This window comes from Callorhinchus milii, unplaced genomic scaffold (assembly GCF_018977255.1).
Source record: "Callorhinchus milii isolate IMCB2004 unplaced genomic scaffold, IMCB_Cmil_1.0 Scaffold1, whole genome shotgun sequence".
Taxonomy (NCBI): Eukaryota; Metazoa; Chordata; class Chondrichthyes; order Chimaeriformes; family Callorhinchidae; genus Callorhinchus; species Callorhinchus milii.
The window spans coordinates 130,576,338-130,698,233 of NW_024704742.1; the positions used below are offsets into that span (position 1 = coordinate 130,576,338).

A 121,896-nucleotide genomic window follows, 5' to 3' on the forward strand; every position below is an offset into this window, starting at 1 on the left:
ATTATTTTTGAATTACCACAAAGCTCAATACTGAACTTTGAAAGTCTCATGGATTTCTTTAAATAGAATTCATTAAATTCATCAAATATTTGTCCATTTCCCTTTCAAATGCTATTTATGTACTCACTTCCAACAGAAATTTGCGGCAAAGCAGTTCACATTGTAATATTCTTCAGTGTAACCTGAATTCAGTTAAACCAACAGTCAATTGTGAATAATAACGACAACAGCAAAACAAAATTACATTTGTACAGCGCCTTTCGGGTCGGGAGGACGTCCCACGGCGCTGGACAAAACAAACAGCATTCTAGTCGACAGCTTTTCTTTTAAAAGAATTTCAATCTACTAATGCAATAACGTAATAAATCATCAACACGCTTAAAAACATACAGATGAGTCGTCGGGAAAGGTAATTTACTCTGGAATGGGAAAAGGTCATCCTAAAATATGAACCACTGGGGCTGTAACCTGCGCCGGTGCCCCCCAATGGCAATCGTCCAATCTTTGGTACGGGGCAGCGAGCAGATGAAATCAGACCGGAACAGCGACGGCACACGTCAAAACGACCCCAAACGCTTCATAAATGAACACAAGTGAATCGATAACACAGTGGGGGGGGAGCGGCGGATTTCGACGGCGCAAACAACACCCTTCCAAGTTTCCATGTGCCCGGAGGCAGACGGTGCTGGAAGCGTCAAACCGGGGACGGGCCTCACGTTACTTTTTTTACACACACACACACACACACACACACGACGATGGCGTTGAAAAAATGAGGAAGAAAAAGCAGGAGGTCGAGGGGGGGGAGGGGGGGGGGGGGTAGGTGATGGCAATAGTACTGCACGGACGGGTTTGAATGCTCAACTGCTCCACTTTACCGCTGACCTATCTCTCGTCTCGGTCTCTCCCTCCTCAGTAAACTGTGTCCCTTCAACCGACGAGGTTTCCCCTCACCCCGCACAGGGCCTGCCCGCGCCCACCGCTCTCGCTTACCTCTAGTCTCTTTTTTTTTTAAAACTTTAAGCTCCTCGCAAATCGCTCGCGGCAGCGTCCGCGACAAGGTCTCAGCCCCGAACCCAAACTTTTCCTTCACCGGATAAATTTGACAGCATTTCCTGCTTCATTGCGGGACGCCATTTTAGTCACCGTCCGCCTCGACGTCATCGCGCGCATCACGTGCGCAGGCCTGGCCCAATGGCCGGCCGCGCTGGCTGACGTAACGCTCGGCCCCCGCGCGCCGGCGCCGGTTGCTGGAAGCTTCCACCTCCCGGACCGCGGGGGGTGGGCGGAAGCCACGTGACTGCGGCGCACGCGTACACGCACGTTGTGCCGACTGGGGAGCGGCGCCGCCATCTTTGTTGCGGGTGTCAGGGCTGGAACCGAACCCGACCGGTGTCGTCGCTTCACAGAGCACAACAACAACAACAGCAGCAGCAACAGCAACATTACGTGTGTAACAGCGCCTCTCACGTCGGGAGGACGTCCCAAGGCGATGGGCAGTCAGGGATTTGGAGCCCGAGCTGAGGATCAGGGAGGGCGGAGGGCAGGGAGGGCGGCCGAAGGCAGAGCGGGTCACGGCGCGGGTGTGGGGTAGGAAGGACGGTTGAGGGTCAAACCCATGTCAAGGTGCTGGGCTGCCTCGGTGAGGCGGAGCGCGCGTCCCTGAATGTGGATACCCTCAGTGCTTGAGGGGTGAGGGCGCCAACTGGAGCCATTTTGATATCTCTCGTCAAGTCAAGTCAGTCAGAGGCCGTGAGAGGACTGCACCGTTGTTCCAGACGCGGTAGTGTAGTCGTGTAGTAGTTGTAGCACTCACAAGCGAGAGGGCCTGAGTTCGATTCCCAGGCAGGGCAAAATGTCGGGCAAGTTTCCTTACTCCACACTCCCTGCTTACCAAGCAGTAAGTAGGTATCTGGGTTGTTAGTCGATTGGTGGATCGCTTTTCCGGGGATAATAATCCCTTCCAAAATTTAAAATTTCCATGACTCTTTGTGGGACACTGCTGCGTGCAATTGGCTGTCACGTTTCACCCACAAGATATACAGTCGATTCACTTCACAGTATATTCTGCAAAGCGCTTTGAGGCGTATGGAAGGCGTAAGGCCCTGTATCAAATGCAACAATAGTATTATTATAATGACAGTATATATGAACAGATATTATTACGGCAGCAATTGAGGAATGACGTGTGCTTAGTGCAGTTAAGCGGTCACATCAGTGAAGTTATCCAACTCTGTATTTATGTACAGTGATATTATCTGGCAATAATAATTGTAGAGAATCCTATCATTTCCTACTTTATATTTCTTTACATTGCTTTATATTTCTTGTAGCTCATAAAGCAATAAATCAAGTGTATCAGACTGGCTCAATGCCTCATATTCGCCTCTGAGTCAGAAGGTTGTGGATTCAAGCCCCACATCAGGATTCAAACTCGCATTGTCTTAGCTGACACTCCAGTGCACTGCGAGGGGTGTGTTGCATTGTCGGAGGTGCCGTCCTTCAGATGAGATGATAAACCAAGGTTCCGTCTGCCTATTCCGGTGTACATTAAAGATCCCATGGAACTATTTGAAAAGAGAATGGAGTTTCTCCCAGTGTCATGGCCAACAATTCCTCAAATAAAATTGGTCATTCAATTCATGTCTGTTTGTGGGGCATTGCTGTGCGTAATTGGGCTGCCGCATTTGCCAACAAATACACAGTCGCTCCATTTCACAGTAAATCCTGTAAAGCAGTTTGGGACATCCTGCTGCCATCAAAGGTGCTATCAACAAGAACAACAACAACAAACAAAAAACAAATTGCATTTATATAGAGCCTGTCACATCAGGAGGATTTTCCAAGGCGCTGGGCAGTCAAGGGTTTCCATCCGAGCTGGGGGTTGGAATCAAGACTAGTAGAGGGCAAGGGGTGGGGGTGGGAGGATAACCGAAGGCACAGTCAAAGAGGAAGGTTTTGAGATGGAAGGGATAAATCGAAGGAACTCACTATGTGAGTCACCCATCCTGCCGAGCAGGATGGGTGACATGGAGCAGGCCAGTGCCTGCCAAGTGGAGGGAGGAGGCAGGTTGGTGAGATTTTAGCAGGTCGCAGAGTTAGGGAGGGGAAAGACCATGGAAGGCTTTCAAAGTGAGGACGAGAATGTTGAACCCAGTTCTCTGGGGGATGGGGAGCCAGGGGAGGCAGGCAAGAACAGGGCTGATAGGCTCACAGAGTTTGGGGTTGAAGAGGGCATGAGATACAGAGTTCTGAATAATCTGCAGCTCATGGAGGGAAGAGTTGGAAAATTCAGCGAGCAGGAAGATAGCATAATCAAGCCTGGATGTCGTGAATGTATGGATGAGGGTCTCAGTGGCTTGAGTGGATTGGCAGAGGCGAACAGAGTGGTGCAGGTGAAGAGAGGACTACAACAAATGCAAGGATTCTTATTATTAAGACTGAACCTGACACAGTAATTTGTTTAATATTAAGTGATAATCTCCACCCTCTTTAATTTTCTTTTTGCTGAATGTTGGATTTCTCATTTCAATTTACCTTTTTGTCAAATTTAAATTTTTTTGCCTTTGCAAAATACAGTCCAAAGGAAAAATTAAGGTAAGAAATTGTTTCCTGTGTAAATATCAGCATCAATTTTAAAAGATTTTCACCAAAACCTTCTGCCCAGTTATTCAGCTTCTATAATATATTTTGCATCCAATTTTGTTTTTATTTCAATATCATCAAGGACTGGACCGTGCCTTCAGCTCCCCTCTCGACTCTCTACCCCCTCCTCGCTCCCTTCCTTCCCTCCCCTCCCCTCCCCTGACCATTTCCCCCCTGCTCAGGTCCCGACCCAACTGTCCAGCGCCTTGGGACATCCTCCCGACGTGAAAGACGCTCTATAAATGCAATCTTGTTGTTGTAGAGCTTTTCTCTCTGGAGATTAGACAATTGAAAAGGGACCTGTTATATTATAAAAGGATTTGTTAGGGTGGCTATGAACGATGCGAATTGTTCATGAATGTGTTCATGAGTCCAAAACAATATAAAACAGCTGGTAGCAGATCTGAAAAGGAGTTTAGAAGGAACTTCGTTATACAGAAGATGGTAAGAACTTGGAACTCACTGTCAGAAACTAATTGAAGCAAAAAATATCAATGTATTTAAGAGAAAACATGATGCATGTATGGGAGAAGGGAAGAGAGGTTTTTTTTTGGTGGGCTGTTTCCTGTTTTTGATTCTATATACAGGGTGACCAAAAGATTGTGATAACTATCCAAATCATAATTTATTTAAGACTTGTTAGACATTGTAATGGTATCACAACTTTTTGGTTACCCTGTAATTCTCTGTAATCATAATTGTAATTTTTTGGACTTTTGGTGATATGCTAGAGAGAACATGAATGAAAACACTGCAGAGGACCAGGTGCAATCCTTGTATGCACCTGAAAGAGATGCATAGATCAAAACTATAGGAGATTGATAATAACAACGACAACAAGATTACATTGTATAGCGCCTTTCACATCGGGAGGATGTCACAAGGCGCTGGATAGTGTACTGGATTTCAGACCTGAGCTGGGGTCAAGGAGGGAGGAGGGAGGGGAGGGAAAAGGGGGTAACCAATGGTATGGTCAAAGAGAGGGTTTTGAGGTGGGACTTGAAGGAGGCTAAGAAGGGGGCGAGGCAGAGTGACTGAGGATGGAATTCCAGAGGTTGGGAGCAGAGTGGCTGAAGGCTCTCCTGCCAATGGATAAGACTTAAACCCAAAGGTGCTGTCATCATCATTACCGGGTTGCTTGTTTTAGTAGTAAAAGATGGCTGATACAGATTGCATAGCTCTGTTTGAAGGAGCATGGAGTTCACCCATTGTCTGAGCCAATATTCCTGCCCCATCCAAGTTCATTAGAAACACATTCAATTGCCATTGATCTCATTACTCTTTGTGACATTCTTCTGAAGGCAGATTAGCTGCCATATTTGCCTTCCCAGCAGGTTACTGAAGTTCACAAAATAACTCATAGGATGAAGCACTTTGAAATAGACTGCTATGTCAAATGAAAATATATATATTTGTATTTGTCTTGTAGCTATGACATGCAATTTCCATGTAGTACCACTTTGTTTTTAAATAAACAACCTATAAGACGTGAAATGATGTGATCTTCAGTACAGTATTTGCAAATTCTGTGTAATAAGCTTAATCTACTTTTTGGCACGTCCCAGCCACTCACACAGAATTGGGTCAAAAGCAAAAGGGCGAAAACTGTTGTATAAGACCTAATCAGAGAGACTATGTAATTGTTCTTCCCTCCACATGACCAGAACTGGAACATATGTGCTGCAGAGGAATCTTGCGTTAAAAACAAACATCACATAAACACATGATGTAACCATCAAACAGCTGAAAAACTATTAAAACAGAATATCTAATTTGATCCGTTACAAAGTCACAGAATTAAATGTACCATCACATCTCCCAATGTTTTTATTGCATAAACATTATGGATCCAAGATCCTTCAATCCAAATTCCCAAACCAAGTAAAAATGTTCCCCAATTATTTAATCCTGAATTCTAATTTAATCAATCATCTATTAAACTTAAAATAAGTATTTCACTCACAAAATACAGTCAATCCACTTTACAGTATATTGTGAAGTGCTTTGAGGTGTCTCAAGGTGATAAGGTGCTATATGAAATGCAAGGGTGTGGAAACCCATCACCATGATTAAGGGTATCCAAAACAAACTGAGAATTCCATGTATCCTACCTCTCTCTGGAGGATGCCTTGCCCACTCTCTCCCTTTTCAAGTCCCGCCTGAAATCTTTCCTTTTCAACAGTGCCTATAGCCACCTCCACCCAGAGGGCTGAGATGTCATTTGAATTTAAAGTGAATAAATTTGCAGGTTGGATTAAACATGTATAAGTGGATAATAAGACTTCATCTAGTATGGACTGAATTCTAAACAATACTTTCAGATACTCCAGAAGGACAAAAGCTGCAGAGTTTAACATCAAGAGTTCAGGGTTCCAACAGGTGATATTTCAGCAGACAACAGGAAATATTTCTTTACACAAAGGTGTTAGCTTGGCTGAGTTGGCAGCACTCTCATCTCTTGGTTAAGATATTGTTTCAAGCCCCATACGGAATCTGAGCTCACAGTCCAGCCAGGCAGAAGGTATCGTTGAAGGTGCTGTCCTTTAGGTGAGATGTTAAACCAAGGTCCTGTGTGTCTGTTCTTCCAGTGGATGTTAAGATCCCAAGACATCATTCAAAACAAAATCTTTTCTCAGTGTCTTTACCAACAATCCTCCAGATAATCATTTTATAATTACTTTATTTTCAGAGGTCTTTCCAATGTCCTGGCACACAATGCTCCAAATAAAATTGGTTATTTACTTTATGACAGTTTGTGGGACATTGCTTTGTGGAAATTGTTTCCTGCGTTTGCCTACAAAATAGGCGCTACACTTTATAGATTATCCTTTATAAATTTTTCCAACGCCCTGCTTGTTGGCCTTCACAACTCTTCACTCCACAAGCTGAGATCATCCAGAACTCTGCAGCTTGTGTCCTCTCCCAGGCTCTGTGACCCCATCACACCCACTCTCACCCGGCTCCACTGGCTCCCCATCCCTCAGAAGTTCAAGTTCAAAATTCTCGTCCACACTTTCAAGGCCCTCCATGGCCTTGTCCCCTCCTATCTCTCCGACTTGTCCCCTCCTGTCTCTCTGACTCCCCTTATCAATCTGTCCACTCAAACAGGCACCAGCCTGCTCCCTGACCCTGCCTGACGTAACCCACCATTGGTGGTCAGGCCTTCAGCCTCTCTGCCCCCAACCTCTGGAACTCTATCCCACATTCCCTTACCCTCGCTCCCTTCCTTGTCTCCTTCCAGGTCTACTTCAAGACCCTCCTCTTTGACCATGCCTTCAGCCACCCTCTCTACCCTTCACCCTCCCTGATCCCAACCCCCTTCCCCGCTCGGGTCCTAATTGCTGACTGTTCAGCACTTTGGGACGTCCTCCTGACTTGAAAGGTGCTTTACAAATGTAATTTTGTATTGTATTGTATCCTGTGAAGCGCTTTGAGACATCCTCCTAATGCGAAAGGCACTAAAACAACAACAACAACTTTTATTTATGTAGTGCTGTTCATTTAGGATAGCATCTTGGAACACTGAACAATGGTGGCGTTTGATATCAAGCTGGAGAGAAAGGTTAGATGATTGCAGGCAGAGTCAAAGAGGAAATTCTTCAGGTGCGATTTGCAGATGGGTAAAGAGGGGACAGGGTGGAGGGATGAGGCAGGGAGTTCTGAAGGAGCATTGTGGCTGAAGGCAAGGCTGTCAATGTTGGAGCGGAAGGGTCAAGCATCGCGCAGAAGGCGCGAGCCTGCCGAGTGAAGGGGGAAGATAAAAGAGTGGTCATTAAATGTAAGGATTATTATTATTGTTATGGTTGTTTGTGAGTAAAATGTTTGCCTACAAATACGCAGTTAATACATTTGCTAGCAATTACCTGTAAAGTGAATTAACACTTAAAGTTACGGGCATTTCATTTGTATCTCTCTTATGATGTAAGAAGGCAGGATTTTTGTGAAGTTTGGGGGATCAGTGAGTATTAATGCAGCATATTCTCTCAGGAGCTGAAATGGTTTGGTTGGGTAAATTCTACAATGTAGTGGATTGTATACCAATCCAAAGGCAGAGCACATAAAGGCTAATATTGATTTGTTTGCTCTTTTCATTGTTTAATTTCCACAGCTTCTCATTGTGCATTTCCAAATTTCTTGCTGACATTACCGGTCTCACCAGTGATTAAGCAATTCTGTGCTATTGTAACAAATTCACCAAAGTATCTTATGATTTGAGAAGTAAAATCTCTAAACCGGTTTTCTGTTGCCAGGATGGACTGAATTAAATCAATTCAGTTCTTAATACCATTTAAATTACCGTATCACTTGGCCATTTGTCAATTAACCTGGTCAGGCCAATGAAATGTCCCTTTAATTCTCCATGAATTTAGCAATGCTGTTTAATCTGACTCTACATTTAGATTTTATAGCCAGGAAAGTGCAACTAATTTGGGGAGATGCTGATTTGGGTCACTGGTGTCCACATTGCAGACATCTCTCCTTTTTTCTCTGGTTTTATTGGCAATCTTCTGTGCTCCCGAACTTCTAGCTAATAATATTTACGTGTACCCTATGTTGTACCTTCTATTACAAATCATCATACTCTTTCATATTGTTGAAAGAACTATTCTATTACTACATATTGCAAACTAAACATCACAGAATGATGGCAATATCTGTTGACAGCTTTTAAACTCCAAAACTTTGCCTTGCGTACATGAATAAAACTGAACTACAAACTCCAACCTTAAAACAATAAAACAAGAACCCGTATTAGTTTACAAGTAACTGCAATTTAAGTAGTGCCTCAAGCTACCCAAACCAATCATTAAAAACGGTTAATTTACATATATCCCTTTTTCAAGAAATAGGTTTTAGAAATTATAACCATCTGACCTATTTTCTGTGGGAAGTGCATAGTTGCTTAATTTTTGTGTCAAAGGAAGTTACATATAGCAGACTCACTGCAAGGTAATTAAACATGCAGTGAAGGCAAAGAGATTGTGGAATCAGAGAAGAAGGCCAAGATCTTATAACTAGCAATAAGTATATAAACAGTAATAAATTGGTCATTTTCAATCTACGACTGTTTGTGGGACATTGCTGTGCGCAATTGGCTGCCGCGTTCGCCCACAAATATACAGTCGATTCACTTTACAGTGTGTTCTGTGAAGCGCTTTGGGACGTCCTCCCGACGTGAAAAGCGCTATATCAAATGCAAGGATTATTATTATTATTATTATAATAATAATTATTATTATAGCAATAAGATGTATATGCACTCCATAGAGGGCATAGCGCTTGTCAGAGAAGCTGAAAGAAATCTTTGTAATTTGCTATTTAAAGAGTGTGGTGTTGCAATAAACAAAAAGAATAAGCCGCGGCCTTATAACCAGCAATAATGGTCAAGTATTCTGGTTGGGCTGCACCTTGAGAACTGTAGGTAATCATAATCACTGTGACGTACAGAGCCCCAGAGGCAATAGAGGAGTGCAATCAAACTGATGATTATAACAATATTTCTTGCTTTCGATACCAGGAGACGCTCTCTTTTTAAACTGACGGCTACTTGAACAGACAGACCCTCTGATCTGACATCTCATCTGATGAACGGCACTTCCAACCACGTAGTGCCGTACAGAGAGAGAGAGGGGGGGGTCTGGGGGGAGAGAGGAGGAGGCGGCACTACGCTTGCGCGGCCCTAACAGTACGTCATTCGGGTGCGGAGCTCTCGCGCTGGAGAGAATGCGCATGACGTCCCCTCTCCCTCCCTCCCTCCCTCAACGTGCTCGCTCGCGCGCGCGCGCGTGCGTGCGTGTGCGTGCGAGCGAGCGTCGCGCGCTGGGGAACGGGAGAGGAGCGACGCGCGTTTGTGCGTACGTGCGAAGGAGAGTGTGTGTGTGTGTGTGTGTACGTACGTACGTACGTGAGGAACAATAAAGGGTCACGTACGTCCGTACGTTCATTCGCGGGCCGGAGGCGGCGGCGGGTGGGAGTGACTGTTTGACACTCGACGGCCTGAGTGAGAGGAGGAGGAGGCCCTGAGGTTCTTATATATGAATAAATATATATATATATATATATAAAACAACGCCACAGCTCCTCACGGCCGTCATAGTATTTGCTTTTGTACAAATATCCCTTTTATGTTTTGGATTTTTTTTTAAAAAAAAGGAAATTAATCTCAGGTGTTCTTGAGGGAAAGCGAGAGAGAGAGAGAGAGAGAGGGATAGGAGTTGAGTGATCTGCCGACCTCTCCTCTCCTCTCTCCTCCACCCCGCGGCCTCGCAACGACACCCCGTCTATGAACTCTACCTCCATGTGGATTCCAAGCCTTTCCCTTCCCCACCATGGCGAGAAAAATAGTTAGCAGAAAGAGAAAGGCTGCGGAACTAGAGCCGGAGCAGGTAAGCGAAGGGCAGGGCCCAGGCGGACCCGCCGCCGCGCCCGTTTCTTTTGGAGCCGCGTTGCGTAACTGAAGGGGTCGCGGGGTCTGGGGCTAAGGCCGGGGCCGGGGCCACCGTGTGGGGAACCGCTTGTGCCAATTCCGGCATCGTCACCCATCGGCCCCAACTCCTCACCCCCTGTTGTTTGTACCCCCATAGACGGTTATTTGTTAATTTATTATCATCTCTGGCCTTCAAGGCACATCTCAAGACTCTGCTCTTCGACCGTGGCTTCGGCCACCCTCCTGCCCCTACCCTCCCTACCCTCCTGCCCTCCTACCCCTACCCTCCCTGCCCTCCTACCTCCTGCCCCTACCCTCCCTGCCCTCCTACCCCTACCCTCCCTGCCCTCCTACCCCTACCCTCCCTGCCCTCCCGCCCCTACCCTCCCTGCCCTCCCGCCCCTACCCTCCCTGCCCTCCTACCTCCTGCCCCTACCCTCCCTGCCCTCCTACCCCTACCCTCCCTGCCCTCCTACCCCTACCCTCCCTGCCCTCCTGCCCCTACCCTCCCTGCCCTCCCGCCCCTACCCTCCCTGCCCTCCTACCCCTACCCTCCCTGCCCTCCTACCCTCCCTACCCTCCCTGCCCTCCTGCCCCTACCCTCCCTGCCCTCCTACCCTCCCTACCCTCCCTGCCCTCCTACCCTCCCTACCCTCCCTGCCCTCCTGCCCGTACCCTCCCGCCCCTGCCCTCCTGCCCCTCCCGCCCCTGCCCTCCTGCCCCTACCCTCCCTGCCCTCCTGCCCCTACCCTCCCTGCCCTCCTGCCCCTACCCTCCCTGCCCTCCCGCCCCTACCCTCCCTGCCCTCCCGCCCCTACCCTCCCTGCCCTCCCGCCCCTACCCTCCCGCCCCTACCCTCCCTGCCCTCCCGCCCCTACCCTCCCTGCCCTCCCGCCCCTACCCTCCCTGCCCTCCCGCCCCTACCCTCCCTGCCCTCCCTACCCTCCCTGCCCTCCCACCCCCTGCCCTCCCACCCCCTGCCCTCCCACCCCCTGCCCTCCTTGTCCTCCCTGCCCTCCACCCTTCCTGATCCCAACAACAAGTTGCATTTATAGAGCGCCCTTCACGCGGGGTAACGTCCTGGAGCGCTTGACAGTGGCCGTGTCGAGAGAGGGAGGTGACCGTAAGCGCAATCAGCTCCTAAGCCCCCAGCGCGTGTCCAAATCCCTGACTGTCCAGCGCCTTGGGACATCCTCCCGGTGTGAAAGGTACCATATAAATGTAATTTGTTGTTAACAAAAACTCAAGCTGTACTGTATTGAGGTCAAGTAATTTTATTTATTAAATGCTCTCGTTTTCAAGTTTCTCTCTAAATCAACAGAACTGGGTCGTTTTTTAGAATAAATAAGGCACGAACAGTATGGCCCCAGACCCGAGGTGGTGTGTGTGTATGAGAGGGGGTGGGGTGGGAGACTGGTCTGCATATTTTATTTGCTTCCTAATCTTTCCCTCATAAACAACATTGTATGTAAAATATTTTAAGGGTGTACAAGTTAAGAATGGTAAGCTCTTGCAAAGGACAAGACGTTTTGAGATTTACTTGTGTTTAGTTATTCTAATTCAGAAATAGTTATGTGACATTTACCAGTTTTTTTTATATAAGCACCGATCTATAGTCTTCCCCTTATAAGAATACTGTTGGTACATTTCAGTTGGACTTGTAAAAGGCATAGTAAATAGGGGATTAGTTTAGTCTTTTGTTCCATGTTAAAAATGTATAAACTGTCAAAAAAAAATTAAAACAATGTTGAACTTGTTTTTCAGTTCATATTATTCTCCCATGTTTGGGAACCATAGTAAAAAAAACAAGTCTAAAAGCAGAACATTTAATTTTGTTTTTAAATTGTTAAGAGTTTGAAAGATTGTCAAACTGACATGCATATGCTTATGCCTTATTTACCATAAAGTTGGTAAAGGTCTTGTTATTGCTAGATATTGGCACAAGTGCTCTTGTCTAAGTAATAGTGCTCTGGATTAGGCAAACCTTAGCATTAGTAATCTAGTTATCTGGTTGTGGAACTGTTTGGTGTCAATACGTTACAGTATTATAAACATTGGATTGTTATTGGTCATAACTTTTTCTGTTCAAAACGTCGTACGTTTTAAACTGAAATTGTTGTTTTTAAATTTGTAGCCGAAAGGAAAATCAGTTGAAATTACTTTGTGACGTCAGTCTTGGATTGTGATGTCGAGCTCTAGTGACAATATGATGTTTCTTTCCATTAGTACCTTCCCTGGACTACAAAGAATATGACCTTTGATAAATATTTGGGCAACTGAGGGTGACTCTTAACTCGCAAGAGAAAAGTCCATAAATAAAATGTAACAACATTACATTAACTTCATGTGGCTTCAGTCAAATTTTAATTAGTTCCTTGACCTGCTTTTTAGGGATGATATAATAATAATAATCCTTGCATTTGATATAGCGCTTTTCACATCTTCTAGACGTCTCAAAGTGCTTCACAGAATAGACTGTAAAGTGAATTGACTGTATATTTGTGGGCAAATTGCAGCAGCCAATTGCGCACAGCAGTGTCCAACAAACAGTCGTGGATTTAAATTACCCATTTATTATTTGTTTGAGGGATTATTATCATTATATGATTATGAATAGAGCTTTGAATCTAACAGTGCTAAGCAAGTAATGATTTGTGATAAAAGAGTTGTGTATTAACAGCTTTAAAATTTTCCTGTAAAGCTGCACAAGGGTGAGGAATTTGACCCATTTGATCTTAACTTTCTAAAATAACAACTCTTTCCATTACAACCCCGAGTTCTCTAAATGAGGCCAATGTCTCACCTTACTTGATAACCTGTTTCAGTTGCTAATTACGCTTGATGGAAATATTTCCTTATATCTGCCGTGAAATTGACAATCCGGATATATCCATACAGGACAAATAAAGACCCATTAGCCTCGCCTTAATGGAATCAGTCATTAGAAGCATGAAAAGAACCTAGGAATTAACCGCCAACATGGTTTCAGTGGGGGTAGCTGTAGAGAGCTCCAGTCGGGCCTCGCCTGCTGATCTGGTCGCTTCTCCCTTTTTCCTACAATTTTTATAATTCTTTCTTATTTTCTTAATCTGTGAAGACCTATAGCATAGTAGTTGATGCTGTCGCCTTGCAAGCGAGAGGACTTGGGTTTGATTCCCAAGTGGGACGACAACAACAAGATTACATTTGTATAGCGCCTTTCACGTCGGGAGGATGTCCCAAGGCGCTGGACGGTGCACAGCATTTCAGACCCGAGCTGGGGTCAGGGGAGAGAAGGGAGGGAAAGTGGGATGGCCGATGGTTGAAGAGGAGGGTCTTGAGGCGGGACTTGAAGGAGGTTAAGGAAGGGGCGAGGCGGAGTGACTGGGGGCTGGAATTCCAGAGGTTGTGGCAGAGTGGCTGAAGCCTCTCCCACCAATGGTGGGGCGGGTGGGTCGGGGGACGTGGAGCAGGCCAGAGCCGGCTGAGCGGAGGGAACGGGCGGGTTGATAGGGGGTTAGGAGGTCGCAGACGTAGGGTGCAACGAGGCCATGGAGGGCTTTGTATGTGAGCACCAGGATCTTGAACTGGATCCCCTGAAGGATAGGGAGCCAATGGAGTCGGGCGACAATGGAGGAGATGGGGTCACGGAGTTTGTGAGGGAGAGGAGAGGGGCTGCAGAGTTCTGGATTATCTGCAGCCTGTGGAGGGAGGAGTTGGGAAGGCCGACAAGCAGGGCGTTTGCATAGTGGAGCCTGGAGGTGATGAAGGTATGAACAAGAGTTTCAGCGGCCTGAGGGGTGAGGTAGTGGCGGAGTCGAGCGACTTTAAGGAGGTGAGGGAAGGCAGAGCGGGTCATGGCTTGGATGTGGGGAAGAAAAGACAGTTGAACAAGACACCGAGGTTCCTGACTGGCTTGGTGAGTTGATGTGTGCAACCATGGAGGTTGATGCTGCCAGACCCTGAGGTGCTGAGGCGCTGGCGCGAGCCAATCAGGAGGGCCTCAGTCTTGTTCACATTCGACTGTAGAAAATTCCCCCCCAAAGGTGGTCACTCAATCAACGACTGTTTGTGGGACCCGCTGTGTACAATAGGCTCCCTTGTTTCGCTCATAAAATGCACAGCCAACCATTTTACAATATATTCTGTGAAGCGTTTTGAGAGGTTTCAGTGACATGATAAGGCGCTGTACCAAATGCAAGGATTATTTATTATGATAATCTCGTTTATTTTTTCTGTTGAACTGTTTTGGAGCTTTTTTCAAATTTTTAAATTTGCACCTGCAACACCTGTCTTGTTTGCTCCACATAATGTTTTTGAAAGATGTCTTTATCCTCAACTGATTCAACCTTAAGTAGTACCTCCAGATCTGTCACAAGAAGCTCAGCCCTCTTAATCCCTGATCTTTGCCCTTCTAAAATTGTGTATTGCTCTCTGCTGGCAGTCTCCCTCCTCATCCCACTCCCCTTCAAAACCACTGTCATCACTCAACTCTTCAAAAAACCCACCCTTGATCCCTCTAACTTGCAAATTAACGACCCATTTCTAACTTGCCTTTCCTTGCTATATTTCTGGAACGCATTGTTGCAAATCAACTTTGCTCACACCTCCATTCCCTACTCCAGATCCTCCAGTCCGGTTTCCTCCCTGCCCACAGCACAGAGCCTGCGCTCATCAAAGTCACAAATAGTGTCCTCTCTCCCTCTGCTTCCTTGTCCTCCTGGACCTCTGTGTTAGACACAGTCGATCATGTCATCCTCCTCCACCATGTGGAGTCCTGTAGCTCAGTGGTTAGAGCACTCGCTTTGCAAGTGAGAGACCTGAGTTCAATTCCAGGCAGAGGGCGAAACCTTGGGCAAGTTTCCTTCTCCACACAGAGCCTAATAATAATCCCTCCAAAACCAAAAACAATAATAAATTGGTTATTTTCAATCTACGACTGTTTGTGGGACATTGCTGTGCGCAATTGGCTGCCGCGTTCGTCCACAAATATACAGTCAATTCACTTTACAGTGTGTTCTGTGAAGCGCTTTGGGACGTCCTCCCGACGTGAAAAGCGCTATATCAAATGCAAGGATTATTATTATTATTATCTTTCCTCTCTTACCCACCTCAGCGGGACCACACTTTCCTCGTTTGAGTCCTATTTAACCAATAGCCATCACTATATTCAGAAATGTTTTTTCCTCTCCACCCTCGGTCACTTGTGGCATACCCCAAGGTTCCTTCCTTGGCCCAGTTTTCTTTATTTACATGCTCCCTCTTGCCGATGTCATCCCAGACAGCAGGTCAACTTCAACATGTATGTGGATGACACCCAAATCTACTTCTCCTCCTATAGCTGCAACTTCAGATCCACTGATGTTCTGTCAACTTGTTTGTCAGACATCAAGGCTTGGGTGAGCACAAACTTTCTGCAGCTGAATGTCAACAAGGCAGAAGTATTTGGCTCCCATCAACATCTTCTCTCCTGCTGCTCTGACCTCCTCAATTTCCCCGATCTATCCTTAAGGCTTACTGAACCTGATCAGGTTTGATCCCCAGCTGGCTCTATCTCTCTGCCTCCACCCTTGACTCAAGGACCACTGCTGTCCTGATAGAATGTCTCTCAGACATCAAGTCCTGGATGAGAACTAACTTTCTACAGTTGAATGTCAACAAGACCGAGGCTCTCCTGATTGGCTCCCATCAGTGCCTCCACACCTCAGTCACGGGCAGCATCAGGATGCACGCTGTATCTCACTAAGTCAGTCCAGAACCTTGGTGTCTTGTTTGACCCTCAACTATCCTTTCTACCCCCCACATCCGTGCCATGACCCGCTCTGCCTTCCCCACCTCCACAACATTGCTCGGCTCCGCCACTGCCTCACACCTCAGGCCACTGAAACCCGCGTTTAACACATCTAGGCTCGACTACTTCAATTCCTTGCTTTGTCGGTCATCCCAACCCTTCCCTCCATTAGCTGCAAATCATCCAGAACTCTGTAGCTCGTGTCCTCTCCCACATCAGGCTCCATGACCCCATCACCCTCGCCCGGCTCCACTGGCTTCCCGATAGAATTCAAAATTCTCACCCTAGTCTTCAAAGCCCCCATCGGTGGTCGGGCCTTTAGCCTTTCTGCCCCCACCCTATGGAAGTCCATCCCACCTTCCCTTCGCCTTGCTCCCTCCCTTGCCTCCTTCAAGGCGAGTCTCAAAACCCTCCTCTTTGACCGAGCCTTCGGCCACCCTCCCCAATCCTGGCCCCCTGCTCAGGGTCCAAATCCCTGACTGTCCAACGCCTTGGGACGTCCTCCTGATGTGAAAGGCGCTATACAAATGTAATTTTGTATTGTAATAACATTAATAATAATCCTTGCATTTCATATGGCATTTTATCACGTCAAGATACGTCAAATACTGTCAAGTGAATTGACTGTATGTTGTGGGCAAAATGTGGGCTAATTGTGCACAGCAGTGTTCCATAAACACTTGTGGATTGAGTGACCAAACGCACAACCTTGAGAAGATCGGGGTCCTCACCTCGGCATTCCCAATTTCTGCTGTCTCCCACCGTGCCTTCAACTCCCCTCTCGACTCTCTACCCCCTCCTCGCTCTTTCCCTTCCCTCACCCTGACTATTTCCTCCCTGCTCGGGTCCCGACCCAACTGTCCAGCGCCTTGGGACGTCCTCCCGATGTGAAAGGCGCTCTATAAATGCAATCATGTTGTTGTTGTGTTGATTTAAGTTCCCAGTGACACTTACCTTTTTCTCACAAATCCTTCTAATATTTTCAAAGTACAAGTGACTGTATTTTTCTAGACAAATGCAGCAGTCATGAATTGAATGACTTTGGCCTAGTGGTCTGTAGCAAACCCCAAAAGTTGTTCTGCTCCTTTTCTCGTTGAGCACATCTAACCCGAGAATTTAATGCTATGGCTGATACTGCAAAACTAGCTCAATGCTGAGCCAGGAGTCCTTTACACATAAGGAAATCCCTCCCTTCCTATATTTACTTTGATTATCCTGCTTTAGTCATGTCTTTGGATGAAGTCCTTTGGGTGGAGCCCTGTAGCTCAGTGGTTAGAGCACTCACTTTGAAAGTGAGAGACCTGGGTTTGATTCCTGGCAGGGCAAAATGTTGTGCAAGTTTCCTTACTCAGCTCGTCTTTGTTTATCTAGCAGTAAGTAGGAACCCGGTTGTTAGTTGATTGGCAGATCGCTTTTCCGGGGGTAATATTTCCTTAAAAAAAACAATAAATTGGTCACTCAATCTGCGACTGTTTGTGGGACACTGCTGCGCGCAATTGGCTACCCTGTTTCGACCACAAAATATAGTCAATTCACTTTACAGTATATTCTGTGAAACAGTTTGAGATGTCTCAAAGACATGATAAAGTGCTATATCAAATACAAGGATGATTATTTATTTATGAACAAATATATTGTGAAACTGTATGATATTTTTATCAGTGAAGATTAATTACAGGTATATTCATGATGTCTCCAAAGTAGAAGCACATAAAGGCAGATTCACTCCCATTTAAAAGTATCAATGAGAAATATTTGTGAGCTTCAATGACCAAGTTTCTTAACTGAAAGGATGCATTTTTTAAAAAAGTATTCAATTAAATTTGGAAAATGTAATTGCTTGATATGTTTTCAGGACTTAACTTTGACAGTCATCTTTCTGTGACTATCATCCAATCTCCTGTCATTGAACTGAAATCTGTCAATTTTCAGTTTAAATGTTTATACTTTTGTTGATTTTTGGATCCTTTCATATTTGTGTGAAAAAGAGAACAAAATGTTCTGTGACTTGGAATTTGAAATTGCTGGTCCTAGTGAGAACTGTAACATTTTGGGCAACAATTTTATAGTCGGATACAAAGCACATTTACAGTATTGTGCATATTAAAATTATAGATTTTCTCTTCAAACTCTATATTGATTCATTTATCATCTTTCCCTTCTTTTCTGCACGTGTTTCTTCACATCCCTGTCCTACCTGCCCCAATTTTGGCGGTTGGGCTTTCAACCTATGTGCCAGCACTCTCTAGAAATCAACCCTGGGTTCCCTAAGAACTTGTCCCATCAAAGACCGCCTCAGGACCTTATTCTTTGACTGCCCCTTCGGTCATCTTTGGGGTGAGATGACTGAGGGTTCATTCAGTGGGAGATTTTTGGAAGCAGATAGGAAGGTTGCTGCAAAATAAAAGATTTAGGGAGGGAATTCTAGCGAGTGGGGGCAAGATGACTAAAGGCTTACTTGCTGATGATGGGGAACTCCTAGCCTGGTGTTTATGCTGTTTGTTCTTATAATAATAATCATCATTTGATATGGTGCTTTATCAAGTCTTCGCAACGTCTCAAAATGCTTCGCAGAATATACTGTCAAATGAAATGCGAAGCCATCCACCTAGATAGCAAAAGCAGTAGAGCGGGTTATTTTTTTTAGAAGGGGAGAGATTAGAATGTGTGAGCGTCCAGAGGGACTTGGGTGTCCATGTACACCAATCACAGAAAGTTAGTCTAAGGTGCAGCAGCAATTAGGAAGGCAAACAGTATGTTAGCATTCATTATAAAAGGATTAGAGTATAAGAGTAGGGAAGTCTTGCTGCAACTGTATAGGGCTCTGGTGAGACCACACCTGGAATACTGTGTGCAGTTTTGGTCTCCTTATTTAAGGAAGGATGTACTTGCCTTGGAGGGGGTGCAGCATAGATTTACTAGGTTAGTACCAGGGATGAAGGGGATGAGTTACGAGGATAGGCTGACCAATTTGGACCTATATTCTCTAGAGTATAGAAGAATTAGAGGGGATCTTACAGAAACCTATAAGATCATCAAAGGGCATGATAGAGTAGATAGTGGGAGATTGTTTCCCCTGGTTGGAGAAACTAAAACCAGGGGTCACAACCTTAAAATCAGAGGTCAGCCCTTTTGCCCTGAGTTGAGGAAGAACTTCTTCACTCAAAGGGCGGTGAATGTATGGAACTCGCTACCCCAAAGTGTTGAACATATTCAAGACTGAGATAGATATGTTTCTTATTGCAAAAGGGATTAAGGGATATGGGGATAAGGCAGGGTTATGGTATTAGCTGGAGTTAGATTAGATTAGCCATGATTGAATGGCGGGGCAGGCTCGAAGGGACGAATGGCCTACTCCTGCTCCTATATGTTATGTTAACTGAATTGACTGTAGTTTGTGGGCAAAACTACTTGTTCTTGATGTTTCTGTTCTCACAGTTTTGAGTTTTTAAAATATTTTTAAGGTAAGTATTCTACTCATTCTTTATATTGCATTGTAACTTGCAAAACATGAATAAAAGTATATGCGAATGCGAATCAGCACTTTCAGGGAGATTTTGGGGGCTGGGGATGTATGTAAAAATATGCTATTCAAATGTGTTGAAGTTTTTGAAATATACAGGTGGTAGGAATTGATACAAGGTTGGAAAGTGGCTCACCTTGAGTGAGTAAACAAAGCTGCTCCCTCCTGTAGAAGTGGATGCTTAGCTATGTTGTCTCAGTCCAGTTTAAAACTCATGCTGTATTTTCATGGCTCATTATTTCCACCAAAATACTCAATGTTGTGGCTTTTGGTTTCTCTTCTCTCTAATTCTGGTATTAATGGTGCACATAGGTAGTTGCAACCACCAGGAAGGTGGAAGGTGAACTAGATGGACTTTGGTCTTTTTTTCGTCAAGCTGATCTTATGTTCATTGTATACATTGCTGTCACTGAGCTGTTGACATATGGACTGAACACTGAGCTGTAATCACAATCTGGTCACTTTATGTTCCAAAAAACTTATGAGCAGAGTTGCAAGATGAGGAGCTAAATATATTACTTGGTATTTGATTAAATAATTTGAGTATCTCAAAAAGGAAAGTGTTTTTTATTAAATATGAATAGCACAATACTAAATACACCTTTCTACATTTATATTACAAATCACCTTAACACTTCAGTGCCTTGGGATGTCCTCCTGACGTGAAAAGTGCTATAAAACATAATTTCTTGTTCTCACAAGTACTAACCGCTTTTCACCTTTTAGAGCATAACCCCTAAATATGCATGCACACACAATGAGGCACAAATTGTAAAATTCTAATTCAGTTGCAAAATGAATTGTTTATTGTCTTGATTTGTTTAATGTATAATACTTGAGAGCTACTTAAAATAAATACCTCGGTGGTAATCTGAGATTGCTAGTGCTGTGAATTTATTTCATTTACACTGCAAGGTGGCATATATAGGTGGCAGCAATACAGGAAAAAAAATACAAATGAGCGAACTATGCACAATTTCCAATGCCATGGTGGCTCAGTGTTCTGGCTGTGGATTTTTCCTACTGCGTGGGGAAGTTGTATACGGTTCATCAAAGCAAAATTCTTGAGTCGTAGAGAGGCTGACTGCCAGAGGCAACAAGTCATTTTTTTTTTAGCAACGGTGCACGAAACTGCAAAATAAGATTTTAGGTATTTGTAACCAAATGCATTCATTATGTGGCGGAAAAGAATTGTACTAACATGCTGGCAGTACATGGTGGAAGCAGTAAAGAAGGTTTGACCTAAGGAAATGAACAGTACAGGAGTAAAATGCACGGGGGAAGAATGGAAAAAAAATTACAACAACAAATTACACTTGTGTAGCACCCCTCACATCGGAAACATGTCCCAGGCAATGCATCAAATTCAAACAATAATGTATTCATAGAACTTTATATTTGTACAGTTACTATTGAAAATTCTGAAAGGCATCTGGGTTATATGAAACTAATAATAGGTGGGGATTATATGAAAATCAATAAAATACAATACAAAATTACATATGTATTGTGCCTTTCACATCGGGAGGACATGCTAAGGCCCTTCATTAATGCACAAAGTGAATTCAATAATATACAATTCATAAGCAGCACCTGCAAAGGTAAATACGATTTAGTTATATTGAAGTATCGATGTTATTACTTTATGGCTCTTGCAAAATCATTGATATCTACAGCATTGAGAGGATTTGTTTGTAACAGAGGGGAAATTACTTTCACTTTGTTCTGGTAGCATAGCATTGTCCATATTTCATGGTGCTATCAGGAGGCAACATCATTTGCTCTGTTCTACAATATCCAGCCCTTACTAAAGTCCATGTTAGACAACCGTACTCAACAAGGCACTACAAAGGTACTTGTCAACAACAACAACAAGATTCCATTTATAAAGCGCCTTTCACGTCAGGAGGACGTCCCAAGGCGCTGCACAGTTGGATCATGACCCGAGCAGGGGGGAAATGGTCAGGGGGAGGGAAGGGAGGGAGCGAGGAGGGGGAAATGGTCAGGGTGAGGGAAGGGAGGGAGCAAGGAGGGGGAAATGGTCAGGGTGAGGGAGGGAAGGGAGGGAGCGAGGAGGGGGAAGAGAGTCGAGAGGGGAGCTGAAGGCACGGTCAAAGAGAAAGGTTTTGAGACCGGCCTTGAAGGAGGAAAGGGAGGAAGCAAGGCGAAGGCACTGGGGGATGGAGTTCCAGAGCCTGGGGGCTGAGAGGCTGAAGGCCCGACCACCGATGGTAGGGCGGTTGGGGCGGGGGACGTGGAGCAGACCAGAGCCAGAGGAACGGAGGGTACGGGCAGGTAGGTAGGGGGATAGTAGGTTGGAGAGGTAGGAGGGAGCAAGGCCGTGAATGGCCTTGTAGGTGAGGATGAGGATCTTGAAATCAATCCTCTGGGGGATGGGGAGCCAGTGGAGGCGAGCGAGGTGGGAGTGATGTGGTCCCGAAGCCTGGTGCGGGACAGTACACGAGCTGCAGAGTTCTGAATGACCTGCAGCTTGTGGAGGGAGGTGGCGGGAAGGCCGGCGAGGAGAGAGTTCCCATAGTCCAGCCTTGAGGTGACAAAGGCGTGGACCAGGGTTTCAGCAGCGTGAGGGGTGAGGTAGTCCTGAGGGAGAGGGGTGAGGTATCTCCTGCTGGAGATGCAGCTATCTAATGAAATGTTGCGTAAATCTTTTTGGGACTCTTAGTTCAGACAAATAAAGTCTGTGTGGAGTTAGCACAGCCATTCATTAACACCATTCATTGTAAACATGATCATTGACCAGGACCTGCTGGCAGTGGTGGCAGAATGTGGTCAACTAACCTTGTCTGGACAAAGATACTCTTTAGAGGATCTGTGCACTCGCTGTGAGATCAGTCTACATTCCTCAGAAGCTGCATGGTGCTGAGCTCCGGGGGACCCTAAAGGAAATCTATACCTCACCAGGTGGCCTTGCCCAACTGTTTTCTGACCGTCCGTTGCTCCTTATGGGAGATTGATGCATGTCAAAATCACAACTTCAAAGGTAGAGCAAAATCTTTCGACAGTGGTGCTGTCTACTATCCTGAGGTTTGCCAATTGCATGGCATTGAAGTGGAATGCAGAATGGAACAGAAATCAATCACACCCTTGGCAAGTCCTAAGCTCTCCATTTGGTTGTTCAGCATTGCTGGGAAACCTCTGACCACTGTTCAGTCACTTTCTGTGTCAAGAGAGCAAGATGAAGCTACAGCCTGCAAGGCACACCTACCTCCCTGAAGTGGAACTCTGTCAAGGTAACCACAAAGGGAAGGAGTCATGGCCAGAGGGGTCCTTTGAGGCTCATGCCAGTGTTGGATGTACATCTAGTTTTTAGCACTGCCATGGAGTGTGTGGACTCGCCTGGTTCAGGACCTGGACGGCTGAGACCGTCACTGAGGGCGAGTCCAATTCTAACGTTCCGTGCCAAACATTTCACCTTGGAGCCAGTTCAGCTTCAAGGAGATCCCATTTACTTCCTCCCAAGGAGAATAGTTACCAGTCACTGGCTGTTTTGGACACTGCTGTATGCAAATTTGCTTTTGCTCATAAAATAGTCGCTGCACTTTACAGTAAATCTTGCAAAGTGCTTTGAGGAGTCCTCATGACATGAAAGGTGCTACATCAAATGCATTATTCTACAGTGTTTGACTTCACAGTAGCTTTCTAAGTTTGCATATCAGTTGTCTACCTCTGATTATTCCATTCCATCTTTAATGCTGGTGGTGTGTGAATGACGTTTTTTTTAGCCTTAAAAGTCAGTTGAAACAACTGTGATGTAATTTCATCATTGTGATGTTACACCTATTCCACTTTTTTCTTAACACAGTGATGTAAATGTACAGTATTTTCAACATTGTTTTAAATTGTAGTTGGTACAGTACAGTTTTCATTTTATTTAGATCACCGTTCATTCTAAAGCGGATGGCCAGGTTGTAAGTCTTTGCTGCAGTCCCTTTAAACAAACTTTCAAGATCTCAATTGTTTTTAACTGAAGTCATGATTTGTATTCGTTCACACAGTTCACACAAGGACGCAATAATTATAAACCAGTGATATCCATGGGCACGGTACAATTCACAATGTACCTGCATATAGCAACTAGAAATGGACTTGTATATAGCAACTAGAAATAGTAATGGTACGGGATTTTTCGTGAGGTTATTTGAAATAACACTTAATGACTTGGGGGATATGGGGCCATGTTTCTCTACACTGCGTGCAAAATTGAGCTGCTTTTTACAGTGTCTCAGCGATGGACAGAATACCAGGCTGGGACCTAGGACGATCACAGATGTCCCAGAACAGACAGAAGAGTGTATTGAGGAAGGATTGCTGAGACGAGTAAGCGATGGTCAACAGGCTCTCAATTGCCCAGTATTTGTCTAGCTCCAGTAATGTTTGTAAATGCTCTATACAAAGGATTATTTACCATTTAATTTTCCACTGAGTTCATTCCTTTGGAATTATTGTTGCAGGATGTATGGAAAGGATTTATGTTTGTCGCATGACTGGCCATTTCTTGTATGTTCGAGATATTCTGATTCGGGTCCTGCCTGTTAGATACATAGATTTCTGGATGCCATGATGTAAGTGGGATTCCCACACCCTGATAGGAGGTGATAGAAAAGAAAGCTGATCCATATTGTTGCAGGAATGAGCTATGAGAAAAGACTAAATTTGTGTGTCGTTTCAGCCTCAAAAATAATTTTGGAGGGGATGATATAGTGGCATATATGATGGTTAATGAGATAGGAAAATGATGCTTTCAGATCTGTTAAAGCAGAAGATCAAGAGGGTAGAGGTTTAGAATTGTGACTGGTAAATTTAGGACTGACTACACGGGTGATTCACAGAAAGGGTGGTATACTTTAGACTCATTCAAGAAACCAATTGATGTTGTAAGTGTTGGTGGGAGGGGAGATACAGTGTGTTCTGTGAAGCGCTTTGGGACGTCCTCCCGACGTGAAAAGCGCTATATCAAATGCAAGGATTATTATTATAATAGACTGGATACACAGGAATGATGAGATCAAATTGGTTGGTTGAAGGGCTTTCATCTTGAAGGGTTGTTTGTCCAATAATATTTGTCCCCTGAAAATTTGCAACGTGTTCTTTCTTGAACCAGCACTCTTTCGTGCATCAATGCTTCCCGATCCACTACAGACCAAGCAAGGTCAAAGTGAATAACATTTAAAAATATTGTGAGCTGCCAATGATGAAGAGGTTGAAGTGCAGGCAATCCTGATGAAAGGTGAATGGCGATTGGAGATTGTAGCATTTTATGACTCTCAACAGATGCTGTTTCTTCACAAATCTATCTTGGAAAATGAGGTGGCAATGGTTTGCATAAATCCTCCTGTGAGGTCAGAACAGAATGGTGATCTTGCCCCACCCTACCTCTATGAGCCCCCTCCCCCCCAACCCTGCTGCTGCTGCTGCTGCTCGATCAGCTCAGCAAATACTGGGCTGCTTCGTGTCCCACGCCTGACCTGCACCATCAGCGGAGGTTGAACTTTCACCTATTCTGCTCTCTGGAATTTCCTGAGTCTCTCCACTTTGTTCCTTTCCCACCTATAAAAGGCTATCTTTCAACTGCACTTTTAGTCACCTCTTGTTCCCCTCCCCTGTCCTCCCTCCCCCTCCCAGCACTCCCTGCCCCCAGCTCAGACTCCCAGTTGCTTTTGTGAAGGCACTAAACAAGTGTCATTTGTTGTTGTCGAAGCTCTTTGAAACATCCCTCTAACATGAAAGATACTACATAAATGTAAAGGTTTTTGTATGATTCAAAGTCCTTATTTTGGTCCATTGCCCTGTTAGAATCTGGACTTGCATTGCGGAAATGACCAGTGTGGACGAAGGCATGGTTAAATATTCCCTTCATTGTCATTTTCTTCCAATTTAGAGGCACAAGCCAGAAATAGGTTGTGGGAGAAATTGACATTTAGCAAATTTCTGCCTGTTGTATGGCTATTTACTAGTGTGGACTATTTGTTAATCAAAATTACTGTGCATTAGCCTTTTACTAAGAATTGATCAATTTTCACTCTTTATAATAGTAAAAATATGTATGCAAATTGTCCTTTGACACCAATTTCACAAACACAACATTGGACACCTTGAGTCCACATTTGTTGGAGAGCATTTCAAGATTTATGGTACTGATGAAATTTAAACTAAGTTATCAGGTTAGTCTGGCAGTATTACATTGGTTGTAGGAAAGGTTTAAAGGGTGTTATTTTGATCTAGATTTTGGAGATAAAACAATTTCAAGTTTGCACTTCCACCCATTTTCAAATTATTAATCTAGCTAGAAAATAAGAGGTCCAGGTACACATCCCTGAGGCATGCCATTAACTACATCCAGCCAATCATACAAACATTAATTTACTCCTACTCACTCATTGCTTTCTATTGATGCCACTAATTTACCTTTAATGTTGTGCCTTAATTTTCTCAAATTCAAGTTTCCTTATGAAGAACCATATCAAACACTATCTGAAAATCCGTATACACCTGCATTCTCCCTCTACACATTCAGATTTGCCTAGAAGGCATTTTAGGAAGAACTTATTTACACAGAATTCACGACCAGAAGCTGTGGTTGAAGCAGAAGGCATCAGCATCTGGAGGAAACTGGATGCATACATTAGGGAGAAGGGATTAGAAGGATATGGGAGAGGAGCTTACGTGGAGTATAAACACTGTGCAGAGGAATTGGACTGAATGGCCAAATTGCATGCTTTAACGTTCTATGCAATTTATTTCTATGCATGATATTTACTTCACAAATGTACACTGGTGCTCCTATTCAGTTATTTCTCCAAATTCTATCCAATATTGTGGTCTTCAGACATTTATCCGCAACACTGGAGCTGGGGCTAATAATTCTCTCTGCTTTGTCTCCACAAATGGCTTCACCTCCAGTACCCACACGGTCTCATGAGGTGTTCCTCAGGGCTCTGTCCTCAGTCCTCTCCTCTTCAACCTGTACATGCTCTCTCTTGGTGACATCATCCACAGACATGGGGTCATCTTCCACATGTATGCAGATGACACCCAACTCTATCTCTGTGCCCCCACCTTCGACCTCAGCACCACTGATGTCATGACAGACTGCCTGTCAAACATCCAAGTCCTGGATGAAAGCCAATTTTCTGCAGTTGAACGTCAGCCAGACCGAGGTCCTCTTGATTGGGAGAGCCTCAGGGACTGCTGATGCTGCCAGTGTCTCCACATCTCAGGCATTGGCAACACCAGCATTTCAGGATGCACACTCCACCTCACCAAGCCAGTCAGGAACCTAGGTGTCTTGTTGACTCTCAACTGTCCTTTCTCCCACACATTTGTGCCATGACCTGCTCTGCCTTCCCCCACTGCCGCAACGTTACCCGACTCCGCCACTGCCTCACTCCTTAGACCCAGAAACCCTCATGCGCATCTTCACTACAAGGTTTGACCATGCCAATGCCCCGCTCGAGTCCTAATCCCTGACTGTTTAACGCCTTGGGATGTCCTCCTGACGTGAAAAGCACTTCTCAAAAGTAATTTTGTATTGTAATTCTGTGACTTTTTTAATATTTTTAAAAAAAACAACATTGACTACGCTGTCCAATCCTTTCACACAACTTCTGTTTCTGAAGATTATGGCTAGTGCTTTGCTAACTTCTTCCTGACCATCAATATTCTGAAATAGTGAGCCTGGTGACCTTCCTAGTTTTAGTCCCATTTACTTTTTGATATGGCTCTTAAGCCTTAAAAGAAATGTTTCAGAGGGCACCTTACATGGAGTCCTGTAGCTCAGTGGTTCGAGCACACATCTTGCAAGTGAGAGGACTTGGGTTCGATTCCCGGGCAGCGCGAAAACATTGGGCAAGTTTCCTTACTCCACATATCTCTGTTTAGCAGTAAACAGCTAAATAAATAAGCCCTCCTACCTCTCTGCCTTCCCTCACCCCTACATCAATATGTAAGTTGCCCTCTGAAACATTTCTTTTCCTTCTATTCTGTGAAGCGCTTTAGGACGTCTAGAAGACATGAAAAGCGATATATCAAATGCAAGGATTATTTATTTTACACCACCCCTCCCCCATGCTCGGGCCCTGACACCCGCTGGGTGTTCAGCGCTTTGGGACGTCCTCCCGACGTAAAAGACGCTCTATAAATGTAATTTTGTTGTTGTTGTAAGTAGGAAACTGTTGATTTTTAGTCGATTAGCGGATCGCTTTTCTGGGGGTAATAATCCCTTAAAAAAAAATAATTTGGTCATTCAGTCCACGACTGTTTATGGACACTGCTGTGTGCAATTGCTGCTGTGTTTTGCCAACAAAATATATAGTCAATTCACTTTACAGTATATTCTGTGAAGCACTTTGAGACATCTCGAAAACATCATATCAAATGCAAGGATTATTATTATTTGAGTGCATGTGAGAGAGAGTGTATATGCAAGATCCAAAAATGGATGAATACTTTCAGATTTATCCAAAGTCAACAAGAGGGTTTAGGTTCACAGTTGCAGAGGGTAATTTCAGGACAAGTGCCAGGAACTTTTTTTAAAATTCAGTTAGTAATTAAAGACCGAAATGAGTTACAAGGAAGGTTATTTGAGACCACGATATTGGGTTCATTTAACAATAAAGTCACAGGAGTGGTAGACTTGTCATGTTGACATGAAAGGAAATCCTGCCTATTTTTAGAATTTTAAATCTGTGCAATGGTATTGATGATCATTTTTAGTATTTGTGAAAGATGCAGAACAAATTATTTGTTTTCTTAGCTTTCTGAGCAAAGGATGCCGACGAGTATTTGGAAATGACTAATTTGTTCATTTTCCTTCCTTTTAACAGTGCAGCCAGGATCACACAGTACGCAAAAAGAAGAAGCTTCCACCTGTGAAGAAGTCCTTTGTCTGTTACCTTGCAGGCCAACAGATTAAGCTTCAGAATGAGCAGAGCTACCAGCAGGCACTGCGTGCCTACGCAGCTCAGAGACTACCTGCCCTTTTAAAGGAGGAAGAGTTCCAATTGGGGACTCTGAACAAAGTATTTGCATCCCAGTGGCTGAACCATCGGCAAGTTGTGTGTGGGACAAAATGCAACACGGTGAGTAGAAGAGTTTCCCCTTTGCTTTACCTCCAGGATTGATAATAATCTGTAGAAATTATAGGAATTTCTCTTGTAGGAAATAATATTATGGGATATAGTTAGTTCGGGAATATGTGCATGCGGCCGTCAGGAAGGTGGAAGGCAAACTAGATGCACCTTGGTCTTCTTTTCGTCTAGCATTTCTTATGTTCTTATAAGTTAGTTTACATGTTGGCAGATTGACATTATAGAATCATTGACTCTTACAGCACAGAAGGAGGGCATTCGGCTCCTCGTTCCTGTGCCGGCTGGATGTTTGAAAGAGCTATCCAATTAGTCCTACTCCCCAGTTCCTTTCCCATAGTCTTGCAAATGTTTCCTTTTTAAGTAAATATCCAATTCCCTTTTGAAAGTTATTATTGAATCTGCTTCCACCACCCTTTCAGGCAATGCATTCCAGATTGCAACAACTCGCTGCTTTTATATAAAAAAACCTCATCTCCCCTTTGGTTCTATTGCCATGTAGATAGCAATTTGCAAGTCCTAGTTTGTCGTGTCTCTGATGATCCTTGCTCCTCAGGTTTCACTGAGGGAAACTATGCAATTTTGCAAATTTCAATATGCACAGATTGGCTTTCACTTTTTTCTAGATTCATACCGGAAGTAGCAAAAGCTAATAGTAAAATTGCCGATCCATTTGGCTATACTCTTGTGCGGTTAAAATCAACCACCAACGAGTCACTGAATGGAAAATGTTCATCCCTTTGGCTACTCCTGGGCTCCACATTATTCCTTGACCTGTTCAGTGATTTCATCTGCACTCTGTAAGACCTATAATTATTTGCTCCAAAGTATACACTGGATCGTCTATGCACTGGTTGTGGAAAGAACAGAGATTCTGTTCTGCGTGATCATTCAAGCTTGAGATCAGATCTTTTGTCTAGTTCGACTGCAATTTTCCTTCAAGCCCCACATCTAGCTGTCACTTGCCATTCTCTTAGCTGTACAACATTGCCTGCCTCTGCCACAACCTCTTTCTCTTCTCCTCCACCGAGATGTTCATCCACACCAACACTTGCCCGGAGTCCTGTAGCTCAGTGGTATAGCACCTACCTGGCAAGCGAAAGAACCTGGGTCGATTCCCAGGCAGGGCAAAATGATTGATTAATTGTACTGTTCTGTATGTGGCAGAGTATGGTCATCCTGGTCCAAAATCTCAGCCACCATATAGTAACAAAAACGCTTAAAAATGGCTACCTTGTGGATTGTCAGGTTGTGCACAGGAGATGCTGATAAGATCCTTTCCTGCACATGCACCTCGGGTGTATGAAGCCCAAATTGATGTCATTTCCTTCGCAAAGTACTGTTTGCTGTACTTCCTGCGCACGGGCACACAACACGCAGGAAGCGACATCGGCGGCAACATGATGAAATCAGCCTTTCGTTTAGCATTGGACGCTGGGTGCTCGGTGGCACCGGGTGGGTTCACAGGATACCAGCGCTTTAAAAGAAGCCATTCTATGGCAGGCAGGTTTATAATGGGTTACTCTGTAGTTAGATTTATAATAATAATAATCCTTGCATTTGATATAGCGCTTTTCACGTCGGAAGGACGTCCCAAAGCGCTTCACAGAACACACTGTAAAGTGAATTGACTGTAGATTGAAAATGACCAATTTATTATTGTTTTCGGTTTTGGAGGGATTATTATATTTAGATTTGATACTGATAAGGCTAACAATAATTATATGGAGATGCAGGGTGTTCTGGTGTTGAGAGGAGAGCATAATGGGAATGCAAACTGGGAAGCTATTTTGAATAGAAAAGAGAAGCATGTTAAGAGATGAGTGAAGAAAACATTCTGTTTAGAAAAGGTTAATTAAGGAACATACAGTAAGCAGAAGTGTAAAGTTATAATAATTATTGGATTTATTATAGTGCCTATAATGTCATTGTCTCAAAGCACTTCACAGTAATTACAGTAATTATTTGTAAGCTGAACTGACAGCCAATTTGTGCATAGCACTGCCTAACCAACGCTAATTTATTTGGAGTATTGCTGGCCAGCACACTGGGAACTTTCTTCCCTTTTCGAGTCGTGTCATGAGTTCCTTAACATCCAGATGAATTAGAGATGGTATTGCAATTTAAGGTTGAAGTATCTTATTCTAAACCGTTGCACAAAAGACAATGCAAAACTCTCACTGCACTGAAATATCAGCGTAAACTGAGTTTGAGCCCTGAAGTGGGTTTTCATCCCACAAATGGCTGACTTTTGAGGTGAGCCAAGCTGAGACCTGGTATTATCGTGAGGGGTAAAATAGGAGTGTAGAAAATGTGTAAGGCAGAAAACAATAGTGATCATGTGTAAAGATTCCCCCTGCTGCCCTTCCCATTGCTAACTCCCAATCAGCTGTGTGAAGCCCTTTGAGATGTCTTCTCAACATGAAAGGTGCTATATAAATGTTAACTGTAATTCCCCACAAAAGGTGGAAGTGCTCAGACTGCTGAGATTATCAAGTTATGATAAGATTAAATGCTGTGACCTGGGCCCTGCATTCAAATCTGAGGGTTGAGAATATTGTTTTTTATTTTTTTAAACTTTTTTTACATTACCTTGTTCTTTACCTGGTAGGTGCACATGTGGTGACTAGTCAAGACACATTGAAGGTAAAATAGAAGTGTTGAGTAGCAATCCTATTTTACCTTCAGTGTGTCTTGACGCATCACCACATGCGCACTTACCACCAAGCGTTGGAACTGTATTGAATCGCAGGAAATTAAGTTCTTCTGCGCATGCGTCGACGGATAAAGACTACATTTTCCACAATCCAATATAGCTGGCAGGTAAGTGCACATGCGTCGTCATATCCAGTGGTTCAATGCCGCTGGTAAACGCAGGAGTAGGGGGGAAAGGGGAGCAGCATTACGAGCTAGCAAGTAATTTAATATGAGTGGTGCAAAGAAATTTAAGTGGTTTTGTTAGGAAATTGAATGGGACTCGGATGAATGTACAACTTGGACGATTATACGATTTATAAAGGTAAGATGTGTACGAGTTTTACTGTATTTTTACACAACCAATGGTTCAAATGCTGTAGTTTTTTTTAAAGTATGCCTTTTAGTATGCCAGGTTACTTTTCAATTCATACTTTTATTGTTTCAGCTGTTGGTGGTAGATGTTATGACTGGCAAAATAACGAAAATTCCTATGCTGAAGGATCGAGAACAATCCAGTATTGACATCGACCGACACGGGTGTGGAATCCATGCCATTGAACTGAACCCTTCTCGTACCTTGTTGGCTACTGGTGGAGACAACCCAAACAGCATTGCAGTATATCGATTGCCCACTCTCGATCCCATTTGTGTGGGAGATGTAAGTTCTTGGGCTAAATATAATTCTACAAAGTAGGGGCTCATCCAGTTAAAATTGAAAAGTGGTGGGTGGTTAAAGACTCAATTGAGAGAATTAAATTAATAGTTTTAGAGATTAAGTCTAGAACAGCAAGCTGCATTTACATAGCACCCTTCATGCGGGACAGCGTATCAAAGAGCTTAAAGTCTAGTGGAATAACTTAATTGAATGTCTTAATAATATTTTGTTCAATTTTGATCAATTAGATTAGGATGTTTCCTTAACTGCTGCTAAACATTTTTAATGTTTTTCCAGGATGGACATGAAGACTGGATATTTTCTATTGCATGGGTCAGTGATACAATGGCTGTTTCTGGTGAGTTTTGAAGACTTTCTCGACACTGGTAAAAATGTATTTCCAAGTCATTTGCATGAACATGTTAAGCTTTTAAAATATATATATATTAAATATATATATTTGAGGTGTGAATGGACATGTTCTGCAGTCCAATGTAGAAAATGGACATGACAGTAGAAGATGAGATCAAAAATGATATAAATGCATTTAAGATAAAAAGGCAGAGATAATTGATAAACTAACTAAACTCAGAGAGGATAAAATCCCTGGTCCAGATGGATTGCATCTGCGTATATTAGAATCTAGGGAAGAAATGGCAGAGGCGCTATTACACATATATAATAATTCATTAGAGAACGGGAGGATAGCTAATGTTATACCTATATTTAAAAAGGGAGATAGAACAAGCTCAGGGAACTATAGATCTGTCAGCTTAATATCAGTGGTAGGAAAGATAATGAAATCCTTACTGAAAGAATTAATAAAAAAAAATCTAGAAACTGAAAATGTAATAAAACAATAGTCAGCACGGATATCAAAAAGGAAGGTCATGCCTGACCAATCTCATTGAATTCTTTGAAAAGGTAACAGAAAGAGTAGACAAGGGTAATGCAGTAGATGTAATATTTGGATCTCCAAAAGGTGTTTGATAATGTACCGAATAAGGTCACAATATGTGGAGTCCAAGGAAAAGTAGCAGAATGGATAGCAAGTTGGCTACAAGACAGAAAACAGTAGGGGTAAAGGATAGCTACTCAGAATGGCAGAGGGTGTGAAGTGGTGTTCCACAGGAATTGGTATTGGGACCATTGTTTTCACAGTTTACATTAATGATTTCAACTTGGGGATTGAAAGTACAGTTTCAAAATCTGCGGCTTGCTGAATGAGCATTTAATTGGTAAGTGTATTTCAGTATAGAAAAGTGTGAGGTGGTACATTTTGGTAGGACGAATAAGGAGCTGGAAAATGAAAACCTAAATGGGGTAGAGAAGCAAATACATAAATCACTAAAAGTAACAACTATAAGCAGTTATATTTTAAAAAAAAAAGCAAACCAGGTGTTGGGGTTCATTTCTAGGGGGATAGAAATGAAAAGCAGGGAAGTTATGGTAAACTTATATCGAACCTTGGTTAGACCACACTTGGAATACTGTGTGTAATTCTGGTCCCCATATTACAGAAAGGATGTAGAGGCACTGGAGAAGGTGCAAAGGAGATTTATAAGGATGATCCCAGAACTGAGAGGTTATACCTATCAGGAAAGGCTGAACATGCTTGGAATGTTTTCTCTTGAAAAGAGAAGAGTGAGGGATGATCTGAGAGAGGTCTTTAAAATTATGAAAAGTTTTGATAGGGTAGACATAGAGAAGATGTTTCCACTTGTGGGGGAGACCAAAATCAGGGCTATAAATATAAAATAGTTATCAATAGATCAAATAAGGAAGTCAGAGGAAACTTCTTTACACAGAGTGGTGTGAATGTGGAACTTGCTACCACAAGGAGTAGTTGAGGCGAATAGCATAGGTCTATTTAAGGGGAAGCTAGATAAGTACATGAGGGAGAAAGGAATAGAAGGTTATGCTTGAAGGATTAGTTGAGGAAGAGCAGGAGACGACTCATGTGGAGCATAAACACCAGCATAGACCAGTTGGGCCGAATGGTCTGATTCTGTGCGGTATATTCTAATTATAAAAGAAAACCCAACAAGAGGGCACAGGTGCAGCGTTGTAAAGGTCAATGCCAGGACACGCCCAAGAAAGTATTTCATAGAGGATAATTCGACTGGAATAGGTTCATTATCTTGGCATTCAGTTTAACCCTCAGCTCTTTCCTCCCTCACATTATGCCCCTTAACTGGAATTTTTTTTGTTTTGTTTTGTTTTTTTGCAGCTTCGCCACATTACCCACCCTCCTCTGTCTTATCTGATGCACAATGCAGCCAAAACACTCATCCACACCTTTATCATCCACACGCTCGACTTTTGAAATATCCTCCTCGTCAGATTCCCCAGCTCTACAACTTCAGCCACCTAAATTCATATCCACACAAAGCTTTTCATTTCCATTCCCCATCCTTGCTCTGCTGGCTTCCTGTTTCCCAGCAATTGGTCTTCAAGATTATCTTTATCTCTCCTGCAAATCCTTTCAAGCTCTTCTACCATTGTACTTCTCCAGACTCACTTTCGTACTTACCCCTTACGCTGGCCTGCTTCGGATTCTTTGCTCCCTCTGTCTCACAATCATCAATGAGTCCTCAGCCACTTTGCTTGTAACCTCTCTAAACCTCTTCAGCTCATCCCTTACTATCACTCGAAAGCCATCCTTAGAAAAAAAATGCTTCTTTGACTGTGCCTATGATCGCTTCTCTCCACACATCTGCTTCCCATCATTCCTACTCAGTGTCTGATTCTATTTCTATAAAATGCTCTAACATTACTCTATGTGAAGGGCACAAAATAAATCCCAAGTTGTTGAGTAGATACCATTATATTTATTTAAAAAAAACACTCAGCAACGTGTATGAAAAGAGAGGAATAGATGAGTGACAACAGGCTGATGGGGAGGAGAGTGTGAGATGTCTTGATATAATGCTATAATGTTTTGATCAAAAGAGAGATGAGGATAAATAGGAACCTTCAGCCTATTTGATTTCTTCTAGAATATTTGCCCTACCTCTTTCCCATTACAACAGCAAGCTGTTTCTCAAATGAGTTGACTGCCATTATCCTCATAGCCCAGTCTGGCAGTTGATTACCTACCCTCTATGCAAAGAAATACTTTCTGGGCGTGCAAAGAAATAGCGTGCAAAAATGAATTGGTGGTAAATAAGTGATGAGCTTAGTTCCATTCGGCATCTGTCTTCGTATACCGTGGAGTCCTGTAGCTCAGTGGTTAGAGCACTCGCTTTGCAAGTGAGAGACCTGAGTTCAATTCCAGGCAGGGTGAAACCTTGGGCAAGTTTCCTTACTCCACACGCCTAATAATAATCCCTCCAAAAAACCAAAAACAATAATTAAATTGGTCATTTTCAATCTACGACTGTTTGTGGGACATTGCTGTGCGCAATTGGCTGCCGCGTTCGCCCACAAATATACAGTCAATTCACTTTACAGTGTGTTCTGTGAAGCGCTTTGGGACGTCCTCCTGACGTGAAAAGCGCTATATCAAATGCAAGGATTATTATTATTATTGTTGTTCTTCAGGTTCCAGGGATGGTTCCATGGGGTTGTGGGAAGTGACAGAAAACATACTAAACCAGACAGATACAAGCATGGATCCTACAAGAGTCCCCAGTTATGCACACATAACGCACAAGGCTCTGAGAGATATTCCCAAGGAACACACCAACCCCTACAACTGCAAAGTGAGAGCTTTGGCTTTTAACAACAACAGCAAGGTTGGTGCTCATAATCTGCTTTTTAATTCTTTTGAAGAAGAAATAATTGCATTTTCTAGTAATCTATCCAGAGTTAGTCCTTTTTGTGTTTTATATCATTTCCATTGTTCATCCCCCAGGCCTCCAACACTGCTATAAAGAAAGTGAACTTGTATTTTTTTCGTACTTTCTCTTATCAGGCGATCCCCAGGTTTCCTTTCTACCCTACATCTGTTCCCTGACCAGGACAGTTTGTTTTCACCTCCATCACATTGCCTGCCTCTGTCCATACCATACACCCACAGCAGTCAAAGCTTCCATACCTTCGTCACTTCCTCGCTGGTTTCCCCAGTTCCACCACACATGAAATACAATTAATTCAAAACTTCGACGCCTGGATACTAACCCTCACCAAACTCCAGCCCTCAATCCCAATTACCAAACGGATTGATTTCAAGATCCTCTCACTCGTTTTCAAATTCCTTCATGCCCTCACACCTCCCTACCTATCCGATTTGCTTACCCTCCACTCCACCACCCGCTGCCTCTGCTCGGCTGACTCCGGCCTCCTGTTTGTCCCTTGTCCCCTCCGCTCCACCATCGGGGGCCATGCTTGCAGCCACTATGCCCCGAACCTCCGGAACTCTCTCCCTCAATCCCTCTGCCTAGCCCCCTCCCTTCGCACTTTCAGATCCCGCCTAAAGACCATTCTTTTTGATCGTGCTTATGATCACCTCCCCACTCCCTCTCCCCTGGCTCGAGGTCATACTCCACCATTGTCAAGCTCTCCGGGACGCTACCCCATGTGAAGAGTGCTACATAAATGCAAGTTGTTGAAATATCTCAAATTACTTTACAAGTAATTACAGTCAAGTGGAATGTCCTCCTGAAAGGCGCTTCACAAATGTAATTTGTTGTTTTTGTTCTGATTTAATATAATTTAAAAAAACGTGATCTTGCTCATTGCGAAGTATCAGCCTGGCTCATTTTTTAGCACTCTTGCCTCTGAGTTATTATGGGCTCAAGTCCCATGTTGGGACTTTGCTGACACCCCAATACAGGGCAAGCAGGTACATTAAACTGGCATCCCGTTTGCATATTCAGGTGCACTTAAAGATCCCCTGAGACTGTTTGAAAAGAGAAGGGAGTTTCTCTCAATGTCCTGGCCAACAATCCCCAACTAAAATGTCATTATCAAATGCAAGGATTATTATTATTATTCACTTTATGGCTATTTGTAGAACATTACTGTGTGCATATTGGCTTCCATGTTCACCTACAAAAATACCATCACAACACTTTATAGTGAATCTTGTGAAAAGCATTGATAAGTCCTGACGAGAAAGCCACTGTATCAAATGCATTTATTCATGTTGCATGATTTGCATTAATTGAGGTGGGAAAATATTTGGTCTAGTGTGATGCATAAAAAAAATTCACTAAGTTTAAAAATTGTCCAACTGAATCCAAGACTTATGTTGAATATCAACTATATTTTGTATAAACTATTGTGCTTCAGTTTGCCCTCAAATGTTTTTCTATTTACTGTTTGTAGGAACTTGGAGCAGTGTCTCTTGATGGTTACTTTCATTTATGGAAAGCTGAGGACAATTTGACAAAGGTGAAAAAGCTGTACAAGTAATTCAAATGTTACATTTTTAAAACATTGACATAATCTTTTGTATTGACTGCATTTTGCATAAGAGCATAATCCCATTTGTTACTTGTTGTGCGTATTGAAGGGTGAACCCTAAATAAAATGAGTGTTAAATTATTTTTCAAGTGACGCTCGATTTAGAGGGATAAACTTCACACACATTCAAATTGGGTTGGAAGGTTTTTGAATTTCTGGTTGGGTGTCAGTTAGTCATAGTTCAAAGGCATCACAGCGCAAGTCACATAATCAGATTTATCTGTCTACTTTTAACAACCTGTAAATGTACATTTTTCATCTTAGTAGAAATTAGTATGTAGAAGGCAAAAGATTAAAATAACTTTGTTTCCTCTCTCCAAAAATCAAGCAGTCAATCAAATACAATATTTTTTTTTCCCCCCCTCAAGTTACTCTCTACAAAATTGCCACATTGTCGAGAAAATGTCTGTCTGGCCTATGGGCAGGAATGGTCTGTATATGCTGTGGGTTCCCAAGCACACGTTTCCTTCCTTGATCCGCGGCAGCCTCAAAGTTACGTCAAGTCTGTCAGTTCCAGGGAACGAGGCAGTGGTAAGTTGGGTATCGATATAACAAGAAGTTTGATCAGTGGGTAAATGCACTGTGCGGTTTGGTACTAAACATATACAGCAGGAAGGACTGGTTTGGACAATAGTCTGTACTGAGGTATCTGATCTTGGGGGCGGAGGAGGGACAATAACAGTTGTCTTCATTATCACTTAGCTTGGAAAGGAGATGAAGGGAAACATCAGGTAGAATTCCCATGTCTGATCCACTGCAGACAGGATTGTAATTGGCTGTGATTATTCTGCAGATCATGGACTTGAAATTTAGAGGGATGTGATTTGGTCTTCACAAACCCAGGGTTCAGATAGATAGCTTGCTGTCATTCAGAGCCTGTGGCCACAAATGAATAATGGCTATTTGAATGAGAGGTTAAAGTATTGTTGGAACACATGGAAATTACCCCTGATATGATTCACCACCTTCAGGAGTGGGGAAACTGAAAATATACTACCAAGTACCTTGCGCAGAGTGTAACATTATGATAAAATCCCCACGTGTGAATGAGTAATAATGCATGGGAAAGAACTTGCAACTAAGTCTATGGGAGTTGATTGATCTTTGTCCCATCGTTGTTCGTCCGTTGATCTTTCTGACGACCAAGGAGTCATTAGATTGATAATGAGAAATCTCTTTGGGGTTGGTGCTTAATAAAAGCAATTACAGTTGCCACCTTCTCATTTCCATATACAATCTGTTTTTCTCAGTTTCCGTGTTATACTGTGAGTCACAGTATTTTGTTCTATTTCCAATTTTAAACCAAACCAATGCTCAAGTTGGGACTAATTCAAGATGGTCCATCTGGATCTAGTGACAAAGGAAACAAACACTCAACATGAAATTGCCGGGTGTGTGTGGAATATTGCCATCCAGCTGTCCAGCTAATCAGTAACAAGTGCTCCACTTTGGTTTGTAAATACTCCTTTTTAAAAAAAATTCATAGATGTTGCCTCATGCTTCTTAGGCACAGAACAAGAGTATGGACTATTAAGTAGCTTGGGTACGTCTCTCCATTCTATTCATACCTCTCAACTATATCAGCCCACTTTTTTTTCTTTCTCCAGAACTCCCTACAGGATTTGGAGATCTGCCTTTTTGAGGAAAACCATGTTCCTTATATACCACATTTTCCATTTAGTACATAAACCAACAAAGGAGCAGAAAATAATTTGCCAAAGCACATGTATCCTTAGCTTCTCTTGGATGTCTTTCTAAAAAAAAACTTAAATTATCAATGGAATATTTTTAAATTATTATTTGCCATCAATGTATAAATGTAGAAGTAATGCATAATCTACCATACATTTTGGAACCCTTTAGAATAAACTTGTTAAGAAATGGAAAACCCTTAAGAGTAAGAAATCCAGCTGCCTTTATTCAACTTATTGTACATTTTGTACATCGTAAGAATATGAGAATTACTAGACGAAAGAAGACCAAAGTCCATCCAGTTCGCCTTCCTCCATCCTGGCATTCACACATCATGTCTCATCAACGAGTTTATTTTCATGTTTTTTTTAAAAAAATGTTCCTTATATAGGCAGCAAAGCTTTGCAAGAAGAATCTTTTATATGGTTCCCTGAAAATAATTACTGTTTGCTGGTACCCTGCATGACAATCCTTATTTATCTTGATTGATTTGAACGATCAATTGACTGAACTGTGTGAAGGATGTCATAATTTGTGATTTGCTTTCTGGAGGAAAGTTTCTTTGAGCTGACTGTGTTCCATTTAGTTTACCCGGCTGGAAAGTGCTTTCCATATATGTGGCTTGAGCATGTTTTGTGCAGAGTTTAATTCTGTTATTTGTTTACAACTCACAACAAATCCACAAAGTATCTGAATTTCTTTGGCAGTATTTTTAGAATGGATCTGTTTGGTTATCTTATACCAACTGTTGTATTTTCTGACTTTCTGGGACTTCTGTTTCTCCTCTACAGTTTCCCAGCAGATCTCCAAAGCAGATCCACTTACCCCCTAAGCACTGAAATGCTGTTTTGAATCTGTGCTCTGACTTCACAGATGGGTTGTGACCCAGCTTTGCAATAACTATATTTCAAGAATATATGAAGAGGAGTAGCCCATTCATTCAGTCAAGGGCATTCTGATCCCTTCACAATCCACCCCTCTTGATTCCAAGCCCCAGCACAAGTGCAAACCCTTTACTTTTCAGCGCCATGGGACATCCTTCTGACGTGAAAGGCGCTATATAAATGAAATTTTGTTGTTGAGTTGTGTACACTCCACACAACTCCCATAAAAAGGGAGCAGAGTGTGTTTTGTCACTGAAATGTTATTGTACAATGATACGTGCCATAACAACTCAGTCATTGAGATGGTGGATGTTATGGCATGTACAATTACATTGTAAAATAAATGTGTTGTTTTACTGACTGCCGGTTCTACCACAAGATAAAATTTTAAATGGTTAAAAATTCCAGAACACAAATGTGCATCCTAGTTAGGTTTCAGAGCAGAATGTTCCAAGAACTCAATGTCCCTATAACAAGAGTATCTCATTTCTTTCTTGTGAACTGTTTCTTATATTTCCAAAGACTGGATGATTTGAATTATTATTGCAGCCAAGTGCATCGTGTATGATGGAAAATCTGGTAATATGCTTGGTTTGGAGTAGAACTTGGAATTGTTCTTCAGAACTATCCTGGATGACCAAAACAATTTTGGTTTAAACTTTGAAGATGACTTATGAAGTAATTATTACAATGCATTGGTGTCCTGACCTTATCTAGATATTTAATGTCTTCTAGCTGGAACATATAGTGATGAGGAGTGATATTGATAATTCTTGCTGAACTCCAGAACCTTTTAACTAGTTAACAGATCCTGTAAGAGTTCTCTCGTCCTTGTGACCTGGACCTTACTGGTGTTTGCACTATTGTGATTTCATAAAGCAATTGGAAAAAATGTCTTTTACACATGTTTTTAAGAAATTGGTGTTCAGATAAGCAAGGTCTCCTTAGGGCTGATGTGGCTCCAAGGTGGAAATGGAATATCAGAATCAAGCAGTGGCATTCTTGGTCAAGTCACTTCAAGATGCCATCTTGCGTGAAGGGTGCTATTTAAATGCAAATTATTCCTGCAGTCTGGTTCCTGAGCCAGTTGGATCCACAGTACTCTGGCTTATTGGTGGAACTTGGGCCAGGGATTTTCACACTCGGCTCCTGTCACTTCAAGGCTCGATTACGGGAACTCCCTCCTCATCGGCCTTCCCAACTCTTCACAGGCTGCAGATCATCCAAAACTCTGCAGCTCGTGTACGGTCACACACCAGGCTCCCTGACCCCATCACTCCCACACTCGCCTGACTCCACTGGCTCCCCATCCCTCAGAGGATCAAATTCAAGATCTGCGTCCTCACTTTCAAGGCCATCCATGGCCTTGCCCTCTCTGACATGCTGACTCAACAACAACAACAAGATTCCATTTATAAAGCGCCTTTCACGTCAGGAGGACGTCCCAAGGCGCTGCACAGTTGGGTCATGACCCGAGCAGGGGGGAAATGGTCAGGGTGAGGGGAGGGAAGGGAGGGAGCAAGGAGGGGGGAAATGGTCAGGGTGAGGGGAGCGAAGGGAGGGAGCGAGGAGGGGGAAGAGAGTCGAGAGGGGAGCTGAAGGCACGGTCAAAGAGAAAGGTTTTGAGACCGGCCTTGAAGGAGGAAAGGGAGGAAGCAAGGCGAAGGCACTGGGGGATGGAGTTCCAGAGCCTGGGGGCTGAGAGGCTGAAGGCCCGACCACCGATGGTAGGGCGGTTGGGGCGGGGGACGTGGAGCAGACCAGAGCCAGAGGAACGGAGGGTACGGGCAGGTAGGTAGGGGGATAGTAGGTTGGAGAGGTAGGAGGGAGCAAGGCCGTGAATGGCCTTGTAGGTGAGGATGAGGATCTTGAAATCAATCCTCTGGGGGATGGGGAGCCAGTGGAGGCGAGCGAGGGTGGGAGTGATGTGGTCCCGAAGCCTGGTGCGGGACAGTACACGAGCTGCAGAGTTCTGAATGACCTGCAGCTTGTGGAGGGAGGTGGCGGGAAGGCCGACGAGGAGAGAGTTCCCATAGTCCAGCCTTGAGGTGACAAAGGCGTGAACCAGGGTTTCAGCAGCGTGAGGGGTGAGGTAGTGCCGTAGTCTGGCGATATTCCGGAGGTGATGGAAGGCGGTGCCAGTTGTGGTGCGGATGTGAGGGAGAAAGGACAGCTCAGGGTCGAACAAAACGCCGAGGTTCCTGACTGGCTTTGAGAGGTGGAGAGTGCAGCCTTGGATGCTGATGGTGTCAGCGCCTGAGGTGCGGAGGCGCTGACGTGAGCCAATCAGGAGGGCCTCGGTTTTTCGCACGTTGAGCTGAAGAAAGTTGTCTCTCGTCCAGGACTCGATGTCGGACAGGCAGCTGTCAGGACATCGGTGGTCGTGGAGTTGAGAGTAGAGGAGGAAAGGTAGAGTTGGGTGTCATCCGCATACATGTGGAAGTTAACTCCATGTCTGCGGATGATGTCACCGAGGGGGAGCATATAGAGGGTGAAGAGGAGGGGACCAAGGACAGAGCCCTGAGGGACGCCACATGAGACAGTACGGGGGGTGGAGGAGAAGCCATTCGTCGAGACAAAGTGAAGACGGTGAGAAAGGTACGACCTAAACCATTCAAGGACAGTGCCTTGAAGGTTGACTCCCTGCCAACCTGCCCGCTCCCTCCATTCAGTGGGCTCCAGCCTGCTCCATCTCTCCCGCCTTTCCCGCACTACCATTGGTGGACGGGCTTTCAGCCTCTCTGCCCCCACACTCTGGAACTCCATCCCATGGTCCCTTCGCCTCGCTTTCTCCCGTACCTTCTTCAAGGCCAGTCTCAAGACCCTTCTCTTTTATTGTGCCTTTGGGCTCCCTCCCACCTCTCTGCCTTCCTCACCCCTACACCATCCATCCCCCATGCTCGGGCCCCGACACCTGACTGTTCAGCACTTTGGGACGTCCTCCTGACATGAAAGGTGCTCTATAATTGTGTTGTCAACCTGCGAGCCAGGGTGATCTAGTTAGACAAGCAGCAGGAAGCTTGTTGGAAAATGCTTACAATCGCAACAGTAAGTAATGCGGTTTTAGCCATTTAAACTCCAGCCGTACCCAAACGCACATTCTGGAAGTCTCCAAGTCTTGGCATTTGCCAACCTGTAACAAATACTTTCAGGGATTAGTTAAGCAGGTTGCATTCCTGTGGTGAGAGAGTGCACTTTCATCTAGATGGATTGAAATGTTCATGTCTAGGTGGCATGCATCTATGGAACTGTGCCTGGTTTGGACCTGCTTAAGCATGGTTTCTTCATGTGTCAGATACCCACAGTTGACCAAAACAAATTGGGTCAACTTGATCTCAAAAATGAAGCAACAATGTTAGTGACTACTGATTGCATGAAAACTAATCAACATGTGTTGGGGGGTGGAGGGGAGGAGAGTTGGCAATCCGATTGTTTAAACATTAAAGTTAAAATCAGATTAAGACTGCTCTAATTCCTATTGAATATATGAAAGCAAAATTATATTCTGCCATCAAATGTTGAATCAAGTTAATAGTGTTAAAACGAATCCTTTTCTTTTCACTAGGTATTCGATCTGTAAGCTTCTATGAACACATCATAACAGTAGGAACAGGACAAGGCTCCCTTCTCTTCTATGATATCAGAGCTCAGAAGTTTATGGACAGGTCGTGTCAATCTAACCACTGCAGTGAAAAACTGAAGCTCAAGTCTGGCGAAGAAATTTTAAAATTAACAACAGGGAAGGGTTGGTTGGTAAGTTACTGACAGATTTTGTTTCTTCAGCAACTTGCAAGAGGTGCACAGATATATTATGTATGTTTATTCAAATGTTCCTGAAAAAGCTGGTTTTGGCGGCAATAGTTCATGGTAAAGAGAGAACATGTTTCAGGTTTGTTCGAATAGCTTGATACTACAATTGAGAACTGATTATCTCAATGAGACAGGCTACATTGTGGATAAGCAAATGGTGCAAATAATTAGCACAACTCAATTTGCCTACAGAGCTAAGCAAACTGTTGCATCAGAAGTAATATTCTATGGCTAGAAACGCTGATGTAGTAAGAATTTAAAAAAGTTGAGAAGAAATGCATTACAAATGGAGTTGTTTTTAAATGTTGTGTAGCTGACTGATGGAGATCGCTCTGAGGCATTCAATGGCTGGGTGTGGATGTAAGAAGGAGGTTTTGTGTGTGTTATTTCTATTAACAGCTTATTTTTTTGGTGGGGAAAAACTGTAAATATCTTTCCTAAAATTCACAGTTATAGATGCTGATAGTGTGGCTAACCTATCAACTCTGAGTCGCTAGTCCCACCCTCGTGTTCAGCTTTAGCCCTCTGCTGAGGAATGATCCAGTTAAGATTGCCAACTGCATGCATTGATTTTATGTAATGCCCTCATTCTATGTATCTGTACTATTTAATCATCAATGCTCTACAACCTGAGAAAGAATTAAAAATTGTAATCTTTGAATAGCAAGCAAGATGACCGACTGGGGTTCAATTCCTGGGCAGTATGAAACCTTAGGCAAGTTACCTTACTCCACATGTCTGTTTTCCTAGCAGTAAGTAGGAACCCAATTGTTAGTCGATTGGCAGATTGCTTAGGGTAATAATCCCTCCAAAATAAATAATAATTGGGTCACTCAATCTATGACTGTTTGTGGTACATTACTATGCGCTTTGCCTACAAAATATACAGTCCATTCACTTTACAGTATATCCTGTGAAGCGCTTTTTTATATATAGTATACATACATACACACATTAAAGGGTCTTTCCATTCTAACATTTACTTTTTTCCACATAGGCAGTAACAGACGTACAGTACAATCCAATCTGGCTGCTTCTAAAGTTTGCTTCTAACCTTAATGACTAATTGGAATTGATGAATGATTTATCCTGCACCGTTAAGTTTTACCTGACTCTTCTGATGCCCTTATTTTATCTTCTTACAGAATCACGATGAAACATGGAGGAATTATTTTTCAGACATTGACCACTTTCCGAATGCAGTCTATACACATTGCTACGACTCCTCTGGAACAAAACTCTTCGTTGCGGGGGGTCCGTTGCCATCAGGTCTTCATGGAAATTACGCAGGCCTGTGGAGCTAGTAATCCCCATGCCATGTACTGTATTTCCGGATCCTTCGCATTTTATCTCCTTGGTTTTCACACTCTGTGTAAATCCTTTCTTTCTGTGTTTTAGATATTGTGTGAAATACACAATCCTTTTTCTGTTTAAGCTGTATGACTGTCATTTACCTTTCATTTTTGCATCATTGTTCTTCGGTCTGTTTTCTTTTCACTTCTTGACATAAGTTTCTTACTGAAAATGTATGTAGGTTGAAACAGGTACACTACTGATAGTGAGATAGGATCCTTTAATTATTGCGTGGCCACTACCAGATTTTCTGTGAAAGTTTGGAGGGGTTCAATGTGTGTAAAGGTACTTTTGTGTCAATTAAATACAGAAAACTAAATAATTGAGTCTGTGCAGGAGTGATGCATTACCTTCATATATATTTAAATACGTTGGTGTTTTTAGTTCATGTTTCTAGTAGATTTGTAATTCTACTTGTACTGAAGTGTTGAATGTTTTAAAAAATATAGGCCTAATGATGCCCAAAGAAATTCCTAAATTATTAATAAAGCTGTATGAATGGACACTGTACATTTTTAAATTATAACTTCAAGATGTTAAGCACAAGTTAATGCTGGAGATTCAGTTTTGCCCTTGGCAGAAGAGTGAAATTCCTGTGTTTTTGGGAATCGAGTTTTAAATAGATAACTTTAAATCAGTATCGCAAAAAAAATCCTTGTTTATTAGACCTAGCCACTCTAGATAGCCATGTACTTTACAGTCTATTCTGTGAAGCGCTTTGGGACGTCCTCCCGACGTGAAAAGCGCTATATCAAATGCAAGGATTATTATTATTATTATTATTATTACTTGTTCACGAGCACTCCTGTTAAATGAGCATTAATTCAAATGGCACATTTTGCACTGACTTATTTCCCGTATGATCTACCTTTTTGAATTGAAGTGTTTGGTTATAAAGAACAATTTTGATTGCTGCAGGGTATTCCAGTTAAACTTCTGCTGTACTGTTACTATGCTATGCTTTGATTTCTGCCTGACATTGGAGATGAGGGAATTGTTCCCGAGTCATTATTTGATGGATGTTATATTGTAAAACTTGGTGCATAATCAGGCTTTATAGTAAGGGTTTTAAAATTGAAGTATTTTTGGAGTGTTGACTTAGGTAAATAATAATCCGTGATCAAACTTTTTTTTAAAAACAAAAACAACTTAATTGCACTCTCCTCGGTCTGTCCACTTCTCTTTTCTCCGCCCAAGTCCTATTATGCTTCTGGAGCAGCTTCTATGCCAATATAACAATCAGAATTTACCCCCTTTTTTGTATGTATACATGGAGTGCTGAAGGCTACAGTGCAGAAGTGAGATTCAGATTGTGCTGGAAGTTTTGCTATTCTCTGAACCTTTGCACAAAACTGTCTGTTATCCTATGTATAATGAAGCACTGATATGATTCAGCTCAACAACAATTAAGTTCAGTGCTAACACTGTAGATGGGATATCTGCACACTTTCACTGTTTGTTCAAGGAATTCTTAAGAGTAACTCACACACCAATAAACTGGATGTTCACACTTTGGGATTCAGCATTAAAGAATCAGTTTAGAACAAAGAGGAACATAACTATATAAGAGAGAAAATATGGATGGAACATTTATCAATTCGACAGGCTTCCAGTGCTTCATTAACTGGACTTAAGACCAATAGCTCTCATTAAGAACAGCAAGTCTGTCTTCAATCAATGATCCCAATACTCTTTATTTCTTATGTGTATCTCTTTATTTGATCTCTCCTACTTTAGCTAATCTCTTCTGACCTATGAGAAAATAAACCAAAAGTAGTCACTATTTTTATCAGATACTTTTAAAACCATTGTGTATTTTATCACGCTACAGGGCCATGAATCTTAATATGTTTTATCTGTGTGGGTAATTAGTCTTGGAAATGATTACTATTTATGCAATGGTGCTTTACAAATATTGTATCTTATTTTGACACCACTAATTAAGAATGCAAGTATCTGATTCCTTTTTAAGAGAGAATTGCTTCCACAGCCCTGTGGTGCTGATGAACACCCGATGAAATGGTGATGTAATGAAGACCCTAAATACCATTGGAACAGATTTTGTTTGAAGAACAAACATCTTAAGAAATGCTCATGAAGGGGCAGGAATTCAGATTTTTCTTTTAAGAATTAGCTTGTTATATAGGCAGGACTGGAGGAGGTAAAGGGAGACAGACAAGGTGTGGATCCTGATGTTCAGAGCTTTGTAACCATGGTTTTCTGGGGCTCGCAGGGAAATCTGGTAGCCGTGTTGTAAGTGTACTATGCGTTGATTTTAAATTAACTCACATATGTAAATGATGGGCTGCTTATCATGGCACATGGCCAAATATAAAATATTTGACTTGGAAACATGACTGTCGTGCCCACAGCCAGTAATAAAAGTTAATTTAGAGAATTGAGCCCAGTCAGACATGAAATGAAAACTTAGTCAAGTAGATCTACAGTTTAAAGTTTTAACTTGGTGCATTTTTAGGATGATTTTCATTTTTAAAATAATTCTGAAGGTATTAATTTTATTATGAAGGTATATTTGCATATATTTTGTAGTTTTTAATGCGACAAAAGTAACACTTTATATTTTTAAACTGAAAGGCCTAAAATTCTTTAATGAATATTTTTGTAAACCGTTCCTTAGAGTAGACTTGTTTCTTTGAATTATCCTTGTTCTACATATCGCTTAAATTTGTTCAGCAAATCAAAACTGAGTCTTGGGGTATATTCTCCCATGCATTCGTCAATCCAGACTTCCAGTGGACCAAGTACATTTGGAATTCTTGTGCCTTTAGCATCTGGCATTGTGTGTTAATCAACCCATTGCTTATTGGTGGAATATATTCAGAAAAACCAAGTTGCTGAGGCATGGGTATCTGACAACCACAACACAAGTAATAAACTACTTAGTTTGTCTGATTCTCAGATTATAGTAAAACAATTGCATCTTCTATCGTTGTCAGGATAGTCTTTTCAGAAATGTGAATGGCCCACAGTTCGTGAGCACCACAAATGGAAGTTAGGATCTTTTGCACCATTGAGAATATTTGGAACTCCCTGCCAAACCCTTCTGTCCACGAACATTGCTAAATGTTGATCATAGAAAGTGTTCATTTTTGACAATGGGACATACTTGTGGAATATCCTGTGAACCTGTAAATTATCGATCACGCACAGAGAAATGTAGATTTTGGATGATTTCTGGAACTATTCAAAATTAAGAACCATACTGAAATTTGGGAACTACTTGTATTTAGAAATGCACAAATTTTCATTGTGAAATTTTGCATGTTGGTATTTTAATTGCAATGACACTATTCCAGCAAGCTAAGGAGGAATGTCTGGTGATTGCATTCCTTGGGTACTTTCTTTATGGAGGGCTCCAAGTTGTTAGGCCACCTAGCTCCAGTGTGCTGTAATATCTATAAATTTCAACTTGCAGAAAAGGGGAGGAAGGCTTTTGTTGCTGCCTGATAGAATTTATAGAGAATACATTTGGAAATTCCCCTCAATGTCATCCTTCCTGTCCTCTGAAATCAAGAGCTTATCCTGTATAAGATCACACATCCACCATCATTTAGCACAGTGCTTGGATATACTGAGCAGCCTTAATAGTCTTTCTTATTACACATTAGCTTTATTGCTTTCCACCCCTTGATTTAATAATACATTTTGGTGAATGTCCAATTAGTAAATTGTTGCAGGACCTGGTGTAAACGTTGGTTAGTTGATCGAAGTTGAGATCTAAAATCATTACTTGACACACTTTTCGACTTGAAGATGTTAACTATTCAACACTTTTCAACTATTCTTGCTTTTTAAAATACGTTTGCCTTGCTTGTTTGTTTTCTGAATTTTTCTCCATTTTAAAAATTGGATGGCATTTTTGCTTTAAAAAGGAAAATTGGGAAAAATCCACTGGGCCTGAACATGGCTTAGTTCATTCCCCAGAGTCCTCCCAAGTATGATATTGATTGTCAAACCGATCCAAGAACTGACTGCATCTTCAATGCTTCTTTTTGTGCCTCTAACCCCCTCCCCACCACTTTCTCAAACATTGCATGGTCTCTCTGATTTGCAATTCCATTTGCTCAGATTGTTAGCTGAGGCTCATTATGCCTTTAAAAGAAGTATCTTAACTAGTCCCACTCCCCTGCTCTGAGCTTTGCAATTTTTTTCTTTTCAAGTAAATATCCAATTCCTGTTTGAAAGTTATTATATATCCAATTCCCTTTGGAGAGTTAGCCGGAAAAATAATTTATTAAACATTCCATAATGAGAAGTATATGATTTTCCTGGGAAATAAATACCTTATAAGTGAAAGTAGCTATAGCAATACAGATCATTTAATGTCCAAAACAACTGCCACTAGGTTTAGACTAAAGGCATTTATTTTCAATAAAACCTCAAGGAAATTCAACCAAACTGTTGGTGGTAACGGATTCTTTTCCATTTAATATTTAGTTAATTTGCTTATAAAATGAGAGTAAATAATAGAGAGGTTTACGATCTTGGATCACAATCAGATTTTCCACACAGATGTGTTCATGAAGGGTTAAGCAATGTATGTCCAAACATTCAGAATTTTTATCCAACTTGATAGAAACAACAATGGATCAGACAGACAGAACTACTGATTTTCTGCAATGTCTTGCCAGGCATTTTTAGATTTGCCATTCAAGTGAGCTGGCAGAAGAAAGCTTTGAACTTAAAATAATCCTTACAAATATAACGCCAAATCATTCTGTCTCACACTAAGTAAAACCATCATTCATCAAATAACCCACACTAAATAGTGTTTTGCCAAAAGAGAATCAGATGTGAATCTAGGCAATTGAGTAATAATTAAACTATTTCCTATACCAGTGTAGTTTAGAACTCGAAGATGAACATGAACTAACCAAAAAACCACTCTAGTCCCAACTCGTTTGGATGTAATATTTTTGTTTAACTCTAAAGAAACAGCACGTAAGACATCACGGTGCATACCGTTTATGAATTACGCAATACAAATCTTGTTTTCCTCAGCCTATTGGTGACAGTAATTTTGGAAAAACATGCAGAGTATACACTGACTATGTATGTAATTTCTTGGCGGTTATCAAATGTTGAAAATGCAGTGATGATGGCTTTAATACATGATATAACTGCATCCGTGACATTTAGTGCAGAGATGTGTGGCGTCTATTTAAGTTTTCAGAGGCTGCCACCCTTTTAAAAGCAACCAGTTCCTGTCCAACATGCTCTCAATTGATATCATTGCAAGAATTTAGCTTACTCGCAATTTCAACCGCATCCTCAATTAGATTACTAGCTGGCCCTTCTTTCTAGCTAGCTTCTATTTTCTATACAATTTGTTTATCTATTTTTAAAAAAGCAAATTTCACACAAACCTGCCATGTGTTCAGCACACTTACACAAAACACCTTTTGCTATTGGCTCAATTAATGCATATTGCTGTAGAATTCACAAACTTTGAACAGTGTCCAACTGTGCCATTTATAATCAATACATCATTAAAAACTGGATAATATGGTTAACTTAGCCATTTGTTAGTCTATAATACTTATTGTTCAAGCATACATTGTCAGGTACCCATGCCAGCCATTGAAACAGTGTAAAAAGTAACTTAATAAAACACCTTCTGAAGGATAAGCATTCACTCCTTTTTTTTTCTTTTTGTATTAGTGGTGGTTTGATCAGATTACTTCTTAAGAACAACTCTTTTAAATACTTTACTATTGTTTTTTTAAAGTGTCGCAGGTAATCTCTGCATTCTGTGACAGACTGTAGATTGTGGTATTCACTGCTAAGAATGGTGTAGACTGAGAAAGATAATATATTGTATGCGTATTCTGATAAATAACACTTAATAATAAACCAGATAGTTTTAGCACTTGTTAGGATTCTTTCCAACTGTCTTCATAAAAATGATTGGAACTTTTGGGACATCAAACCGTGGTTTTGTTGGGGGGTTAAGGAGTTCTTTTAAAAACGTTAGCAAAATAATTTTTTTCTTGCACTTTTTATTAAAAAAAAGCAAAATAAAGTCTATTTTACGTCCGATTTCATGTATTTAATATTAAAATCAGCTTAAGTGATAGATTTTCTTCTACTACTTATACTACTTGTGGAGTCCTGTAGCTCAGTGGTTAGAGCACACACTTTGCAAGCGAGAGACCTGAGTTCAATTCCAGGCAGAGGGCGAAACCTTGGGCAAGTTTCCTTACTCCACACAGAGCCTAATAATAATCCCTCCAAAAACAATGATAAATTGGTCATTTTCAATCTACGACTGTTTGTGGGACATTGCTGTGCGCAATTGGCTGCCGCGTTCGCCCACAAATATACAGTCAATTCACTTTATAGTGTGTTCTGTGAAGCACTTTGGGATGTCCTCTCGACGTGAAAAGTGCTATATCAAATGCAAGGATTATTATTATTATTATTCGATACAGGGTTATACTGTAAAGTGAATTGGTGATAACTGATTCTTTTCCATTTAATATTTAGTTAATTTGCTTATAAAATGAGAGAATAATAGAGAGGTTTACGATCTTGGATCACAATCAGATTTTCCACACAGATGTGTTCATGAAGGGTTAAGCAATGTATGTCCAAACATTCAGAAGGTTTTCTTTTCCAAGGTTAAAATCTATGTCATTTGTTTGGTCAATAGAATGCTTTGTAAGGTATATAAGTTGGTCTTTTCAACTTTTTTGTGTGTCCAACTTTCGATCTTGCACCATGACAGTGGATTATTGCCTTTTCCCCATATCTATACTAATATCTTTAACAGTGAAGATCTTTCTCTTGAGTAGTAGAATGACTGATCTCTGTCAGCAGAATATAAAAGGCTTTAATTTAATTTTAGCACAACAAGTAGCATTCATAATACCATAGAAATATAATTCTTGCATTTGATATAGCAACTTATCACATCGTTGAGACATCTCAAAGCGATTCATTGAATATATTGGAAAGTGGATTGACTATTTTGTGTGCAAAACATGTACCAAGGAATCTTACATGATAGCAATGAAAGAAAAAGGCTCATTGAAAAAATGTGGCGCACTAGGTTTTTTTTTAAAAAAAGTTAATTGTTCTAACTTTTTCATTCTTTAAGCAATGATTAAGCAATCATTCTTTGTTGGCCAATAATTAACTTTAAGGAGATTTACTTTGTGTCAGAAAGCAATAATACTGTGCAGGATAAAATCTGCTAAAACCATTTAGGGAATTTATACATCAGATAGCATATGTGGATTGATAGCATATTTATCAGATTAGAAACATTCTTTATAGAAACAAATAATTGGATGTCTGCCCCTCCCTCGCCCCCCACCTCACATAGTGTGGCATGTTGGTTGATTACTGTTGTATTGAAGTAATATATAATTTTTATTTGGTCAGCCGGATATCTGACATGTATGGAGACCCATCGCCACGCCTAGGAGTATCAAAACCAAACAGTTCAATGCGTCCCACCTAAATTCCAGAGATATTTATTGAAATGGAATATGCACTCTCTCCCTGGAGGGCATAGCCTGCTTACCTAATTCCAGATAGTATTTGGCACAGGTTGGCAAGAGCCAAGGCTTGGGGTCCCCATAGTGTTTGTTGGGATACTGCTGAAATCCAACCAGCTAAAATCGCATAGCTTGCCATTGAAAGCACTGTCCAGCGAGCATTCCCACTGTTTGTCCAGCTTGGACCATCCTGCCTGTTAGGCCTTTGGCTTGCAGAGTTAACAGGAGGCTGAGTGGGAATCCCTGTCCCCAGTGATTGATGTCTGTGCTTCCAAGTTCTGCTGATAAGATGGGGTGGCTGGGCTGTCATCAGCAAGGCCCTGGATTACTACGGATCCATCTGACTCAGGCACTGGACTGCAACAGGGATTGGATGGATTCCATTGCCAAACTGTTGCCTTGGAGCCAACAAAACTGATTCTGCTCACCTCCCCCACCCCTCCCCAGGAGATAGTCACCTATTGATCATTTGACATCCAACAAATGTAGGTTTGATCTCTCACAAGATTGATGGCAGGTACCAGAAACTCCCTGCGAGCTTCCTGGTGGGCAATACAGTTCAGTTTGAAATGTGTGAGAGCGTTGTCACCATCCAATCAAGGTGGATTCCAGACACTGGATGTACAAACTTGTGTTCACGAACAAGGACTCCAGGTCAAGCTAAAAGAAAAGACTTACTCAAATGCAAGAAAAGTGGGAATGCAGAGAACTGGGAGAACTACAAAAGGCAACAAAGGGATTCAAAGAAAGAAATAAGAGGAGCAAAAAGGGAGTATGAAAAAAAACTTGCAAAAAATATTAAAACCAATAGTAAAAGCTTTTATAAATGTATTAAGAGAAAGAGAATGGTGAAGGGGAATGTGGGTCCTTTAAAGACAGATGTAGGTGAGACTATGACAGAAATTAAGGCAATAGCTGACTTGTTAAATAAATACTTTGCTACCGTTTTTACAGTAGAGAATGAGGACAAAATGCCAACTGTACAGGGGAACCTAAATATAAGTCAGAGAAATGCTTAATAAAATCAATGTAAATAACAAATGGTAATGAAGAAAATAATGGGACTCAAGATAGATAAATCTCCAGGCCCTGAGAAGTTTCCACCCCAGGGTGTTAAAGGACATAGGAGAGGAAATTGAAGATACATTTGTCATAATTTTCCAAAGCTCACTAGATTTGGGAATCGGGAATGTCACCCCTTTATTTAAGAAGGGAGGCAGGGAGAAACCGGGAAACTACAGACCTGTCAGCTTAATGTCAGTTGTAGGGAAAATACTGGAATCCATCATCAGGGACAGAGTGATTGAACACTTGGACAGGTATGAGCTAGTCAAAGAGAGTCGGCATGGGTTTGTGAAGGGTAGGTGGTGTCTGACTAATCCAAATTTTTTGAGGAGGTCAGTAAAATGGTGGATAAGAGAGTGTCTATGGATGACATTTATATGGACTTTCAGAAGGCATTTGATAAGGTTCCATAGAAGATTATTACAAAAATGGAAGCGCATGGAGTCAGAGGCAACCTTGTGATATGGCTTGGTAATTGGTTGGGAGGCAGGAAACAGAATAGGAATAAAGAGAACGTTCTCTGATTGGTGGGATGTGACGAGTGGTGTTCCCCAGGGGTCTGTACTGGGACCCCAGCTATTCGCTATACATATATTTTTTATATAGATATATATAAATTACTTGATTAAAGGAATAGAAAGCTTTATATCCAAGTTTGCAGAAAACACTAAGCTAGGAGGCTCAGTAAGTTGTGTAGATGGGAGTAGGAAGTTACAAAGGGATTCAGACAGATTAAGTGAGTGGGCAAAGCTGTGGCAGATGGAGTTCAATGTAGGGAAGGGCAAGGTCATCTACCATGGACCGAAAAAAGATAAAGCAGAATATTTTTTTAACAGGGAGAAATGAAGAACTGTAGAGGAGCAAAGAAATTTGGGCGTCCATATGCACAAATCACTAAAAACTAGTTCCCTGGTGCAAAAAGTAATCAAAAAGATGAAAGCAATGTTGACCTTTATTCTCAAGAGGCCTGGAATACAACGGGGGAAGAAATGATGCTTCAGCTCTATGGAGCGTTAGTCAGATCCCATCTGGAGTACTGCATTCCATTTTGGCCACCACACCTCAGGAAAGATATATTGGCCGTGGAGGGGTGCAGTGCAGGTTCACCAAAATGTTACCAGACCTAAAAGGACCCTATGAGGAAAGGCTGAGTAAACTGGGATTGTGTTCCCTTGAGTTTAGAAGATGGAGGGGTGATTTGATTGAGGTATTCAAGATGATAAAGGGATTTGATAGGGTAGATACAGATAAGCTATTTCCTATAGTGGGGGAATCCAAAACAAGGGGGCAAAGTCTTAAAATTAGAACCAGGTCTTTTAAGATAAATATCAGGAAACATTTTATCATTCAAAGGGTGGTAGAAATCTGGAATTCTCTCCCCCAAAATGCAGTGGATGCTGGATCCATCCACACCTTCAAGTGTGAGATTGATAGATTTTTGGTAGGTTAGTGCCTTCAGCTCCCCTCTCGACTCTCTACCCCCTCCTCGCTCCCTCCCTTCCCTCCCCCTAACCATTGACCCCCTGCTCGGGTCCTGACCCAACTGTACAGCGCTTTGGGACGTCCTCCCGACGTGAAAGGCGCTCTATAAATGGAATCTTGTTGTTGTTGTATTAAGGGATATGGGGAGAAAGCAGGAAATTGGAATTAAAAGGATTAGATGAAGTACAGATCAGCCATAATCTAATTAAATCAGCCATGATCAAAGGGCTGAATGGCCTCCTCCTGTTCCTATGTTCCTAATGTCTTCCAGTAGCTGTTGCCCCAAGCCTCAACGTTTCATCAGCTTTTGACAGACATCTGTCTTCAGTGTGGTGGGAGGATCTTTACAGGACAAATTGTGATGTGCCAGCCACCTTGATGTTCTCGAGGTCCAAGTCCAATGCTTAAAACCAGACTTACTCAGCATTGACTGCTTAATCCAGGTCCTCATGTGAGGGGTTTTGGCAAATAAATGTGCCTGCTGTGAAGCCGACCCCATTTCACACTCACTCATGCAAAGGAAAGACCTGCCACAAGAACAGGCTTGATACTCCCGTCACTAAAATTGGCAAGATAATTGCTGCTCCTATCACCCCCATCCTCGACCAACTCCACTGGCTTCCCATCATACAGAGGATACAGTTCAAGATCCTGGTCCTCACTTTCAAAGCCCTCCACGGTCTTGCTCCCCACTACCTCTCCGACCTCCTAACCCCCTACCACCCTGTTCGCTCCCTCCGCTCAGCGGGCTCCGACCTGCTTCGCACCCCCAGCCTTGCTTGCCCCACTATTGGCGGGCAGGCCTTCCACCACTCTGCCCCCACCCTCTGGAACTCCATCTCGGACTGCCTCCGTCTCGCCCCCACCCTCGCCGCCTTCAAGACCCACCTCAAGACCCTCTTCTTTGACCGTGCTTTCGATCTCCCTGCTTCACCCCACCACCTTCCCCCCACCGCCCTCCCCCCTCTCCCACCCTGACCCTCAGCTCGGGTCCGTAATTCTGTCTGTCCAGAGCCTTGGGACGTCCTTCTGAGTGAAAGGCGTTATACAAATGTAATTTTGTTTTTGTTGTTGCTGCAGTTGTTTAACTTTATGTATAGGAAGGAGGAAAAGTAATGCTCAACTGCCATCTGCTGGGATCACTGCCATCACCTGGTATTGCACAGCAACAACTTTTTGCCATTCAACATCCATGCACACATTAAATATTTTGATTATACTCAAACAACAGTGAGGGCTTCCTTATGTTGCCTTGTGTTTACAAAAATCTGAAGAGACATTCATTCAATGCACCAAGCATTCTCCTTTCGCAAAACAAACCTAATCTATTGTATCACCGATTACAAGTTTATTTAATCTCCTAAAAGACATGTGTAAAAATACTTAAGATCTCCCAAAGTTCAATTCCAGTATATTAACCCAGTCAGTCCTACAATTCCACTATTCGATTTTGACCTGTTAAAAGGCAACATCCTCTGCAGTCTATCTAGTCTTGCAGTTTTGTTAATTTTGCTGCAATGGAATGCTGATGTTTCAGGTTTTGTGGTGGGGTAAATGGAGGTAAGTAATCTATCAGTAGGGATTGAACAGTGGCTGAGATCCAGGTCTGTAACCATGTGATTTAGGAAAGATCACCATGAGTACTGGAATTGAATTATTCCTGAATTGTGTCCTTAGTGAACATAGAAGTCATAATGTTTAAATTAGCAAAAAAAACAAGTGATGCTTGTTATTGAGTTAATAAAAATACTGATACCAGATTGTAATTAATTGTTTGCAAGTCTCACATTCTCACTGATGTATACTATATACTACTGGACTTGGAACTGACTTATTGTGTGATAACTTGATATTTCCCATTAAATGTAAACAAAAATCACCACTATAAGATGTGATTGTTAGGACATTGTGCAGGCAGAGAAATGTGTTTGATTGTGATCCATAATTGAACAATAATAAAAATCCTTACATTTGGTATAGTGCCTTCCACGTTAGGAAGATGTGCTTCAATGATATACTGTGCTTCAATGATAATGCTTCAATGATATACTGTAAAGTGCAATGAGTGTGCGTTATGTGGGCGAACCTGGCCAGGTTATAATATAATAATAATAATCCTTGCATTTGATATAGCGTTTTTCACATCTTCTAGACATCTCAAAGCGCTTCACAGAATATACTGTAAAGTGAATTGACTGTATACTTGTGGGCGAAACGCGGCAGCCAATTGCGCACAGCAGTGTCCCACAAACAGCCATGGATTGAAAATGACCAATTTATTATTGTTTTGTTTTGGAGGGATTATCATTAGGCGTGTGGAGTAAGGAAACTTGCCCAGGGTTTTGCCCTGCCTGGAATTGAACCCAAGTGTCTTGTTTGCAGGCGAATGCTCTAACCACTGAGCTACGGGACTCCACTTGACAGCACTCCTCATCTAGATCCAGATGAGTGACCAGTTATGAGTTATTGAAAGTTGGAGAGCACTTGTAGAACCTTACCTCAGTGTTGTCACCTAATTCTGGAGGAGAGAAAATTGGGAAAGATTGGAGGGGGAGAGGAGAAATCAGTATTATAATTATTGGAGGAGGGGTTGTGGGAGTATTGGATTTTGTGCTTTGCACTCAAAAGTGATCTATAAATAATTTAAAATTATTCACAAACAACTGACTGAACCTGCTGTATTTCAGAGGATTTTTCTTTCAAGATTCTCAATTTTTTTCTTGACATTCAGGAATAAAGAAAGATCATTAACAGATTTGTTTACAGATGTTTTGAAGAAAATACTGAGTAACAAAGTGTCAGAGAGTTTTATTTTCCTCTTAGCCAAATACTCCAAAATAGGATAGAACTGCAGCATTTTGGACTGTAAAATTTGCACTTTTATTGCACTCAGGCGAAAGAACATTCTATATATTAAAATATAATACTGTTAACATATTATAAGATACATTCACAACACTTCCCTCCACCAATGCACACACACCACTGACCATTGTATCCTTTATGTTTTGGTTAAAGTTTTACACATTTTGTCTTTGGCTCTTATAATAATAACAATAATAATAATAATATTGCACCAGCTTTCTGTTTCTCTTACCAGCTGAGCTTTTTTTTGTAGCTTATTTGGGGAAGGAATTACCCCTCAACTTAAAGTGACCCAATTTCACCATCAAAGCACGCTCAGAAACTTTACTCCCCTTTATTTTATACAAATGAAAGGATAGAGGCTTTACCTCAAGGCAATATAAGTGACAGGTTTACAAAATGTTCCAGCAAATGGCAGGGTTTTGATTTATGTTTTCAAATTGCCTGCAGGAATACGATTTTCTAATCAGAGACATACAGTGAAATTATTATATGTGCACGTTGACCCTTTGTATTTTGCTTATAAAATTACAAAGCAAAATATGATGGCATTCTCTGTGTGGGTGAAATGACTTTTGAGTTTGGTGCTTGGGGCTTTAGAGGTTAACATCAACACCAAAACGCTTCCGCTCATCAATCAACTCTCACAGTAACCTGGGAACAGTTACATTCTCTTGTGTTCAACAAGGGGAGGCCCAATCAAATGTATTATTTAAACACATTACATTCAGCCGTAATGTATTATGTTTATTTTTCTCTCCGTGATTTTGTTTGATCACAAGCAGGAAAACAGTTGTTCTTAAATCTGCCTGTTCAGGTGGATGTTAAAGATCCTATGGCACTACTTATGGATTCTAACATTAGTGCTATGGTTTAGACTTCTACCAACTCTTATCTGGTTAAGGAAACAGTAGTATTCCTCAGGATCCCTGAATAACCCAAAATATTGAATGACCAAGCGATGGTAGATATCTTGAAATGAATTCTTTGTGCCCATATTTGTAGAGGAAAACTCAGACCATACCAAATGGAAATAGAATTTCTAGGAAAAGATGAGCAGATTCTAAGAACAGTGCATATTATGAATAACTAGGTAAGGGACAGGAAAAAATGAAAGGAAGTCAAGGCAAGGTCAAAACACCAGACTTTGATCGAGTGGAAGGGTGCTTAAGGAAATTGGTCATGTTCTGACAGGTATGGTTAGGGACTGATTGGAAGTGGCAGCCGTGCGTGTGCCTCAGAATTGGGCAGTAGCAAATGTAATACCACTTTATAATAGTGCATTTGATGTAGCGCCTCATCATGTCTTTGAGACGTCCCAAAGCACTTCACAGAATATACTGTAAAGTGAATTGACTGTATATTTTGTGGACGAAACGCGGCCATCAATTGCACACAGCATTGTCCCACAAACAGTCGTAGATTGAAGTGACCAAGTGACTTTACTAAAAGAGGCAAAGAGATAACCTGGGTAACTGCAGGCTGGAGAGTCTGACTTCACGTATAGGGAGAGCATTAAAAGATCGCCTTAAGGAGCAATAATGAAGCACCTAGACCGACATGCAATTGTAAGAGGGAGTGATCATGGCTTCACATAATATAATAATCCTTGTTTTTGATATAATGCCTTATATCTTTGATTGGCGGATTGCTCAAAGCACTTCACCGAATATACTGTGAAGTGAATTAACTATTTATTTTGTGGGTGAAATGCAGCAGTCAATTGCGCACAGCAGTGCCCACAAACAGTCGTGGTTTGAGTGACCAAATTATTATTTTGGAAGGAATTACCTCCAGAAAAATGACCCACCAATCGACTAACAACTGGGTTCCTATTTGCTGTTACGTAAACAGAGGCGTGTGGAGTAAGGAAACTTACCCAACATTTCACCCGGCCGGGAATCTAACCCAGGTCTCTCGCTTGCGAGCGAGCGCTCTAATCACTGAGCTACAGACTACAGACTAATCCATGTAGAATAAATTGCTATCAACATCTACATTATTGTAGCATGCAACTAGCAGGATGGTAATAATAATAATAACCCTCGCATTTGATATAGATTTGAGACGTCTCAAAGCGCTTCACAGAATATGCTGTAAAGTGAATTGACTGTATATTTTGTGGGCGAACGCGGCAGCCAATTGCGCACAGCAATGTCCCACAAAACAGTCGTGGCTTGAAAATGACCAATTTATTATGGTTTTTTTTTCGGAGGGATTATTATTAGGCTGTGTGTGGAGTAAGGAAACTGGCCCAAGGTCTCGCCCTGACCTGCCCGGGATTGAACCCGGGTCTCTCGCTGGCAAAGCTACAGGACTCGAAGACGTGATAAGGCGCTCTATCAAATGCCAGGATTATTATTAGCATTAAATACAGTGCAGAGTGTTTTTTCCACATCCACAAAGGCCATCAGCACTTGGCCATCTTCCCCCCCTCCCCCTCCCGCCCCTGTCAATCAAAGCCACGGTAACCACGGGCAACGGCGCACGAATCAACGTCACGGACGGCGGCGCGAACCCTTTCCCCGATCTCTTAAAACAAAAGCAAATTTTCTTCGGTTTTTTTTTGATATATATATACATATACAAGTAAACTCATCACCAAAAAAAAAGAGATAAGATCGGAGCCGTCCGTCGCCGCAAAGTGTTTTACACCCTCTTCGGAAATTAAAATAAACGTCCGTAGCCCAAAGCCCACCAAAAAGTAGCCCCAAAAGTAGCCCAAATCCAGTGCAGCGCCTCCTCACTGAGGTGGCGGAGTGGCTAATTTACGTTAGTGTTTTCGAAACCGTCCGAAAAGATCTTCCAATTCGGAGGGGAAATAAACCTTTTGCAGATTTAGGTCACAATTTTAAAAAATTGGCCGTTTTTTTCCGAACGCGCCACAACAAAACCCGCCCAATTGGGTGTGAAAACCCGCCCAACCCCCCGACGACGTTGGTCGGGGACCAGGGGCAGCCCGGCCCGGCCCGCGGCGTGACGTCAGCGAGACAAGATGGCGGCGCGGATTTGAAGGGGTCACGTGAGCGACCGCTTTGTCAGACAGTAAAAAAAAGAGAAGCTGCAGGTAACGGAGCGTCCGGGCCCGCGGCCCCGAGACACCCCCTACACACACCCCGCGGCCCCGAGACACCCCCTACACACACCCCGCGGCCCCGAGACACCCCCTACACACACCCCGCGGCCCCGAGACACCCCCTACACACACCCCGCGGCCCCGAGACACCCCCTACACACACCCCGCGGCCCCGAGACACCCCCTACACACACCCCGCGGCCCCGAGACACCCCCTACACACACCCCGCGGCCCCGAGACACCCCCTACACACACCCCGCGGCCCCGAGACACCCCCCTTCCCACACCCCGCGGCCCCGTGTACCCCCACACCCCGCGGCCCCGTGTACCCCCCACACCCCGCGGCCCCGTGTACCCCCCACACCCCGCGGCCCCGTGTACCCCCCACACCCCCGGCCCCGTGTACCCCCCACACCCCCGGCCCCGTGTACCCCCCACACCCCCGGCCCCGTGTACCCCCCACACCCGCGGCCCCGAGACACCTCCCGGCCCCGTGTATCCCCCACAGACCAGCCCAGAGACACCGCAGGCGACCCCCAGGCCTCGTGTCTCTCTCTGACACGGACTCCCACCCCCTTCCGGAGCAACTGCTCCGGACACCGAGCCCGGATCCTCCCCCTCACACCCACCCCGGGCCAACAGCACCGCGCGGCCCCCGCGAACATCTCACACCGACGCCGTGTCCCACAGCCCCTCAGCAGCAGCAGCGGCGGCGGCGCGGCCAGACCTGTAAACCGAGCGGCCTACGGCTCGGCTTCAAACTAGCAGCGAACCCGGGGGAGGCGGGACAGTGAGTGAGTCCCCGGGGTAGTAGTGTTGGTGGTGAAGGACCTGGGGTCCTGGGCCCGCGAAGGTGGGGTCGACTGGGCCCTGAGTGAGAGGGGCTGCTCGGGTTCGGACGCCGCACGGTGGATATAACCCCGGGTTTGACCCGCTCCCCGGCCCCGCCGGCGAGAAGCCTCTCCTCAAGAGGTTAGATGTCACCGAAAGGCCGAGCCGAGCGGGCGAGGCCTTTGCTGCTGAACTGCCGCCACGCGGGCGGCTACCGAGAGCGCGTGAGCCGAAGCCGACACGAGAGACGAGGCCTTCCCTCTCCCTCTCCCCCCCCATATCCAACCCCTTCCCTCGCTTTACTGTGCAGGGACCAGGCCGAGGTCTTGTTCGGGAGGGCGGGCGGGCGAATAGCGCTTAATTTCTCGCCGTTTCCTTCCCCAACAGCGCCGACGAGGCCCCGGGAAGTCGCCCCCTTCCCCTCACCTCACCGGCACATTGCCTTATAACCCCCCAGACACAGGCCCGGAAAACCCGTCCTGTGTACTGTGTCGTTCGTACTTTTATTTTCTCTCTCTCTCTCTCGTTGGGAAGAGTTCGTTCGTATCCTTTCTCCCTCTCTCCCCTCTCCCCCCTCTCCCCCCACCACCACTACACAGAAATGCCGAGCGTTGCGTTGGGTTTCAAACCGTCTGGTTATTATTGTGCCTTCGTCTGGTTTTTGAGCGGCAAACGTGGGTGTTGTGAGGGGTGATTTAGTGAAGACATCCGCGGAGGGGTGAGGGAGGGGGGTGGGTGGTGGGGTGGAGGGGGTGGGTGGGGAGGAAGGCCCCCAGGACTGTGTCTGGGATTTTATTTTACCCATTGCCTCAAGGCTTCGCCCCCGTCTCTAACCTTCGGTTCCGTGAGGAAATAAAAATGGTAAATCGCAACGTCTTGATTTCCTCCGTTCGCGGTGGGGCTGTTGCTGGAGTAACATTTCGCTCTCTCTCTCCCTCCCCCCTCTCCCTCCCTATGTGGTGGGGCTGCGATTCGAGAGATTTTTTTTCGGGCCTCAGGAACGAACGAACAGCTGTTGTTTTTCCAAAGGGGAAGAGAGGAATTTTATTTGGGGAGGGCGGTGGGTTGGGGGGGAAACAAAGAGATTCGGTCGATAGAATATCTCGACACGTCCCTCCTTTTTGTTTACCAAAACCCCCCACTGTTTCTAAGCCTTTGAAAGTAGACCCTTTTTTTAAAAAAATAAAAATAAAGTCCTTCGATTCACTGTATCGGGATGTAAACACACTGCAGTGATTTTTTTTCACACATGGCCGGTTGCTAAGGCATGTGGCTTCCAAGTGCAATTGTGGATCAGATTTCTGATGCTCGGAAGGACATCCTTTTAGGTGCACTGTTTTATAATAATACTAATAATAATAATAATCCTTGCATTTGATATAGCGCTTTTCACGTCGGGAGGACGTCCCAAAGCGCTTCACAGAACACACTGTAAAGTGAATTGACTGTATATTTGTGGGCGAACGCGGCAGCCAATTGCGCACAGCAATGTCCCACAAACAGTCGTAGATTGAAAATGACCCAATTTTTTTTTTAAGCGAAGTTTTTCTCTTGAGGCATTTCCCCTTCCTTCTAAAATGTTTGCTTCCTTGTTTGGGGTCCCCGCCGCTGCTTTCGTGAAGCACACCGAGGCATTCTTTTGTGTGAAAGGCTTTTTAAGTTTTGGTAACAGAAAATAGCCATTTATTCTTTCCCGCCTCTTCCACCAGAGACCATTCCGCGACCCATATACCACAAACCTTTCCAAACCACGTTATGCCCTTTAATATTTTTATCCTCCCAAGTTAAGTCCCTCTCAATTGATTTCTTGTCTGTCTATTTTGGAGTATTAGATTCCAGATTTGTATTGCCCTCTCTATGAGAATATTTTTTTCCTCATCTTGTTTTATCCTAACCAGTTATAACTTCATTTTAAGGTTCTGTCTCCTTATAACTGATGGACCCCCATATATATTTTGTAGAACTCTGTAAATGTTTTGTTAATTTCCATATTTTCTTTAATTTAAATACGTAAACCAAGCAGCCAATGTAAAACTACTGTGCTGTTAGCTGCGGTTTTTCTCTTTGTATTGCTATTGTTTCTGGCTGTAGCAATCGCTGGTCGAATCACGCAGCAAAGTTATTTTGCCATTATTCTATTCTGGTGATTGCCGAACACTTATATCGGTTTGTACAGACCACCCTGTTCGTGGCTGGTCTGGGTCCGTAACTTCAGATCCCTTCACCTCTCAACAAAGTGTGAACAAAGAGGCACCTTCCAGGTCATTGGATTGCCATTGCTGACCCTGTTGGTCACCATGTGAAGGAAGCGCTGCAGTGTCACTTCCTGTGCACCAAGTGAGATCAGCAATGCTGCCTTTTTTTTTGGTGGCAACCTGATGTCCAGAAAAGTGGAAGCTGCATGGATCACAGGGAGTCCACAGTACACTGTTCTACACCAGGGCGCCTTATAACTTGGTGGCCCTGTCCTGTGTGAGTTCAGCGCTCATTAGTAAAATAATCGAAAAATACATTTTTTTACAGATGTGTTTAATGTCAACCTGTCAGGATTGTAAATGTGATACTGTATTTCAGATGTATAACAATGCATTTCTTGTAGTATAGTGATACGTGCATTTAAAGGCTAAATAGGTTTCATAGCTGTCTTCATATATTTAGTAGTTGGTTTATTGTAGGTGCATTTTCATGTTGAGATATCTACTAACTTTATATTAACTTTACACGATGGTTTTGGAGGGGTAATGGAAGTATTTTAGTTTGTTGAGGAAATGACTATTGAGAAGAGGTGATTTCAGAATTATGAAGTTTGTAGTGGTGCATATTTGGAATGAGGTATGGGATGGCATTTACTGCATTTTAGTGTTGAAAATCCTATTAGTACTTTGTCAAAGATGTTGACTAAGTGATTAAATTTATGGTTTGACTCAGTTGATAACCCTCTTGCCACTCGGTCAGAATAGTGAGTTGTGGATGGTAGGCGGGTCAAGTTCCACATAGGTAGCTGAGCTCACACTGTGGGCTGATACCCCAGTGCAGTACTGGGGGAATACTGCTTTGTTATCATCCTTTGGTTAGATCAAAGTCCTACTTCCTTGTTCTTCAGGTTCACTTTAAAAATCCGTTGTCACTTTTGAAAAGAGGAATTTCTCCCAGTGTCCTGTTCAATAATCCTCCATTTAACTTAGTCAATTCACCAAATTGCTGTTGCTCATAAATCTTACTATGAACAAAATGGCTGCCGCATCAGTCATTGTCCACAAAATCACTCCCTCAACTTGACGGTAATTATAAAAATGTTATTTTGTAATGTGCCCCCACCCCCCCACACGCACTTTTATCTGTGGTCCTTTGCTGAAAAACTTTCACTGCAGCAAAAAAATGTTGGAAGGGGTGGTGGAGAAATGCACGAATATGAAGGATCTTCAATCTGTAAATCACAGTCTAAAACCTGGTCTCTACTATTGCCTTCAATGCACCTTAAGGGGTTAATTACTGCAAGTAATATTTCCCAGCTGCCTCACTGCAGGAGTGAATGTATACCCATTCCAGCCAGTAATAATGTATTATTTTCCTTGGAGAATCTCCAGGAATTGTGAACAGAGTACAGAGCAGGGTGTATTAATGTTGAAAAGTATAAATCTGTGCCAGGTTTTGAAGCTTTAATATTTTAAGAAAAAAATTGACAATCTCATTTGTACTCTTTGAAATTGAAAATGTTTTTGGTATGAGGGTTTTTTAGTCTGAGAAGCTGTACAACTGCTAATTGACATTTTAGATCAAGAAAGTGAGAATAAAGCAGCAACAGATTATTTCAGTGAAGTTATTATTTTCAAACAAAAATTAACTGCCAAAATAATTTGTCTCTGTTCTCCTAGGCTGCACGTACACCATCAGAATATCTCCTCCAGCCAAGTCAATGGGGCCACTTAAATGTGCATCTGACCTTGTGCAGCTCTGGGACTAGCTGGGGAGGAAATGTAAAATATTTTTTAGGAAGGGAGGAGGTGAGATCTCATTGGAGCTTCCTCTTCCTGTTTCAACGCCTTGTATTCTGTTTTTAGATGAAGATGGATTGTCTGCAGGTTTGATTTGTTTAGTTAGGAACAACTAAATGCCACTAAAGTTCTTTGATTAACCTTAAAAGGCACATTTTGTCATTGTCATTCGTATGTTGAAAAAACAGACTTTATTAAAAAGGTGAATGTAGTGCACAGTGTAAAAAAAAATGTTAAAAAAAATGCAGAGTTGTCCAGAAAGACGAGGAAGAGTTGGGAGATGTGGAGCTTGGGTTTTAAGAGTTTCTATAGTTCTGTGGGAAGCAGCTAGGATATTGACATCCTGACGACTTAAGTTACAGTCAAGTTATCCAGAGTTTACTCTGTGTGCCAGTATTTCTGGAGACAGATTAGATTCTCAGATTAAATGGATTTGATAGTTTACGATTTGTTTTGTGGTAACTTAATGGACCCAATGTCCTTTTGTCCTTGCCTATATTTTATAAATAGTATTGTCCATGTCACTCATGGTGTGATTGGGCCAATTTCTTTAATGTAGAACTACAAACACACAATTATGGTACATGGAGGCAAAAGAGAATGTGCCCTTCATACTAAAGGTACTGTGTATATATATATATTTCAAACTCCAGATCTTCCAAGGAAAATGCAAATAACTGAATTGCTCAATAATTCTAGTTGATGTGAAAACCTAAATGCCATCATCTTACCTTTCTATGCAGTAAATAGTTAGAGGTGGTTGAGAAGCAGCCATTTTGTGCAGGAATGTGTGCTTCAGGCATCTGGCAGTGCATGCTTTATAATCACAGAATTCCCATTGGTGCATCCAAGGATGTATACTCCAGCTCACTGAGCCAGTCCAGAACCTTGGCGTTTTGTTTATAATAATATATAATCCTTGCATTTGATATAGCGCTTTTCATGTCTTCTCAACGTCTCAAAGCGCTTCATAGAATAGACTGTAAAGCGAATTGACCATATATTTGTGGGTGAACCCTCAACTGTCCTTTACCCCACTTCCATGCCATGCCTTCCACTCAGCCTCTCCCCCCACCCTCCCACCACCTCCGCAACATCACCCGGCTCCGCCACTGCCTCACCCCTCAGGCTGCTGAAACCCTCATCCACGCATTCATCACATCTAGACTGAACTACGCCAACTCCCTGCTTGATGGCCTTCCCAACTCTTTCTATCACAAGCTGCAGATCATCCAGAACTCTGCAGCTTGTGTCCTTTCCCACACCAGGCTCCGGCTCCACTGGCTCCCCATCCCCCAGAGGATAGAGTTCAAAATTCTCGTTGTCGCCTTCAAGAGCCATTCACGGCCTTGCTCCATCCTACCTCTAACTTGCTAACCCCATATCAACTTGCCTCTTCCCCCCACTCTGAGGCGGTCAGGCCTTCAGCCTCTCTGCCTGCACTCTTTGGAACTCCTTCCTTCATTCCCCTTGCCTCCTTCAAGGCAAGTCTCAAGACCCTTCTCTTCGTAGTGCCTTCGGCTGACCTCCACCTCCCTGATCCCAACCTCCTGCTAGGGTCCAAATCCCTGACTGTCCAGCGCCTTGGGACGTCCTCCCTATGTGAATGGCACTATACAAATGTAATTTTGCTTTATTTTGGTGGCTATTGCCAAAAGCGCTACATGTAACACTAACCTGAATTTTACCCCAATGTTGTTTCAGTAGAGTTTACTTCAGCTTTTAAACCATTTTTATATTAGTGCTCCGTTGTCTTGAATAATTAAATACTCAAGCAAGAGTTGTTGCTATGGAAATGCATTGCTTTCTGGGCTTCTTTGTTGGTGGTGTCTACTTCAGGAAGTGCAAAATGTCACGACTTTGATCAACTTTGTGAGATGCGTGTAAACGTTTACAATTCACATACAACGTAAACTCACTAAAAAGGTTACAAATGGACAGGAAATTTGACCGAATCAATGGGTTGAAAATATATATTTCACCTGCAAAATATACAGTCGATTCACTTTAGTGGAGTCCTGTAGCTCAGTGGTTAGAGGACTCGCCTTGCAAGCAAGAGACCTGGGTTCATTTCCCAGCAGGGCGAAACCTTGGGCAAGTTTCCTGACTCCACACACCTGATAATAATCCCTCAAGAAAAAAAACCAATAATAAATTGGTCACTTCAATCCACGACTGTTTGTGGGATATTGCTGTGTGCTGCCACATTTCGCCCACTAATATACAGGCGATTCACTTTACAGTCTATTCGGTGAAGCGCTTTGAGACGTCTAGAAGACGTGACAAGTGCTATATCAAATGCAAGGATTATTAGTATTACAGTATATTTTGTGAAGTGCTTTGAGGCATCTCAAAGGCATGATAAGGCACTATATCAAATGCAAGGATTGTTATATTATTGTTGACCTCACAAGAGAGTTTACATTGTTATTCTGTAGTCTATTACATAATCTTGATTGAGGCCACATTCATATTTTCGATTTAGTCCTCTTGCAGTCAGGCACACCATAACGTTAATCAAACCTTCTGAGTTTCGGGGCCTGTATTATAGACTTGGTCCCATTTGAATCATTTCTGTTGTGGAATGTTCTACAGAAACACAAAAATAATGCTTGCTAATCCATTCTCCTATTGGTGTGTTTAGGAGCTGTAGATGTGAAAGGCACTATATAAATGCAATTTGTTGTTTATGTGGTGTGTGGGTGGGGGTTGATCCTCCTTCAATTCTTGGAATAATGACTTCTGTATACTATGAGACACCAGGACGCTATGGGTAATCCCTGTGCTGTGTCTGTAATGACGTACTTTATCATTTAGACTGTGACAGTCATGGAAATGGGTCACTTGGCCCAACTAGTTCATACACCATGTAAACCTCCAATTGTCCGCTACTATACCCAACTATTTTCTTCCCCTTATTTAACATCTTTTTAAATATTTTGGATGCTGACAGAAGCCATAGCTTCTGACAGTGAGTTCCACATTCTCCCACACCTTCTAAACGCCCTTTTAAATCTGTCACTGTTTATTTTATATTTGTGCCTCTTGTTAGACTCGACAGCAAGTGGAAATGGCTTATTAATATCCGCCTTATCAAATTCTTCAATAATGTTAAACGCATTATATACTGTGGAAAATAAACTGAGTGTGAGGGTCTGGTTGCCTCATCTGTATGCTGTGAGCCTGAGAACGATGTTGTGCTTCAATAATACCTGGTCCATACTTTCAAGGCCTTGTTTCAAGACAGGTTGGGATTTTTATGATCCCCAAAACTGAAGTATAATGGTGCTCCATGTAGAAATGAGATTGTAAGACCACACTGGTGAGTTGATTGCATTTTTGGGTGACCTTAAGTTGAGTTTGCACTATATATACTTTCAGGAGGTATGCGGGTCTGTTCTGTTAGTCACTCCAAATGTAACATACAGTTTGCGTTTAAAGTTAGATTGTTTGATACTGGCAGAAAATGCCTTGGATTTCAAGAAACTACAGAGATGAGAAAATAGCTTCATGATTTTCTCAGGGTGATCCCTTTTGCTATAAGTTATTAAATATTTCAGTTGACTTAATAAACTGAGAAAAGACTAGCAGCTTTCATTCATCAGCGTACAAGTTGAAAGAACTTCAAAATTCAAGGTTTGGAAAATGTAAGGGATGGGCTGCTTACAAATCTATGTAGGATTTGTTGTGTAAAAATAAATGATTTCAATTGAGGGTCAGACGTTTAGCCTAAAAGACCAGTTAGGGTTATTTTCAGAATAGTATGCAGTAATGCAATAGATTTAGAAAAAAGATTGCCTGGAGATGGGTGTATGCTTTTTGTAACTTTCTCCCCTTTACTTGGTCGGGCCATCAAAAGCAGGTTATTTGCCATCTTGAGCAGAATGATAGTGTCTTATGTTATACATTCAAGTGTACAGTTTATAACTGAAGTGGGGTAAAAGGCCAAGTTTGTTTCTAACAAAATGGTCTGGAAGGGAAACTTAAATCTAGGTAGGTAAGTTATCTGTAGTAAAAAAAAAAGTAATTTATGAAGTAGTTTTCTAGACGAGCTGTTGCTGGATACATGCCCAGAATTGCCATGACTGAAACAGTCATTGCATTGCATAGAATTACTGACCCAACAATAAAATGTTAGCCATTTGATGGTTATTAATGTAGAACACTAAATATAGAAACTTTTCTGCTAAATTCACCAAGAAACAATAAAGCTTCATCATTTTGAAAGGTTTTGTGTCCAGATTACATTGTTATAATAATAGCTTAGCATAAAAGTCTTGAAAATCTGGCTATTTCAACAGTTATTGAACTCCTGATTGAAACCTTTCTTCAGAAACTTGCCCTCTTGTCAGTTTTCAGTTGGTTACTTGCTTTAATGTAATCGTCAATGAATTTGGTAAGTTGTGAGTGATAATACGCAAGAACAGATGGCTAAACTTGCTCTGCCCCAAACAGTATTGTAAAAAACAGTAGTGAGACAGTTATCCCCACCGATTGGGACCAGCCCCATCGCAGATAAGCAAACAGTGAGGATAATTGGATATCACGCAAAATACAAATTGGCCACGGGTCTGACTTAAAATGTGTTCCAACTGGATTTATATTATTACTATAGTACCATTCCGCGCAAGAACGGCACTTTCGTGTTACTTTCTCCGTCTTTCCTTTTCACTCGACCCTTCTTTTGAGTAACTTGTCTTTTTGTCTCCTGCGCTCTCCCACGTTCTGTCGTCTGTGCAGTTAAACTGATATGAGGTTAATTGGCGTTACCCTCCAGCTTACTAAGCCAGTCCGGAACCTTGGGGTCTTGTTTGACCCTCAACTAACCTTTTTACTTCACATCTGTGCCATGACCCGCTCTGCCTTCCCCCACCTCCGCGACATCGCCCGGCTCTGCCACTCTCTCACTCCACAGACCGCCAAAACCCTCGTACACACTTTCATTAAATCAAGGCTTGACTATTCAAACTCACTGCTTGTCGGCCTCCCCAACTCCTACCTCCATAGGCTGCAGATCATCCAGAACTCTGCAGCCCGTATCCTCTCCTGCACCAGGCTCCGTGACCCTATCACCCCATCCTTGCCCAACTCCACTGGCTTCCCCTCACACAGAGGATACAGTTCAAGATCCTGATTCTCACCTTCAAAGCCCTCCATGGTCTTGTTCCCCCCCCCCACCTCTGCGACATCCTAACCCCCAACCATCCTGCTCACTCCCTCTGCTCAGCGGGCTCTGATATGCTTCACGTCTCCTGCCTCGCTCGCCCCACTATTGGCGGGCGGGCCTTCAGCCACTCTGCCCCCACCCTCTGGAACTACATCCTACAGTCCCTCCGCCTTGCCCCCTCCCTTGCCTCCTTCAAGACCCATCTCAAGACCCTCCTCTTCGACCGTGCTTTCGATCTCCCTGCTTCCAACCACCACCCTCCCTGATCCTAACACCCAGCTCGGGTCAGAAAATCTGCCTGTCCAGCACCTTGGGACGTCCTCCCAATGTGAAATGCGCTATACACATGTAATGTTGTTGTTTATTCTGCTGTATTCTTACAGTACAAGTTGCATATTTTAGGTTTGCATATGTCAGAAGGTGGATTAAAAGCTTTGCCAATACAACCTACGTTTTATTTTATCTGGCAACTTGCTGTAGTTTGGTGCAGAGTGGTCTAAAGATTGAAGAGTTTGTATTCTCTGTTTTTATTTTTATTTTCAGCTGACTGTCTTGATCCATGCAGAAATCCATCACTGTGCTTAAGCGTCTTGAGTCCCATGTATGCCATCTACACATGAAAATTCCTGTCTGGAATGGAATCCGCATTCTCCCTGGAGGGATGCACCCTGCTTACTTAATTCCAGACAGTATTGGGTGCAGGTTGGCCAGAGCTAGCCCTTGGGGACCCTAGAGCATGGAGTTCAACCATCTAAAACCGTACAGCTTGTCATTGAAAGCACTTTATGGAAAGCTTCAGACTCCTTTGTCCATCTTGGACCACCTTACCCGTTAGGGCTTTGGCTTGTCCTAGTGACTGGTCTGCCTCTCCAAGTTCTGCTGATGAAGCTAGGCTGGCTGGTCTGTCATTAGCAGTGCCCTGGAGTCCTGCAGACCCAACAAACTCAGGAATCTACCAAGACCACATTTTGAATCCTGGAGATCCCCAGTGGAGTCCTGTAGCTCAGTGGTTAGAGCATTCACCTCGCAACAACAAAATGACTTATGTATAGCGCCTCTCACGTCAGGAGGACGTCCCAAGATGCTAGACATTCTGTGTTTCGGACTCGAGATGGGGTCGGGGAGGGTGGAGGGCAATGGGGGGGGAGGAGAGTGCTCAAAGGCATGATCAAAGAAGGGTCTTGAGACGGGTCTTGAAGGAGGGAAGGGACGAAGTGGAGGGAGTGTGCGATGGAGTTCCAAAAGGTGGGGGCAGAATGGCTGAAGGCCTACCCGCCAATGGTGGGATGGGCGAAGCAGGGGATGTGAAGCAAGTCAGAGCCTGCTAAGTGGATGGAGCGGGCAGGTTGATAAAGGATGGGGAGATCGCAGAGGTAGGGGGGAGCAAGCGAGAGACCTGGGTTAGATTCCTTGCAGGACGAAACTTTGGGCAAGTTTCCTTACTCCACATGCCTGTTTACCTAGCAGTAAGTAGGAACCCGAATGTTAGTCGATTGGCAGATTGCTTTTCCACAGGAAATAATTCCTTCAAAAAAATAATAAATTGGTCACTTCAATCCACGTTTGTGGGACACTGCTGTGCGCAATTGGCTGCCGCGTTTTGCCCACTAAATATTCAGTCAATTCACTTTACTCTATATTCTATGAAGTGCTTTGAGACGTCTCGAAGACGTGATGAGGCGCTATATCAAATGCAGGGATTATTATTATTAAGGCTGCCTCGATTCCAACATTCCATTGCCAAGCGTGTCACCTTGGAGCCAGTTCAGCTCCAAGAAGTTTACCTTCCATTCCCCCCCACCCCCCACGGAGGATAGTCAATGGTTGGATTTTGATGCTTGACAAGTACAGGTTTGAGCCATCACATGGTGAATGGAAGATACCAGAAACTTTGTGAGCTTCTTGGTGAGCTGCACAACTGAGCATGAAATACCTGAGAATTTCCACCATTTTCCTGCCCGCAGCTCAGATCACATCTTGAACCATTGAGCGATGATTCCTTCAGTTGGAGTGGTGAAACTTAAGCAGCAGCTTCTTATAATAATAATAATCCTTGCATTTGATATAGCACTCTTCACGTCGGGAGGACGTCCCAAAGCGCTTCACAGAACACACTGTAAAGTGAATTGACTGTATATTTGTGGGCGAACGCGGCAGCCAATTGCGCACAGCAATGTCCCACAAACAGTCGTAGATTGAAACTGACCAATTTATTATTGTTTTTGGTTTTGGAGGGATTATTATTAGGCGTGTGGAGTAAGGAAACTTGCCCAAGGTTTCGCCCTCTGCCTGGAATTGAACTCAGGTCTCTCGCTTGCAAAGCGAGTGCTCTACAACAACAACAACAACAACAAGATTCCATTTATAAAGCGCCTTTCACGTCAGGAGGACGTCCCAAGGCGCTGCACAGTTGGGTCATGACCCGAGCAGGGGGGAAATGGTCAGGGTGAGGGGAGGGAAGGGAGGAGCGAGGAGGGGAAGAGAGTCGAGAGGGAGCTGAAGGCACGGTCAAAGAGAAAGGTTTTGAGACCGGCCTTGAAGGAGGACAGGGAGGAAGCAAGGCGAAGGCACTGGGGGATGGAGTTCCAGAGCCTGGGGGCTGAGAGGCTGAAGGCCCGACCACCGATGGTAGGGCGGTTGGGGCGGGGGACGTGGAGCAGACCGGAGCCAGAGGAACGGAGGGTACGGGCAGGTAGGTAGGGGGATAGTAGGTTGGAGAGGTAGGAGGGAGCAAGGCCGTGAATGGCCTTGTAGGTGAGGATGAGATGCTCTAACCACTAAGCTACAGACTCCAGCTTCTTACATCCCTGCTGACCAATTGAGGAGATTTCAAGTGCTGGATATATGCACGTGTGGTTCACAAACCCAGACTCTAGGGTCTTTCAGTAATTTCGGCCCAGTATTCAGTGTTTCTTCCTCAGCTCTTTGATGGGACGTCTGCAATCAGCGATTCAGCAGAAGGACCTTTACGCTGCACAATAGTCTGGTTTACAAGGATGGGCGAGCCAGTTGAAAGCCATGAATAGATTTCAGTTATACACCTAGTGACTTGTTTCAGCAATACTCTGGAAACTAATTTTGTTTTTGTTTGGTCAATGAAGTACTGTAGGAAAAGGTATGCTGTTCTTAAAAATGATTAATTGTAATAAACTCAATATTCTTGAGCTCATCTTAAGGTGAAGCGCAGTTTGAAGTAATTACCATTTCTTCACCTGCTGCCTATGTAAATGTCTAAGCTTACAGTGGTTTTCAGAGCTGGCAGAATGGATGTTGGATTTGACAAATTTCTGCTGATTCTGCATTTAAAAATAACTTTTAACTTAGTTTTTTTTTGATGTTACCTGACATATTTTTGATTTTAAAGATCATGCCCACGTTGGTTTGATTCGGAAAGAAAAGGGAGTTCCTCCTAATATCCTGGCCATCAATTCTCCAGTTAAATTTTTCATTCACTTCATAGCTGTTTGTAGGACTTTGATGCACGCAAAATGGCTATTTGTTTGCCTGCAAAAAAAGTCAGTACACATGAACCTAACTCAGTGAAGTCCTCGACAATTTTATGAAATAGTCCCTCTGTGGGTTTGTTCCCATGCTGCCAAACGGCTAATAATTTAGTAGTTTTGTTAAGAGGCCAGGAGAACGTCTGGTGTTGTAAATGATTCAGGCTGATCTGTTCTTGGGTTCTCTTGCGAGAAGTTTATTGCTAAATATCTTGGTAGTTTGACTGTTACATACAAAATGTAAGGAGGATTTATTTTCCCTGAAGTTTAGATTTGTCACCTTAATGGAGAATGACATTTCATTGTGAAATTAATTTCATCAGTCTGTTACTGGGAAAACTTTTAGAACTTTAGATGTCATGGTGAATGCATGATACATCGTGCCCCTTTTGACCTGGAACTTGAGAGAAGGCCATTTCTGCTTTATTCGGGGTTTTATTTACTCCGAGAGTTACTGAACCCGAATGAATAATCCCTGGTGCCAGGCAATACTGCATTTCTGGGAGAATGTTTAGAGTTCTGCAGGGATAGTAGATGAGTGCCAAACTTATTACTTCATTTTTGTTGCACTGCAGATTCTTTTGCTTGTTTTTGCCAAATAACTTGTGCAAGATCTTTACTGACGTCTTAAAATTCAGCTCTGTCTCAAACTGGCTTATCTGGCGAGTCTGGACTTTACTGCAGAGCAAACATGACGGTGTAGACCTTCATGTATGCTAGACTGTTTTTTTTACCCATTATTTCAATATTGGCAGTGTAAATGGGTATCATTTCTCACATGAGTGGACCTGTACTTTCTGAGCTTTTTCCCACAATCAGGATCACCACCGAATGAGCTGTCATTGCCATTCAGGCTTCCTTGCTCTTAAGTGCGTGCTTGGGTTTAAGATATGAAGTATGCAAAATAGTTCAAATGCTAGGCAGACTGACTGGTGTCAAGAGTGGAAACATGTTTGCCTAACATTGATTGTAGGTGTTTACAGATGCTACAATTGTTATTATTTGTAAAACTGTTCTTTATTTGCAAATGTTTCAGACATTTTTTTAGTTTGTGGCGACATTGGAATGCCAGTTATATTATTCAAAAGCGACATTTTAAGATAGGAGACGAAGAATTTTGTATTGAATTGATATTACCTCACCTCTGGTCGTACTGGTCAAGTGCCTTTTGACAAAATGATAGCGATGCAGCCATTATAGTGCTGTACAAAAAAAACTTGGAAGTTTTTCACATTCAGATAATTAGAACTACGATTCTCCGTTTTTAAAATAACTGTCTTTCTCTTTCAGATTTTCTATTTTGTACATACATTGTTTTGTATATACTGTATATGATGACTTCGGTGGGCAGTGACCGATCTCGGGGAACTCGAGACAAGACACAGATTCAAACGCACACACAGTTACAGAAGCCAGTTCAGGTACGTTACTGAAAGCAGTAGTTCAGTTATTACCTCCTTTTCCTCCTGAAGACCTTCCTCTTCGACCGACTAGTATGATGTTGAAACATCGCAAAAACGCTTCATGGTTAATTACTTTTGAGTGGTGTATTTGTAGGGAAACGCAGCAACCAATTTGTATACATCAAGACCATGAAGCAGGAATTTACAGCACAGAAGGAATCTGCACCAGCTCTCTGACCACCTGCTCTTTAATCCCAGTGCTTGCCTTCTCCCCATACTCCTTCGCGCCTCTCACTATCGTGAATGACCAATATTTCTGGAGGATTGTTGTCTAAGTAACTGAGCAAAACTTCTTACTTGTTTTGAATAGTGCAGTGTGGTCTTCAATGTCCAGCAGAATAAACAGACCGAACCTTGGTTTTAACATCAAATTTGAATGAAGATTCCTCAGACAATGCAGCATTCCCATAAGTCCTGCGCTGGAGTGCCAGTCTAGGCTTTGGTGGTTGAATCCTCAACTTGTGCTTGTAAACCTATAAACTAAGAGAAAACTAACAATTTTAGCGCAGCCTTTTCATGTGTTTCACTTCCCATTCAGCAAATCCCTCTGGGGCCTAACCCCACCCTACCATTATGATTTCCTGCAAACCCTACTTCCACTTAGCTGACAGCAGAGCCGTTCATGTCAGCACTTGATCTGTCCCACCATTGGTGAGTGAACTTACACCCATTCTTACCCCACCTCCAGCTCTGATGCCCAATCAGCTGTGTGAAGTGTGTTGAGATGTCCTGATGTGAGGTGTGCAATGTAAATTGTTATTGAAAGGCAAAGTAAGAACTCTGCAGAATGATTAATTTATCTTCTAAATACAACCATTTTGGACTAGCACTGGAAAAAAATATTGAAATGTGTTCGTTACTTGCAGGGACAGTTCCTGCCTGATTGGAACATTTTGATACAAGTCCATATATTGTAAATTACAACCTTGCAATTGTAGTGCTGACTCGTAGCTGTTCGGATTGTAACCGACGGGAAAGATGCCAACTTTATGAAGTCGAATCCTGACATGTGCCAATAAAACTAATCTAAACCAGTGGTTCTCGGGAGAGCTGTTCCTGGGCAGAATACATTGCTGTGTGCACAGGAATTTGGTAACTGGGACCCCACCAGCAATTGATAACCTTTAATCTTCAAATGTTTGTGTAACCATGACATTTAATAGCAGCTTTTTTAAAGAGAGTTGTCAGGGCGAAACACTAGGCAAGTTTCCTTACTCTACAGGCCTCTGTTTACCAAGCAGTAAGTAGGAACCCAGTTGTTAATTGATTGGTGGATCGCTTTTCTGGGGGTAATAATCCCTTCAAAAATAAATGATAATTTTGTCACTCAATCCTTGTCCGAAAGCTCGGCCAGAAGGATGCAGTCAATTACTGTGCTCAATCGGCTGCCGTGTTTCGTCCACAAAATATACAGTCAATACACTTTACAGTATATTCTGTGAAGCACTTTGAGACTTGACGATGTGATAATAATACTAATGCTTGCATTTGATATAGTGCCTTATCACGCCTTATAGATAAGGTGCTATAACAAATTGTACGGATTATTATTACGTACAATACTTTGAATGGTGGTTCGTACTGAATCTGTGTAAGCTTTTAAGAGGGAGTTAAACGAAAATCTTTAAAGAAGAACTCTTATGAGGAAAAGGTAGCAGAATGTGACTAACCAGTTGTTTTTCAGAGAGCCAGCACAGGTACAATGGGCTGAATAGATTCCTTCCATGCTACACATTTTTATGCTTCTATTGATGCATCAGGAAGGATTTTCTATGTTGCCTTTCTGCAAAATGTTTCATATACAACTGTTTTCCCCTAAGGGTTTTGGCCTATAGTGTTGTCCTCATCACTAAATGTCTATGACTCCAAATCTCATGGCCGAGTCAGGTGGCCAGTCACTGTCAGTAGTGTATTGGTTTATTGAGACCTTTCTGTTTAACCTCACGGAGACTGAGATATTGTGCTTTTGTCCCTTTCCTTTTTCTGTCCATTTAAAATAAAATATAAAACCTTTTCCATTTTCTGGCTTCTACCCATACAATTTGAAAATGGGGCTAATTTTTAGAAGCCGTATATTTGGACTAGGTAACAACTAGATTTCATAGGCCCGACAGGGGTCAGACACTGCTGATATTGACTTGGCTGCATTGCAGATTGTCTTAGTAAAGTTACCTCAAATCCAATTTCTCCCTTTCAGTTAATATTGAAGTTGCGATGGGATTGGATGCGGGTGAAAACAAGCAAGGGCAATGCATTAATTTTCTGATGAGCATAGGCCATTTCAATGGGGTCCCACTTCTGCACATTAGTGAAATTCCCTGGAATAGTTCCTGAATCGACTGATGAAACAAGGGACTCCTATTAGTTTGTAGCAGTCTTTGTAGATATCTGTATTTTTGGGTTTCCAAGTAGTGCAACTATTGACATTAACCTGTGCACCATCATCCACTAGAACAGTTCCTTTTTAATGATTTTAAGCTGCTGAACCCCACAGAATCAAATGGACGTCAGTGAGTTAAAATCAAATACCAATGCTTAAGATGGATTTCCTTCATTTTATTATGTATAGATATGGTACTATTTGCTAATCTTTGCACCTCGTTTCTGCAAGGGCAGGTATATTATTAAATGCAGACTTAACATTACAATAGTAACAGTAATCAGTATTCTGAAGGTGCTGACTTGTGCTTGGATATGATTCCACAGACATTGGTCAGGGAGCGTTGTCATGCCCAAATAACCTTCCATCTTTTGACAGAGTTTCAACAGCCTATTTGACCTTTGGTAACACACCAGGACAGAGCTTAATTCTGTTCAAAGATGCTTAAGGAAACCTGGATAATTTTACCCTCTCCCTCCCTTGCAAAATGTGTTGACCTTGAGACCAATTGTCACATCACTGGTCTACCCCAGCTGAGATCAGCACAAAGAATGAAACTGGGATTTTCCTGGTTTGTGTGCCTCATTTTCACGTTGGAAAGTTACTTTATTAACTGAGCCAAATTGTAGCGATAGATTAGAAAAATCCTTGATGGGCAGAATCAATTATGAATCACAATGAGCTCAGCACACATCATGTATATCAATAATGAGAAGAACAGATATTTTCAGGGCTCAAAGCAAAATTGGGAGTGAGTGTTTCTCGGTTTTAAAAGGTTTTTGTTGGTTTCTAAAATCATTGTGAAATCCTGCATGAGCAATCCCAATGCCTAGCTAGGCTTTGTAAAAAGTTTCAACAATAAAATTACATTTATAAAGCGCCTTTCACGTCAGGAGGACATCCCAAGGTGCTGGACAGACAGCGTTACGGACCCAAGCTGGGGGTGGGGGCGAGTGGAGGGCAGGGGGGGGAAGCAGGGAGATTGAAAGCACGATCAAAGAGGAGGGTCTTGAAATGGGTCTTGAAGTTGGTGAGGGAGGAGGTGAGGTGGAGGGACTGTGGGATGGAGTTCCAAAGGGTGGGGGCAGAGTGGCGGAAGGCCCGCCCGCCAATAGTGAGGCGAGCAGGGCAGGGCACGTGAAGCAGGCCGGAGCCTGCTGAGCGGAGGGAGCGAACAGGATGGGGGGAGCAAGACTTTGAAGGTGAGGACCATTTTCTTGAACTGTATCCTCTGTGTGATGGGAAGCCAGCGGAGTTGGGCAAGGATGGGGGTGATAGGGTCGCGGAGTCTAGTGCGGGAGAGGACATGGGCTGCAGAGTTCTGGATGATCTGCAGCCTGGGGAGAGAGGAATTGGGGAGGCCGACAAGCAGTGAGTTTCCATAGTCGAGCCTCGATGTAATGAAAGCATGTATTAGGGTTTTGGCGGCCTGTGGTGTGAGACAGTGGCAGAGCTGGGTGACGTTGCGGGGGTGGGGGAAGGCAGAGAGGATCAGCCCTGTGCTGTAATAGACAATTAATATTTAATTAGCTCAGTGGTGGGCAACATGTGGCCCGTGGGCCAGAAGTGGTCCCCAGGGCAGTGGAGAAGCCTCTCCTCCCCCACCGAACATTTGCACGAGTAAGTGGGTCTGTGTTTGTTTGATCATTAGTGTGTTTTCAGTTCACTTGATTGAGATTCATGGCTGACCATCAAGATTGGCCACCACTGATTTATGTTGGGAGGACATCTCAAAGCACCAGATGATAGCTTGGGCACCACATTTCTTAAAACAAATACAATTTTTACTGTTTCTTTAGGCCACAGCTGAACAGATCCGTCTAGCCCAAATGATTTATGATAAGAATGATACAGATTTTGAAGACAAGGTCAAACAAGTGAGTAAAACTTTTGGGGATATTTGCTATTTTCTAAAGCATAGTTTTTTTTACCTCTTGTTGAAACGTGAGTTTTTTTAAGACTATCGATTGTCCAGTGTTTTTTCAGTAGCTTAAACCTGTTTTGTTTTTACTTTTCTGTCTAGCTGATGGAAGTTACAGGAAAGAACCAGGATGAAAGCATAGTGGCACTTCACGACTGCAATGGTGATGTGAACAGAGCCATCAATGTACTTCTAGAAGGAAACTCAGACACGGTATGGAACAAAGCATTTTGGTCTTTCAAAGCAGGTTAGGGTTGGGGGAATTTTTGCTTTTAAGGTCTTCTCAGTAAGAGGATGCTTTTTTTAAGCAGTAATGTGATTCTTACCCTATAGGACTGATAAAATAATAACTTAATATGAGCATGTTACCATCATGCAATGTTTCCATTTCCTGGTTAAAAACTATAGCCATCACGTGTATTTATCACTTTATCACCCTCCTTCGCCCCTACTTCGCACCAAATGTCTCTGAAACCGTCATGCATGATTTTGGCGACTTCTGCCTTGACTACTCAAATGCACTCCTTCCTGGTCTCACCAATTCCACCATCCACAAGGTCCACCTCATCCAAATTGCCATTGCCTACATCCTCACCTGCACCAAATGCACGCAGGCTCCATTGGCTCACTGTCGCTGAACAGATCAACTGTACGGTCCTAATCCTTGCATACCATTCCCCTCGCATCTTAGTACCTCCTTATCTCTGATCCGGTCTCTGATCATAGCCCACTCCTCTGCTTACCACCTACACTTAGCTGACATAGGCCTCCTGCACATCCATGCTACTGTTGGTGGCCAAGCCTTCAGTCATTACACCTCCCAACCTCTGGAACTCTCTGCCTCGCCCTTTCTATCTTCAAATCCCAGTTTAAAACCTACCATGCAACTCTGCACCGTGAAGCGCTCTGAGACATTATCCTACATGAAGGATGCTGCATAAACGCACGTTGTTGATCTGTTCAGTGTAACTACTTCTTTTGACACCTGGCACAAAATGGTTGGCAGATTACAGGAACTAATCTAGTGTTTTACGCAGACCTCCTGGGAGACTGTGGGCAAGAAGAAAAATCTTGGAACAGGGAAAGACAGCCTCTTGGAAAATAAGGAAAATCGAGAGAAGCGTGGTGATCGAGAAGCAAGCCGAGGTCGAGGCAGCTCCTCTAGGCGAGGGAAAGGGAATCGTGGCAAGGAATGTAAGTCGTCCTGTAGGAGGCCTGTTGCTCAGTGGTAAGAGCACTCAAGTGAGAGACCTGGGTTTGATTCCCAGCAGGGTAAAGCCTTGGCCAAGTTTCCTTACTCTCCATCCCTGACAATAATCCCTCAAGAAAAAGAAACAATAATAATTTGGTCACTCAATCCATGACTGTTTGTGGGCAATTGGCTGCCGCATTTCGCCCACCAAAATATACAGTCAATTCACTTTACAGTATATTCTGTGAAGCACTTTGAGACGTCTAGAAGACATGAAAAGTGCGACATCAAATGCAAGGATTATTATATAAGTAAACAATTAGATATTTTTAATACTAAGCTATTTTGTTCACTGAACTTTTCAACTTACCCAATGCAGCTGCCAAATACATTTGAGTAAACGTGTAGTGTCTAAGTCAATTTCTATATTTTAATATGGAAGTGCCCAAGTTGAAAGCCTGATCTGGTTGAGTTTGCCAGTGTTGGCTGGTAGAGTGATGCCAATGGGTATAATTGGCTACAGCATCCCCTGAGATATGGTGGAAAAAAATCAGTTAGTTTCCACACCTGATATCCACCAGTGGCATCGCCTTCTTTCTTTTTTACACCTCTTTTAGCCCCCACTTCCCCAAACCCCTGGTAAGTTTGTTCATGTGGATATCTGGCATGGATTTAGATTTGATTGTGTTACCCATTACAGTTGAATGGCTTGTGCACACTAACTGTTAAAGGTGTTCACGAAAGCCATCCATCCGTGTAAGGTGATTGTGAGCCACTAGCCTCTTTGGGTCTGTACCACACTGTTCCATGCCGTGGGGAGTGGAGTGGAGGTGGTTAGTGGCAAAAAATCATTTACTATTTTTTAATTGCAGTCCGGGCTGAGGAAAATGGAGTGGATGTTGGTCCAGGTGATCGACTTTTGGAACGAGGGAGACGTGGACGAGGCAGAGGTGAGACTGGGAAGATCACAAGCAAAATGCTTATTTATTTTGCTGCAATGTTTTTGTATTTTGTATTTTTAAAATAGTCTATTTTTACAATAGTCATTTGTGAAAATGTAAATGCATTGAAAGATGATTTTCTCATGTTCTGAATTTATCATTATTCATTTGCATTGAACGCAATATGAAAACTCGTGGGTGGAGTCTTGTGTAGGTTCATAACCAGGGGATGTTGAGTTTTGGAGAATTTAGATTTTTTTAAAAATAAGTAGCCATTTTAATATCTATTCCTGATTTATGCCTGTTTGGAGGGAGCAGAAAATGTAATTTACAACAACTTTCATTTATAGAGCTCCCTTCTCGTATGATAGTTTCACGAGCTGCTATATAGAGAAACCAAGCTGGGGAGGGGGAGATGACCATAGGCAGGGTCAACGAGGTAATTTAGTACTGTAGTTCATTAATTTGAAGCATCTCACACAAGGCTTGTATAATTATGAACATTCTCATACCCTTTCCAAAAAGCCCAAATGTGTTTCCAATAGAATTTCCAATAGTAGATTTATAAAATGACCCTCCCAAGGCCCCTTAATCGCAAATTTCGCTGCTATTCCTTAAAGTTGGCCAAATTCTGTTTGTCTAGTTGGGAATAATTGAAAGTCAATCAGAATGTCTGCTTTCAATTCACTTCAGCTTGTGCCTGTTATGGAGGCAAATTGCTTATTGTCTTTGTGTGCACCACCATTTGAGACATGAAGGTGAGTTTAGAGACTAGGTTAAGGTGAATGGGTGGACAGCCTGGGGAAGGGGATTGCTGAAGCTCTTGACAACAATAAATTCAATTATCTTTGTCGTCCAAAATCGAGCGGGAAGAGACCAGTTGAGTATTTATTCTGAATTCTCTTGGATCTATCAGCGGATGTGCTGAATGAAAGAGAGAGCTATGGAGTAGAGTACAAAACGTCGTAAGCTGATGGTGTTTATTTCTAATTTTTGGAAGAGTACATTTTTGGGGTTATACCAAGATGAGTTTGAGTTTCTTCCCATTCTTGACTTTAGAAGCCTTTTCTGGGGAAGAGTAATGGAGACAACAACAACTTACATTTGTCTCCCACCTTTCACCTCTGGAGGAGATCCCAAAGACGTGAGTGTAGGCGACAACTTACACTTATATAGCGTCCTCCACCCAGGGTAGCTGCTCAGAGAGCTTAACATTTATTTTTCCCATTTGCGCCTTGGGATGTCCTCCTGACGTGAAAGGCACAATACAAATGTAATCTTGTTGTTGTTAACAATGGTACCATCCTGGTAAATCTCCTTTGCATCCTCTCCAATGCCTTGACATCCTTCCTAAAGTGTGGTGCCCAGAACTGAACACAGTCTCTCGCTGAGGCCTAACCAGTGGTTTATAAAGGTTCATCATAACTTCCTGACTTTTGTATTCTATGCCCCTATTTATAAAGCCTAGTATGCTTTTTTAAACAGCCTTATCTATCTGTCCAGCCACCTTCAAAGATTTACTTATATGAACCCCCAGGTCTCTCTGTTCTTCTCCCCCTTTAAGACTGTACCATCAGCTTATATTGCCTCTCCGCATTCTTCCTCCCAAAATGCATCACTTTGCATTTCTCCACATTAAACTTCATCTGCCACCTGTCCGCCCATTTCACCAGTCTGTGTCCATTTGCAGTGCTACTATCCTCCTCATTGTTTACGACTTTCCTAGCTTAATATCATCTGCAAACTTGGAAATTGTACTCCCTATACCCAAGTCCAGGTCATTTATATAGATCCAAAACATTAGTGGTTTGAATACTGACCCGGAGGTCACCACTACACACTGTCTCCCAGCCAGTTCTGTATCCATGCTGCCACTGTCCTTGTGGAGTTCTGTAGCTCAGTGGTTAGAGCACTCGCTTTGTAAGTGAGAGACCAGAGTTCAATTCTAGGCAGAGGGCGAAACCTTGGGCAAGTTTCCTTACTCCACACAGAGCCTAATAATAATCCCTCCAAAAAACAAAACAATAAAAAATTGGTCATTTTCAATCCATGACTGTTTGTGGGACATTGCTGTGCGCAATTGGCTGCCGCGTTCGCCCACAAATATACAGTCAATTCACTTTACAGTATATTCTGTGAAGCGCTTTGGGACGTCTAGAAGACGTCAAAAGCGCTATATCAAATGCAAGGATTATTATTATTAATACCATGGGCTTCCATTTTGCTTACAATCCTCTTATGTGGCACTTTAACAAACGCCTTTTGAAATTCCATATGAACTACATCAACTGCACTACCTTCATCCACCCTCTCTGTTACTTCATCAAAAAACTCTTATCAAGTTTGTTAGACATGATTTGCCTTTAACAAATCTGTGTTGCCTGACCTTTATTATCCCATGTTTTTCAAAAAAGCTTATTTTGTCCCGGATTATAGTCTCAAGAAGTTTCCCCACTTTTGACGTTAGGCTGAATGGCCTGTAGTTCCCGGGTTTATCCTTCTGCCCCTTTTTGTACAGGAGCGTAACGTTTTCAACTCTCCAGTCCTCTGGCACCACCTCTGTGTCCAAGGAGGATTGAAAAATTGTGGCCAGAGCATCTGTTATTTTCACCCTTACTTCCCTCAGTAACCTAGGATGCATTCCGTCTGTACCGGGTAAGTTATCTACCTTGAGCACTGGCAATCTTTTTCGTACCTCCTCTCAGTTTATTCTTATCTTATCCAATTTCTCTACCCTCTTCGCCCACAAATATACAGTCAATTCACTTTACAGTGTGTTCTGTGGAGCACTTTGGGACGTCCTCCCGACGTGAAAAGCGCTATATCAAATGCAAGGATTATTATTACTGTGGCATTGGCTGCATCCGCTTCTTTTGTGAAGACAGATGCAAAGTACTCATTCAGTACTTCAGCCATACCCTCTGCCTCCACAAGAAGATTTTCTCTTTGGTCCCTAATTGGGCCCACCCTACCTTTGGCTAACCATTTATTCTTTATATGCTTACAAAATACCTTAGGGTTCCTTGTTATGTTACCCGCTAATCCTTTCTCATACAATCTTTGTCCCTCTTATTTTCTTTTTCAATTCTCTTCTGTACTTTCTATATTCTATTTGATTATGTTCTGTGTTTTCGACCTGACATTTATCACAAGTCTTTTTTTCTGTTTTATTTTATTCCCAATTTCATTATTCATCCATGGAGGTTTGGATGCCCTACCTTTTCCCTTTGTGGGAATGTATTTGTTCTATCCCCGAACTATCTCCTACTTAACAGCTTCCCATTGCTCGTTAGCTATCTTATCTGCCAGTCTTTCTTTCCTGTCCACCTTGGCTAGGTCCCTTTTTAACTCACTGAAGTTAGCCCTCTTCCAGTTGAGTATCTTCACATTTGATTTTTCCTTGTCCCTTTCCATAAGTACTCCAATCCTAATGATGTTGTGATCACTGTTGTCCAGAAGCTCTCTTACTGAAACCTGCTCCATTTGCCCCACTCCATTCCACAGAACTCGATCCAGCACTGCTTCCTTCCTTGTTGGACTGAAAACGTACTGATCCAGAAAGTTATGCTGCACATATTTCAGGAATCCTTCCCCCTCCTTGCCCTTTACACTTATTTATCCAGTCTATGTTAGGATAATTGAAGTCCCCCATTATTACTTAGTTTTGCAACTTTCTGCAATCTGCTTGCAGGTTTTCCCGTCTGTCTCCTTCCCACTATTTGGTGGTCTATAGTATATGCCTAACAGAGTAACAGCTTCTTTTCTGATACTTAACTGTAACCAAATATTCTGTTTTTGGACCCTCTAGCACATTGTCCCTTTCCAGGGCTGTAACTGTGTCTTTAATCAATATTGCACCCCCATCCTTTTTTTCCCTCCCTATCCCTCCTGAATACATTGTAGCCAGAAATATTCAGCTCCCATTCCTGCCCTTGTTTCATATGGAGAAGAATGAAAAACAATAAGCCACGGACTTCTGAACACAAGCCACAGACTTCCCCTGCAACTTGTGTTCCTCCAGTGCAAACATTCCTAGACTAATTTCAGAAGCTTTTTACATTTGCTCAGGCAGTGTATCCTAGATCTCAGTTTATAACCTTGCAGTTGAAATCCAGCTGCACTGATGATGAAAATATTCTGATTGCTACAACACTTGTATTCATTCACTGGTAATCTTTAACAAATTTGCACAAACGTTCTTTTTAATTTGCATTTCAAGACCTTGCCCATTAAGAACTTGAACACTTCACAGCGATTCTGATTTGTATCCTGCAGGAGTTTTGAATTCAGCAGTGCTGCAAGAAACTGAGACTGAGTTTATTGTCCAAAGTGCAAACAGATGTTGAATTAATGTATGTTTTGGGGGTCAGCTGGGTATCTCATCACATAAAGCAACTCATCACATGCTTAAGAGTTTCCAAACCAGACAGAGTTCCACATATGTATTCCTACACATGGGAATTTTCCTATGTCTGAATTGGAATGCACTCTCTTTCTATGGAGGGACACACCACACCCTTGCTTAATTCTGAAGAGTGTTTGGTGCAGATTGGTTTGGGAACGTCATCCTGAACAGAATGAATCTATTTTACTTATCACTTTTAAATCTACCTGACACCAATGTAATTCCAGCGCCTTGGGACGTCCTCCTGACGTGAAAGGCGCTTTATAAATGGAATCTTGTTGTTGTTGTGTTGTAATTTGCCAAAAGATAAAAGCCTAGTTCAGTTTAGGTTGCAAACGCTAACACACTTCTAGACTCTACCAAATATTACATTGTTCCACGATGAGGGATGTTTGGATTCAAGTCACTGTGTGTGTATGTGTATAGATGAGATGTTCTACTTTGAGACGAGAAACAATGAAAACCAGATAACAATGAGTTCAGTGAGAATAACATGGTGTGAGGGTCTAACAAACAAGCACAATATGCAGAACCTGGTGACAGTTAACCAAACTGTTTTTTGGGGGCTGGGGGGCAGGGTTACAAAGAACTTGCAGTTGTAAGAATTTTTAAAAAAATTCAGATTAAAATGGAGCCAGCTGTATATGCTTTTTCTTATCTGTTTTCTTAATGAACCTTGATTTTTCACACCAAACACTGTAGAAATATCATCATTGTACAAAAAGTTGTGTTTATCTATTTCAAAGCAATTTTAACTTTGGTTAAAACGTTTTGTGCCAAAGTAAACTGTGCGGTTCACTGTGGAAGGAATGGATCTGTGATATGAAGAATGGAAAATGTTAAATTTGCTTCAAGAACTGTTCATTCCAGTAAAGTGGCCGTTTTTAACTTGCAATATATTTGCTTAATCATATGAATGTAATAAACACTGACCATCAAAATAGGGACCAAGACCATTTTCAAACCTCTATCATTTTCCTACATGTTTCAGCATGGTGAATTATATATAGATCACTACAAAATAAATAGTCATAAATTTTTGGAATTGTGTGCTTTAGGTTATTAATTTTAAAAAAATTGCAGTCCCATAGCATAGTGGGACCTCGAAAGTGGAAGCACCTGGGTTTGATTCCCAGAGGGTAATTATCCCTCAAAAAATTAATACAATATATTCTGAAGCGCTTTGTGATAAGGCGCTACATCAAATGCAAGGATTATTATGTTTAAATATAAAAATGCCTAACATTACACACTTTCAAAATATTGCAGGCCTTGGTGGGCGGAGCCGAGGAAGAGGAGGAGGAAGATTTTCAGCACAAGGCATGGGGTAAGCATCTAAATGAGACTCTAATTTGAATTGTGTAGCTTAGGTAGCGAGGTTAGGTACGTAGGTCGGTGCATTGGGATAAACTGCTGATCAATTGGCTTGTTAAAGATTTTTCAGTTGAATATTCAATTTACTGTGCTGCGTTAAAATTCTAATTCTAGGAGAGGAAAGGAATCTTGCCTTTTTCTATATGAATCAACACTGGTTTAATTTAATTGTGTGGGAAAAGATGATTGTGTCCTTATGCTTTTTGTTAAGATAAAAGGTATCTGCTAACTTGCTAAAAGGAGATGACTTCAGGACTAATTATTGTAAAGTACTTGCCTTCCCATTTTCCCCCATCCTAGTTTATTTTAGGAAGAAAAATTCCTCAAGTTTATTTTATGCAGGAACAAATGAGACTTTCAGGGACAACATCCCAAAGTGGCTCATGCCCTACTGCAGATTGGGTTAAAGGAAAAACCACTCAAGTGGGCTTGATGGGTTAAATGGCTTCTTATGCTGTAACTTAAGGTGGATAAACTGGAAAATGTTAGCACCAGCTCAGTATAGTATGGCGGTAACCAAACAATTACTTTCTTGCATTGAGCGCCTTTGGGTTAACTGGACTACTTTCAAATAGTGTGGTCATTACTGCATGGAGTTCTGGTTAGCACATGATCCACGCTGGGAAATCTTTGGAGTTGTGCCAGCACAAACTGAACCCTGAAAGGCTAGATCTCCACTTGTGGGGGAGGGGAGGAAGGAAATAAGACCTTAATTAGTTTTGTCCTGAAAGTACTCAGTGATTTATTCTCCCCTTAAACATTTTAGCTTGGTTGGCACACTGCCGGTTTTAAACCCTGGTGCAATTTTGTAACCGAGTCAGTATAAAGTGACAGCGCTTCAGAAGATTTGGGTTGTTTAACCTAATATAGTTTTAGGTTATTGCAACATTTTTATGACTGTTTCATAGAGTTGAAGTCTTCTGATCATTCCAGTTAGGGCTGTGTTCATCTTATAGTATTGTGGAATTACATCACTTTCAAAAATAAGATAACTTTCCCACACTAACTAAAAATAAAGATTATGCCCATGAACTAGAAAAGAAAGTTTGTGCTTGTGAAGTATATATGGTCCTGACATGAAATTTGCTGCACATTTAGTGAATCTTTCCCCATTCGGAAGTTTGTGATAATAAACTTGAGCAAGCCTGCCTGTGTCACAGGGAAGAAAACACATTTGTTTTGCACATTGCCAATAATGAAAAATTGGGCCTAACAAAATGTGTAGCTAAGCACATTTTTAAACATAGGAGACTCATATCATATTTGCAGCGTATTCAACTCGGCATCAGAGTTGCAGCATGGATCATCTGACTTTTTGTAAAAAAATTAAATAATGTATGATATGCGAATAGTGAATCATTCTGAACTGGCAAGATTCTTAAACTGCAGTTGGAGCTAGCCGGAGAGCAAAGTTTTGGTCTCCTCCCTCCACCCCCCCCCCCACCCCCGAATGCATTCTACCACTTAACTTCAAAGTCTACTCTGAATGCAAGAGCGGTTTAGATATCAAGCCTATTGTTGTTTCAATGTGGCGTCAAGCCTTTTCAAGTTTGCTGGAATAAAGTTCCCTTTTATTTGTTGATTGCTTTAGATAAAATACTTGATGTCTGTCTTAAGCTTATCCTTCAAATTAAAAATATGTACTCTTTGTCCTGCTGTATTGAAATAATGTATTGTTCCAGGGTTTATTTTTTTGTTAAGTACCTTTATGATCCCTTTGAGATGTCTCTTTTCAAGGTAGAAAAATCCTACCTTGTGGTAATGTTTCTTAACATATCCCTCTAAAACTGTGGATCAGCCAAATTGCACAAAGATTCATGCACATCTTTACTACTTTTTTTAGTCAGTTAGGGGTTGAGATGTGTAGAAACTTCCTGGAGGGCCTCGCTGTGCTTACCTAATTCTGGAGAGTGTTAGGTGTAGGTTGGCGAAAGCCCCTTATGGCTTTGAGACCCCAGAGGGTGCTTGGGTCCTGCTGGCGTATAACATTTTTTTTAAAAAAAATGCATAGTTTGCCATTGAGAGTACTGTGGCTGAATCCCTGTCCCTAATGACTGGTTACCCTCCAAGTCCTGCCAAACAGCCAGTCTGTTCTGTCATCAGCAGTGCCTTGGAGTATTTGCTGCCTGGTTCAGCAACCAGATTACCGAGATCTCCACAAGGGTAGACTCAATCCCAGCCTTTCTTTGCTGAGCGCATAACTTGGAGCCATTTTGGCCACAAGGAACCCTTTTTGCTTTCTCTTTCTCACCCTCCCTCGCCAAAAAAGTATTAATGTTGTATATTTGCAGAGACTATATTGAATTAAATTGAATTTGTGAGAATTGCTGCTCTTTATCACTATGCAAATATGTTTTTAGTATTGAAAATTCATTAAAACTAAATGTTTCAGTCTGTCGTGGAACACTTCAATTTGCATCATTCCTTAAATACCTTTTGAATTCACTTAGTGTATCTCAACTGTACAGAACCTTCAACCCAGCAGACTACACAGATTCTACAACAAATGATGGTTATGGGACAAAGTCTGAAATGTGGGAGTCTGGTCAAAATGACTGTGATGGAACTGGTAGGAAAATATTAACTGAAAAAATTTATGCTTCTCAAAATTTGCAACATTTCACCCCAGTCATTTCTATTAATTTTATATCTTTGTGTGCTTATTTGTGTTTTCTAGGTGCCTGGAAGAATTCAATGGAAGATTGGGTAGCTGAAGACTGGAGTGAAGATGTAAGCATTTAATTTTATATAGTCTATTAATCAATTTCTGTACGACAAATTGTATGAGAATGCTGCAGGTACTTCTGAAAGAAGCACTGAACTAACTATAAAACTCATAATACCATAATTATCAAACTTGATTGAGCAGATCTACAATTGTCGAGTGTTATAGACTAACTAATATAGTGCATTAAGAGTAGTGCAAATTCAATTTGAATTTGGAACTTTAGTACCTTGTCTTCGCTTTCAAATCCCTTCCCTCGTCTCACCCTACCTTTGCATCCTCTTAAAACAGTTACTGCCTCAGCTGCTCCCTCAGCAAAAAGCAGTCTGCTTCATGTTCCGCTGTAACTCCATCCTTGCCCCCTCCTTCCCTACTTTAAAAACTTGCCTCCTTTGGCCACCTGTTTCCCTTCTCTTTACCCCCCCCCACCAGCCTTGTGAATATCATAGATGCCTTCCCAATGTGATAGGTACTGTGTAAATTGTTTTGTTGCAGCTGACACAGAAGTATCAAATATTTGTTTAATCTTTTGTTCAACTTTTAAGTTGAATTCCTCTGTAACTGATGGTATACCATAAAGAGCATCATTTTGCTTTTGTAATTTTTTTTAAAAAATTGTTCCAAGTACCCAACAGAGTTTTATTAAATACCTGGACAAAAACTTTTAAGTTCTCAGGGAGGTGGAAGTTAAATCCTGCAGAGAGACTAGGACGAGACAGTAAATGCAGTTCTGTTGAGAAATGTACTTGTTACTAGATCTGTAACAGCAGCTGCACTTGTCTTGTGATCTTATGATGGCCTCAGTGTAATCCATATAGGGGGAGAAACATTCCCTCCAATCTACCCTCAGTTTATTGTATTAAATCATGTAACCCAAACAGCAAGGACAATGGAGAACTTTCTTGGGGGGTGGCGGGTGGTAGAGAAAAGGCAAAGATTAAACTAACTTGCGTTCTAACAACATTTTGTATTCTGGACGTGTTCTCACCTCCCCTAAGCTTGATTTTAAATCTGACTCCTGCACTCATAGTGATGTTAAGGAATGTTTGTGGTTTGATTTTATTTCCCTCTCTGTTGCAAGATTGAGCAGTACTCAGCAACTTTTGTGACTGAAAAATTGCCTTTGCCTGGAGAGGGACTGGGCAAGGTTCACTGAAATATTGAATTGTTTGAGTAAGAATGACAGCTCTAGTATCTTGCAGCACAGAAGCCTTCTGGAGAGATTGCATTACAACATCCTTTTTGGTTAATTGGAGAGTTGAAATCTGCAGACAATGCCCACAAGGGTTCTCGTAGCTTATTTGTCCCAATTGAATTCTGTAGGTGATACTCCTGACGTATATCCTGGCATCTAGTAACTGCAAAAGTGGCATAAATAGACACTCCTAATATCAGGACTAATGGAATGTCTGGGGAAGAGGAAGCTGTAACTTAAGCAATGCAGCACATCAATGTTCTATTTATACTGCACATATGGCAGCGCTGCTTCAAACAGACGTGGCTCTGCAATAACAGAGCTGCCGGTGCAGTGGGCTCTCCCCACATACAGTGGTTGGGGAGTCCACAACAATAGGTGGTGCAATTTCTGAAGTCTGAATTTGCCTCATTTCTGAACACAAACGTATTACCCTTTTGAAGGGTACGATCCTTATCACAACTTGTTTTTATAAAAAGCCTTTCATTGTAAAGGGACACCTCAAAGCACTTGAATAGGCCACCAATAGGAAAACTGCCTCGGTGCCTTAATCAGATGAGAGTTCAGCCAGCTACAGGAAATTATGTTGATCGCTGCTGGAAATTTAAGGGGCCTCATTTAGCTTGCTGCTTTGAGACCAGGAAGAAAGTTTTTGGGCACGATTCCTTGTCCCTTCCCAGCTTTAAATCCTGCCTTAAGACATTTCTTTTGAACCGAGCTTTCAATTTTTACACTAAGCAACGGGTAAAAATTGTCTAACTTCAGGGTCATCAGTTTGCTGCTGATTTCAATTTTTGCGCGCATGTGTGTGTGAGTGTGTATGGTTTGTGCATCAGCCTGGCTCAGTTGGAAGCACACTCGCCTCTTGAGTCAGAAGGTTGGTGCCTGGAACTCATAGTCTAAGATGACATTCAAATGCAGTGCTCGGGGGTTGCTGCATTGATGGAAGTGCAGTCCTTTAGATGCAGCATTAAACTAAGGACATTGAAGATCCCACATCACAATTCAAAAAGAGAAAGGAGAAGAGTTTCTCCCGGTGTTCTGGCCAACAATCCTCTCTTTCCCACTCTCCCCACCCCCACCTCCCCAACAAAATTGATTATTAATTTCATGGCTATTTTGAGGCATTGCTGTGAGTAAATTGGCTGCCGTGTTTGTGTACAAATACAGTTACTATATTTTACAGTAAAGATCCAGTGTTCAATAATCCTAGGGTGCCTTTGCTCTTATAGCAAAGATATTGCATGCAAATAATGCATTGGTGTGTTGATAAGAAGTGATTGTTGCTGGCTTAGTCATCTTAAACTGTTATGCTATTGGTTAGATATCACATTGACAAAATGAAGACGTGCATAACAATCGTTGAATTTAATTTTTTAAGCAGCTGACGGAAACCAAGGTCTTCACTGCCTCCACTATTGGAGGAATGGACAACCGTATCACTGCAGGGCAAAGGTATGACCTGAGCTATATTCAACATCCTATTTCTGATCTTGGTAGCTAATAATTACGTATAATGTATGGATTTCAAAAAGGTATAAGGCGTTGTCTTTCTTTTTTAGAAAAACTAGATCCAGATTTTTCAGGTGTATTCTATTATTAAATTAGGTTGACTGTTGTTGATGTGACTAATAGTGTAAAGAGGAAAGTTTCCAAATTAACCATCAACTTTTGAAGAAGGAATTCTGGTGTTTGAAACAAACCCCAATATTCCTTTATCAGTTCAATTGGTTATATACATTTCTCTTGTCAAAAACATGTTTGTTGAGGAAATTATTTAAGTTACAAATTATTTTTAAAAAATATATGCAATTAAACTCAATTTGCTAAATGTTGGAAGAAAAGAGGATTATTTAGGAATAGTTTAACACATTCTTCCACTTTTTTCTGCGTAGTGAGTGTTTATGGAGTTGATAGTGTACCTGAAACCATTGTGAATAATTTTAAATGAAAGGTCTTGTCATTTGCACCTTGGATGGATAGGATATGGAATAGTATTGATGACTGCTCAACCTATTGCCTGTCTTCTGCTTTTAAGCAATCTGCGAAGGATTCAAAAATGTTCAAGATTTTAAAAAAAACTGAAGTCGCTTTTTTTTTGGGGGGGGGTTATATTATTTAACATATCGAAGCATCCAAAACGCATAAGATAAAGTGAACTCTCTCAGAGCATCTGATTTTTAGAAAAATGGAATGCTAAATGGGATGATCTTAAAATAGGTTTTCGCTGCATCTTACAGCAATATTTCCAACTTTGGGATGTCTTATTTTATCCATTAAAGTTGAATGCATCTTTCCCATTTGCTACCTACATTTTTGCCATTTTCTGCAACCTTTTAATGAGTTAAACCTATTCCACAAATTTATTTCTCCCCATTTAACCTCAAAGGGTATTACAAGAACAGTGGCTTTCTTAGAAATTCTTTAATTTGAGGGTGAGAGAGACTCTTATTTCTATTTCTCTTCCTCCACCCCCCCCCAATATTTATGGCCACAATGGCATACTTTGTCCCAAGCCTCTTTCGCTGCTGTTGAGATCCAGCTACTAGAAAGGTGCCTTGGAGACGACTTCTTGACTCTTGCTATGACTTCCAATGACTTTGACCCTTTTCAAAGTTCTTGATAGTTCATTTAATGCGGTGAGGTTGATGAATCATCACATTTACTTTGTCCCACACCAGTTTTGATGTTACCCTACAGTCTTTTCCGGTCTTGAATAATGAAACCAAGCTCATACTTTGGGTGCTCTTTCCCCTAATATCGCAGGGTGTTTAATGTTTAAAAGCATGTGAGGAAAGAGAGCTTTATAAATGGTCCTTGATAAATTAGAGAAGGTGAATTTGTCACAATTTCTGAACAATTTATTTCATTGGAAAATTGTTCATCTCGAGAGAAATTGACATTCTTTTTGGTGAGCCACAAAGCGTGGATAATTCAAGTCTATAAAGTTGATTGCTGTCTTTCTAAACAAAAAGCGCCTAAATATTGGGCTCTGAATTGTTGCAAATGCTTCCTGAAACCAGTTGCGATGGTTACAGAACCTGTTAAAAGGTCTGAAAATAACTTCTTTTTTTAAGCATTGATCTAGCAACATTGCTTCAAAAACCCTCATCAACTGGTACTGTAACAGAAACCAACTCGTATGAAGCACCTCAGCAGGCCAACCTCACTCAGTCACTGGTGTTCACTAATTCCCGACATGATGATCCAATTCCATCGGTGGAAGGAAACTCCAATGCTGTGAATTCCTACTCTCAAAGTCTGGTAAACAAAAAAAAAGTTACTATACGTTTTGTAATGAGTTATTTTTGTTCCCCTTTGTAAATCAGAGCCTCTTAAAAATAAGAGTCCTTTAGACTCTAGGTTCTATTACAGTTGGTTTCTCCTTCAGAACAGGTCTTCTGCAGTACTTGGGTTTTGACCTGTGTTCCACGATTGCGACATTTTCAAAGTGAAGCATGTACCCATTGTGTGGAATCTACAAACTGTGCCACCAAATGAATACTTTCCCTCTCTTCAGTAGGTGCTGCCTTCTGTTTTGTTTTCTCTCCTCTCGGTTTCCTTGGTGTTATTGTCTCTTTATTCTGCTCCCTACTTTCCTCCATTCTGGATACAGATTTTTTTTAAAAAAAGGCTTATAGTTCTGTGGTTACAAAAACATTTCTTATCTGTGTTTTTCTCTTCTAGTCTGTCTAAGAAGCTGGTGGGATTCAAGTGTTGCTGATCCTGTGATGTTAAGTTTCCAATGGTGGATAGCAGCAATGACTTTGTCCTGAGCCAGAGCCATCTTAGAGTGGACTGCTCCATCAGAGGATTTCTTGAAGTGGGCCTGGGACCAGAGGAGAGATTGTCCTTATCGGACACTTCCTTGAAGCCAGGTGCTGCACCCTCAGCAGAGAACCTTAGGATAATTGTCTGGCCCTTGTAATATTAGGGCTTCACCCTCAACTGCTGAGAAGGGGTGATTATTCACAGTCCATAGTTAAGACTTATCCAAGTCCTCAATAAAGCAGGGGTTATGCTCACAGAGCATATTACATAGAAAAAGGGTTGAATAATCCTCCACCTCTTGGCTCCAAAAGGCATACTTCATCCCTCTTCCAAGTTATTTAAATACGTTTCACCCACAAAATATATAGTCTACTCACTCTACAGTATAGTCTGAGAAATGCCTTGAGAGTCTTAAGACGTGATAAGGCACTATATCAAAGCAAGTATTATTATTATTATTACCCGGAGCGTTAAAGGCCACCGAACCTTCAATTCCATTCCTTGTATGGAATAAGCAGACTCCAGCCTGCACCAGGTCTCCCTCCCAACCCGCCCTAACATCGGCTGCCGGGCTTTCAGCCTCTCTGTCCCCACTCTTTGGAATTCCATCCCACAATCCCTTCACCTTGCTCCCTCTCTTGCCTCTTTCAAGGCATGACTCAAGACCATCCTTTTTGACCGTGCCTTCAGCCACCCTCCTACTTCCTCTAACCTCACTCATCCCAACCCTGAACCCCTTGCTAGGGTCCAGATCCCTGACTGTTCAGTGCCTTGGGACGGCTTCCGACGTGTAAGGCGCTTTACAAATGTAATTTTGTTGGTGGTGTTAGATTGGGCTGTTAAAATGTCAGCAAAACAAAGATCTGGATGGGGATTTCACTGAAGAGTCTTATTGTGGTGGCAGCCAATACGTTTGGCCAAAAAGTATGCAAGGGGCTTAAATTTGCACAGATCAAAGTTTCTTTTGGTCGGGTGATTTTCAGTTTAGTCTTCATGAGCTTTTCGTTTTTTCTTTAAATAAGGAGCTTCAGTTTTTCCGCTTCTAGATTGAAGGCTTCCAAATCCCCTCTATTTATTCCTGATTTGATAGAAACAGCCTGCGCATAGAGGTCATTGTATCAGGATATTTTCATCTGGAGAAGTTTGTCTCACTGTCTCCAGGAAATTTATGTAAATTGGCCATCTGGTTATCTGCAATCTCTACAGACACAGCAGCTCTGACTGTTTGCTTGCTTTTGTTGTTTGAGGTTCTGAGAAAGAAGGAAGAGTTAGAAAACATGTCAAATGATTTTGTTTGTACGTTAGGTGATTAGTAAATAAAGATCGGATTGTGTGATCATTTAACATCTGTGACAATGTATAACAGCATCCATTTTGAAAGCTATTTCCGAATCCCTGCCATCGGCAAGCTTAGTTATCTTTTACGTAACGGTCTTCAGTGGTCCAGTTAAGAGTGTGAATAAGTTTGTTGAAACTTTGGTGCATCTTCAATGGAGCTAATGTTTGTATTCTCAAGAAATGTTTGAGCAATCATCTTTACAGTATAAATATCTTAAGATTTCAGCTTGTAAAAGCCTTCTGTTTGAAAATATTCCTCTATGCAATCCAGTATCACAACAGTACACTTGTTTCAGCTTTTCTACTGGATACTCTAGCTTTTCATTTTCCCCCTCCAACCCAATGGGCTTGACCTCTTCATTGGGTTTGTGTGCATTTGACCCAATCGAAAGCAGCCTAAAATTTTGGTACTCTTATTCCATACCCATTTGTCTCCCCCGTTTTCTAAACCCAGCCTTTGGTGAAATGTTTAGCTGAACAAAACGATCGTTGACCCTTTGGCTGCTACTGATTTGCAGGATATTTATACTTCTTTTGGTGGGGGGGCAGTGGAGGCAGATGTTGAAGAAATTTTTTTCAAATTTCTCTGTGGTACACATGTCAAATCCAAGTGCATTTGGAATACCATTTTGGGGAGAAACAAAATTTCTAGTGACTTGCTAGTATGCGCATTTTTGGATTACTGTGCATTTTCTCAGCTGTTAATAATTAGCATCTGATTTTTTTTGTATGGGGCAACCACATTAAACACCCTGTTAGAGTGTGAGTTCGCTTACAACATTGTCTCTTGTGGATCCGCAGTTGCCATTTCCTGCTCCCAGAGCAGACTGGCTGGCATTCTGTGTACTCCATATATAATCGGGAATCCTATAGCTCAGTGGCTAGAGCACTCGCCTCGCAAGTGAGAGACCTGGGTGCGATTCCCAGCAGGGCGAAACTTTGGGCAAGTTTCCTTACTCCACACACCTGATAATAATCCCTCTAGAGAAAAAAACAATAATAAGAATGGTCACATCAATCCACGACTTTGTGGGACACTGCTGTGCGTAATTGGCTACTGCGTTTCGCCCACAAATCTACAGTCAATTCACTTTACAGTATATTCTGTGAAGCGCTTTGCGACGTCTAGAAGACATGAAAAGCACTATATCAAATGCAAGGATTACTATTACAATCCCTTTGCCTTGCTCCCTCCCTTGCCTTATTTAAGGCATGTCTCAAGAACCTTCTCTTTGACCATGCCTTCAGTCACCCACTTGCCGACACAGTCGATCACGCCGTCCCCCTCCACCGCCTTTCCTCCGTCATCCACCTCAGTGGGACCGCACTCGCCTGGTTCGAGTCGTACCTCACAAACCGCCAGCAGTACATCTGCACAAACGGCTTCTCCACCTGCTCTCACCTGGTTACCTGCTGGGTACCCCAAGGATCCAACCTTGGCCCCCTCCTCTTTCTGATCTACATGTTCCCTCTTGGGGATGTCATCCACAGACATTTCCACATGTACGCGGACGACATCCAACTCTCACCTCCTCCACCTACTCGACCTCCCCCTAAAACTCTCCAAACCTGTACGCAACCTAGGTGTCCAGTTCGACCCCCAATTATCCTTCCTCCCCCACATCCGGTCCCTCACCAGCATCACCTTCTTGCACCTCCGACGCATTGCCCGTCTCCGCCAATACCATACCTCTCTCCGAAAGCCTTTGAAACCCTAGCCCATGCCTTTGTCACCTCTCGGCTGGACTATTCTTAACGCCCTCCTCGCCGGCCTGCACTCCACTACCATTCATATAATCCAGATTATTCAAAACTCTGCCGCCCGCATTGTCACCCGCTCCCTGATCACCCCAGTCCTTGCCAGACTGCACTGGCTGCCTGTTCCAGAGAAGATCGACTTCAAGGTCCTCACCCTTGTATTCAAATCCCTCCATTCCTCTGCACCCCCCACCTCTCTGACCTCTCTCCTCAAAACAGTACCCGTTGCCTTTGTTCCTCCGGTCTGGCCTCCCCCGAGTCCTGCGCTCCACCCTCGGCGGCCTTGCCTTCAGCCACTATGCCCCCAGGCTCTGGAATTCCCTTCCTCACTCCCATCAGCTCGCCTCCTCTCTTCCTATTTTCAGGTCTCTGAAGACCTTTCTTTTCAACCGTGCCTTTGGTGACCTTCCTCCCCCTCTGCCTGGCTCGGCCCCGGGACCCGTTACTGTGAAGCGCTCTGAGACGCCATCCGGCATCGAGGGCGCTATATAAATCCAAGTTGTTGTTGCCCCCAACCCTCCCTGCCCTCCAACCCTCCTGATCCTTGGTATGTTTTCCTGACATGAAAGGTGCTATACAAATGTATTCTGATGGTTTGATGGTTCCACACGTATGCAGGCAGCCAGCCAGTCTGCATCAGAAGCTGGAGGTAACATCAGAGACAGCCTAACAACCAGGAAGCTGGCCCGTTATTCAGATTATTATAGAACAAAGTCTAATTTTATGGACTCAAAATACCGCGCTATAATGCAGTTGCCCTATACAAACAGGTGCTTTTAGCCAGTAAAAGGGCAGTGCTGATAACACGTAGTAGGACCTAGAAAGTTTGTTTCTCAGCAATAGCTGAACTAGTGACCTGTATTGGTGTAAAATCTTAAGTAATTCAATGTGCTATGTTTATTTTGGGCATCTTTGTTCTATAATGCGATTTGTGCAAATTCCCATGAAGAGCAAAGTGTTTACTTATCTTATCTGTTCTACATTGATGCATTGAAGTAAATGTGCAACGTTGCGGGAGAAACTGGTTAAGAACTGTTTTAGTAGAACATCTATTATGTGAATATTAGATGTTCCATGACAAAATATTTTCATAAATAAAACTTGAGCTGTAATGTGTGCATGTAGAGTGATTGCAATGGAAAATCAGTATTTCAGGTTTACTGTTAAGTATCTTTGAATAGGATAGTCGAGTCTTCAGTGCTTTGATTTGGCTTTCCAGTTTTGAAATCTTACATGTTTTCTATATTTTTGCAGTCGTCTGTACTTGGTTCTGGGTTTGGAGAACTTGGAACTACAAAGATGGCCAACTCTTCAGGGTCCCAATTACTGGAGCAGTTGAAGTCCTCTGGTTTGGTGCCGCTTGCTGCCCAGAACAATCAACAAAGTAACACTCCTGCCTGGGAAACTAAGTCAACTTTACAGTCAACTGTTCTAAGCCAGTTTGGTCAGTATCAGTAAAATTACTTGACGCTACCCGACGTGAAGGGCACTATATAAATGCAAGTTGTTGTATTATTCACGTGTTGATCGTGGTCCGTAAAATATATGTTATAATTGCACCGGAATAACCCACTTCTATATTAATATGCCCCCATTTTTTAAACAAAATCGGATTCTAGTGCAAGGTAGAACATCCCTTTTCACATTAACTCTTTGAATTCAATAATAATAAGAATCTTTGCATTTGATACAGCACTCTATCATTACCTAAAATGCCAAGTATAGTCTTAGCAAAACCAAAATGTTATTCCTCAAATGTGGTCACAGTTTGCTGAAGGGTGGTGTTGACGAAGCTGTTCAGACCATAGTAATATGATTGGTTATTGCTGGAAAAACACTCTTATTTGTAAGGGAAGTAAACTTGTAGATTTTTTCAAATTGTATAAACTACTTCAAAAATGGTTTCAACTTAATTCAAATGACTCTTAAGGATCAGTGTTGTGTACTAGGCGGATATGAATTGTGTGCCATGAGCTACAGGGTGGGAAAGAAGTTACCAAACCGAATTAAATTGGGGAGTGAGAGACACAAATGAAGATGAAGTGGAAAGGCGGTAATAATAGTACTAGCATTTGTTATGGCACCTTGTCACATTGTTGAGGAGTCTCAAAGTGCTTCACAGAATATATCATAAAGTAGATTGACTTTGTATTTGAGGGCAAATAAATCTTTGAACAAAATTTTCAGATTTTCGCTCAAACCAAATGTTGTTATTCATTTCGATTCCCAGGGCGGTGTAAAACCTTAGACACATTTCCTTACTCCACACGCCTCAGTTTACCTCACAGTAAATTGGAACCCCGTTGTTAGTCGATTGGTGAATCGCTTTCTGGGGATAATAATCCCTCCCTAAAAATAATGATTTGGTCACTCAATCCACAACTATTTATGAGACACTGCTGCGCGCTATTGCTGTGCTTTGCCCACAAAATACAGTCACTACACTTTACAATATTATGTGAGACGTCTCAACTACGCGATAAGGCACTATATCAAATGCAAGCATTATTATTTCTTCCCCGTTCCTAAAAAAAGTTTCATATATTTTCCCAATCTGCAGACTTCAAGACACAGCCTGAACCATCGCCTGTGCTGAGCCAACTGACCCAGAGACAGCAGCAGGCCTCTGTGCAGCCAGTGTTGGATTCCTTCTCCTCCCAAATCAAACTGCAAGACCCTTCTCCTGTTGAGAGCACTGTTACTAAAATGATTCAGCAGCCACCGGTCTCTGCAGACAATCAGATGGCCAATGTCCAACAATCACAGCAAAAACAAGTGAAACCCCAAAAACGGAAGATACCTCCATCTTCTAAAGTAAGTTGTGTTTTACTTAATGTTTGATTTTACCTGGATTCTTACAGAATTTTATCATAATTTTTAGACAGTTTTTCCAGATGTAATGAATGAGTTTAAATGATGGGCCAGCTGATTGCTGTGATGCACCACAGGGCAGAAGAGCAATGTTTTGGTTCACATGATGAGCTAATGATCAGGGGTGCAGAGAAGTGGCTTGTTACTCTGTTGGTTGGGAAATTTGATTCATCTTATCAGCTGCTTCTGCACAGATTATCTGCCTGGCTGGCTCAAGCTTTATTGGTTAAGGCTTGGGAGGGAGTCAGTAAAACCTGTCCACTCTTGGCCGGAGGAAAACAAGGCCTTCCACATACGGAGGATATCCAAAGTCTCTGGACAGTCAAGTACTTGCACCCATGCTCCAGGCTGCAGTCGAGGGGTTTAGAGGGTGAGATGGGTGGAGGAGGTGGGAAGATGACCGAAGACGTGGTCGAAGAGGAAGGTCTTAAGACGGGCCTTGGAGGAGGCAAGGCGGAGGGACTCTGGGATTGAGTTCCAGAGGAACTGTTTAGGACAGAGTAACCAGCGAAAATTGCTTTGGACAGGGGGACCAATGAGAAGAATTGCAGAATTAAAAGATGACAAAAGTAATGGTTGCTCCTAAAGCACTGTCTGGCTTGCTTAGAATACAGGCTGTCTACCCAGAGTGTATTGTAACTTGCAAAAGCCTGCCAATGTGATTTTAAATAGAGCTCAAACTGGCATTTGATCACTGTTGAGTATCCAGGAAACAATGATGTTTAATTCAAGCACATATCTGAACACTTTTATGTGGATAGTCCCATTGGCTGAGTTTCCTGGATAAATTGCAAAACCATTCAAATTGTCTTGTTGAATGATGTATTTTTATCTCTGCCGAGGTTACTTTGACAGTTTTCACCACAAATTCTTCATAGATTTCAATTTCCCTTTCAGATCCCTGCATCTGCTGTTGAAATGCCCGGATCAGCGGATGTCTCGGGATTGAATGTCCAATTTGGAGCCTTGGAATTTGGCTCTGAGCCTTCGCTGCCTGACTTTGGAACCGGAGGCAAAGAGACGATCAGCCAGACGCAAAACCATTTGTTCTCAAACTCTGTGAGGCGAGTACCCAAATCAACAAGCTTTTTGTGCCAGAGTGGGAACCCTAAAGCATTATTGTTTCAATAATTTCCCATGTGTTACATAATACATGAGTTTGTACCTGTAATTCTCGCATAAGTTCCTGATCTCCACTTTATTCTCAATGGATTGTGAATTAGATGCATTTGAGCACTATTGAGTATACAGGAAACGATGATGTTTAAATTCACCCACATATCTGAACACCTTTGTGTGGACAGTCCATTTTCTGAGTTTCTTGATAAATTGCAAAACCATTCAAAGAGGGGGAAAGTGAAAGCACCATCCTCGTCCAGCTCTTTCCAGATCTCAGCAGCGTAACCCAGTGCCTCACGTTCCAGCAGCCAACCATTGACAGTTGATGTCAGTTTACAGGAGGTGTTTTGCACCTGTCAGTAGTGCTCAAATATTCAGGGAGAAGTGTACCACTTCCCTATAGATTTCCAGCAATTGGGAAGCTGGTAATCAATCTCAGCCTAGCATGCCAGGTGCCCTGTGACAGCCTGGTTAGCAAGATTAACAAGTTACTGCCATCTAGCAACCACCCAATGGGGAGGAATTCCCTAAGGCTGGAGCACAGAGTGGTTGAACCCAACCAATAACAAGCAGATTATGTGAACCCAAGCATGCTCTGTTACCGTCACAAGCTGCCCAAGTCTTTTACCCTGCGTGTTGCCTCACAAGAATCTGCGTCTCAGCCTTTTCAATCTCCCTCATAGTAGCACTGAATTGTTTGAGATAGTTCAAAAACTGGAATGAGTTGTGCAGATGCTTTTCAAAATGGGTTATGTTCGTAAATTCGTTTGAACTCAGCATATTTCCTCTTTCTCTCCGCCCCTCCCCCCCAGCCCAGAATCCCGAGCAACTTCTCAACTGGTGTCCCATGTGTGCAGAGGACCAGTTATTAATAGTAGCTTGGTTCGGAGGTGTTACTTCCTACATTGCGAAGGCTTCTCGGGGCCAGGTCTCAGTTGGAGTAAAGAGGCTCCTCTGTTCTAAGTTGAGAGAAAACTCTTGATGAGAAGAACTGCTTCGAGCTACACAGACTCTCCAGGGACTGATATTTATGGCTGGAAACAGCAATTGCTGGAACTTAAAGAATGATTCACTTAAAGAAACGGGTTCTCCATCCTACTGTCAAATTCACCAGGATGATTCCACGGAACTTAATGTGTAGCCTGTTAATGCTAATATCTTCTAGTTGTACATTAGCGCTGTTTTAAAGGCGTCAGAAAAGTGCAGTTTGAATGGGAAAATAACACTGCTCTGCACCCCAACTGTTAATGAGGACACATTGTGGATTTTACTCTAAAATTGAGCATCTTTGCACAACACAAATTTTGTTCGGCATGTACTTTCATGAAATATGTCCTTCATTTCTCTCCCACACACACAATTGTTTTGTTTTGAATTATTTAATTGAGGGAGAATTGCTTGGAAATCATACCCTCTAAGGTTCTTGTTTCTGGTCAGGAAAATCTGTCGTGTAGAACAACTGAATAATGGAATAGAAAATATTGTTGGAGCAAAAAGAAAATCTAAAGCATGTTTTGTTTAATGTAGATTGTCACTTTAGTACAAATGTTTCTTATTCCCAGGGGCTTGGGGTTCAATTCTACTGCAGATAGTTGGCTGTTAAAGGTATCCAGTATAGTTTGGGAAAATTCATGCATTTGCATTTTATATTTGATTATCACGTCGTTGAGATGTCTCAAAGCGATTCACAGAATATACTGTAAACTTAATTGACTGTAATGTTTTGTGGGCGAAATGCTTAGAAATCTGTGCTTAGAAAACAAACGTGCCTAAGTTGTGATTACACCCAGAAGCATTCTTCTGTAAATTGGCTGAGTGAATTATTTGAAATCCATCTTTGTTTTTATCTGCAGTGACTCTTTGTCGCAGTCTTTATCAATATCCAATACAGTTCAAGAATCGACGCATTCTTCCTCTGTGATCAGCTCCTCCAGTTTGACAACTGCTCAGAGCACTGCTGTGACCCCAACATATGATCAGAATTCAGTGCATAGAATACCTTACCAGAACTCCTTGGTTACATCGCCTCAGAAGGAACCACCTTTACAGGTGACTGTGAAAGTAAGCGCTTTAAACTTCAAACTGAGTTTGTCTTATTGGTCTTACAAGACCATTTCATTTATATACTGCGGTTCATGTCGAGAGGGTATCTCACGCGCTTAGCAACCTTACTGGGGTCGGGGGGAATTGGTGTTTCGGAGGGACATAAGATAAACTGAAAGCACTGTCTGAGGCAGGCTTTGAAGTCGAGGCAGGCTTTGCAAGTGGGAGAAAGGAGGAATTCTGGAGGGAGTTCCAGGTAGTGGGGGCAGAACGGATGAAAAAACAGGAAGTAAAGGGGAAGTAAAGCTTTGTAAGTACAGACTTGGTTGGACTGATAGACAATTAAATTGGTCGAAAGATCTTTCATTTGTAGATTGACGATTGCTTAAAAAATAGCAGATGTTTTCTTATGTCTTCATAATCCTAGACCCTCTTGGCAATCCACATGCAAGAACAGCTGCCATTTGGCAACCCACATCTTGAAGTCAGATTTGACAGGAATTGAGGTTCAGCCCCTATCTTTCACTGTGTCATTGCTGGAATTTTTAACATCAGACTTCCATAGATATCAGTGCCATGATATTCCATATGGAGGTTTCTGAGGTCATTTGGCTCTGGATTATTTGGAAGAAGGCAATAGAAGTGACCAGGGCTCTGTCTCTCTCCTTGTCCTCCTGAACTTCTCCGCCGCGTTCGACACAGTCGATCACGCCATCCTCCTCCACCGCCTTTCCTCCGTCATCCACCTCAGTGGGACCGAACTCGCCTGGTTCAAATCTAACCTCACAAACCGCCAGAAGTACATCTGCACAAACGGCTTTTCCTCCCGCTCTCACCCAGTCACCTGCAGGATACCCCAAGGATCCATCCTTGGCCCCCTTCTCTTTCTGATCTACATGCTCCCTCTTGGGGATGTCATCCGCAGACATGGGGTGCATTTCCACATGTATGCAGACGACACTCAACTCTATTTTTCCACCTCACTTTGCGACCCCCGTATCTCAGGAGCTGGATGAGTGCAAATTTCCTTCAGCTGAACGTTACCAAGACGGAAGCCATACTCTTTGACTCTCGTCAACGTCTAGAATCTCACGGTTCTCACCTCCTCCACTTACCTGACCTCCCCCTAAAACTCTCCGAACCCATACGCAACTTAGGCGTCAGGTTCGACGCCCAATTATCCTTCCTCCCCCACATCTGGTCCCTCACCAGCATCACTGTCTTACACCTCCAACACATCGCCCATCGCCCAATACCTCTCTCCGAAAGCCGCAGAAACCCTGGTCCATGTCTTTGTCACCTTTCGGCTGGACTATTCAAATGCCCTCCTCGCCGGCCTCCACTCCACTACCATCCATATAATCCAGATTATTCAAAACTCTGCCGCCCGCATTCTCACCCGCACCACATTCTCACTCCGCTCCCTGGTCATCCCAATCCTTGCCAGACTGCACTGGTTGCCTGTTCCAGAGAGGATCGACTTCAAGATCCTCACCCTTGTCTTCAAATCCCTCCACTCCTCTGCACCCCCCTACCTCTCTGACCTCTCTCCTCAAAACAATGCTCATTGTCTTCGTTCCTCCGGGTCTGGCTTCCTCCTTGTCCCCCGAGTCCTCCACTCCACCCTTGGTGGCCTTGCCTTCAGCGACTATGCCCTGAGGCTCTGGAATTCCCTTCCTCACTCCCTTCTCCTCGCCTCCTCTCTTCCCATTTTCAGGTCTCTGCTGAGGACCTTTCTTTTCGACCGCGTCTTTGGTGACCTTCCTCCCCATCCCCCTGGCTTGGTCCCGGGATCCGTTACTGTGATGCGCTCTGAGACGCCGTCCGGCGTGGAGGGCGCTATATAAATCCACGTTGTTGTTGTACTGGAGTTTGTATACATTTGAACACAAGTAAACCAATTAATTCCAAATATTGGACCCTACTTTTAACTTGTGGCTGGTCATTTTGCTTTCCAGCTCTGCAGTATTTCCTTTATGTAACCATTTGCTAAATATAAAATCCTCACAAATTGAATTAGTCTTTCTTGCAATTAGCGTGGGCAGGGTCTTTGACTGAAGCTGAAAACTAATTTGCCACTAAATTTATAGCTTAATTCTGAGGTCTGGGAAAATGAAATAAGTCATTGGAATAATTAAGCCGCCTTAATTGTTGGAAGAGAGCTGGGATCTTTAACCTGTGCGGTTTTAAATGTATATTTTGTTTTCAGAATGGCTACAATGGGCACAACAGGACACAACAGACTTTTGAAAGTAAGTAGATGTGTTCATCAAAAAACACATACTTTGATTGTGCCATGTAATTGAAATTCAAGCCGGGTAGATAAATTTATTGGGACACCGGAAGGAAGAAAAGATATCAAGAATTGTTGATGAACAAGCCCCTTCAGTCCATTAGATCTCATCCTTCTAAAGTACTCTCCCTATAATCCTCCCATATCATCTGTTTCTTAAATATCTAATGTTTCGGCCTTTACTACCCTTCCTGGTAACCAATCCTGCCCTCTGTGTGAAGACAAGTTCTGGGGCTTATTTTAATATTGTCTTTCGAGGGCATCCACCATTTCTCCAAGGTTGAAGAGCTCTCAGTTATCTTACTGTGACTTACTGTAGTAACGAGAGTATAAATTTGAGGATTAGGATCAGAAGAAAAAAGGGAGAGATCAGCAATATGTTTAATTAGTGTTAGAAAAATAATTGAGGGAAAAATCTTGCATGTTCTGGGGAGGGAATGTGATCTGAATAGATGGCTCCAGTGGAAGTTATCACCAGTCCAGGCACGTATGTATAACATTGTGAAATGTTACCTTTTTTTCAGCTTCTACATGTCCACCAATAAAATCTGAGTCGCCACCTTTACCAAACGTGGCCTCATTGTCCAGTAGTGTGTCTGCTGCTTCCTCACTTCTGCCTTCAGTGTCCCAGCACTCTGCTGGCTTGTCCAGCTTGAATCAGACCAATGAATTGTCCAGCAGCGCTCTCTCACAACTCAGCAGGTACGTAACCAATGAAAGATGTACTAAATATTCAAAATTGTACCTCCTGTTCACTTTCCTTTTAGAGTATGCAGAACTCCTTGCACTGCTAAGTGGTGCAAGTTGAGCCAATCTACACAGCCTACTGTAGAATTCTGTCGCCTCTTGTTAAAATGGCAATAATGGCACAGTAAGCCAAAAGGTGACAAAACATGAATAATTGCCACAATGACACAAATGATCAAGTATCCAGCCCAGCCTGTGGGCTAAAACTGGGGCTAAAACTTTTACCACTTATGCAGGAGTGGAGGAGTCATCCCGGGCTACCTTTGATCCTAACAGCTCACTTAATCACCATTATCAAAATCCTTGTTGCTTCATGTTGCTTGCTTGCTTCTCAGCCAGACTATGAAGCGACTTGAAGGCAATAATACTTACAAATGTATACAGATCTTGCATATGTGTTTGCCGTCAGTAAGGTTGTCCTTGTGCGATCAGATTTTCAGTCAGTATGGCACCATATATGTTAACTAGGTTAAGCACAGTATTACAGTTTTAAAAGACTAGTTTTTCTTTGAGAAACACTTTAATTGGCAAAATTGAGCAAAACATCAGCATATTTATTTTGTAAAAGATAATTATAGCAATTGAGTGCTTGCATTGGGGAGGGGAGTGTGACATATTTTCCTATTTGTTGATCAAATCCATGTAACCTTACACTTTAAATAACAATGAAAGTTGCATTAGTCCTGTCAGAAAGGATATATTCTAATTAGACAATTTGTTTTGCTGGCAACATTGACTTCCTTGCCAATGCTGAAAGATTCAGCATTTACAACAAGAGTCCATGCAGCTAATAACTAATTAGTTTAAAGATAAATGTAGGGAAGACAAAGTCATAGTGAGCATAGAGGGAAAGCAGCTAAACAGTGGATAGATTAACCATTGCATATAAAAGCGCACTCATTATTTTTGCAGTTTATGTTCCTGGACTTGCCTGGGGTGTCTTTGGGGGAGGAGAGAGAGCAAAAAACGGGATATGCTGGAGAAGTATTATAAATAGTGGTTCAGTGCCTCCCCAGGGATAAGAAATTCATTGCCCTGGGCAACATTCTGCATTCAGTCTTCCAAGTAGCTGTTATTGACGGATCTTAAAAGAAGGCTGGCTTTTTTTTTCCCCCAATTATTTGTTTGGGGGGCTGGAAATGGTTTATTGGGAGAGAGAGAATGCAATGTTTTTCAATTGTTTTTAAGAAAAAATCAGGGTTTATGAAATGGCTTAAGATGTTTTCTATATTGAGGCCCTCTGTGGTGCTGGTTTTATTACAGCTACGTAGTTTTGCCCACAAAATACAGTCAATCTACTTTACAGTATAACCTGTGAAGCGCTTTAAGACATCTCAAAGTTGTGATGATGTGCTATAATCAAATGCAAGGATTATTATAGTGATCAGGCATGGAAACAGGTCATTGGGTTTATTAACATGAGCCAGCCCCACTCTTCCTGTTCCCTTCTTCCTTATGTATCATATGAGGTGAATTTACAATCTAAGTGTAAATATTCTTTGCCAAGTTAGACCTCCTGTGCATCCTGACCCCACCACTTCATTAGCCACTACTTTGCAAACCTCTAGAACTGCCTGCCTCAATCTCTCTGCCTTGCCCTTTCTTTACCAGTTTTCAGACGACACCGCACAACTTTCCGCCTGACCTGTGCCTGTGCCTTACACTTTAAATAATAAATGAAAGTTGTATAACATCTGCCAGAAAAGATGCAACAACAACAAGATTCCATTTATAGAGCGCCTTTCACATCGGGAGGACGTCCCAAGGCGCTGGGATACATCCTAATTAAACAACTTAATTTGTTTTGCTGATAACATTGACTTCCTTGCCAATGTTGAAATGAAGCCAGCCTTTCTCCCTGGCATGGCATCAAACTGCATCATTGTTCAACGCTCGTATAAATAGTGGTGATTATTGTGATTTAGTTTTAACCAATTTTGTCTTGCAACAAATTTTTGTTTAGTTCCTTGTCCAATCATCAAAGCAGCAGCCTGTCCTCTGCCTCCTCCCTAACCTCAAGCACTTCACATGCAGTAAGTACGTTAATGTTTCAAGCTAAACTATGCCATTGATTAAAAGTGCTCTTCGGACATCATTTTCAACCTTATATTTTTCTTTGTTGGAATAAGGATGTTTAATGATTGATTTCTCTCACGACATTTCACTGTTGATAACCTTAAAAAAAGTATTGATGCATAACGTGGCTTATAGGCATACATGCTGAAATACCTTTTTTTAATGACGTTGACACACCACGATTACAATGTTTCATGCTAGCTATTTCACTTTGCCTATTAAGCTTTCAGTGAGTTTGTGTCACCGCTAATTCAGCACTGCAATGCTGTCCTGCTCCTGTGATTTTGTCTGACAGCACACAAGCGTCGACAGCAGTTTGCAGACTTCTCCAACCTTCTCGACCGCTTCGACATCTACTCCAGCGACCACATTGTCAGTTAATGTCTCCAACAGTCTACATACTGCAAACAGCCTCGGGCTGAGTGTGGCCAGTGTGTCTGTGCCAACTGCTACCACAAGGGCAACACCTCTTGTGTCTTCAGGTAGAAAACCATCTCCTTTCTAATTGTCTATAGAAGGAGGATTTTGTGAAAATGAAGATAATCCAGTTTATGAAATGCTTTAATACTTGGAAAAGTATAGTCAACCCTCACTATATTATTTGGATAAAGATGATAACGTTGTTACTTTGATCTGACCAAACTTGCAGTTGGAGAATCCCCTTAATACAGGCAATATTTTAAGTGATTTACATTTGTTAAATTTCATAATAATTGCTCATTGGTACTTTTAAACCTATAATTAAAAATCTTTAGGTTGAACTAATGAGGCAGCTGTGGATAGGCTTAGTGTGTAAGCAGATGCTGTGGATTTAAATTGTACCAGTTGTTGTTCAGAAATTGTTTCTAAGCAGCAAGTCACTGCTTAGAAAGGAATGATTCATATCATGCTTGGAGCACCAAAATTAATTCTGCAAAAGAAACTAAACCGTGTATAAATATCTTTTGCACTTTGAGGAAATGTTCGGGTGGGAGGTGTGTGTGTGGGGGGGAAAACAGCAACTTGCGTTTTAGACACCGTTGAATAATGCAGCTCATTTCTCATTGCAGGAAAGGCTCCACCAAATCTTCCTCAAGGTGTCCCCCCACTCTTACATAATCAGTACATTGTTGGACCAGGAGGACTGCTGCCTGCATACCCAGTAAGGGTGATGACGTTTCTTCAGTCACAGTCAAGTTATCAACACTAATTTGTGGATGGAAATTGTGTGATTAAATTTGTCGGCATTCATAAGCTTTGTGTTGCTTTACTTAGTAAACGCGTGTAACTTGTAGGGATTGATGATAAATTGTAGTGCAGCCTTTTCAGTGGTTAAGTCCACCGCCAGAAGCGAGTACGAAATCTCCATCTTTTGTTTAACCATCACCTCTCTTTAATACCTTTAGAACTGTTACTGACCAAATCTGACCAGCTCTATGAAACTAAGGACTAGCTCCCAAATCCCTCCACCTCGCTCCCTCTCCATTTTCCAAATCTGTCTCTCATCTCAAGCTCCACTCTGTCTCTGTAAAGAGCTTTGAGATGTTCTGCTTGAAAGCCCCTATCGAAGCATGAATTGTTATTGTTCATTAGTCAGGTGCCCTCATTAGTTGTTTCAAATGGGGAGAGAGAGACTGAAAAATAGCCAGAATAGTAACTGGTTACTAAGGAGACCACAAAGTGAGGTTGAACTGCCTCTCTTTGGAGGGATTGTGATGTGGTTTCTTTTTTCCTTATTCAATAGATCTACGGATATGATGACCTCCAGATGCTTCAGTCCAGACTTCCTATGGTAGGTACACTTATGAATGTTTCATTCATTAAGCAATTCACGTCTAGGCTGACATTCCAGTACAGTGCTGGAGATGTGCTGCTTTTGTTGGAGGTGCCGTCCTTCAGATGAGACATTAACAATAACAAGAAGATTACATTTGTATAGCGCCTTTCACGTCGTGAGGACGTCCCAAGGCGCTGGACAGAGTACAGCATTTCATATTCGAGCTGGGGTTGGGGGCGGAAGGGAGGGGAGGCGAAGAGGGGTGGCCGATGGCATGGTCGAAGAGGAGGGTCTTGAGGCGGGACTTGAAGGTGGCTAAGGAGGGAGTGAGGCGGAGTGACTGGGGGATATAATTCCAGAGGTTGGGGATAGAGTGGCTGAAGGCTCTCCCGCCTTTGGTGGGGTGGGTGGGCCGGGGGACGTGGAGCAGCCAGAGCCGGCTGAGTGGAGGGAACGGGCGGGTTGGTAGGGGGTTAGGAGGTCGCAGAGGTAGGGTGGGGCGAGGCCATGGAGGGCTTTGTATGTGAGGACCAGGATCTTGAACTGGATCCTCTGAAGGATAGGGAGCCAGTGGAGTCAGGGGAGATGGGGTCACGGAGTTTGGTGAGGGAGAGGACGGGGCTGCCGAGTTCTGGATTATCTGCAGCCTGTGGAGGGAGGAGTTGGGAAGGCTGACAAGCAGGGGGTTTGCATAGTCGAGCCTGGAGGTGATGAAGGCATGAACAAGAGTTTCAGGGACCTGAGGGGTGAGGTAGTGGCGGAGTCGGGTGATGTTACGGAGGTGAGGGAAGGCAGAGCGGGTCATGACTTGAAAGTGGGGGAGAAAAGACAGTTGAGGGTCGAACAAGACACCTGGGTTCCTGACTGGCTTGGTGAGATGTAGTGTGCAAGCATGGAGGTTGATGTTGCCAGAGCCTCAATTGCAGAGGCGCTGGCGCGAGCCAATCAGGAGGGCCTCAGTCTTGTTCACATTCAACTGTAGGAAATTTGCCCTCATCCAGGACTTGATATCTGACAGGCAGTATGTCAGGACAGCAGTGGTCCTGGAGTTGAGGGTGGAGGCAGAAAGATAGATAGAGTTGGGTGTCATCTGCATACATATGCATGTACCCATGTCTGCGGATGATGTCACCATTAAACAAGCAACAACTGTCCTGCCTGTCTGTCCGGGTGGATGTTAAAGATTCCATAGTACTATTCAAAAAAACAAAGGGTATTTCTCCTAGTATCCTGGCCAGCAATCTGCCAAATAAAATTGGTCACTCACTCCATGCCTGTTAGTGGGAAATTGCTGTACACAAATTGGGTGCTTGCTGCACTTTCCCACAAAATATCTATGGCCACAACACTTTACAGTATATCTTGTGAAGCGCTTTGAGATGTCTCGATAAGGTGCTATATCAAATGCAAGAATTATTATTAATTTGGATAAGGCAGTAATGTTTACACGAATGAAGTTGCCCACTTTTTTATGTTAAAACTCTTGCGCATTTTCAACTAAACTATCAAAGAGAGAGAGAGTGTGTGCCTTACTGTGGATGTCTACCACGCCCTCAGAAACCTGTTTTCTAATTTTCGTCTCCAGATTTGATTGGCAATTAAGAACTTAATTGTACACGTTGTCTTTCGCCCCCATAGTAACAGTATGCATGGTTCTTACAATATAATTGCATTTCTGTTCATTTTCATTCAACCAATGCATTGAATCACAGATTTATTTTCTTATGCTGCATTTCCACTGCTTTCCATGTTTTGCTGCCTTGCTGCGGGCCACAGGATATGATGCCTTGGTGTTGCAAACCTCTCATTGGGGGTTTGCTCGTCATGTGGGGCTCTTCCAGGGCAGATTTCATTCAATCAATACTTAGATCTGAAGCCCTTGTAGCTCATTTATCACAACTTAACTAATCATTTCACTTTATCAGTCGCTTTTATGGTTCACAGACTGATATCCAATATTAAGTGCCTATTATTTCTACATTTTAAAGAATGAGTTTTAAACTAACTTCAAACTGCACTAACGATTTGTTTCTGGTTTACAAAGTCAGACTGTGTAATCTTAATTTTGAAGACTCAATGGTTTCTGTTTAACATCATTATTGACTCACAAACTCGCAAAAGCTGCACATCCATAGCTTGACCTGATTTCTTTCTCCCAATGTTTTCAGGATTATTATGGAATGGCATTTCCTGCTCCAGCTGCAACACTCGCAGGCAGAGATGGGAGTCTGGCAAACAACCCCTACTCAGGTGTGTGAATGCTAGATTTGTAAGCGTCAACCTATTGTATATAAGTGAATATATGCCTTCAAAAGAACTGAAGCAGTTTGGCCCGTCTAGCTAGTGTCTTCCGCGTGTCCTGTACAAGCCTTTCTGCAGACCAGGTCCACCTAGCCAGTCGTGGACTCTAGCACCTAATTCTCAAAACATAAAGTTCTGCAGAAAGCACCTCTTTGATCCCAAAAGGATTCATTTTTCATTTGTTGTTTACCTGGTGTCACTTCAGAGTTAGATTGCTTTTGTTAAAACAAATCCTGCTAGCTTTTCTTAAACTATTGATCATTTGTTTGACTTAATGAAATCAAGGCCGTGTTTTATCAAACCCGACGCTGTTTCACTGCAGTTTAAGTGAGGTGCTGGGCAGATGAATACAATACATTTCACTTGTCAACATTTGTTAGACACCCGACTGACCAAATACAAAGCTTCAGACAACTTCCAGCTGTGAATTAGTCTGATCTCTGTAGCGTTGAACTTTAAACCATGTATGATCTTTGTTTCAGGTGATCTAACAAAGTTTGGGCGGGGTGACACTGCCTCACCTGCTCCAGCTACAACCTTAGCCCAGCCTCAACAAAACCAGACCCAGGCTCATCACACCACACAACAGGCCTTCTTGAACCCAGCTTTGCCACCAGGCTACAGTTACACAGGATTACCATACTACACTGGTGTGCCTGGAGTGCCCAGCACATTCCAGTATGGACCTGCCATGTTCGTAAGTAGTTTGTACTTTCTTCAGAAGAATGATCCATCACAGTAGAGATTGCAGTATTGATATAGATATCTTGTTCAGATTTGTCAGCTTGGACCAGTCAAGCCACACTCTCGCCTCGTGAGAAGGTTGTGAGTTCATGCCCCGTATGGAAGTCTTACAATCTAGAGGCTGACACTTCAAGTCTTTGGGGAAAAAAAGAGTTTTTCACCAGTGTCCTGGCTGACAATTCCCCAAATAAAATTGGTGATTCACTTTATTGCTGTTTGTGGGACATTGCTGTGAGCAAATTGACTGCCACAAAACAGTCACTACACTTAACAGTAAACCCTGTGAAGCACTTTTGAGCTATCCTCTCGCTGTGAAAGGTGCTGCACCAAATTTAAGGATTTTTTCATTTATCTTGTACTAAGTTAAATGTTCCAAATCAGCTAATTTCTTCCATGTTGAAATCAAAGGCAATGCAGCAGAATTTGTTTAAAATCTTGCTTTAATTTTGTTAAATGCTTTCAGCTTAAAGAAATGTGATCACATGTGTGACTCATTTTTCCCTGACGCGTTTCCTCTGCAAGATCTTCAATTGAATTGTCTGTTTAGAGATTTAAGTTTAATCTTAAAGATTGGTTTGTGCGTTCTCTGTCTCTGTGAAAGCAGCTCTGTGCGCAGGAAGCCTGGGGCTGGAAATGCTTTCACGGTCTTTAAGACCATTTTCTTAACATTTTAAATCATGCCGAATTTGGGGAAATTCTTCGATGCAGAAATAGTAGCCGTAATTTGGAAGCTGAATTTCAACAGTACGCTTAAGCGCTCTGAGACGCTATATAAATACTTGTTGTGGTACAAAAAACACTTGTAAATTAGCTTCCAAATTAAGACTGAATGATTGTATATTTGAAGGCAATTGTTCTGAGGCTAACTTAAGGCCATGAGAAAACTCGGGCCTATAATCGTAAGTGAAGATATGCTAAATATTTTCTATGATTCAAAAAAAACTGTTTCTGCACTTTCTGCCGCTCTATTAAACATCCTTTGGCGCTATATGAAAAAGTATTATTATTATTATCATCATTATTATTGTCCTGTTTTACCTAACTTTAATTCCCTTCTACAGGTTTTACCTAACTTTAATTCCCTTCTACAGGTGCCTCCAGCATCTGCCAAGCAGCATGGTGTGAACATGAACACAGCTTCAACCCCCTTTCAGCAGGCCGGTGGCTATGGACAACATGGCTACGGTACAGGTATTAAATTCCGCAGAGTAACATCTCAAAACTTGTCGAATCAGCAAAGAGCCATAAAGTTATTGCTTCTGTCTGGAATTCGAGAGTAATGTGTAGTCTGTTCAGAAATGTTGGTTTACACCTTGATAAGCTTGTCTGTCTGGATGTGATAGCTTTGTTCAGTTAGCTTAGATGTGGGTAAATATTGCCTGTGTACACCTCTTCTATTTCTCCAAACATATTATAGAAATCTGCAGAAGCCATGTAGAATTATTGTACTGATGCCTTTTTAATTGATAGTAGGGAAATTGTTTCATTTCCCACTTTTCCTTTTTCTGCTTAATGATGGCCTAATGACTAGGAGGTAATGTCAGAGTAAACAGATCTGGACTGTTAATATTCCTTGAATTGTCTAATTGCATAGCTGTAAAACGAGGGTCTAAAGAGGTTTCATCTCCTCCCATCTCAGAGTGTGGACAGCTCAATGGGTAAATGAACTGTCAAGATTAGGATTAGCAAAAGCCTAGATTCAGTTGCTTGTCTGAGCTCAGTTAGCTGATCACTCGTAGCGAAAGTTTGTTACTCCTGACCATATTACCCTGAGCTAGGAAAGGAAATTGATCAGATCCTTTGGGCAGAAACGAAGTCAGTCAGTGGACTGGTTCCTGCATTGATTAATTTCTAGTGACATCCCCACCCTCTCTGTTGGAAAGTACATGTCAAGTGAAGATTAGTTTATACTCAGCTGGGATAATTCGTTGGTCAGTCGTCAAACAGCCTGCTGACCCCCGCGCCCCCTTTGTCCAGGCTCATGACAAGGTACCGGAAAGTTGTTAGTGTTCATGGAATTCAGTTTGCCTTCAGAACTAGTGGGTGGGGAAGAGAGAGAGAAAGAACAGCGTGCTGCAGTAAAGATGAAGGGCTTGCCTCTGTTTTTGATCGGCAGGTTATGATGATTTAAACCAAGGAGGTGGAGCTGGTGATTACAGCAAAGGTGGCTATAGTGGGTCTACTCAAGCACAAACCAAATCAGCTGGGCCAGGGAAAGGTAAGGCTTCTGCACCTGTGCTGTTCAGGCTCCTTCTGGATCAGGAACGACCTGGTGCCACCCATTCTTTTGAGGCGAGGGGAGATGACTTGAGAAATCTAAATGATCATTAAACCGTGTTTTGAACAGCAGATTTTGCATTGGGGGTAATAATCACTTTAAATAAATGATAACAATAATTTGGTCACTCAATCCACAATTGTTTGTGGGACACTGTTGTGCGCAATTGGCCGCCGCGTTTCACCCACAAGATATATGGTCAATCCACTTTTATGGTATATTCTCTGAAGCGCTTTGAGACGTCTCGGAGACGTGATAAGGCGCTATGTCAAATGCAAGGATTATTATAGATTAGCTAGATATTTAAAGGGTGTGCTGTAAGAATGTTTGTAAAATCACTTTTTTTAAGATCTTAAATTGTTATTCTATTGATCTAAATCTAAACAGTCTAGAAAACTGTAGTGTAAAACATTATTGTTCCCAGGATATTGTAATACTGGCTTGCCTTGTGTCTTCCAATATCATTGCTTGCTGCTGTGAAAGCTGTTAAGAAAAGGAATATATTTACACGTATTTCTTCCTTTTCCCCTGCCCCACCCTCTGATGGGTCTATGGTAAGTGTATTGTGTGTTTATCACTGAGCAACAAGGTTCAGTTTTGTGCTGAGTTAGCTAATCTCACTTGGGAGTTGCCAATAAGGATGGGAGCTACAATTTCTCTTGGCCTGTTTAGCCTAAGGAGGGAGCAGCTGCCTAATATACTGTTCCTAATAGCTCTCCATCTACTCAAAGCTTGTGGGTGTGAGAATGTCTCCCCTTGGTCTCTGTTCTCATTAGTGGTGGTCATTTTAATACGTCCCTTTGAGACTTTTGCTGATTTCAAACAGTAAGGTGGGGTGGGAGGGGAGTAAAGAGACCATTAAAATACAAACAAAGATTTATGGCACTGAAATTTATTCTCTTACACCTCCATTTTTCCCATACCATTCACTAGCCAATAAATGGAGTGGGGCATTCTCACCAGGATCTAGCAGTCATGGTGTGTAACTCGATCCTGGAATGGAATAAATGCTGCCTTGCCACCGCTTCCTCAAGTGAGGTTGTGGAGACCCTGTTCATAGATTATAGATTTATATAAGAATGTTGGCAGCTCCCATTTAATCTGCATTTTAATGGAACTATAGTAAGTGAGGGATCACAATGCAGAGGGTGGTGGTGCTGTGGAGGGGGTTGGGGGGGTCGGTGAGAGAAGAATTGTCCTGGCATAAAAATACCGAAATAGAAATGCTCAAAAAAATCCCATTCTTGTCTCCTTGCCCTGATTTTTAGGTATCATTGATTAATGTTTTTTTCATCACTGCAGTGATTTAATCCGTCTTTTATATTTCAGGTGTCTCGGTCACCTCCACAAACGCTGGTGTACCTGATATCACTGGCTCAGTCTACAACAAGGCTCAGGTGAATGGATTTTGAATTTAAATTCATGCAAGTAAATCTGTCAGTGATGTTGAGAGGGATAAGTCACATGGTTTTATTGTGCAATCATTTGACATAAATATATTTTTAAAAAAAGAAAAGATTATATCAAGTTTTATCAACCTAGATTTACTATGGTTAATAATGAAGAAAATAAAGAAGGTACATCAAGTTGCTTGTAGTTGTGTACATTTCTGTAATCGTTAGAAACAACAAATTACGTTTTCATAGTGCCTTTTATGACGGGAGGACATCCCAAGGCGCTGCACAGTCAAGGATTTGGACCCGAGTTCGGGTTGGGAGTAGGAGGATGACTGAAGGTGCAGTCAAAGAGAAGGATCTTGAGATGGGATTTGAAGAAGGCAATGGAGGGTGTGAAGCAAAGGCACTGTGGGATGGAGTTCCAAAGGGCAGGGGCAGAGAGGCTGAAAGCCTGACCACCTATGGTGGGGCATGCAGGGCAGGGGGCCATGGAGCAGGCCAGAGCCTGCTGAGTGAGGGAAGCGGACAGGTCGGTATGGAATAGTCTTATCGCTACAGAATCTAAGACTAAATACAAAGATCAATGCAAATTGCCTTTTTCTGAACCATTATCGATGTGTGTAAAGTGCATCACTCTTTATTTGCTCTCTGTCTCCACAGTCCTTTGACAAGCAGGGATTTCATGCTGGGACACCGGCTGCGTTTAACCTGCCTTCGGCATTGGCCGGCACAGGCCCTCTGAACCCCGCTGCTGCCCCAGGCTACGCCCCAGCACCTTTCTTACACATTGTGCCAGCTCACCAGCAACCTCACTCTCAGCTGCTGCATCATCACCTGCAGCAGGATGGACAGGTAAATACTATCCACTAACCATTGCAAAAAAAAATCTGAGAAACCGGACAACGTCTTAATTTAGTCCAATCATGTTTACCTAAGTAGGAACTCCTCCAAAAACAATAGAGTAATAATAATAATAATTTGGTCCCTCAATCCACGACCCTTTGTGGGACACTGTTGTGCACAATTGGCTGCCAAGTTTCAACCACAAAATATACAGTCGATTCGCTTTAGAGCATATCGCTTTGAGACGTCTCAACGGCGTGTTAAGGCGCAATATTAAATGCAAGGGTTATTAATATATTCCAAAGGGGTCAAAGCATCATTTTTGTTTTTCACGTTGTCGCATTCTCGGTTGCTAACTGGTGCCCTTTGATTTTCAGGGCGGTTCTGGACAGCGTAATCAGCAGAGCAGCATACAGCAGAAGTCTCAGGCTAACAAACCCAACTATGGCAGCTCTCCTTACTGGGGGAATTAAACAATTTTGGGACCCACTGTTAGTAACAAGAAGAAAAAAGGATAACCGTGGTCAGCCAAATGTCTGTGTGGGGGGAAAAAATTAACACATCTTAAATGTGACAGTGGCCCGCTTTTGATTTGCTGTCGTATGTAATATATTTATGTATGTATTTGTATATGTAATGGTAGAGCCTAGATGTGGTTTCTGCATTTGAAGCCTATTTCTTTGTAGGGGAAGATTAATAAACTCTCCATCAGCAACAATTCATATTTGTTTGAGCTCTGTGGGCTTTACAATTGGACCGTGTTTGGCAGTATTGAAAGTGGAGGTTGGTTCCGTTTCAGGTTATTTTGTTTGTCATTGGGGTGACAGACCTGAGGAAAAGAAAGAAAAACTCTAGCAATCCAGGTTCTGTAACTTTTTTTAAAAAAAATTCCAATGTTACAATTCATTTTTGCATCAAATACCAAATGTGGGACATTGTCATTTTCAAGCTATTCATTGAAGATTCTGCGAATGATTTGCAAAGAAATATGTTCTGGTCATAAACATAAACTGGTCAACTTTTGTTTAAAAAAAATCATTGTCCTGACGAGAGCCCTCTCTGTGTATTTATTTGTGACGGTCTTTTACAATTACAAAATGAATGCGTAGGAACCAATGCGTAGGGATTGGTGTAACTTTGATCTTGGTATGCTTCCTTCCTTGGCCTGTGGTAATAGAGAATTAGTGGGTGGGAGAATGTCACTGAGTTCTAGGTGATGATTTTATTGTAGTTCTATAGTGTATTCGTTAGAGCACTTGACTCGCAACCCAGAGGACCTGGGTTCAATTCCCCAGGTCAAAATCTTAGGCAAGTTTTTTTTTTACTTCCCACACCTCTGTTTAGTTGATTGGCAGATTGCTTTTCTGGGTGTAATGATCCCTTCAAAATAAAAAAATTTAAAATAATTTGGTCACTCAATCTACGACTGTTTGTGGGACACTGCTGGGTGCAATTGGCTGCCGCGTTTATCCCACAAAATAGTCATGTATTTGATACAATGATAAGGCGCTGTATCAAATGCAAGGATTATTGTTGACAGGAAGTATCTATTTAATACCCTGCACCAGTATAGTTAATTTTTAGACGTTTTAATTTCCTTTGAACCTAGGCGTATCCCAATAAACATTCCAAGTGGTTGAACAGTGCTATAGGATGTGTGCGGGGATGTGGGTGTAGTTTACTTTAGATCCTGGTAGCCGTGGTTTGTTGTCCATTGGCATTCACTGAAGACATTTTTTCTCTGCTTTATTGCTTTGAAGTCCATTGTTTGGTACCATCACGCGACTGCTGCTTCCTCATCAGATTGTGTGTGACTGTGTATGAGTGAGATCATGTTCGGGGATCATGGGGTTTAAAGGTTCTGGGTTCAGATGACTATGACTGAGCCCACTGAACCCATCACTCTTTCAAGACCATTTAAAATCAGTACAATGCTTAATAGTATCCTGCTTTAGAGTTGAACTGGTTCTGAGGAGACATACCTGACAAAGATGGGCATATCTGCAGTAATCCACTCAGACTTTGAGAGATTGATGTATCAACCTTGTGAACCAAAGCTGCAGAGGTCAGGATAGAGCTTGCTGGATAAGCACTTTGCTATGCTCATTTATTGCCATTTATATAGTGTCTGCCAAGTGATGTTTTCTAATTGGTTTCATCGTATCTTTAGAGATGGCTGGTGTATTTGTCTTGTCCAAGTCGAACTCAGTTTAGACCCCGTCCATTTAGATCTGTTTTAGAGTATTTTCCCACACACTCGGTCTCTTACAGAAGTTCTTTATCCCTGAAGATACTTTAGCCTTTTGGGCTGCAGTCGGTGTTTTAGTAAGAAAATAACAAACTTCCTATTTTATAGCATGTGTCAAAGCCTTTAGAGTAATTACTATCATATGTAGTGACTGATTTTTGTTGGGAAAAGATAAGTTATTGTGATTCCAGAGCTACCTTTATTCACAGTTTGGAGAATGGTAGTGATGCTCCAAGTGTCCTG

At 42.4% G+C, this 121,896-nt stretch overlaps 3 protein-coding genes and 3 non-coding genes across 19 annotated transcripts in view; 5 read left to right on the forward strand and 1 right to left on the reverse strand.

Annotated features, from left to right (window-relative positions):
- ubap1 (ubiquitin associated protein 1) overlaps positions 1-1,166 on the reverse strand; it is a 35,097-nt gene extending 33,931 nt beyond the window's left edge. Inside the window, exon 1 of the mRNA XM_042335677.1 lies at positions 994-1,166. The gene's annotated coding sequence lies outside the window, so the exon portion shown is untranslated. The remainder of the gene's footprint in view (positions 1-993) is intronic.
- Positions 1,167-9,860: 8,694 nt separating this feature from the next.
- dcaf12 (DDB1 and CUL4 associated factor 12) lies at positions 9,861-45,288 on the forward strand. The gene is made up of 9 exons (XM_007897147.2): positions 9,861-10,031; positions 28,209-28,463; positions 31,612-31,824; positions 32,119-32,179; positions 35,365-35,558; positions 37,093-37,158; positions 37,599-37,761; positions 43,372-43,559; positions 44,762-45,288. Exons 1-9 carry the CDS (start codon positions 9,975-9,977, stop codon positions 44,918-44,920), a joined length of 1,356 nt encoding a protein of 451 aa, XP_007895338.1. The 5' UTR covers positions 9,861-9,974; the 3' UTR covers positions 44,921-45,288.
- Positions 17,097-17,168, forward strand: trnas-uga. The gene has a single exon. It is a non-coding gene; the product is annotated as a tRNA-Ser (tRNA).
- Positions 45,289-60,861: 15,573 nt separating the features above from the next.
- ubap2a (ubiquitin associated protein 2a) lies at positions 60,862-120,123 on the forward strand. 14 transcript variants are annotated; one of them, XM_042335718.1, is made up of 28 exons: positions 61,673-61,779; positions 75,765-75,895; positions 80,117-80,194; positions 80,341-80,451; positions 81,276-81,432; positions 82,303-82,380; positions 88,046-88,103; positions 90,601-90,719; positions 90,828-90,880; positions 93,452-93,525; positions 95,148-95,334; positions 100,192-100,381; positions 101,498-101,751; positions 102,706-102,872; positions 104,781-104,988; positions 107,180-107,222; positions 107,788-107,965; positions 109,974-110,043; positions 110,382-110,568; positions 111,136-111,227; positions 111,810-111,857; positions 114,011-114,092; positions 114,626-114,840; positions 115,949-116,078; positions 117,004-117,105; positions 118,495-118,562; positions 119,223-119,414; positions 119,783-120,123. In XM_042335718.1, the coding sequence occupies exons 2-28, from the start codon at positions 75,806-75,808 to the stop codon at positions 119,876-119,878; spliced, it is 3,327 nt and encodes a 1,108-aa protein (XP_042191652.1). In that variant the 5' UTR covers positions 61,673-61,779; positions 75,765-75,805; the 3' UTR covers positions 119,879-120,123. The 14 variants fall into 14 exon arrangements, with proteins under 14 accessions (XP_042191625.1, XP_042191622.1, XP_042191636.1 ...); XM_042335721.1 differs by having other exon boundaries at positions 93,455-93,525; XM_042335727.1 differs by having other exon boundaries at positions 90,619-90,719.
- Positions 102,512-102,593, forward strand: LOC121850803. Its single transcript, XR_006085777.1, has one exon. It is a non-coding gene; the product is annotated as a small nucleolar RNA SNORD121A (small nucleolar RNA).
- Positions 103,054-103,134, forward strand: LOC121850804. Its single transcript, XR_006085779.1, has one exon. It is a non-coding gene; the product is annotated as a small nucleolar RNA SNORD121A (small nucleolar RNA).
- Positions 120,124-121,896: the final 1,773 nt, after the last annotated feature.

Bases quoted from the DNA above. Each gene is read 5' to 3' on its own strand.
- dcaf12 (XM_007897147.2), top strand. From the start codon at position 9,975: ATGGCGAGAAAAATAGTTAGCAGAAAGAGAAAGGCTGCGGAACTAGAG. The intron at 37,762-43,371 runs GTAAGTTGGGTA...TCTTTTCACTAG, and splicing joins TTCCAGGGAACGAGGCAGTG to GTATTCGATCTGTAAGCTTC. The intron at 43,560-44,761 runs GTAAGTTACTGA...ATCTTCTTACAG, and splicing joins CAACAGGGAAGGGTTGGTTG to AATCACGATGAAACATGGAG.
- ubap2a (XM_042335691.1), top strand. From the start codon at position 75,806: ATGATGACTTCGGTGGGCAGTGACCGATCTCGGGGAACTCGAGACAAG. The intron at 102,873-104,780 runs GCGAGTACCCAA...TTTTATCTGCAG, and splicing joins TTGTTCTCAAACTCTGTGAG to TGACTCTTTGTCGCAGTCTT. The intron at 114,841-115,948 runs GTAAGTAGTTTG...TCCCTTCTACAG, and splicing joins AGTATGGACCTGCCATGTTC to GTTTTACCTAACTTTAATTC.